At 44.1% G+C, this 144,179-nt stretch overlaps 1 protein-coding gene across 1 annotated transcript; it reads left to right on the plus strand.

Annotated features, from left to right (window-relative positions):
- Positions 1-103,067: 103,067 nt before the first annotated feature.
- On the plus strand, positions 103,068-104,103 carry LOC123439733. The gene has a single exon (XM_045116419.1). The coding sequence runs from the start codon at positions 103,201-103,203 to the stop codon at positions 103,912-103,914; it is 714 nt and encodes a 237-aa protein (XP_044972354.1). The 5' UTR covers positions 103,068-103,200; the 3' UTR covers positions 103,915-104,103.
- Positions 104,104-144,179: the final 40,076 nt, after the last annotated feature.

The following is a 144,179-nucleotide window of genomic DNA, read 5'->3' on the forward strand; positions in this document are numbered from 1 at the left end:
CGTCCGTCGGGTGGATGCTGACCTTCTTCGTCTGTCCCGCCGACTGGAATGCGGACTCCGAAGCTGGCTTCTTCAAACGCATCAAGTCAGCGGGGTCGACTGTTTTCTTGTACTCGTCAAGCTCGAGGACGGCCATCTGCTGGTCGGCGATTCTTGATCCCTGCTGCAGACACTCCTGAGCCCGCTCTCAATTGCCTGTGACGGTGATCACACCTTTCCGGCCTGGCATCTTCAGCTTTAGGTATACGTAACATGGACGGGTCATGAAACGCGCATACGCCGGGCGGCCCAGAATTGCATGGTAAGCGCTCTGGAAGTCCACCACCTCGAACGTCAGCTTTTCCTTGCGGAAGTTCTTGTCAGAGCCGAAAACGACGTCCAACGCGATCTGGCCGAGTGACTTGGCCTTTCGTCCAGGGACGACTCCATGGAACTGCATGCTGCTCTCGCTGAGTTTGGACATCGGAATGCCCATCCCCTTGAGAGTGTCGGCGTACATGATGTTCAAGCCACTGCTGCCGTCCATGAGGACTTTGCGCAGTCGGACTCCTTCTACCACCGGGTCGACGACCAAAGCCTGTCTCCCTGGGGTGGGTACGTGTGCTGGATGATCCGACTGGTCAAAGGTGATCGCAGTCTGAGACCATTTGAGGAACTTGGGGTTGGTAGGGGTGGCCATGTTCACCTCCCTGTTCACCAGCTTCAGTCGACTCTTGCTCTCAACGTCAGCAAAAATCATCAGTGTTGCACGGACTTGGGGGAACGGATCCTCCTTATCCTCCTCATCCTCCTCATCCTGTTCATTGTCCTTTTCACTTGGTTGCCCTTCGCCGAATCCCTGGATCAGGAGGCGACATTGCCGAGTGGTATGCCTCGGATATATGGCGTTGCCCTCTTCATCCATCTTCGTATGAATCGGACATGGCTGGTCCAGGATGGGATTGTTGAACTGCTTCTTCTTGGGGGTGAACTGAGCCTTCCCTTTGCCTTTGAACTTGGCGTTGGTAACAGCTGCAGCTTCTGCCTGCAGAGTGGACGAAGCTTTTTGCTTCTGCTTCCGAGTGTTACTCCCATCTCCGTCGGTGACTGTTTTGTGCTTGCCGCTTCGGATGCGGTCCTCTTCTCCACCATTTGCATAGCGTGTCACTATCTCCATCATCTTGCTCATGGAGATGTCGCCTGTTCGGCCGAACTTCTGGTACAGATCCCTGTACCGCACTCCTGCCTTGAAGGCACAGACTGCTTGGTGTTCTGTGACGTTTTCCACCGTGTGGTAGAGGGGCGTCCAACGCTGAATGAAATCGCGCAGGGGCTCATTCTGCTTCTGGACACAGTGCTGGAGCTCCACAAGGCCAGCCGGGCGCTTGCACGTCCCCTCGAAGGTCCTGATGAACACTCGGGCCAGATCTGCCCAGCTGTAGATGCTTGAGGGGGCCAACTGGTTCAGCCACGCTTGCGCCGAGCCATCGAGCATCAGAGGAAGGTGCTTCATGGCGACGTGATCGTTTCCCCTTCCGATCTAGACTGCCACTCGGTAATCATCCGGCCACGTTTCTGGCTTGGACTCTCCTGTAAACTTGCTGATCCCCGTCGCCAATCGGAAGTTGGGAGGGATGTCAGCCGAACGGATTGCTCGACTGAAACACTCAGGACCAGAAACGATGGTCCTGCTTCCACTCGGACGGTCAATATTGTAACCCCTGTCGACCCTCCGCTGGGCGATATGCCGTCTCGCGTCGGGCCTTGGGTCGTAAGTGTCACCGACTGAACGCCGATCATCATGATGTCGGGGCCCGTAGGGCCCACCCCACAGAGGGGTGCATGAACGGCGATGATCTTTGGGATTTATGGAACGGTTGCCTCCCCTGTGTCGCTGATGAGAACCAGGGCTGTGAACTGACCGATGCGTATTCGCATGAACAGAACTACTGTGGATCCTGTTGTGCGATTGGGAGACCGCCGAATTTTGCTGCTGTACCGTGTGAAACAGGGCGCGGATTTGCTCGATCCCCCTGCCATCCTCTGAATCAGTCGGCTGAAGGGAATCGGCTATCTTGGCAGCCGCAGCCAAGTTGAGGATGGGTGTGCGGAACAACTCCACGTTGCTCCGCCGAGTGTGCCGACTGGCAGAACGGCGAGGTGGACGGCGAGCACCGGATGTTTCGCCGTTCTCGTGCTCGTTCCGGCCAGCTTGACGGGGACCTTCATGGGAGTTGGCCATGTGTACTTCTGCTGCAGGCCCGCAACCCACGTACTCGGGAGGAAACTCAGTCGGAACCGAGTCCGAGCGCTGGGATGGCGGGGCAACCACAACCGACTCTAGGACCGCCACTTTTGAAGACGCGTTCTGGCGCGCGTGGGCGTGTTGCACCCAACGCTGGAGCTGCGGACGGCGGGACCGCTTGTTGCGGCGCGTGACGGCGGTGTAGGTCGACACCGGAGCCGACTGCTGGAGAAGAAGAATGCCGCGGGCGCCGGCACGGAAGTGCGTAGCCCCGCGGCGGGGAAGCGCCTCGACGTCGAGAGGGGCGTCCCGAAGCCAAGCCGAATCGTCGACGATGAAGGAGAGAGCACCGAAGAGGATCTCGTGGCCCATGCTCGAATCTCCACCGGACGACATGACGAAACGATGTAGTCGCAAACTCGCCGGAAGTCGCTTAGACGCCTGCCCCACGGTGGGCGTCAACTGTCGTGGGTATAAGTCTGACAGTAGATGTATAGGGTACGAAAGGATGGGCAGAGCCTTAGCTACGGCGAGGTTGTATGAGTTCAGGCCCCTCTGCGGTGGAGGTAATAGCCCTACATCTCAGTACTCTGGGAGCTTGTTGTCGAGTGGAATATATAATACAGTGATTTGCTAACCCCTGCACCAGTGGGGGAGGATGGCTTATATAGAGTGCGCTCCCTCCACAACGGTTCGGTGCACAGGGGTGGAGTAGTGGCGAATAAATGCCTACGTTACAGGTAACGTATGTCCTAAATGCTAATAAAGGCACATGGAAACGTATGACCGTTTCCCTCCAAGGGGGTTACGATGCACAGAGTGGAATCCAGTCGGTTAGTTTGATATTCTCCGAATGCTCGTCTCCGACTGGATGGTCGAGGATCTGTTACCGATTGGATGATGGGAACTCCTTAGTTCAGTCGGAACTGACTAAGGGCCTTGTCCCTTATGAGGGGTAGTCCTTGGGTAGGACCTACAGGGCAGGCCTATGACCCTACCCTAGGACTATAACCCCATCAACGAGAGAGAGAGAGAGATCAAACACATAGCTACTGGTACATACCCACAGCACCAAGGGTGAACTACTCTCTTCTCATCATGGAGACTGCCGGGATGATGAAGATGGCCTCCGGTGATAGATTCCCCCTCCCGCAGGGTGCCGAAACATGCTCCCGATTGGTTTTTCATGGCTTTGGAGGCTTGCGGTGGCGGAACTCCCGATCTAGGTTTCTTTCTAGGCGTTTTGGGATTTATAGGAATTTTTGGCGTTGGTCTCGCGTCAAGGGGACTCCCGAGGGACCCACAAGTCAGGGGGCGCGCCCCCTAGGCTTGTGGAGGCCTCGGGACTCCTCTCCGGTCTCTTTTTGCTCCAGTATTTTTTATATTTTCCAAAAATATTCTCCATCAATTTTCAGCTCTTTCTGAGAACTTTTATTTGTGCACAAAAACAACACCACGGTAGTTCTGCTGAAAACAGCGTCATTCCGGGTTAGTTCTAATAAAATCATACCAAAATCAAATAAAATTATTGTAAACATGGCATGAAACCTTAATAAAGCGGCAGTCCGGGTTAGTTCTAATAAAATCATACCAAAATCAAATAAAATTATTGTAAACATGGCATGAAACCTTAATAAATTATAGCTACGTTGGGGATGTATGAGCATCCCCAAGCTTAATTCCTTCTCGTCCTCGAGTAGGTAAATGATAAAAGAAATACTTTATGAAGTGTGAATGCTAGCAAGTGCACAAGTTTTATCAATGATACTTCCAATCACTTTTTCTAGCATGAATATAAACCATAAACAGTAGCTCATCTCATAAAACTTCTCATGATCAAGTAACAAGCTATTCACATGTTAAAGTATAGACCAAAAAGTTTCTTGGAAACTAACAAACTATGCTTTCAATCACCAAACAATTGCAATTCATCTTATTTTCAAGAAAGGTCTATGTAAGAGCTTTTGATTTAGCAAATTCCACATACTCAAATATCATATAGTCTTCCATGATTTCTAACACTCAAAGCATAATTTTAGAGCAAATGGCATCCATCGAACACAGAGAAAGGTATGGGCTTAATGTTTTGCCTCCCAACTTATTTATCATATAGATAATTGTCAACAATAATAATGCATGATCAAATATATTTGTGTGGATATATATGTTTAGATCATTCCCGAACACATGAAGCTTGGCAAGAGAAAAAGGCAAAATATAGGAAGTGGTGAAGATCACCATGACTCTTGCATAAAGGTAAGTACTAGAAAGTAAAAAGATAGGCCCTTCGCAGACGGAAGCATTGGTTTGCAAAAGTGCTAGAGCTCGAGCTTTTAAAACATATATGAATAATAATTTTGAGCGGTATGCTTTCACTGTGAACATAACAACCGAGAGATCTCGGTATCTTGCATGCTAGATACATTACAGGCGGTTCCCAAACAGAATGTTAAAGTTGTTACTCCCCGTCCACCAATCAATCACACTCCACGGCGAGCCGAATCCACGGGTACCGTCCATACAAACAACTATCCTCGGGGAGTTTTGTTTCATTATATTTTGATTTGTTTTTTTTAGCACGGGACTCGGCATCCCGAATACCAGCCACTTTCTCGTGAATGATAGTGAATCAACACATATCGTGAGAATAACTCACCTAGCATGGAAGATACTGACAACCCTTAGTCATTGTATTGAGCGATTCTGGTATAAAAACATAATATTATTTGAAGGTTTAGAGTTTGGCACATGCAAATTTACTTGGAACGGCAGGTAAATACCGCATATAGGTAGGTATGGTGGACTCATATGAAACAACTTTGGGTTTAAGGGTGTTTGGATGCACAAGTAGTATTTCTACTTGATGCGGAAGTTTTGGCTAGTATGAGGTGGAAGCAAGCACCACAAGTTGGAGGATCCATAAGAATATAACTTCTATACAAATATACGCAAGCATAACTCATTACGTTGTCTTCCTTGTCCAATTTCAACTAATATGCTCAAGTTTGAAATTAATTAACGGGTATTAACAATCATAGAAGATGTCCAAGATAGTATATCTATATGTGGAATCTCTCTTCCTTCAATATTCTTTCATGAATTGTTCAAGTGACCAATGCGGTGTTTGCTAACTTTAAATAAAATTTACCACGTATACTTATTATGTGTGAACTCATTACTCCGCATGGGATAAGTATATGAATAATATTTAATTTCAGATTTATGATATTCAATTCATTCAACCATTTACTCATAGGATATAAGTGAAGCACGAAAGTAAATGAGAAAACTACTCCAAAACATATAAGTGAAGATCAATGAGTAGTCAAACAATTAAGTAGCTATGTGAGGACTTCCTATCTCCCTCTTAATAAATATTTTCAGATATGAGTATTTTATTTAAACAGCAAGCAAAAGAAAAATAGCTCTCCAAGAATAGGACGCATCATATGAACGAATAAAATTTAGGCTGAACATAGGTAACCGGTAATTGATGAAGAGAGGCTTAGATGCTTGAGAGTTCTTGAAATATTTACTTGTGGTGCCTTGGGCATCCCCAAGCTTGAGCTTTTGTATCTTGTTCAATCCTCTCATATCCCGGTTTCACCTATTCTCAAAAACTTCATCCGCACAAAACATGAAAAGAACTCGTGAGATAGGTTAGTGCACATAATAATAAATCAACTCTTTATGTACTCCCAAGACAAGTTGCACAATAATTTTCAAACAGTAGGTACTATATACTATCATTTTCACAATTTATATCTACCAATATAGGCTATGGAAACTATAGGATAAGTAGATAACAAAACTATGACATCCATCTGTCCAAACAGAATAATATGTAGCAATTTATAAAAAACAATGTACTTTCATAAAAAAAACAATTATTAAAATTTAGGACATGCTATAAAATTTGTATGGAAACACTGTGTAGAAAATTCAGAAACTTTTCATGTTCGAGTAAAATATGAAAATTCAAAGACTACAGCACCAGTTTCTGTTTTTACAGACCACCAATCAAAGCATGCAATGCAAGCATCCTAATGCAATTCTTGGAAAATTTTATTGAAAAACAAGATTATAAATAACACCTAACATATAACAACAAAATAAAATGACACTCCAAGAAAAACACACATTATGTGACGAATAAAAATATAGCTCCAAGTAAGATATACCAATAATGTTAAAGACGAAAGAGGGGATGCCTTCCGGGTATCCCCAAGCTTAGGTGCTCGAGTCTTCCTTGGATATTACCTTGGGGGTGCCTTGGGCATCCCCAATCTTAGGTTCTTGTCACTCCTTATTCTCCTCATATCGGTACCTCACCCAAGACTTAAAAACTTTAATCACACAAAACTTAACGGAACTTCGTGAGATGGGTTAGTATAATAAATAATGATCATTCACTTAGGCACTATCAAGACAAGATTCATAATTGTTACCACATGATATCTACTGTATTCTAATATTTCCATAGTTTATATCACTGAATATGTACTATGGGAACACTAAAACAAGCAAACTATGCATGCAAAATAGAATGCGTCAAAAACATAACAGTTTGTGAAGATCTGTAGTGTAACCATACTTCCCCGTCTCTAAAAATTCTGAAAAATTAGGAAAATCCAGGAAATTTGTAAATGCATGTGTAAAAAATTGAGATCAAAAGCATGTTCTAGTGAATTTAGAAAATTCCTGGACTGGGAGCTAATGTTTCTGTTTTTGCACAGAATCAAGTCAACTATCATCCACAGTAACCCAAAGGCTTTACTTGGCAATTTATTGAAATAAAAGGCATTAAACATGATTGCTACAGTATCTTAATCATGTAAACACATCAAAACCGAAAGTAAAAGTGTTGGGTTGTCTCCCAACAAGCGCTTTTATTTAATGCCTTTTTGCTAGGCATGATGATTTCAATGATGCTCACATAGGAATAATAATTATAACATGCAAAAGAGCATAATGAATCTCATGACAAGCACATTTAAGTCTATCCCAGTTCCTATGCATAGGGATTTTGTGAACAAACAATTTATGGGAGCAAGAATCAACTAGCATAGGAAGGCAAAACAAGCATAACTTCAAAACTTTGAACCCATAGAGAGGAAACTTGATATTATTGCAATTCCTACAAGCATATGTTCCTCCCTCATAATAGTTTTCAGTAGCATCATGAAGGAATTTCACAATATAACCAGCACATAAAATCTTCCTTTTCATGATCTACAAGCATAGAGATTTTACTACTCTCCACACAAGAAAATTTCCTCTCATGACTAATAGTGGGAGTATCATAAAAGAATTGAACACTACAAATTGGTTCCACATTAAAAGAGTAATATTCAGTAAAAGGATAATAATTATTATGACAAGTATCATAATAGTAATCATCACTCTTTATCATCGCATAAGTATCATCACTATAGTCATCATAAGTAGGAGGCATGCAACCATCATAATAAATTTTCTCATCAAAACTTGGGGGACTAAAAATATCATCTTCATCAGCATAGCATCCCCAAGCTTGTGGCTTTGCATATCATTAGCATCATGAATATTCAGAGAATTCATACTAACAATATTGCTATCATGCTCATAACTCAAAGATTTAGTGCCAAACATTTTAATAACTTCTTCTTCAAACACTTGAGCACAATTTTCCTTTCCATCATTTTCACGAAAGACATTGAAAAGATGAAGCATATGAGGCAACCTCAATTCCAACTTTTTTGTAGTTTTATTTTATAAAACTGAACTAGTGAAAAACAAAAAAACAAAAAAATTTGATTGCAAGATCTAAAGATATACCTTCAAGCACTCACCTCCCCGGCAATGGCGCCAAAAAACAGCTTGATGTCTACTACACAACCTTCTTTTTGTAGACTCGTGTTGGGCCTCCAAGTGCAGAGTTATGTAGGGCAATAGCAAGTTTCCCTCAAGTGGATGACCTAAGGTTTATCAATCCGTGGGAGGCTTAGGATGAAGATGGTCTCTCTCAAGCAACCCTGCAATCAAATAACATAGAGTCTCTTGTGTCCCCAACACACCCAATACAATGGTAAATTGTATAGGTGCACTAGTTCGGCGAAGAGATGGTGATACAAGTGTAATATGCATGGTAGATATAGGTTTTTGTAATTTGAAAATATAGAAACGACAAGGTAACTAATGATAAAAGTGAGCACAAATGGTATTGCAATGCTTAGAAACAAGGCCTAGGGTTCATACTTTCACTAGTGCAAGTTCTCTTAACAATACTAACATAGTTGAATCATACGTAAATCCCTCACTAGTGACAAAGAGTTCACTCCAAAGTCATAAATAGCGGAGAACGAATGAATAAATTATTGTAGGGTACGAAACCACCTCAAAGTTATATTTTCCGATCAATCGTATGAGCTATCCCTATAAGTGTCATTAACAACCCTAAAGTTCATACGAAAATAACACCTTAAGATACACATCAACCAAAACCCTAATGTCACCTAGATACTCCAATGTCACCACAAGTACCCGTGGGCTTGATTATACGATATGCATCACACAAATTCAGATTCATCGTGTTCAATCCAACACAAAGAACTTCAAAGAGTGCCCCAAAGTTTCTACTGAAGAGTCAAGACGAAAACATGTGACAACCCCTATGCATAGATTCCCATGGTACCGGAACCCGCAAGTTGACCACCAAAACAAACATCAACTGGATCGATAGAACATCCCACTGTCACCACGGATATCCCATCGCAAGACATACATAAAGTGTTCTCAAATCCTTAAAGAATCAATCCTATAAGAAAACTTCAAAGGGAAAAATCAATTCATCACAAGAAGATAGAGAGGGGAAAACTCCATATGATTCATCTATATTAATAAAGCTCACCGTACATCAAGATCGTGCCATCTCAAGAACACGAGAGAGAGAGAGAGAGAGAGATCTAACACATAGCTACTGGTACATACCCTCAGCCCCGAGGGTGAACTACTCCCTCCTCGTCAAGGAGACCATCGGGATGATGAAGATGGCCTCCAATGAGGGTTCCCCCTCCGACAGGGTGCCGGAACAGGCTCCCGATTGGTTTTTTGTGGCTGTGGAGGCTTGCGGTGGCGGAACTCCCGATATAGGTTTCTTTCTCGGGGTTTTTGGATTTATAGGATTTTTTGGCGCCGGTCTCATGCCAAGGGTACTCCTGAGGGACCCACAAGCCAGGGGGCGCCCTAGGGGGGCCGTGCCCCTAGGCTTGTGACTGCATCGGGACTTCTCTCGAGTATCTTTTTGCTCCAGTATTTTTTATATTTTCCAAAAATATTCTCCCTAAATGTTTAGACAATTCGAAGAACATTTCTTTCTGCACAAAAACAACACGACGGTAGTTCTGCTGAAAATAGCGTCAGTCCGGGTTAGTTCTAATAAAATCATATAAAATTATTGTAAACATGGCATGCATACTTCATAAATAATTGATACGTTGGAGACATATCACCGACCACGCATCCAGTACGAGCCACACACAGCAATCAAGTCCCAGACGGTGGTCGACTTCCTTGTCGACTGGGCTGAGACCCAGTTCATGCAGCCGCCTCCGGACTCCATGCATTGGCGCATGCACTTAGACAGCTCCAAGATGTGAACCGGCTTGGGAGTTGGTAACGTCATGTCATCCACAAAAGGGGATCAGCTCAAGTACGCTCTCCAAATCCACTTCGCCGCCTCCACCAACGTGGCCGAGTACGAGGCGCTCATCCACGGCCTTCGGCTCTTCAAGGAAATCGACATCCGGCAAATCCTTTGCTTCGGCGACTCGGATCTCGTGGTGCATTAGGTCTGTGGCGAACGGGACGCCAGGGACGCCAACATGGCCAGCTACCGCTTCCTCATCCAACAGCTCACCGGCTCCTTTGAGGGATGTGAGTTCCATCATGTCCCCCGAGTGGACAACGAGGCGGTTGATGCTATGGCAAAAATCGGCTCCACCTGGGAGGCGCTCCCAGCCGACATCTCCCTCGAGCCACTACACAAGCCGTCCATCAAGCCGTCTCCGGAGTTGACATCGATCTTGGTCCCCGCGGATCCGTTTGGTTCCGCCTCAGGCTCGGGGGCTCCCCCGGCTTCGCCCATGGTGCCGGCTCTGGACGGGCATGTGGCGCCTGGATTTGGACCCCTGGCCGTCATGATGATGGAAGGCGCGTCTGCCGCCGCCGCGGTCCCCGGAATTGATGGTTCCACCTCGGGGACTCCCTTAAGAAACTCGGGGGCTCCGACTCCCCCGGTTCCTCTGCTCGACCCGGCTCCGGCTCCCGTCTCGGCCCCAGCTTGGGCTTAGCCCATCCTCACCTACCTCATGTGTGGTGAGCTTCCTACGGATGAAGCCATAGCCCGACAGATCCAACGCCAGCCCACCGCCTACGCCATTGTCAACCGCGAGCTGGTTCATCACAATGCAACCGGCGTCTTTCAGCGCCGCGTCGAAAAGGAGAAGGGATAAGTGATCCTCAAAGACATCCACTAGGGTGAGTGTGGAGACAACATCGCTTCGAGAACTCTGGTAGACAAGGCCTTTCGCCACGGGTTCTACTGGCCAACGGTCCTGGAAGAAGCAAAGCAACTCGTCGACGAGTGCGAGGGGTGCCAGTGCTTCAGCACGCAGAGCCACCTACCGGCTATGGCCCTCAAGATCATCCCTCTCTCATGGCCTTTTGTCCTCCGCGGGCTGGACATCGTGGGACCATTCAAGACCGCTCGAGGCAGCATGACGCACCTCTTGGTAGCCGTTGACAAGTTCACAAAGTGGATCGAGGCAAGACCCATCAAGAAGCTGTACGGCCCCACGGTTCTCCTATTTATCAAGAATATCACCGTCCGCTATGGCGTCCCCCACAACATCATCACCGATAATGACACCAACTTCTCCAAAGGCGCGATGGCACTTTTCTACTCCAAGGAAGGCATCCGGCTCGACCTTGCATTGGTGGCCAACCCGCATTTGAATGGTCGGTGAAAAGAGCAAATGGCTTGATCCTACCCGGCATCAAGCCACTGCTCGTGACGCCACTCGTCCAGTCGGCCGGCTGCTAGATCGAAGAGCTACCGGCCATCTTGTGGAGCCTCCGCACCACGCCCAACTTGTAAAACCGGTTTCACTCCGTTCTTCCGCGTGTACGGGTCTGATTCGGTTATCCCCACGGACATCGAGTTCGACTCGCCTCGCGTCACCTTGTACATGGAGAAGGACGCAAGAGAAGCAAGAGAAGACAACGTCGGACTGCTCGAGAAGACGACCATCTACAAACAGAAGTTCGCCACTACCACAACAATGTATCAGGACCCTTTCCTTCCGTTAAGAGGACCTAGTACTCAGGCGAATCCAACAAACCGCCGGCCAGCACATGCTATTCTCCCCATGGGAGGGGCCTTTCATCATCAGCAAGGCACTGCACAACAACATGTACTATCTAATAGACGCCCAGAAGCCGCAGAAGCGCATGAGAGACGCCTCCGGCGAGGAGTCGGAGCATCCATGGAACGCGTCACTCATTTTCCAGTTCTACTGCTAAGAAAGAAAGAACTAGTGTATGTATGTATCCCCTACCCTTTTGGGCTTAATGAATGCAACGGGTGCCCCAAGTCGACATTTGGGGCATACCTTTTCGATTCCCTCAAAACATGTTGTTTCTTGAGCAAGCTCCCCAGTCCGACTCGTTAGACCCTGATAACCAACAGGTATATGGGATCGCAATAGTTTTGGAGGGTAGAGTATTCAACCCAAATTTATTGATTCGATTCAAGGGGAGCCAAAGAATATTCTCGAGTACTAGCAGCTGAGTTGTCAAATCAACCACACCTGAAAGACTTAATATCTACAACAAAGTATTTAGTAGCAAAGTAGTATGGAAGTAAAAATAACGGTGGCAAACGTAACAGTAGCAGTTTTGTAGTGATTGTAACAAGAGCAACAAAAAAGTAACTTAGCAAAGATCAGTATGCGAAAAGCTCGTAGGCAGTGAGTTAGTGGTGGATAATTGTGTCGTATGGCATTCATTATGCAACAGTCATAACATAGGGTGATACAGAACTAGCTCCAATTCATCAATGTAATGTAGGCATGTATTCCATATATAGTCATACGTGCTTATGGAAAAGAACTTGCATGACATCTTTTGTCCTACCCTCCCATGGCAGTGGGGTCCTAACGGAAACTAAGAGATATTAAGGCCTCGTTTTAATGGAGAACCGGACCAAAGCATTAGCATTAGTGAAGACATGAACTCCTCAAACTACGGTAATCAACGAAAAGAATCCCAATTATTGTCACCCTGGGGGATGCGGATCATAACTCGTAATAGGTGTCTACAACTTGCAAGATAGAACCAAGAACACATATATATTCATGAAAACATAATAGGTTCAGATCTAAAATCATGGCACTCGGGCCCTAGGGCAAGCATTAAGCATAGCAAAGTCATAGCAACATCAATCTCAGAACATAATGGATACTAGGGATCAAACCCTAAGAAAACTAACTCGATTACATGATAGATCTCATCCAACCTATCATCGTCTAGCAAGCCTATGATGGAATTACTCATGAACAACGGAGAGCATCATGAAATTGGTGATGAAGGATGGTTGGTGATGGCGACGGTGTCGATTTCCCCTCTCCGAAGCCCAAATTAGACTCCAGATCTTCCCTCCGAGGAGGAACAGGATGGGGCGGCGGCTCCGTATCGTAAAACGCAATGAATTCTTCTCTCTGATGTTTTCTTCCTGAATAGGATATATAGGAGTGGAAACAAGGTCGATGGAGCCACAGGGGCCCACAAGGCAAGGGGCGCACCCTGGGGGGCGCCTTGCAGGCCTGTGGCCCCTCTCCGGTTGATTCTTTCGCCAATATTTTTTAGTAATTTCAGAAATATTCTCCATAAATTTTCAGGTCAATCCGTGAACTTCTATTTCTGGGCAAAAATAGCACCAAGGCAATTCTGCTGAAAACAATGTCAGTTCGGGTTAGTTCCATTCGAATCATGCAAATTAGAGTCCAAAACAAGGGCAAAAATGTTTGCAAAAGTAGATACGTTGAAGACGTATCAACTCCCCCAAGTTTAAACCTTTGCTTGTCCTCAAGCAAATCAGTTGATAAACTGAAAGTGATAAAGAAATCTTTTACAAACTCTTTTTAATCTTGTTGTTTTAAATACGTCTAACTTATGTTTAGATCTTCAGCTAAGATTATAGACTAAGCAGATTCACAATAACATTTAGATCTCATATTTACTTATATCAATGGCATAATCAACTAGAAAGCTATAATAATAAGTCTCGGATGACAACAATTTTATCAAAACAATCATAATACAACATGATAAACTAGTATCTCGCTAGCCCTTTCTGTGACCGCAAAACATAAATATAGAGCACCCCTGAAGAACAAGGACTGACTAGACATTGTAATTCATGGTAAAAGAGATCCAGTCATACTCATACTCAATATCAATTAATAACAAAGCATACAAATGGCAGAGGTGCTCTCTCACTGGTGCCTTTTTTTATAAGAAGAGGATGACTCAACAGGCGGTTTCCAAACAGAATAGTAAAGTTTTTACTCCCCCTCCACCAATCGATCACACTCCACGGCGGGCCGAATCCACGGGTACCGTCCATACAAACAACAATCCTGGGGTAGTTTTGTTTTATTATACGTTGATTTGCCTTTTGAGCATGGAACTGGGCATCCCGATTACCAACCACTTTCTCATGAATGATAGTGAATCAACACATATCTTGAGAAAAACCAACATAGCATGGAAGATACTGATAGCCCCTAGTCACCACATGAGCGATTCGGGCATACAAAACAAAATATTTATTTGAAGGTTTAGAGTATGGCACGTGCAAATTTACTTGGGACGATGGGTAAATACCGCATATAGGTAGGTATGGTGGACTCATATGAAACAACTTTGGGCTTATGGAAATAGATGCATAGGCAGTATTCTCGCTTAGTACAAGTGGAGGCTAGCCAGAGACTGGGAAGTGACCAACTAGAGAGAGACAACAGTCATAAACATTCTTTGAGATTAACTAACATTTAATGCAAGCATGAGTAGGATATAAATCACCATGAACATAATTGTCGGGACCCCGATCCTAAGCAATAGGAATCCAGCCTGTAACACATCGCATCCCTTTGCGGTCTCGCGCACGTTAACCTCACGGCTGCCACCTTACCTTAGACAGGACCGTTTGCGCCTTTTGACTCACGTATGCAATTGTGTTGCTAGCATTCCAATGTCAAAGAACCCGGGTCGACATAACTAGTCATAAACTCAAGTGGCTCAACTGTACAGACACATGCATACATAACCCAGCAAAGCAGGTGTCGATCATCGGCGAGTGTAGACGAGTCGTAGCAAGCTACAAGGAATCCATTACAACGCGTGACATTTCCCCATAGGGACAGACAGAACAACTAAGCAGGATACATGTCGGTCAACCAATGTGTCTGGAGCAGTAGCGAACTACCAAGGCTCGGTGGAAACACAAAGCGGTATTTCTCTGTATAGAGAGCTACTAAGGGCATACGACTAGGTGTCGAACCCCATACATATCACAGTACATCACATGTACACATGACATACTCGATATGCATAGATACAACAATGGCATCACAACATAACCATACAACATCACAACATTTATTTAGAAGACTCGTAAGAGTCTTGCATAATAAGTTCATACAGGTAGGGGTCACATGACCCGACACTCAAGTCATACAAGCAAAGTCATACAAACCAAGCGGAAGCATTAAAGCTGTCTGAGTACAGACAGTTGAAAGGAAAAGGCATAAAACCTGACTATCTACAGATCCCTTCTAAAAGGGGCCAGGTCGTAGCTGGGACACCAGCTATTCGTCATCATCAAGGTATAGATAGAACCCACCTGTTGGCTCGTGGGTATCTTGTGCAACATTTATTAAGCAAATCTGAGTACAAAGGTACTCAACAAGACTTTCGAACAGATCTATCTACTCATGCACATGTATCAATAAAGGGGGTTGTGGGGTTTCATGCAGCAAGCCAGCTTTGAGTCTTGGCTAGACTATACTACAATTTTAAATAGTTTTAACAACTTTGTTAAGTCGTACACGAGTCCACTACCACCACAACAATACACTATCATGGATTCCTTCCCGTCTTCCTACGGGATTGCCATACATGATACTCACACTTATCTTGATACTTTTATGAGTAGCTATTAAAGTTATCTATGAACAACATATGTCTCCAAGTAGTCCATATCCGGGGATGCGGCTATTCAAATAGATCATAACCATGCAGGTGTGTAATTCTTCACACACGCTCTCACCACTTATCGCCATGTGCACGTCATGCACCTCGGCAACCTTCAAGCGGAAGCCCAACGATGGAGTCGGCCATGACCGTGTACCATGCTAATACCTAGTCCAGGTTTATCGCCTATTGATAGTGAACCCGCACGGAAGTCCGGCCGAAGTTTCCGCTACGGCCCCTAACGATGTGCGCAGGGTTCCCAAGCCCACCATCCGGGTGCCACTTGGTACACGTGCCACTGCCTATTGCATCATATCCCACCTCTAAGGTCAACACTATGCACGGCCTCCAGCATGACTATAAACACCAGAAACTACTTGCAACTCCTGGACCGAGTACTAGGCGATTAATAAGTCAAGCGAGGTTATATTTCAGGGCCCAGCATGTGGTTGTTGGGGAACGTCGCATGGGAAACAAAAATTTTCCTACGCGCACGAAGACTTATCATGGTGATGTCCATCTACGAGAGGGGATTTCCGATCTACGTACCCTTGTAGATCGCACAGCAGAAGCATTAGTGAACGCGGTTGATGTAGCGGAATGTCCTCACATCCCTCGATCCGCCCCGCAATCCGTCCCACGATCCGCTCCGATCTAGTGCCAAACGGACGACACCTCCGCGTTCAGCACACGTACAGCTCGGCGATGATCTCGGCCTTATTGATCCAGCAAGAGAGACAGAGAGGTAGATGAGTTCTCCGGTGGCGTGACAGCGCTCCGGAGGTTGGTGGTGATCTAATCTCAGCAGGGCTCCGCCCGAGCTCCGCAGAAACGCGATCTAGAGGTAAAACCGTGGAGGTATGTGGTCGGGCTGCCTTGGCAAAAGTTGTCTCAAATCAGCCCTAATACCTCAGTATATATAGGAGGGAGGGAGGGAGGGGAGGAGGCAGCCTCAAACCCTCTTGGTTTGGCCGAAATTTGAGGTGGAGGAGTCCTACTCCAATCCTACTTGGAGTAGGATTCCACCTTCCCACTTGGAAACTCTTTCCACCTTGGTCTCTTCATTAATGCAGCAACTGCTTTGCCGTTTCACAAAGTATCCCTTCTAGCCCTTGCCTTTCTCGAAACTTAGTGGTTTTACTAACCATCAACTATTGATGCTCCTTCTTGATTTCTACTCTCGCAGTGTCAAACATCGCGAATCGCTCAAGGATTATTGTATCTATCCTTGATATGTTATAGTTCATCATGAAGCTCTCACAGCTTGGTGGCAGTGACTTTGGAAAACCATCACTATCTTATCTGGAAGATCAACTCCCACTTGATTCAAGCGATTGTCGTACTCAGATAATCTGAGCACACGCTCAACAATTGAGCTTTTCTCCTTTACTTCATGGACAAAGAATCTTGTCGGAGGTCTCATACCTCTTAACAAGGGCACAAGCATGAAATCACAATTTCATCTCTTTAGAACATCTGTCATGTTCCGTGACGTATCAAAACGTCTTTGGCGCCTTGCTTCTAAGCCATTAAGTACATCTCTCTAGTCATTTGAGTGGTACATGATCCAAATCCACTATCTCAAGTCCGATCATCACGTGAGTCGAGAGTAGTTTCAGTGGTAAGCATCTCTATGCTAATCATATAAACTATACGATTCATGCTCGACCTTTCGGTCTCATGTGTTCCGAGGCCATGTCTGCACATGCTATGCTCGTCAAGCTCAACCCGAGTGGTCCGCGTGTGCAACTGTTTTGCACCCGTTGTATGTGAACGTTGAGTCTATCACACCCGATCATCATGTGGTGTCTCGAAACGAAGAACTGTCGCAACGGTGCATAGTCGGGGAGAACACAATTTCATCTTGAAATTTTAGTGAGAGATTACCTCATAATGCTACCGTCGTTCTAAGCAAGATAAGGTGCATAAAGGATTAACTTCACATGCAATTCATAAGTGACATGATATGGCCATCATCATGTGCTTCTTGATCTCCATCACCAAAGCACCGACACGATCTTCTTGTCACCGGCGTCACACCATGATCTCCATCATCATGATCTCCATCAACGTGTCGCCATCGGGGTTGTCGTGCTACTCATGCTATTACTACTAAAGCTACGTCCTAGCAATATAGTAAACGCATCTGCAAGCACAAACGTTAGTTTAAAGACAACCCTATGGCTCCTGCCGGTTGCCGTACCATCGACGTGCAAGTCGATATTAACTATTACAACATGATCATCTCATACATGCAATATATCACATCACATCATTGGCCATATCACATCACAAGCATACCCTGCAGAAACAAGTTAGACATCCTCTAATTGTTGTTGCATGTTTTACGTGGTGACCATGGGTATCTAGTAGGATCGCATCTTACTTACGCAAACACCAAAACGGAGATATATGAATTGCTATTTAACCTCATCCAAGGACCTCCTCGGTCAAATCCGATTCAACTAAAGTTGGAGAAACCGACACTCGCCGGTCATCTTTGAGCAACGGAGTTACTCGTAGCGATGAAACCAGTCTCTCGTAAGCGTACGAGTAATGTCGGTCCGAGCCGCTTCGATCCAACAATACCGTGGAATCAAGAAAAGACTAAGGAGGGCAGCAAAACGCACATCACCACCCACAAAAACTTTTGTGTTCTACTCGAGATTACATCTACGCATGAACCTAGCTCATGATGCCACTGTTGGGGAACGTCGCATGGGAAACAAAAATTTTCCTACGCGCACGAAGACCTATCATGGTGATGTCCATCTACGAGAGGGGATTTCCGATCTACGTACCCTTGTAGATCGCACAACAGAAGCGTTAGTGAACGCGGTTGATGTAGTGGAACGTCCTCACGTCCCTTGATCCGCCCCGTGAACCGTCCCGCGATCCGTCCCACGATCCGCTCCGACCTAGTGCCGAACGGACGGCACCGCCGCGTTCAGCACACGTACAGCTTGACGATGATCTCGGCCTTCTTGATCCAGCAAGAGAGACGGAGAGGTAGATGAGTTCTCTGGCAGCGTGACGGCGCTCCGGAGGTTGGTGGTGATCTAATCTCAGCAGGGCTCCGCCCGAGCACCACAGAAACACGATCTAGAGGTAAAACCGTGGAGGTATGTGGTCGCTCTGCCGTGGCAAAAGTTGTCTCAAATCAGCCCTAATACCTCAGTATATATAGGAGGGAGGGAGGGGAGGAGGCAGCCTCAAACCCTCAAGGTTTGGCCTAAATTTGAGGTGGAGGAGTCCTACTCCAATCCTACTTGGAGTAGGATTCCACCTTCCCACTTGAAAACTCTTTCCACCTTGTGTTTTTCCCTTCTCAAACCTAATGGGCCTTAGTGGGAACTTATTCCAGCCCACTAGGGGCTGGTTTATGTCTTCCCATAGCCCATGAGACCCCTTGGGGCGTGACACCCCTCCTGATGGTCCCCGGCACCCCTCCCGGCACTCCCAGTACACTACCGATGAGCCCGAAACTTTTCCGGTAATGCACGAAAACCTTCCGGTAACCAAATGAGGTCATCCTATATATCAATCTTCGTTTCCGGACCATTCCGGAAACGCTCGTGACGTCCGTGATCTCATCCGGGACTCCGAACAACATTCGGTAACCAACCATATAACTCAAATACGCATAAAACATCGTCGAACCTTAAGTGTGCAGACCCCGCGGGTTCGAGAACTATGTTGACATGACCCGAGGGACTCCTCGGTCAATATCCAATAGCGGGACCTGGATGCCCATATTGGATCCTACATATTCCGAAGATCTTTATCGGTTGAACCTCTGTGCCAAGGATTCATATAATCCCGTATGTCATTCCCTTTGTCCTTCGGTATGTTACTTGCCCGAGATTCGATCGCCAGTATCCGCATACCTATTTCAATCTCGTTTACCGACAAGTATCTTTACTCGTTCCGTAATACAAGATCCCGCAACTTACACTAAGTCACATTGCTTGCAAGGCTTGTGTGTGATGTTGTATTACCGAGTGGGCCCCGAGATACCTCTCCGTCATACGGAGTGACAAATCCCAGTCTTGATCCATACTAACTCAACGAACACCTTCAGAGATACCTGTAGAGCATCTTTATAGTCACCCAGTTATGTTGTGACGTTTGATACACACAAAGCATTCCTCCGGTGTCAGTGAGTTATATGATCTCATGGTCATAGGAACAAATACTTGACACGCAGAAAACAGTAGCAACAAAATGACACGATCAACATGCTACGTCTATTAGTTTGGGTCTAGTCCATCACATGATTCTCCTAATGATGTGATCCCGTTATCAAGTGACAACACTTGCCTATGGTCAGGAAACCTTGACCATCTTTGATCAACGAGCTAGTCAACTAGAGGCTTACTAGGGACAGTGTTTTGTCTATGTATCCACACATGCACTGTGTTTCCAATCAATACAATTATAGCATGGATAATAAACGATTATCATGCACAAAGAAATATAATAATAACTAATTTATTATTGCCTCTAGGGCATATTTCCAACAGTGGTAGAAACTAGTGTTGGATTACATATAGGACGGTTCCAATGAAACAACCCACCATGTACTCCTAGATAGCCTTTCGTCGGTACCTTTAGAAAATCAGGTTCCACACTTGTTCTTTTGTCACTAGAACACATTCTTCCATTCCTATTCATCACCCAGATGAAACAGACCTGACACAACTCTAGGCATAGAAAGAATAGCAGGATAAGACACATCATGGCTCAAGCAACTACCAGGTATGCTAGGTTGCAATATTTGGCTATTTACTGTGACAATGACAGGTAATGCAAAGGAATAGGTTCAGCTATCGAGGTAAAGCATTTGAAATATTTTGTCCTACTGCAATAAGTGAGAGCAGGAGCGGGAACATGGAATTATATCGGTATGATCAAAAAGGTGCTTGCCTAGTTGCTCAGTGGAAGGATTAAATCCGTCAGTCGGATATTCGGATGTATCCGGAAGGGTAGAGCCTACCAAAATAATAGCGATAATCAATATCATTCAAATGCAACAATATGATGCATGATCAGGCATGAAATGAAATGTAGTATAGTTTCATGTGAATAACACCACCATAGAATGATCCTGATTTGAATTCAAAATTCAAATAATATTTGAAATAGGATATTTATCAAATTTATTTAATTGATTTGACCTGATGTTGTTTCATAACTTTGTTTTTCATGCATGAAAGTAGCACCATTGTGTCCATTGAATTTTTCTGTCATTTTACATATATTATTTGTCATATTTGGAGTTATATTTAATTTTCTATGATTTTTCAAAGTTTTCAGCATTCTGGAATTATTTTAATCCCAGAATTTGATTTATTGCGCCAGGCTGACGTCATCACGGTCAACTACGCCCGATGTGGTCAAACTGACCGGTGGGAGCCACTAGTCAGCGTCACAGGGAATAATTCCCCGCTTACCAGCCCCTAAGTGGGTTTGACCCACTCGTGGGGCCCACTGTCAGTGGCTCTAATGGCTAATTAACGGCGGATTAGTGCGGCCACGTCGTCTCCACCGGAGCTTCGTCGGCGGCGACCACGGGCACGGCGGAGGCTCACCGGAGTTGCTCCAAAATGAGCTACAGGGCTCGGTTGGATGCGCTGGAGGCACTGGGATGAAGCCCACGCTCGACCGCATCGTGCACTGGGTTCGAGGGGCGCTAGGTCGTCGGAGTAGTACAGACGACGGGCCATGGAGGCTGCCGAAGCTCGGCCATGGAGCACGGTTGCTGCAGGGCGCGAGAAGGCAAGAGGAGCGGGGGAAAACCATCAAGGGCTCACAATGCTTCTCGTGGAGTCGACGGCGAGCTCGGGGAGGCACTGTGGTGGCCGGAGTCGCGGGGAATGGCGGCGGTGGTTCTCAGATCCAAAATGGGGGGAGCGAGCTCGAGGAGGCGGTGAGAGAGGCCAGGGAGGAGGGAAATGGAAGGAGGATGCATGGGGCTTCTCATCGCAAAGGGATAGAGTCGGGGACGGCAAGCAAGAGGTGGAAGCTGGAGGTGGTCGTGCCTCCTGTGCGGGCGCCATGCCCTCGTGCCTACTGGCACGAGGTTGAAGAAGGTGGCAGGGAGAGATGGAGTGGGCTTCCTGAGCGACTCGTAAGGTTTTTCTATTTTTTTCATTTCTGTTTTCTGTTTAACCTTTCTAACATTCGTTTATTTTAATTTTGGCTCCAAACTATTCCTATAAACAGTGAATATATATATATATGGGGTGTTATTTGGAATATTTCCAAGCCCACAAAAATGTTTCAACATTTTTTGATATTCTGAAATATTTAAAACCACATATTTGGGTAATATCAGTGGCTTTTGTGGTTTAATTAAATGCCAAAAGTATTTTTAAAAAGAAATCCACCCGTGAAATATTGTTTCCAATATTTATCAAAAAGGGTGGGCTTTTATGAAGGCCATTTTGGGTTCATTGAAATCACACTCTATTTATTTTGGTTTAAACAAGGTGGGGTCCTAGGGTTTCTTTAATCCCTATTTCATTTTGAATGCAAGAATAAAAACATGAGCACAGTGTTGCAAAAAAAGGAATTCTAGGGATGTGACAACTCACCCCCACTCAAAAGAATCTCGTCCCGAGATTTGGAAGTTGTCGGGAAGAGCACAGGATACTCAAGTCGAATACGGTCCTCTCTTTCCCATGTTGCTTCTTTTTCAGAATGATTTGACCATTGAACTTTAAGAAACTTGAGGTTTCGACGTCGAGTGGTACACTCAGCTTGATCAAGAATACGAACACGGTATTCTCGGTATGAAAGGTTATCCTCGAGATCAAGCGTTTCGTGGTCCACTTCACGGATAGGATTCGAGAAGCAACGCTTGAGTTATGAGACGTGGAAAACATCATGAACCTTGGAAATATGCGGAGGAAGTTCCAATTGGTAGGCAACTTCTCCTTGTTTAGCAAGAATGTGAAAAGGACCAATATAACGAGGATCCAATTTGCCTTTGATACCAAAACGATGGGTATCCTTCAAAGGTGTAACCCGAAGGTAAGCCTTCTCGTCAACTTCAAAGGTCACAGCCTTATGATGACGATCATATTGGCTCTTTTGACGAGATTGGGCTGCTTTCAACTTTTCACGATAATGTGAACCTGCTCTTCTGCTTCCTGGATCATATCCGGACCAAAGAGTTGCCTCTCTTCGGTTTCTGACCAATTAAGAAGTGTTCGACATCTTCGTCCATAGAGAACTTCAAAAGGGGCTTTGCCCAAGCTTGATTGATAACTATTGTTATAAGCAAATTCGGCGAATGGAAGACAATTCTCCCAATTCATACCGAACGATATAACACAAGCTCGAAGCATATCCTCTAGAATTTGATTTACGCTTTCTACTTGACCACTTGATTGAGGATGGAAAGCAGTGCCAAAGAAGAGATGGGTCCCCATGGCATTTTGAAAACTTTCCGAGAAACGAGAAGTAAAAAAATACTTCCACGGTCTGAATTAATCTCTAGAGGACACCATGAATATACACTATTCGAGAGATATATAACTCTGCTAGATGGCTAGCTGTTATACTCTCACGAACTAGAAGAAAATGAGTAGTTTGGAAAGGCGGTCAATGACCACAAAGATAGCATTATTCCATTCTTGGTCCTGGGAAATCTAGTGATGAAATCCATACTAACTTTATCCCATTTCCATTCAGGAATAGCTAAAGGTTGAAGGGTGCCAGCAGGCCTTGATGTTCTGCTTTAACTCGACGACAAACATCGCAGTTAGCAACGAACTGGGCAATTTCTCTCTTCATACTAGTCCACCAGAACCTCTGGCGTAGGTCCTGATACATTTTGGTACTACCAGGATGAATCATGAGATGAGACTCATGAGCCTCCTTAAGGATCAACTGCCTCAGATGTGGATTCTTAGGAACCACTAGACGGTTCTCGAAGAACAAAACATCTTGATCATTCATAGAGAATTCCTTAGCATTTCCGCTAGTAATATTCTCCTTGATCCATGATATACCCTTATCACGCTTTTGGCCAGGTATGATTTGATCCCTAAGAGTAGCTTTCGCCACCAGGGTGAAAGGAATCCTTGAGGAACAATGTGGAGGTTTAACTTCCGAAATTCCTCATAGAGACGTGGTTGATCTCGTTGTAACATTAGCTTGTTACAATAAGACTTACGACTTAGTGCATCAGCCATGACATTGGCCTTCCCTGGGGTGTAAATTATCCCTAAGTCGAATCTGTGATCAACTCGACCCATCGTCTTTGCCTGAGATTCAAATCCGGCTGGGTGAGGATATATTTCAGACTTTGGTGATCAGTGAAAATTTTGCAACGATTACCAAGAAGGTAATGTCGTCAGGTCTTTAGTGCACGGACTACAACTGCAAGCTCAAGATCATGTGTGGGATAATTATCCTCATGTGGACGCAATTGTCGAGATGCGTATGCAAACACGTGATAATCCTGCATGAGAATGCAACCTAATCCTTGTCGCGAGGCGTCGCAATAGATAACAAAGTCCTTAGAGAAATCTCGTGGTAGCAACACAGGTGCGGAAGTCAGGCGTCTTTTCAGTTCCTGAAAACTATGCTCACACTGTGGAGTCAACTCGAACTTTTATCTTTCTTGAGGAGTTCAGTTAGAGGCTTTGCAACCTTGGAAAAGTTCTCGACAAAGAGGCGATAATAGCTCGCTAGACCAAGAAAACTCCTAACTTTCTTAACCGATTCAGGTTGAGTCCAATCAAGGACGGCTTGAACTCTCGCGGGATTTACAGAAATACCCTTACGGGAGATTACGTGGCCTAGATAGGTCACTTCTGGTAACCAAAATTCACATTTTGAAAATTTTGTATAAAGGAGATGCTCTCGAAGTTTCATCAATACCAGCCTTAGATGCTCGGCATGTTCTTATTCGTTCTTCGAGTAGATGAGAATATCATCGAGGTATACCACGACGAAATTATCCAAATACTCCATGAAGGTCGAATTCATCAAGCGAGAGAAGGTGGCTGGGGCATTGGTTAAACCGAAGGACATGACGGTGTACTCGTATTGGCCATAACGAGTGACAAAGGCCATTTTTGGAATTTCCCCATTCTTGATCTTGATTTGATGGTATCCTAACCTCAAATCCATCTTGTAGAAGACTAAGGATCCAGCGAGCTGATCATATAGATCGTTGATCCTGGGGAGCGGATACTTGTTCTTTATGGTGACCAGATTAACTGGTCGATAATCTACAACCATCTGATCCGTTCCGTCTTTCTTCTTGACGAAGAGGACGTGACAAACCCAAGGAGAAGAGCTAGGACAAATGAAACCTTTATTCAAGGCCTCATCTAGTTGTTTCTTAAGCTCGGCTAGCTCTAAGGGTGTCATCTTATAGGGTCTTGTGGCTATTGGGGCGGTTACCGGAACAAGATCTATCACAAACTCTACATCCCTGTCAGGTGTAATTCCTGGCAGTTCTTTTGGAAAAACGTCCGGAAAGTCACGGACTACCGGAATGTCTTCAAGTTCTGGACGAGGACTAGAATTGAGGGAATAGAGTTCGCATTTGGCAGCTCGAGTTGAGACATTAACTATCTCACCTGAGGGATGGGTAAGGTGAACATTCCTAGAATGGGTATCAATCTTGGCGTAATGAGGTGACATCCAGTCCATACCAAAGATGATATTGATATCTGAGGATTTAAGGGCTATCAATGATGCTAGAAAAACTAGCCTGTCTACTAGAATTTCATTGTCATAACTTATCCTAGAAGTCTGCCATTTACTACCAGGAGTTTGGACCACTAATGGGATTGGCATATCACAAAAGGACATGTTATGCAACTGCGCATAACTTTCGGAAATGAAGGAATGAGATGACCCAATATAAAAAAAACAGACGTTGGGTGACGATTGACAAGGAGTGTACCCAAAATGACGTCGGGATCCTCTGCAGCATCTTCCGCTGAAACATAGTTCACGCAGCCACGCGCAGGAGTTGGTTTCACATAATATGACTTGCTCGACTTGCCTTGCCCAACAGACTTCCCAAGTTGCTTGGCAGCGATATTCTGAAGACACTCCCGTGAATAGTGTCCTAGTTCTCCACACTTGTAACACATCACCTGATTGGCATGCGGTGCAGCATTGGTAGCTGGACTACCATAGGTCTTGGCTGGGGGTTGGTCTGGTTTGCGTAAGGCGCCACATGGGATGACCTCAGGGTATATCTTGGCGGCACATAACTATTCGGGACCCACACCCGGCGCTTCGGAAACGCTGAACTGGATGAGGAGCCAGAATCGCGAGAGTGCTTCTTCATTGCTTCATAGTCAGTATGAACAGTCTCAGCACTGATCGCCTTGTTGACAAGAGCTTGGAAACTTGTACATTCATGAAGGCGCAGGTCACGACGAAGTTTGGGGCTCAGTCCCTTGCGTAATCTTTCTTGCTTCTTGGCGTCAGTTGATACCTCTTCAGTTGCGTAGCGAGCGAGATTACCAAACTGGTAGCTATAAGCATCCATGGTCAACTTTCCCTGAGTGAAGGCACATAATTCCTCTCTCTTACGGTCCATCAGACCCTCTTGAACGTGATGCAGGTGGAAAGTGCGCTGAAATCAGCCCAAGTGGCTAGTGGTCCGGCAGGACGTATAGCTTCATAATTCTCCCACCACGGATTGGCGGGGCCTTCCAGAAAGTAAGCAGCGGCGGTCACCTTGTCAGCCTCAGCAACGTTGGCAGAGCATATCTTGCGTGATATACTGCACAACCAGTCATCAGTGTCGAGAGGATCGACGAAATGATGGAACTTCAGGGGATTAAGCTTCAGGAAGTCATTGAGGGACACTGCGTCATTTCCCGGCTGACGAGCCGTATTTTGCTCAATACGCTCTAACATACGGTTGGTCTCTCTCTTGTTCCTTTCTCCCTCCAGCATAACCTCCGCTAGAGAAGGCGGGTGAGGTAGGTCCTCCTATGCTGCCTGACTACCCTCTCCCTGCTCATGGCTAGGGGCACGGTTGTGCCTGGTAAACACCATCCTGGCAAACAAACTCACAGCTTATACTAGATCAACATCAATACTAGCTATGGTTTAAGAATGCACTGAACAACATGGAATGCGGATATGAACATCGAAACAACATGGTAAGAATCAAACTGCTATATATACACCATGGTTCATACACACCATAACATAGTTCAGTACAATCTCAACTGAAGAGCAAACTACTGAAAAGATGATACTACTCATCAGAGGCTTTCCAAGCTTCCTATACATTATTTATCTATGCCTCCAGAACTCATCTCACAACATAGTCATATTCCACAAGACGCACAAGATTATGGAAATATAACTACTACAATACTACTATTCCATTCACGGGCTCAAGCATCCGCATAAAATATCTCATACAGATTGCCTCCATGACCTGGGAGCTAAACCTGCGGATCAGGAAATACTCTAGCCTGAGACCCCTAGGAACCGTAAAGACACGGATGTGGCCTCGGTTCCCTGACTAGTGTTAATAGAGGTCCCCGAAGTGGGGTGACACCTCCGATAGCAGGCCAATCAACATGAGCTTGAAGATGAGTCCTAACTGGGTTCAACATCTCCATATCTCCATAGCCTGTCTGAACTACAGGTGCCACCTGTGTCAAAGCTGTCCACAGACGGGCATGAGTGGCATAAAGCTCCATAAAAAGGGCACGAGCATCTCGGTATCTATTCTCTAACATTTGAGTGGTAATCTGCAGCAGCGGATCCTCCAAAGAAGAATCAAAGTAGACTCCACTGAGATATCCTTCTTCTCCCGGCTGAGAAGCTAGAACCTAACAGAACTCTGAATTTGCAGCAGTGCATGTCTGGCTCTCATAATGGTCAACATTGAATAGGCGGCATCTTGTACCGCCATGTCAATGGTAACCCCCAATCCATAAGACCAATGGATCGACTCCTCAGCTCCAGGGTAATCTGGGAATACCCTAACAGTGCACAGGTACTGACTCTGGTTGAAATCCCGGTACTGCTCCTCCACTATATACTCTGGGTACCAGCGGTAACCGGCTACTGACATCATCCTGACTAGCATGGCCGTGTGACCCGATACATCAATGCACCTAGTCAGACATACCACCTGACGAGAAGGATGGACAGGCATCTGAAATGGAGAATAATGCAAAGGGATGAGAGCTCTGGAAATGAAATTTGGCAGCATAACGGCTGTAAATGCTCAAAAACAATTTTGAGACAACCCACAAAAGATTGGATAGCATAACCACTCAACTATCAAGTTCAAATTCTATGGTCATCAAATACTTATTTTCTTTTCCTTGGAACAAAAGAAAACTCGGATTAACTCTCAAACCGCTTTCCTACAATCTACCGTTTAGTAACACATGATCCTGAGAGATAGATAAGAAACCTAGTTCTTAATCCCCATAGAAAATATGAGGATGACCAGAACAGAATGACTTGAGAAGAGAAGCAAGAGCCTTACGTTCCCTTCCACAAACAATTCCCTTACATATAACTAAAGCATTTCTAGACTCGACTTCGACCAGTTTGGCTTGGTAATCCTATAGTCAGTCAGGCTCTGATACCAATGTTGTCGGGACCCTGATCTAAGCCATAGGAATCCAGCCTGTAACACATCGCATCCCTTTGCGGTCTCACGCATGGTTAACCCCACGGCTGCCACCTTACCTTAGTCGGGACCGTTTGCGCATGTTGACTCACGTATGCAATTGTGTCGCTAGCATTCCAATGTCGAAGAACCCGGGTCGACATAACTACTCATAAACTCAAGTGGCTCAACTGTACAGACACAGGCATACATAACCCAGCAAAGCAGGTGTCGATCATCGGCGAGTGTAGACGAGTCGTATTAATATACAAGGACTCCATTACACCGCGTGACATTTCCCCGTATGGACAGACACAACAACTAAGAAGGATACATGTCGGTCAACCAATGTGTCCGGAGCAGTAGCAAACTACCAAGGCTTGGTGGAAACACAAAGGGGCATTTCTCTGTATAAAGAGCTACTAAGGGCATATGACTAGGTGTCGAACCCCATACATATCACAGTACATCACACGTACGCATGACATACTCGATATGCATAGATACAACAATGGCATCACAACATAACCATAAAACATCACAACATTTATTTAGAAGACTCGGAAGAGTCTTGCTAATAAGTTCATACAGGTAGGGGTCACATGACCCGACACTCAAGTCATACAAGCAAAGTCATACAAACCCAGCGGAAGCATTAAGATGTCTGAGTACAGACAGTTGAAAGGGAAAGGCATAAAGCCTGACTATCTACATATCCCTTCTAAAAGGGGCCAGGTCGTATCAGGGACACCAGCTATTCGTCATCATCGAGGTCTAGATAGAACCCACATGTTGGCTCATGGGTATCTTCTGCAACATTTATTAGGCAAACATCAGTACAAAGGTACTCAGCAAGACTTTAGAACATATCTATCTACTCATGCACATGTATCAATAAAGGGGTTTGTGGGGTTTCATGCAGCAAGCCAGCTTTGACTCTTGGCTAGACTATACTACAATTTTAAATAGTTTTAACAACTTTGTTAAGTCGTACAAGAGTCCACTACTGATACGTCTCCAACGTATCTATAATTTTTGATGGTTTCATGCTATTATCTTGTCAAACTTTGGATGTTTTGTATGCCTTTTATATCTTTTTTGGGACTAACTTATTAACTCAGTGGCAAGTGCTAGTTCCAGTTTTTTCCGTGTTTTTGACCCTTTTCAGAGGAGGACTTGAAACGGAGTCCAAACGGAATAAAACTTCCGAAAAGATTTTTTCCGAAACAGAAGATGATTGGGAGACTTGAGAACCAAGGCAGAGGGTCACCAGGGTCCCCACAAGCCCTCATGGTGTGGCCAGGGGGGCCGCACCTCCCAGGCTAGTGGGCTCCCTGGGCCTCCTATGCCCTAGGTCTTTCGCCTATATATTCCCTAAAATCCCAGAAAAAATCAGGAGATCAACGAAAATACTTTTCTGCCGCCGCAAGCTTCTGTCTCCGCAAGATCCTATCTGGGGCATGTTCTGGTGCCCTGCCGGAGGGGGGATTCAGATACAGAGGGCTTCTTCATCAACACCATGACCTCTTCGATGATGCGTGAGTAGTTCACCATAGACCTACGAGTCCATAGCTAGTAGCTAGATGGCTTCTTCTCTCTCTTGGATCTTCGATAGAAAGTTATCCATGATCTTCTTGGAGATCTATCAGATGTAATCTTCTTTGCGGTGTGTTTGTCGAGATCCGATGAATTTTGGATTTATGATCAGATTATCTATGAATCTTATTTGAGTTTGTTCTGATCTCTTATATGCATGATTTCATATCCTTGTAATTCTCTTCGAGTTGTGAGTTTTATTAGGCCAGCTTGATCTATGATTCTTGCAATGGGAGAAGTGCTTGGTTTTGGGTTCACACCGTGCGGTGACCTCACCCAGTGATAGAAGGGGTAGCGAGGCACGCATCAGGTTGTTGCCATCAAGGGTAAAAAGATGGGGTTTTCATCATTGGTTTGAGTTTATCCCTCTACATCATGTCATCTTGCTTAAGGCGTTATTCTGTTCGTCTTGAACTCAATACACTAGATGCATGCTGGCTAGCAGTCGATGTGCGGAGTAATAGTGGAAGATGCAGAAAGTATCGGTCTACTTGTCTCGGACGTGATGCCTATATGTATGATTATTGCCTTAGATATCGTCATGACTTTGCACGGTTCTATCAATTGCTCGACGGTAATTTGTTCACCCACTGTAATATTTGCTATTTTAGGAGAAGCCTCTAGTGAACACTATGGCCCCCGGCCGGGTCTACTTCACACCATATTTTCAGCCTTACACTTTTACTTCATTGCACTTTGTGCCTTCAGTTCTCACTTTGCAATCAATCTTGAAGGGATTGTCGACCCCTTTATAGCGTTGGGTGCAAGCTCTTTTGTGTTTGTGCAGGTACTCTGGACTTGACGCGATTCTCATACTGGATTGATACCTTGGTTATCAAACTGAGGGAAATACTTATTGCTCCTGTGCTGCATCGTCCTTTCCTCTTCAAGGGAAAAACCAACGCAAGCTCAAGAGACAACAGAAGATTTCTGTCGCCGTAGGAGAAGAATTTCTGGCGTCGTTGCCGGGGAGGATCAAGTCAAGAACTCATCCAAGTAAGTGTCGCAAACTCATCTCTTGCATTTACTTTTTTGCCTCTCGTTTTCTTCTCCCCCACTTTTGAAAAACAAAAATTTACAAAAATATTTGCCTTTTTCGTTTGCCTTTTCGTTCGCCCTTTTCTCTCGCTTGCTTTTTGTTCGCTTGTGTGATTGTTGCTTGCTGAAGTCACCATGACTGAAAACACCAAACTTTGTGACTTCTCGAATACTAATAATAATGATTTTATTAGTACTCCGATTGCTCCCGCCACTAGTGCGGAGTCATACGAAATCAATGCTGCTTTGCTGAATCTTGTTATGAAAGAGCAATTCTCCATCCTTCCTAGCGAAGATGTCGCATCCCATCTTAATACCTTCATTGAGCTTTGCGATATGAAAAATAAGAAAGATTTGGATAATGATGTGATTAAATTGAAGCTTTTTTCCTTTCTCATTGCGAGATCGAGAAAAAACTTGGTTTTCGTCTTTGCCAAAAAATAGTATTGATTCTTGGAATAAGTGCAAAGATGCTTACATATCCAAGTATTTTCCGCCGGCTAAGATTATCTCTCTCCATAATGATATCATGAATTTTAAGCAACTTCATCATGAACATGTTGCACAATCTTGGGAGAGAATGAAATTGATGATTAGAAATTGTCCCGCTCATGGCTTGAGTCTTTGGATGATTATACAAATCTTTTACGCTCGCTTGAATTTCGTTTCTACAAATATCCTGGACTCCGCCTCAAGTGGAACGTTCATGGAAATTGCGTTAGGAGAAGCTACAAAACTCCTAGACAATATCATGACGAACTACTCTCAGTGGCACACTTAAAGGTCACCTACTAGTAAGAAGGTACACGCTATAGAAGAAATTAACTCGTTAAGTGCTAAGATGGATGAGTTAATGAATTTGATTGCTAGTAGAAGTGCTCCTTTAGATCCTAATGATATGCCCGTGTCTTCCTTGATTGAGAGTAGCAACGCTAGCTTGGACGTTAATTTTGTTGGTAGGAATAATTTTGGCAACAACAATGCTTTTAGAAGAAACTATGTTACTAGGCCTTTCCCGATTAACCCCTCTAATAACTTTGGCAACTCCTACAACAATACTCATGGAAATTACAATAGATTACCCTCTGATCTAGAGAGTAATATCAAAGAGTTTATCAACTCGCAAAAGATTATCAATGCGTCCATAGAGGAAAAACTACTCAAAATTGACGATTTGGCTAGGAGCATTGATAGAATGTCTAGTGATATTGATGCTTTGAAAGTTAGATGTGCTCCTCCCAAGATCAATAGGGATGAAAGTTTGAAAGCTATGCGTGTTTCCATGAGTGAGAGCAAAGAAAGAACCGCCCAAATTCGTGCTAGACATGAATGGCTTAAAAAGGCGTGTTCTCGTGATAAGAATCACGAAGATCTTAAAGTGCTTGGCGTGACTCCCATTGAATCTTTGTTTTCTTGTGTCAAACCTAATGATGATGGGGCTGGATATGAATCCACTTTGGTTGAAAAACACCCCAATGATTCGGAGTCCATCTATCTTGATGCTAAAAGCATTGAAAGTGGAGTAGAAGATATTAAAACTTTGAGTAGTAATGAAATTACTACTTTGGATTTCAAGGAATTCAATTATGATAGTTGCTCCTTGATTGAATGCATTTCCTTGATGCAATCCATGCTAAACTCTCCACACGCTTATAGCCAAAACAAGGCCTTTACCGATCATATCGTCGAAGCTATGATAAAATCTCTTGAAGAGAAACTTGAATTGGAAGTTTCTATCCCCAGAAAGCTTCATGATGAGTGGGAACCTACTATCAAAATCAAAACAAAAAACTATGAATGCAATGCTTTGTGTGATTTGGGTGCTAGTGTTTCCGAGATTCCAAAGTCTTTATGTGATGTTCTGGGTTTTAATGAGATTGAGGAGTGTTCTCTTAATTTGCATCTTGCGGATTCTACTGTCAAGAAACCCATGGGAAGGATCAATGATGTTCTTATTATTGCAAATAGGAACTATGTACCCATGGATTTGATTGTGCTTGACATTGATTGCAATCCTATGCCCTATCATTCTTGGTAGACCTTTCCTAAGGACTATCGGTGCTATCATCGATATGAAGGAAGGGAATATTAGATTTCAATTTCCTTTATAGAAGGGCATGGAGCACTTTCCTAAAAAGAAAATAAGATTGCCTTATGAGCCCATGATGAGGGCTACTTATGGTTTGAGCACCAAAGACGACAATACGTGATTCTGTCGCTTTATGCCTAGCTAAGGGCGTTAAACAATAGCGCTTGTTGGGAGGCAACCCAATGAATTTATCTTTTTCTTTCTGTTTTGTTGCGTCCGCACCATCATAATTCTGTTATGATAGTGTCTTTTGTGTTTCTTTTTGTGTTTGCGCCAAGCAAAACCTTTATGACTAGTCTTGGTGATGGTTGTTTGATCCTGCTGGAAAAACACAGAAATTTTTTGCTCATGAGATATATTTTTCATTTTAACTCAGAAAAGATTTTGAGCTTATTCTTTTTTCTGCTGGTTGACATGCCTTTTTACCAGGCATTTGTAATTGTTAAGAATTTTTGAGGTACCACAAGTATATGAAGTATACAGATTTCTACAGTCTGGTCTGTTTTTGACAGATTCTGTTTTTGTTGAGTTGGTTGCTTGTTTTGATGAAACTATGGATAGTATCGGGGGGGTACTACCCTTGGAAAAGTGAGAATACAGTAATCTAACACCAATATAAATAGAATTCAAGTTTTCTATAGTACCCAAAAGAGGTGCTAGTTTGTTTTCTTGTGCTAATGATATCACGAGTTTCTGTTTAAGTTTTGTGTTGTGAAGTTTTCAAGTTTTGGGTGATGTTCTCATGGATAAAGGAATAAAGAGTGGAAAGAGCTCAAGCTTGGGGATACCCAAGGCAACCCAAGCCAAATTCAGGGAAACCAAAAAGCCTAAGCTTGGGGATGCCCCGGGAAGGCATCCCCTCTTTCGTCTTCAATCCATCGGTAACATTACTTGGAGCTATATTTTTATTCACCACATGATATGTGTTTTGCTTGGAGCGTCTTGTATCGTAGGCGTACATTATTTTTGTTGTGTCACAGTTATCCTTGTTGCACACCTTTTGACATGCACTCATCGTGAATTTGCTAGAATTCTCATTATGCTTCACTTATATCTTTTGAGCTAGATAATTTTGCTCTGTTTGCTTCACTTAGATCTTTTAGAGCACGGCGGTGCGTAACTTGGTAGTTGGCTTGTGCTATGAAATTAGTCCCAAAGGTGATAGGTACCCAAAGAGGATACAAAAACATCCATCTTCATGTGCATTGAGTAGAAAGATAAGTTTTGATTCCTCTCAATTAGTTTTGAGACATGGATTTGGTAATATTAAGAGTTATGTTAGCAGGGTGTTGTGAATCTAGAAATACTTGTGTTGAAGTTAGTGATTCCTGTAGCATGCACGTATGGTGCACCGCTATGTCAGGAAGTCGGAGCATAATTGATCTATTGGTTGTCATCCTTTGTGTTGAGGTCGGGATCGCGCGATGGTTAACACCTACCAACCCTTCCCCTAGGAGTATGCGTTTAGCACTTTGTTTCGATTACTAATAAAAAATTTCGCGACAAGTATGTGAGTTCTTCATGACTAATGTGAGTCCATGGTATAGATGCACTTTCACCTTCCACCATTGCTAGCCTCTCTAGTACCGCGCAATTTTCGCCGGTGCACAAACCCACCATATGCCTTCCTCAAAACAGCCACCATACCTACCTACTATGGCATTTTCATAGCCATTTCGAGATATATTGCCATACAACTCCCACCGTTCTGTCTCATGACTTGTGCTGTCACTCTCATATTGCCATTGCATGATCGTAAGATAGCTAGTGAGATGTTTCAACGTCATACGCCAAGCTAAATCATTGCACATCCTAATACACTGCCGGAGGCATTTCCTATAGAGTCATCATCGTTCTAAGCTTTGAGCTATGAGTAAACAAAAGTGTGATGATCATCATTATTAGAGCATTGTCCCATGTGAGGAAATAAATAAAAAATGAGGACAAAGAGCCCAAATAAAAAAATGAAAAGAGGCCAAAGAGCCCAAACAAAAAAAAGAGGAGAGAAAAAGAGAGAAGGGACAATGCTACTATCTTTTTCCACACTTGTGCTTCATAATAGCACCATGTTATTCATGATTGAGAGCCTCTCGTTTCGTCAACACCATATGCTAGTGGGAATCTTTATTTCATAACTTGGCTTGTATATTCCAATGATGGGCTTCCTCAAAATTGCCCTAGGTCTTCGTGAGCAAGCAAGTTGGATGCACACCCACTAGTTCTCCTTTTGAGTTTCACATACTTATAGCTCTAGTGAATCCTTTGTATGGCAATCCCTGCTCATTCACATTGATATCTATTAATGGAGATCTCCATAACCCTTTGATACGCCGAGTCAATGTGACCATGTCCTCCTTTTTGTCTCACAACCACCACCACACTCTATTCCACCTATATTGATATATCCATGGCTCACGCTCATGTATTGCGTGATAGTTGAAAAAGGTTTAAGAAAGTAAGAGTGCGAAAACAATTACTTGTCCAATACCGTGGTTGTGCATGATTTAAATTAGTTGTGTGGGGACGATGGAGCATAGCCAGACTATATGATTTTGTAGGGATAACTTTCTTTGGCCTTGTTATTTCGAAAGTTCATGATTACCTTGCTAGTTTGCTTGAAGTATTATTGTTTTCATGTCAATAGCAAACTATTGTTTTGAATCTTACGGATCTGAACATTCATGTCACATGAAAGAAGTTACAAATGACAATTATGCTAGGTAGCATTCCACATCAAAAATTCAGTCTTTATCACTTCCCTACTCGAGGATGAGCAGGAGTTAAGCTTGGGGATGCTTGATACGTCTCCAGCATATCTATAATCTTTGATGGTTCCATGCTATTATCTTGTCAAACTTTGGATGTTTTGTATGCCTTTTATATCTTTTTTGGGACTAACTTATTAACTCAGTGCCAAGTGCCAGTTCCTGTTTTTTCCCTGTTTTTGACCCTTTTCAGAGGAAGATTTGAAACGGAGTGCAAACGGAATAAAACTTCCGAAAAGATTTTTTTTCCGAAACAGAAGACGATCGGGAGACTTGAGAACCAAGGCACAGGGTCACCAGGGACCCCACAAGCCCTCATGGCGCGGCCAGGGGTGCCCGCGCCTCCCAGGCTTGTGGGCTCCCTGGGCCTCCTCTGCCCTAGGTCTTTCGCCTAAAATCCCAGAAAAAATCAGGAGATCAACGAAAACACTTTTCCGCCGCCGCAAGCTTCTGTCTCTGCAAGATCCCATCTAGGGCACGTTCTAGTGCCCTGCCGGAGGGGGATTCGGATACGGAGGGCTTCTTCATCAACACCATGACCTCTCCAATGATGCGTGAGTAGTTCACCATAGACCTATGGGTCCATAGCTAGTAGCTAGATGGCTTCTTCTCTCTCTTGGATCTTCAATACAAAGTTCTCCATGATCTTCATGGAGATCTATCAGATGTAATCTTATTTGCGATGTGTTTGTCGAGATCCGATGAATTGTGGATTTATGATCAGATTGTCTATGAATCTTATTTGAGTTTCTTGTGATCTCTTATATGCATGATTTCGTATCCTTGTAATTCTCTTTGAGTTGTGGGATTTGTTTGGCCAGCTTGATCTATGATTCTTGCAATGGGACAAGTGCTTGGTTTTGGGTTCATACCGTGCGGTGACCTCACCCGGTGACAGAAGGGGTAGCGAGGCACGCATTGTGTTGTTGACATCAAGGGTAAAAAGATGGGGTTTTCATCATTGGTTAGAGTTTATCCCTCTACATCATGTCATCTTGCTTAAGGTGTTACTCTGTTTGTCATGAACTCAATACACTAGATGCATGCCTGATAGTGGTCGATGTGTGGAGTAATAGTAGTAGATGCAGAAAGTATTGGTCTACTTGTCTCGGACGTGATGCCTATATGTATGATCATTGCCTTAGATATCGTCATGACTTTGCGTCGTTCTATCAATTGCTCAACAGTAATTTGTGCACCCACCGTAATATTTGCTATTTTGAGAGAAGCCTCTAGTGAACACTATGGCCCCTGGGTCTACTTCACACCATATTTTCAGCCTTACACTTTTACTTCATTGCACTTTCTGCCTTTAGTTCTCACTTTGCAATCAATCTTGGAGGGATTGACAACCCCTTTATAGCGTTGGGTGCATGCTCTTTTGTGTTTGTGCAGGTACTCTGGACTTGACGCGATTCTCCTACTGGATTGATACCTTGGTTCTCAAACTGAGGGAAATACTTACTGCTCCTGTGTTGCATCGCCCTTTCCTCTTCAAGGGAAAAACCAACGCAAGCTCAAGAGACGATAGAAGATTTTTGTCGCCGTAGCAACTACCACCACAACAATACACTATCATGGATTCCTTCTTATACTAATGTTATCACGAGTTTCTGTTTAAGTTTCGTGTTGTGAAGTTTTCAAGTTTTAGGTGAAGTTCTTATGGACAAAGAGATAAAGAGTGGCAAGAGCTCAAGCTTGGGGATGCCCAAGACACCCCAAGAGATTCAAGGATGCCGTAAAAGCCTAAGCTTGGGGATGCCCCGGGAAGGCATTCCCTCTTTCGTCTTCAAATCCATCAGTAACGTTACTTGGGGCTATATTTTTATTCACCACATGTTATGTGTTTTGCTTGGAGCGTCTTGTATCGTAGGAGTCTTTTATTTTTGTTGTGTCACAATCATCCTTGCTGCACACTTAGAGAGAGAGACATGCACTCACCATGATTTTGTCGAGCTTCACTTATATCCTTTGGTAGACAATTCAACTCACATGTGCTTCACTTATATCTTTTGAGCTAGTTGATTTTGCTCTATGTGCTTCACTTATATCTTCTAGAGCACGGCGGTGCGTGGCTTGGTAGTTTATCTATGCTTTGAAAGTAGTCTCAAAAGTGGTAGTTATCCAAAGGGATACGAAAACTTCCACCTTCATGTGCATTGAATAGTTAGAGAAGTTTGATTCATCTCAATTAGTTTTGAGTTGTGGTTATGGTAATATTGAAGTTATGCTAGTAAGGTGTTGTGGACCTAGAAATACTTGTGCTGAAGTTATTGATTCTCGTAGCATGCACATATGGTGAACCGCTATGTGATGAAGTCTGAGCATGATTAGTCTTTTGATTGTCATCCTTTGTGTGGCGGTCGGGATCGCGCGATGGTTTATACCTACCAACCCTTCCCCTAGCAGTATGTGTTGAATACTTTGTTTCGATTACTAATAAAACTTTTGCAACAACTATATGAGTTCTTCATGACTAATGTTGAGTCCATGTTTTAGATGCACTTTCACCTTCCACCATCACTATCTTCTTAGTGTCGTGCAACTTTCGTCGGTGCACAAAACCCACCATTAGCCTCCCTCAAAACAGCCACCATACCTACCTACTATGGCTTTTTCAAAGTCATTCCGAGATATATTGCCATGCAACTACCACCATGACATGTGCCAGCACTTCTACATTGCCATTGCATGATCGTAAGATAGCTAGCATGATGTTTGCATTAATGTCTATGACATGCTAGATCACTGTCAGGGTACACTACCGAAGGCATCCCATATAGAGTCATTGTTGCTCTAAGTTTTGAGTTGAAAGTGTGATGATCATCATTGATGGAGCATTGTTCCATGTGAGGAAATAAAATAGGCCAAACATGCCCACCAAAATAAAAAATAAGAATAAAAAAAGAGGCCAAAGAGCCCACCAAAAAAATGATGAGAGAAAAAGAGAGAAGGGACAATGCTACTATCCTTCCACACTTGTGCTTATTAAGCACCATGATCTTCATGATTGAGAGTTTCTCGTTTTTTCACCACCATATAGCTAGTGGGAAATTTTCATTTTATAAGTTGGCTTGTATATTCCAATGATAGGCTTCCTCAAAATTGCCTTAGGTCTTCGTGAGCAAGCAAGTTGGATGCACACCCACTAGTTTTCTTTAAGAGCTTTTACATACTCTTAGCTCTAGTGCATCATTTGTATGGCAATCCCTACTCATTCACATTGATATCTATTGATGAGCATCTCCACAGCTCATTGATATGCCTAGTTAATGTGACCATCTTCTCCTTGTTTTCTTGCAACCTCCACCGCACTCCACACCACTTATAGTGCTAAAACCATGGCTCATGCTCATGTATTGCGTGAGAGTTGAAAAGGTTTGAGAAAGTAAAGGTGTGAAAACAATTACTTGGCCAATACCGGGGTTGTGCATGATTTAAATTTGTTGTGCAATGATGATAGGGCATAGCCAGACTATATGCTTTTGTAGGGATAACTTTCTTTTAGCCTTGTTATTTTGAAAGTTCATGATTACCTTGCTAGTTTGCTTGAAGTATTATTGTTTCCACGTCAATAGAAAACTATTGTTTTGAACCTAATGGATTTGAACATTCACGTCACATAAGAGGAGTTACAAAGGACATCTATGCTAGGTAGCTTGAAAGCATCAATTCTTTATCACTTCCCTACTCGAGGACGAGCAGGAGTTAAGCTTGGGGATGCTTGATACGTCTCAAATGTATCTATGATTTTTGATGGTCTCATGTTGTTATCTTGTCATCTTTGGATGTTCTATGCACCTTTTATATCTTTTTTGGGACTAACTTATTAATTCGGTGCCAAGTGACAGTTCCTGTTTTTCTGTGTTTTTGGCTCTTTTCAGATCTGATTTTGGAACGGCGTCCAAACGGAATAAAATTCCCGAAATAAATTTTTCCCGAACGGAAGAAGATCAGGGGGCTTGAGAGCCAAGCCAGGAGAGCTACAGGGGGCCCACAAGCCCTGTAGCCGCCACCAGGGGGCGGCGGCTAGCAGGCTTGTGGCCTCCTTGGCGCCCCCCTGACCTAGCTCCTTCGCCTGTATATTCCCTAAAATACAGAAAAAAATCAAGGGATCCACGAAAATACTTTTCTGCCGCCGCAAGCTTCCGTTTCCGCAAGATCTGATCTGGAAACCCTTGCCGGTACCCTGCCGAAGGGTACTTTGGAGTTGGAGGGCTTCTACATCAACATCATCGCCCCTCCAATGACTCGTGAGTAGTTCTCTTCAGACCTACGGGTCCGTAGTTAGTAGCTAGATGGCTTCTTCTCTCTCTTGGATCTTCAATACAAAGTTCTCCATGATCTTCATGGAGATTTATCCGATGTAATCCTCTTTGGCGGTGTGTTTGTCGAGATCCGATTTATTATGGATTTGTGATCAGATTATCTATGATATATAGTTGAGTCTTTGCTGATTTCTTATATGCATGATTTGATATCCTTGTAAGTCTCTCCGAGTTTTGGGTTTTGTTTGGCCAACTAGATCTATGATTCTTGCAATGGGAGAAGTGCTTGGTTTTGGGTTCTTACCGTGTGGTGACCTTTCCCAGTGACAGTAGGGGCAGCAAGGCACACATCGTGTAGTTGCCATCAAGGGTAACAAGTTGGGCTTTGTTGTAGATATGAGATTGTCCAACTACATCATGCCATCTTGCTTAAGGCGTTACTCTGTTCTTTTGGACTTAATACACTAGATGCATGCTGGATAGCGGTCGACGTGTGGAGTAATAGTAGTAGATGCAGAAAGTATCGGTCTACTTGTTTTGGATGTGATGCCTATAGATATAATCATTGCCATAGATGACGTCATGACTTTGCGCGGTTCTATCAATTGCTCGATAGTAATTTGTTCACCCACTGTCTACTTGCTTTCATGAGAGAAGCCACTAGTGAACACTACGGCCCCCGGGTCTATTCACACCTATTGTTTCACTTTCGCTTTTACTTTGCTTTGTTACTTTGTTGCTTTCAGTTCTCACTTGGCAAACAATCTATAAGGGATTGACAACCCCTTCATAGCGTTGGGAGCATGTTTTTTGTGTTTGTGCAGGTACTTGTGATACTCCTTCACTGGATCGATACCTAGGTTCTCAAAACTGAGGGAAATACTTACCACCGCTGCGCTACATCACCCTTTCCGCTTCGAGGGAACACCAACGCAAGGCTCCAAGGCCATGGGGGAAATCCTTTGCATATTTTCCTAGGAAGTCTCTTAAGGCGTAGCTGTAGCAGAAGGATTCCTGGTGCCGTTGCTGAGGAGTATCAAGACAAGAACAGTCTCCCGTCAGCACGTGTTTCTGGCGCCGTTGGAAGGTCTTTTGTTGCAGTAGCAACGCTCTCGCCACTTATCGCCATGTGCACGTCATGCACCCTCGGCGACCTTCAAGCGGAAGCCGAGCGAGGGAGTCAGCCACGACCGTTAACCATGTTAATACCTAGTCCAGATTTATCGCCTATTCGAGAGTGAACCCGCACGGAAGTCCGGCCGAAGTTTCCGCTACGGCCCCAAACGATGTGCGCAGGGTTCCCAAGCCCACCATCCGGGTGCCACATGGTACATCGTGCCACTGCCTATCCATCATAGCCCACCTCTAAGGTCAGCACTATGCATGGCCTCCAGCATGACTATAAACACTAGAAACTACTTGCAACAACTAGACCAAGTACTAGGCGATTAATAAGTCAAGCGGGGTCATATTTCAGGGCCCAACATGTGGTAGTAACAAGTCTTGGATTAGATACACGGAACTTAGTTCCTAAAGACGGTTCCAATGAAACAACCCGCCATGTACTCCTACATAGCCTTTCATCGGTACCTTTACCAAATCAGGTTCCACACTTATTCTTTTGTCACTAGAACACATTCTTCCATTCATGTTCATCACCAAGATGAAACAGACCTGAGACAACTCTAGGCATAGCAAGCATAGCAGGATAAGACACATCATGGCTCAAGCAACTACGAGGTATGCTAGGTTGCAAGGTTTGGCTATTTGCTGTGACAATGACAGGTCATGCAAAGGAATGGGTCCATCTACCGAGGTAAAGCATTTGAAATATTTTGTCCTAATGCAATAAGTGAGAGCAGGAGCGGGAACATGGGATTACATCGGGATGATCAAAAAGGTGCTTGCCTTGTTGCTCAGTGGAAGGATTAAATCCGTTAGTCGGATATTCGGACGTATTCGGAAGGGCAGAGCCTACCGAAATAATAGCGACAATGAATATCATTCAAATGCAACAATATGATGCATGATCAGGCATGAAATGAAATGTAGTATGGTTTAATGTGAATAACAACACCATAGAATGATTCTCATTTGAATTCAAAATTCAAATATTATTTGAAGTAGGATATTTATCAAATTCATTTAATTGATTTGACTTGATGTTGTTTCATAACTTTGTTTTTTCATGCATGAAAGTAGCACCATTGTGTTCATTGAATTTTTCTAATCATTTTACATATATTATTTGTCAAATTTGGAGTTATATTTAATTTTCTATGATTTTTCAAAATTTTCGACATTTTTGGAATTATTTTAATCCCAGAATTTGATTTATTGCACTAGGCTGACGTCATCACGGTAAACTGCGCTTGGTTTGGTCAAACTGGCCGGTGGGGGACACTGGTCAGCATCAGAGGGAATAATCCTGCGCTGACCAGCCCCTAAGTGGTTTTAAACCACTCCTGGGCCCAGTGTGAGTGGCTCTAATGGCTAATTAACGGCGGATTAGTGCGGCCACGTCGCACCACCGGAGGTTCTCCGGCGGTGACCAGGGGCGCAGCGGAGGCTCGCCGGAGTTGCTCCAAAATGAGCTACATGGCTCGGTTGGATGCGCTGGAGGCTCTGGGACGAAGCCCAGGCTCGACCGCATCGCGCAGGGGGGTCGAGGGGGCGCTAGGTCACTAGAGTAGCACCGGCGACAGGCCACGGCGGCTGCCGAAGCTCGGCCACGGCGGGCGGTGGCTGCTGGGCGCGAGAAGGCAAGGGGAGCGGGGGAAAACATCATGGGCTCACGGTGCTTCTCGTGGAATCGACGGCGAGCTCGGGAAGGCGTTGTGGTGGCCGGAGTCGCGGGCAACGGTGGCGGTGGTTCTCATGTCCAAAACGGGGGGAGCGAGCTCGAGGAGGCGTTGAGAGAGGCTTGGGAGGAGGGAAATGGAAGGAGGATGCCTCGGGGCTTCTCATCGCGAAGGGATAGAGTCGGGGACGGCCAGCAGGAGGTGGAAGAAGGAGGTGGTCGTGCCTCGTGTGTTGGCGCCACGCCCTCGTGCCTAATGGAACGAGGTTGAAGAAGGCGGCACGACGAGATGGGCTGGTCCAGCTGAGTGACTTGTAAGGTTTTCTATTTTTTCATTTCTGTTTTCTGTTTAACCTTTCTGACATTTGTTTATTTCAATTTTGGCTCCAAACTATTCCTATAAATAGTGAATATAATTATGGGGTGTTATTTGGAATATTTCCAAGCACACAAAATGTTTCAACATTTTATGATATTCCGAAATATTTAAAACCACATATTTCGGTAATATCAGTGGCTTTTGTGGTTTAATTAAATGCCAAAAGTATTTTTTAAAAGAAATCCGCCCCTGAAATATTGTTTCCAATATTTATCAAAAAGAGTGGGCTTTTATGAAGGCCATTCTGGGTTCATTGAAATCACACTCTATTTATTTTGGTTTAAACAAGGTGGGGTGCTAGGGTTTCTTTAGTCCCTATTTCTTTTTCAATGCAAGAATAAAAACATGAGCACAATCTTACAAAACAACAAAAGGAATTCTAGGGATGTGACAATAAACATCGTGGAGGAGCCACTCGAATCATTCGGAGGAGGATACCATTCTGTCATACTACATCACAACCATTTCCATGTGCATGTTGGCACTCAATACAAACAATTATTTACTCCTAGCTAATTAAGCATGTCATAAGTAACTATAATCTCTAATTGTCATCGCAAACATGTTCAATTCATAATGAGCTGAATCCAGAACGATGAACTAATCATATTTACAAAAACAGAAATAGGTCAAGTTCATACCAGCTTTTCTCCACCTCCGTCACTTCATCATATATCGTTATTTTTGCCTTTCACTTGCACGACCGAACGGTGTGAATAATAATAATAAGAGTGTGCGTCCATTGGACTAAGCTGGAATCTGCAAGCAATAACTCAAAGAAGAAGACAAGGTAATATGGGCTCTCTGATAGATAAACGATAATGCATATGAGAGCCACTCAGCATGTCATCATGGTCTTCTCCTTACGACCCAAAGAAGAAAGAAAAACTACTTACACAGGAAAGCCCCCAACAAGCAAAAGAAGAACGAACGATATTTTTGGGTTTTCTTTTAACACTACAACTAAACAAACTAGAAGGTAAAGCTAGAAATATATTTTTTTCATTTGGATTTTCTCAAGGTTAAAGAAACACACAAGAACAAAACAAAAACAATAAATAAACTACTATGGATGGTACAATGAAAAAGTATGATCACCGACAACTGGAATGAGTGTGTGAACATGAATGTAATGTCGGTGAGAAATACGTACTCCCCCAAGCTTAGGCTTTTGGCCTAAGTTGGTCTAAGGCCATGGCTGGCCCAGATAATATCCAAATTCATGGTTGGGGTTGTACACGGATTCACCAATGGGCCACAAGACTGAACAACTTCATCGTGGAGGCAAGCGACCTTCGCCTCTCTCTCGTACCCGTCTGCCTCCTCTGTGGTCATAAAGTACCTCAATTTTTCCTGAAAGTTAAAGAAGGCACGAGTAGGAAGGGTAATATGGACAACATGTTGTCTATCAAAAATTAGTCGGTATAGGAGGTGTTTTTCATTTCTCTTAAGGAACTGGCAGCGCACCATAGCCTCATAATCAAGAAAAGCAAGTGGTAACTCAGTATCATTCTCCCTTATGGGTATCCCAAGATAATTAGCTACACGGGTGGCATAAATTCTACCAAAGAAATAACCGTCCTTCGCATTTTTATGTAGCCTCCTAGCAATAATAGCTCCTAAGTTATATCTTCCATCACCCATGACCTCACTATTAAGATTACTAAGGTCAGGTATGCAAAGGCGGCAATGTTCATGTTTACCGTTAATACATCTACCTATGAAGAGAGCAAGATAATGTATGGCAGGAAAGTGAATGCTCCCCAAGGTAGCATGTGTAATATTTCTAATTTCTCCCACGGTGATGCTAGCAAGAAAATCATTATATTCGGCTTTGTGAGGATCACTATGGCTACCCCATTGTCGAATTTCACATGCATGGTTAAAATCTTCTAGGTCCATAGTATAAGATTCATCATAAAGATTAAATAGAACGGAATGCGTATTACGCCTGGGTGAAAATTCAAATCTCCGCATGAAGGAATCAGTGAGTTGATGATATTGATTGCATTGGTCTAAAACAAAATCTTCAAGCCCAGCATTTTGTACGTATGAGTAAAATTCTTCCTTGAATCCGGCCTAGACCATGAATGATTCCGACGGCCATTCACAAGGCCGTACTTGAGCTTCCCTTGGGTGCTCAAAGTTGGGCTCGCGTATCGCGAGTCTCGGGGTCTTCTTGCTCGAGGAACCACCTTGGTATATTTTCCTTAACAATTTTCTTTCTCTGAAAAATAAATCTTAAATTTTTAGTGACTCCACATAAGGGTGAACAAAGCCCAACCAAAACTTGTAGCAACTACTCCGACAAATGCCTAGAAGCTATATCATGCATCAAAACTACTTGGGACCCTAAAAATTTGACATGCAAGCTTACGAACAGGATCACCAAAGCAAGAAAAAATTGCAACATATAAAGCACTAGAACAAAAACTAATTGGACCATTGGAGGAGTTACATACCGATGATCAATCGCCTAAAATAGTTTTGCAAATGGGAATTTGATCAAGGAGATCGAAAATGGCAGCAAGATGAGCTAAACACGGGTTTGAGCAATGGTGGGATTTTTTCTCGGGGAAGAAGGACTGGATGGGTACTAGAGTAAGTGAAGGGGCCCCACGTGGGACCCACAAGCCATGAGTGCGCGCCGAGGGGGTGGCCGCGCCCTGCAGGCTTGTGGCCCACTGGTGCAGCCACGTGATGTGTTCTTAGCACCAAAAAATCCTAAATAATCCAGAAAAAAATCATACTAAATTTTCAGGGAGTTTTGAGTACTTTTTTTCAGGTCATTTTTCTAATGCACGGATAAAACAGAAAATAGAGTAATAATAGCATTTTTACTAAATTGAAACTAAGGAACAGAAAATAAAAGTTTGGTACATAAGGTTGTACTTTCTAAATTCATCCATCTCATGTCCGTAAAAAATAATCCATCAATAAGGTTGATCAAGTCTTATTGACAAACTTTTCCCAAATGACATGGAACCACAGAACTTTCGAATAACACTAGGTTACCTCAATGGGGATATGCATGTCCCCAACAATAAGTATATCATACTTCTTTTGGAATGTAGGAAGAGGAAATTCAAAGTCTCCAATAGTAAATGTTGGAATTTTTCAATGGAGTTGATGCTATGAACTTGAGATTGTTTCTTCGGAAAGTGTACCGTATGCTCATTACTATTAACATGAAAAGTGGCATTGCCTTTGTTGCAGTCAATAACAGCCCGTGCAGTATTCAGAAAGGGTCTACCAAGGATGATCGAAAAATCGTCGTCCTCGGGAATATCAAGAATAACAAAGTTCGTTAGGATAGTAACGTTTGCAACCACAACGGGCACATCCTCACAAATACCGATAGCTAAAGCAGTTGATTTATCAGCCATTTGAAGATAGATTTTAGTAGGTGTCAACTTATTCAAGTCAAGTCTACGATATAAAGAGAATAGCATAACAATAACACCAGCTCCAAGGTCATATAAAGCAGTTTTAACATAATTTCCTTTATTAGAGCATGGTATAGTAGGTACTCCAGGATATCCTAGTTTGTTTTGTATTCCACCCTTAAAAGTATAGTTAGCAAGCATGGTGCAAATCTCAGCTTCCGGTATCTTTCTTTTATTTGTAATAACATCTTTCATGTACTTAGCATAAGGAGACATTTTCAGATTATCAGTTAAGAGCATATGTAAAAAGACAGGTCTTAGCATTTCAGCAAAGCGCTCAAAATCCCCATCACCCTTCTTATTGGATGATTTAGGAGGAAAGGGCATGAGTTTCTGAACCCATGCTTCTCTTTCCCTACCATGCTCCCTAGAAATAAAATCTCTTTTATCATATCTCCTATTCTTAGGTTGTGGGTTATCAAGATCAACAACAGGTTCAATCTCACATCATTGTCATTACTAGGTTGAGCATCGACATGAACATCATCATCATTTTCAGATTGTGTCTCAGAATCATAAATAGAGATATCGTTCGGGTTTTCATGTGACTCTATAACAGGTTCACTAGCAGCATGCATAATCCTATGGTCATTCTTTTTTCCTTTATTATAAGGACCAGGTGCATCGATATTAACTCTTTGAGAATCTTGCTCAATTCTCTTAGGATGGCCCTCGGGATACAAAGGTTCCTGAGTCATTCTACCACCTCTAATCACAATCTAATAGAATGATCATTGTTCTTACTAATCATATCATTGAGCAAATCATTATATGCCTGAAGTACCTGTTCTACTTGAGTAGTTACCATGGAAGCATGTTTACTAATAAGCCTAAGGTCATTAATAGATCTACTCATATTATCACCCAAGCGATCAAGCATGTAAGTATTATGTTTCAATTGTCTACTAACATAAGCATTGAAATTTTCTTGTTTAACAACAAAGTTATCAAATTCATCCAAGCCTTGGCTATCAGACTTATTATAAGGTATATCACCTTCATCAAATCTACGAAGAGAATTTACCTCTACTGCTTGTGTCGAGTTATCAAGACCATGTATTTCTTCAATAGGTGGTAGATTCTTAACATCTTCAGCTTTATTACCTTTTTCTTTCATAGATTTCTTTGCCTCTTGCATATCTTCAAGACCGAGGAATAGAATACCACTCTTCTTAGGAGTTGGTTTTGGAGGTGGTTCAGGAATAGTCCAATCATTATCATTGCTCAATATATTATTCAATAGTAGTTCAGCTTGTCCAACAGTTCGTTCCATGAAAACACAACCAGCACATCTATCTACGCGGTCCCTAGAAGCATCGGTTAGTACATTATAAAAGATATCAAGTATTTCATTTTTCTTGAGAGGGTGATCAGGCAAAGCATTAAGTAACTGGAGAAGCCTCCCCCAAGCTTGTCATTCAATTTAAGAATATAGTAATAACGATTTTTTCCCTCATGAGTAAATACGGTGGCTATGTCATTCAATTTAGAAGGCGTGCCACAAAAGTTTTAGATTCATAACCATAGAAAGGATCAGATTCTATCAAAGTAAATAACTCAAGATCGATAGAGAATTCGCAATCCTTATCAGTAGCACACATAGGTGAAGTAAGAAACTTGGGATCATATTGCATTCTAGCATTTAAAGATTTTTCCTTCCACTTGCATAGCAATTTCATAAGATCATCACTATCCTTACAAACAATAAAGTCCCTAGCTACTTCTCCTTCCATAACATAACCCTTAGGTATATTAGGCAATTCATATCTAGGAGAGCTAGGCCTAGTAGGTGCATCATAATGTTCAGTTTCAATAATTTCATCAGATTCAGAAATATCATCAGTTTTAGCATTCACTGTAGCAAATTGTTCATCAAGAAATTCACCAACTAGCACAATAGTATCGAGCAAAGTATCATCATAAGCATCATGCATAGCAGAAGTAGCATCATCAATTACTTGTGACATATTAGATTCAGTAGCAGGTGGTCGTGTCACGGATTTACTCATAACAGACGGTGAATCAAGTGCAGAGCTAGATGGCAGTTCTTTACATGTCCTCGTAGTTGAGGGGTATATTTTGGTTTTAGCGTCTTTCAGATTCTTCATAGTGATCAACAGATATAAATTCCAAGTGACTCAGAGAATAAAGCTATGCTCCCTGGCAAGGACGCCAGAAAAAGGTCTTAATAACCCACAAGTATAGGGGACCGCAACAGTTTTCGAGGGTAGAGTATTCAACCCAAATTTATTGATTTGACTCAAGGGGAGCCAAAGAATATTCTAAAGTATTAGCAACCGAGATGTCAATTCAACCACACCTGAAAGACTTAATATCTTCAGCAAAATATTTAGTAGCAAAGTAGTATGGAAGTAATAATAACGGTGGCAAACGTGACGGTAGCAGTTTTGTAGTGATTGTAACAATAGAAACATAAAAGTAACTTAGCAAATATCAATATGTGAAAAGCTCGTAGGCAATGGATCAGTGATGGATAATTGTGTCAGATGGCATTCATCATGCAACAATCATAACATAGGGTGATACAGAACTAGCTCCAATTCATCAATGTAATGTAGGCATGTGATCCATATATAGTCATACGTGCTTATGGAAAATGACTTGCATTGCATCTTTTGTCTTACCCTCCCGTGGCAGCGGGGTCCTAATGGAAACTAAGGTATATTAAGGCCTCCTTTTAATAGAGAACCATACCAAAGCATTAGCACCTAGTGAATACATGAACTCCTCAAACTACGGTAATCACCGGAAAGAATCCCAGTCATTGTCACCATGGGGGATGCAGATCATAACTCGTAATAGGTGTCTACAACTTGCAAGATAGGATCAAGAACACATATATGTTCATGAAAACATAATAGGTTCACATCTAAAATCATGGCACTCGGGCCCTAGTGACAAGCATTAAGCATAGCCAAGTCATAGCAACATCAATCTCCGAACATAATGGATACTAGGGATCAAACCCTAACAAAATTAACTCGATTACATGAGAGATCTCATCCAATCCATCACCGTCCAGCAAGCCTATGATGGAATTACACACGAACGGAGGAGAGCATCATGATATTGGTGATGAAGGATGGTTGGTGATGACAATGGTGTCGATTTCCCCTCTCCGGAGCCCAAATCACACTCCAGATCTTCCCTCCCGACGAAGAACAGGAGGTGGTGGCGGCTCTGTATCGTAAAGCGCGATGAATTGTTCTCTCTGATTTTTTCTCTCCGAATAGGAATATATAGGAGTGGAAACAAGGTCAGTGGAGCCACAAGGGCCCCACATGCCAGGGGCGCGCCCTGCAGGCTTGTGGCCAGGTGGTGGCCCCTCTCCAGTTGATTCTTTTACCAATATTTTTATTAATTCCAGAAATATTCTCCGTAAATTTTCAGGTCAATCCAAGAACTTTTATTTTTTTCACAACAATAATACCAAGGCAATTCTGCTGAAAACAGCGTTAGTCCGGGTTAGTTCCATTCAAATCAAGAAAATTAGAGTCCAAAACAAGGGCAAAAGAGTTTGGAAAAGTAGATACGTTGGAGACGTATCAGACCTGAGGGCTCGCTGGCTGGCCCGAGCCCTCTCTCTATTTCGTAGTCGGTCAACTAGTGTGGGCCGAGAAAAAACCCTTACCACCCCACCTAGCTACAGACTGGTGCCTAGCTGCCGGGCTAGCGGGACCCTAGGACGGAAAGCTTGCCGCAACAAACACTTACTAGGAAGGAGCAACCCGCTCGGGCTAGTCGAAACCTCCGCGGTTATTTTTAGCCGGCCTGTACCGCACTCGTCCTAAGTCCAAGTGTTCCCGCGGCTCCAGAAAATCCACAGACACCCCCAAGGCAGATACCCCGTCCTAGTCACAGACCGGCTCCCGGCTGTCCAGCTGGTGAGGCGAAAGCCAAAGAGGCCAAGGCTTTGGGTAGCCGGGAACCAACGGAAGAGAAGACTAAAAATGAGTCGGCAAGCACAACTTTTTTCGAACGAACTTCGAAGCATGCATATATTACACAAAATCACAAAAGACCCACGGCCATAAGTTCAGCACATCACACCCCGAGTGGGTGGAACTGCGAACTAACCAAAATGCAGGAAAAGGAAAAACTCTAGCTTGTGGTGGCTCCGCCATTGGCTCTGGCGTTACCAGCGGCAGTCGAGGCAGACGGCCTATCATCGTCCCCAGCATGCCGTGCAGCAGCTGAGGCGGACGCCCTGTCTCCGGCTCTGGCGCCTCCCGCGTCGGCCTTTGCACCCGTGTCCTCCTTCAGCAGGGGGTCGGCATAGGCGTCTTCGCTGGAGTCGATGCCCTCGAGGTTCGTCTCGCCCGCATTGCCTTCGGGGTCATCAAGGGCCAGCCGGTATCGGGCCTCCGGAATCGCACTGCCGTGGGCTCTCGGCTCTGGGACGTACTCGTCCTACGAGGCAAACGATGCAAGATCGCTGCCCCGCATGAGCAGCTCGCTCTCGACCGCCGCCAGCTCGGTTTCTGTGCCGGCGCGCTGGGACGCGAGAAGACACAAGTCGAGGTTTGAGTACCAAGACTTGGAAACCCGGAGGGCCATATACGCGTTGGCTGGCACCGCCGAGGCGTCCCAGGCGGCCACCTGTGCGCTCCCAGCCTCCAGCCACTGCGACAGCCGGCTCATGGACTCCGGCTCCACCGCACCCAGCCAGAGGGTGCGGACCACGGCCAGCTCGCCCTCCTGGAGCCACTCGAGGGTTCGCTCTAGCTCCTTCAGGCGGGCCTTGGTGGCAATCCCAAGCTCGTCCATGGTCAAGCCCGCAAACACCGCAATATGGACGCCCGCATCCTACTGCTCCTCACGATGGGCCACTATAGCCGCATCCACCGCATCCTGCATCCTCGGGAAGAGATCTGGGGGAGGAAAGTGGACGCGTGACATAAGAAAAGAAAAGAAGGGGGTCAAGGCCCCAATCGACACAAGAATATCAAATCAAGACGAACAAGACATGCTGGAGAGGAGCGTGTCCACCTCATGCGCCTCCTCCTCCAGCTCACGCTCCCTAGTCGTAAATGCCTTGACCTGGTTGGCGAGCTCGGCCCGCGCAACTCGCACCGTCTTGAGCGCCTCTGCCAGCCGGTCATCCTTGGCTTTCAGGGCCTCACGATGAGCCATCTCCCGTTGATCCATCTCCCAACGGTGAATCGTGTTTAGTCGCCACAGCTTCGCGTGGTGGGCTACATCATGCTGCTCCACGGCCTCACGGTGGGATGCGTCTTGTTGCTCCACCTCCGCGCAGTGGACTGCTTCACGGTCATTCTTCTCTGTCTGGAGAAAATCCGCCTCCTCACGCAGCCGAACGCACTCCTCCTACAGGGCGTCCCTCTAGTGGCCGGCTTGGTCCAGCCGGCTCTGGAGATTGGCCAACCGGCTCTCCACCTCCTTGTACCAGCCGAGCAGGATGTTGTGGGAGGTCGCCCGACGGTCATGATAGTCCTACCAAAAAAAGAATTTGCCGCGGGTAAGACTCGACCCAGCTGATTTCCAGTCGGCCCGACTCTCGGGGGCTACACCTAGTGGGTGCGCTTGCGCGCCCCCACTGAAATAAAAAGAAAGAACTCGCCATGAATAAGACTCAACCCGGTTGATTCCCACTCGGCCCAACTCTCTTGGGCTATGATACGTCCATTTTGCATCATGCTTTCATGTTGATACTTATTGCTTTTTGGGCTGTTATTTCACTTCACGGTACAATACTTATGCCTTTTCTCTCTTATTTTGCAAGGTTTACATGAAGAGGGAGAATGCCGACAGCTGAAATTCTGGCCTGAAAAAGGAGCAAGTTTGAGATGCCTATTCTATGCAATTTCAAAAGCTGTGAAAATCAACGTGGATTTTTTTGGGAATATATAAAAAATACTAGGCCGAAGAAGTGACAGAGGGGCGCCGACAGGTGGCCACAAGCTCCCTGCTGGCCCACTTGCTCCCCTCTTCTGCTATATGAAGGGTTTCGTTCCGAAAAAAATTCAGGAGGAGGCTTTTCGGAGGATTCGCCGCCACCACGAGGCCAAACTTGAGCAGAACCAATCTAGAGCTCCGACAGGACGATCCTGCCGGGGAAACTTCCCTCCCGGAAGGGGAACTCGTCGCCATCGTCATCACCAACACTCCTCTCATCGGAGGGGAATCATCACCATCAACATCTTCATCAGCACCATCTCATCTCCAAACCCTAGTTCATCTCTTGTAACCAATCTCCGTCTCGCGACTCCGATTGGTACTTGTAAGGTTGCTAGTAGTGTTAACTACTCTTTGTAGTTGATGCTAGTTGGATTATTTGGTAGAAGAGTTTATGTTCAGATCCTTGATGCTACTCATTACCTCTCTAGTCATGAATATGATTATGCTTTATGAGTAGTTACTTTTGTTCCTGAGGACATGGGATAAGTCATGCTAATAGTAGTCATGTGAATTTGGTATTCGTTCGATATTTTGATGTGTTGAATGTTGTTTTTCCTCTAGTGGTGTTATGTGAACGTCGACTACATAACACTTCACCATTATTTGGGCCTAGAGGAAGGCATTGGGAAGTAGTAAGTAGATGATGGGTCACTTTGCTGCACCATTGCTACTTTTGTTACTTGTTGCTTGCTACGAATCATCTCACCACACAACTATCTGTTACCGATAATTTCAGTGCTTGGAGAGAATACCTTGCTGAAAAACACTTGTCAGATCCTTCTGCTCCTCGTTGGGTTTGACTCTTACTTATTGAAAGGACTACGATATATCCCCTACGCTTGTGGGTCATCAAGACTCTTTTCAAGCACCGTTGCCGGGGGGTGATGCGCCTTTGGTAAGTGGAAATTGGTAAGGAAACATTCATATAGTGTGCTGAAATTTATTGTCACTTGTCACTATGAAAACTAATCCTTGGAGGGTCTTGTTCGGGGTATCTTCACCTCAAACGGAAGCACAAAGAGTTGCTCCTCAACCTGCTGCACCTACTGAAAATATTTGCTTTCAATTTCCTTCGGGTATGCTTGAGAAACTGCTGGCTAATCCTTTTATAGGAGATGGAACATCACATCCAGACTTGCATTAATCTATGTAGATGAAGTTTGTGGTTTATTTAAGCTTGCAGGTTTGCCCGATGATGAGGTCAAGAAGAATGTCTTTCCCTTATCATTGAGGGATAAGGCGTTGACATGGTATAGGCTATGTGATGATACTAGATCATGGAACTAAAATCGGTTGAAATTGGAATTTCATCAAAAGTTTTATCCTATGCATCTAGTACATCTTGATCGGAATTATATTTATAATTTTTGGCCTCGTGACAGAGAAAGCATCGCTCAAGCTTGGGGGAGGCTTAAATCATTGTTATATTCATGCCCCAACCATGAGCTCTCGAGAGAAATTATCATTCAGAACTTCTATGCTCGGCTTTCTCATGATGTTTGCACCATGCTTGACACTTCTTGTACCGGTTATTTTATGGAGAGATATTGACTTCAAATGGAATTTATTAGAGAGAATTAAATGCAACTTTGAAGATTGGGAGCTTGATGAAGGTAAGGAGTCAGGTATGAATTTCAAGTTTGATTGCGTTAAATCCTTTGTTGAAACAAATACTTTTTGTGATTTTAGCGCTAAGTATGGACTTGACTCTGAGATGGTAGCTTCATTGTGTGAATCATTTGCTGCTCATATTGATCTCCCCAAAGAGAAGTGGTTTAAATATCATCTTCCTTTAGAAGTCAATGTAGTTAAATCAAATCCAGTTGAAGAGAAAGTCATTGCCTATAATGATCCTATTGTTCCCAGTGCTTATATTGAGAAACCACCTTTCCGTGTTAGGATAAAGGATCATTCTAAAGCTTCAACTGTGATACGTAGAGGCTACATTAGAACACCTACACCCCCTGAGCAAATTAGAGTTGAACCTAGCATTGCTATTATCAAAGATCTCTTGTCCGATGATGTTGAGGGACAAAATATTCACTTCTGTGAAGATGCTGCTAGAATTGCTAAACCTCATGCTAGAGATAAACATAGGCTTGTTGTTGGCACGCCTGTTGTTTCTATTAAGATAGGAGATCATTGCTATCATGGTTAATGTGATGTGGGTGCTAGTGTTAGTGCAATACCTCAATCCTTATATGATGAAATTAAAGACAAGATTGCGTGTTGAGATAGAACCTATTGATGTCACTATTTAGCTTGCCAATAGAGATATTATCTGCCCTGTGGGAATTGTTAGGGATGTTGAAGTCTTGTGTGGTAAAACGAAGTATCCTGCAGATTTCCTCGTTCTTGCTACCACTCAAGATATCTTTTGTCCCATCATATATGGCAGACCTTTTCTCAATACTGTCAATGCTCATATTGACTGTGAGAAGCAAACTATCACTGTTGGCTTTGAAGGTGTGTCACATGAGTTCAATTTCTCCAAGTTTGGTAGACAACCTCATGAAAAAGAGTTGCCCAGTAAGGATGAAACTATTGCCTTGGCTTCTATTGTCGTGCCTCCTGCTGATCCTTTAGAGCAATACTTGCTTGAGCATGAAAATGATATGCATATGGATGAAAGGGGTGAGATAGATAGGGCTGTCTTAGAACAATATCCTATCCTTAAGAATAATTTGCGTGTTGAACTGCTTGGGGATCCACCCCCAGCAAAGGGTGATCCTGTGTTCAAGCTTAAACAGTTGCCTGATACTCTTAAGTATGCTTATCTTGATGAAAAAGAGATATATCTTGTTATTATTAGTGCTAGCCTCTCAGAGGATGAAGAAACGAAGTTACTAAAAGCTCTAAGAAAGAACCGTGCTGCTATTGGATATACTCTTGATGATCTTAAGGGCATTAGTCCCACTCTATGCCAGCACAAGATTAAAACTGATCCTGATTCCAAACCAGTTGCTGATCATCAAAGGAGATTAAATCCTAAGATGAAAGAAGTAGTGAGAAAAGAAATACTAAAGCTCCTGGAAGCGGGCATCATCTATCCTATTGCTCATAGTGATGGGTGAGTCCGGTGCATTGCGTCCCTAAGAAGGGAGGCATTACCGTTGTCCCTAATGATAAGGACGAATTGATCCCACAGAGGATTATTACTGGCTATAGGATGGTGATCGATTTTAGGAAATTGAATAAAGCCACTAGGAAACATCATTACCCTTTGCCTTTTATCGACCAAATGCTAGAAAGACTGTCTAAACACACACACTTCTGCTTTCTAGACGGTTATTCTGGTTTCTCCCAAATACCAGTTACACAATCTAATCAGGAGAAAACCACTTTCACGTGCCCTTTCGGTACCTTTGCTTATAGACGTATGCATTTTGGCCTATGTAATTCACCTGCCACCTTTCAAAGATGTATGACGTGTATATTCTCTGAACTTTGTGAAAAGATTGTTGAGGTTTCATGGATAACTTCTCCGTTTATGGGTCTTCCTTTGATGATTGCCTCAGCAACCTTGATCGAGTCTTGCAGAGATGTAAAGACACCAATCTTGTCTTGAATTGGGAGAAGTGCCACTTTATGGTTAATGAAGGCATTGTCTTAGGACATAAATTTTTTGAAAGAGGTATTGAAGTCGATAAGGCTAAGGTTGATGCGATCGAGAAAATGCCATACCCCACAGATATCAAAGGTATAAGAAGTTTCCTTGGTCATACTGGTTTCTAAAGGAGGTGCATTAAAGACTTCTCTAAGATTTCTAGGCCTCTTACCAATCTCTTGCAAAAGGATATTCCTTTTGTTTTTGACGATGATTGTGAGGAAGCCTTCGAAATACTTAAGAAGGCCTTGATAACTGCACCTATTGTTGAACCACGTGATTGGAACTTACCTTTTGAAATCATGTGTGATGCTAGTGATTATGTTGTTGGTGCTGTCCTAGGGCAAAGAGTTGATAAGAAGTTGAATGTTATTCACTATGCTAGTAAAACTCTAGACAGTGCCCAAAGAAACTGTGCTACTACGGAAAATGAGTTTTTAGCAGTCGTGTTTGCATGTGAAAAGTTCAGGTCTTACATAGTTGATTCCAAAGTCACTATTCACACTGATCACGCTGCTATTAAGTACCTCATGGAGAAGAAGGACGCTAAACCTAGACTTATCAGATGGGTTCTCTTGCTACAAGAATTTGATTTGCACGTTGTCGACAGGAAGGGTGCTGATAACCCTGTAGCAGATAACTTGTCTAGGTTAGAGAACGTTCTTGATGACCCACAACCTATTGATGATAGCTTTCCCGATGAGCAACTGAATGTCATCAATACTTCACGTAGTGCACCGTGGTATGCTGATTATGCAAACTATATCGCTGCCAAATATATACCACCTAGTTTCACATACCAGCAAAAGAAGAAATTCTTCTTTGACTTGAGACATTACTTTTGGGATGATCCTCACCTTTATAAGGAAGGAGTAGATGGTGTTATTATACGTTGTGTACCTGAACATGAACAGGGACATATCCTACAGAAGTGTCACTCCGAGGCCTACGGAGGACACCATGCGGGAGATAGAACTTCACATAAGGTATTTCAATCAGGTTTCTATTGGCCCACTCTCTTCAAGGATGCCCGTAAGTTTGTCTTGTCTTGTGATAAATGTCAAAGAGTAGGTAATATCAGTAAACGTCAGGAAATGCCTATGAACTATTCACTTGTCATTGAACCATTTGATGTTTGGGGCTTTGATTATATGGAACCTTTTCCAAAATCCAACGGGTATACTCATATCCTAGTTGTTGTTGATTACGTCATTAAGTGGGTAGAAGCTATCCCCACTAGTAGTGTTGATCACAACACTTCTATTAGGATCCTTAAATAAGTTATTTTCCCTAGATTTGGAGTCCCTAGATATCTGATGACCGACGGTGGTTCACATTTCATTCATGGTGCTTTCTATAAAACGCTTGCTAAGTACAATGTCAACCATAGAATTGCGTCCCCCTATCACCCTCAGTCCAGTGGTCAAGTAGAGTTAAGCAATAGAGAAATTAAACTAATTCTGCAAAAGACTGTCAATGGTTCTAGAAAGAATTGGTCTAAGAAACTCGATGATACACTGTGGGCTTATAGAACTTCCTATAAGAATCCCGTGGGCATGTCTCCGTACAAAATGGTGTACGGTAAAGCATGTCATTTACCTCTTGAGCTAGATCATAAAGCTTATTGGGCAATCAAAGAGCTCAACTTTGATTTAAAACTTGCTAGTGAGAAGAGGTTATTTGACATTAGCTCGCTTGATGAATGGAGAGCTCAGGCATATGAAAATGCCATGTTGTTCAAAGAAAAGGTTAAGAGGTGGCATGATAAGAGGATACAAAAGCGTGAGTTCAATGTAGGTGATTATGTCTTGCTATATAATTCTCGTTGAAGATTTTTTGCAGGCTAGCGTCTCTCTAAATGGGAAGGTCCCTATATTGTTGAGGAAGTATATCGTGGGGTTGGCACGGTAATTACCACTGAAGTATATTGTTGAGGGGGAGAGCTATGTGGTCTATGGGGCCTTGGATCATTATGGTTGGGCCACTGATGAGTAAGAAGATTATGATCCCAAGGGGAAGGAAGGAACAAGTTCCGATGAAGAGGAGGCTCCTCTACCTCCACCTGGAGACACCCATATGGAGTTCAAGAAGTCGAGCCTCCCTGACTCAAGGAAGAAGCCTAAGACTTTGTTTATCCCTTCTCGTTTCTTGCAGGAGAGTAACCAGGAATTATGCCAAAGGGTGTTAAGGCTTGAAGAGGAAAATGATGATCTGAGGGAGCAGAATTTTATGCTCAAATGGAAATTAAACAAGGTCAAGGTCTCTACAACAACTCCACCACCATCACCGCCAAAGGAAGACAACTAAGCATGGGTATGGGAAATCCCCTTGGCTTGTGCCAAGCTTGGGGGAGTTGCCCCAGAATCGTATCACCATCATATCTTTTGCCTTTACCTTTGTTTTAGTTTGTTCCTTTTCAGTTTTCTTTTTCTCTGGTAGATTAAAAGTCTTAGTGTTTTAGTCTTGAGTTTTGCTTTGTGTCACCCCCGATGTATTCGAGCTCGTGATCCATATAATAAAGGGTGTCTTAGTTGAGGGCTTTGCCTCTTTCCATGATCAAAAGAGTGAGAAAGGAACAAAAACATGAAAGATCATGTAATGATCTTATGGGAAGTGATGGCTTCACATATAAAAATAATGTTGATTGAAAATTGTTGAGGGTAGACAAACATAGACCTTGGTCATTGTTGCAATTAATAGGAAGTGATAAAGAAGGAGAGGTTCACATATAAATACATCATCTTTGACACCATCTATGATTGTGAACACTCACTAAACTATTGCATGCTTACAAGTAGACGTTGGACAAGGAAGACAACATAATGAATTGTGTTTGCTTGGTTCCGAACAATGTTATATCATTAGAGATCCCTTAGCATGTGACGATTGCTTCCACCTCATATTAGCCAAAACTCCCGCACCAAGTAGAGATACTACTTGTGCATCCATAAACCTTCAACCCAGTTTTGCCATGAGAGTCCACCATACCTACCTATGGATTGAATAAGATCCCTCAAGTAAGTAGCCATCGGTGCAAGCAATAAAAATTGCTCCCTGATATGTATGGTCTATTAGTGTGTGGAAAATAAGCTTTGTATGAACCTGTGATGAGGAGGACATAAAAGCGACAGACTGCATAATAAGGTTCTTTATCACAGGAGGCAATATAAAGTGACGTTCGTCCGCACTAAGAGGACACGCATCCAAACCTCAAAAGCGCATGACAACCTCTGCTTCCCTCTACGAAGGGCCTATCTTGTACCTTTACTTTTTGCCCTTGAAAGAGTCATGGTGATCTTCACCAATTCCTTGTTTCGCCTTTATCTTGGCTAACGTCATATGCTAGGGAAAGATCTATATTCATATGTCAACTTGGAGGTAAGCATTCATGAATTATTATTGTTGACATTACCCTTGAGGTAAGCAGTTGGGAGGCAAAACTATAAGCTCCTATCTTTCTCTGTATTCAGCTGAAACTTTGATCTCATGAGTACCACGTGAGTTGTAGCAATTGTAGAGAACGAAAACATGATTGAGTATGAGGATTTTCTTTACAAGCTCTTATTTGACTCTTTCCGATGTTGTGATAAATTGCAATTGCTTCAATGACTAAAAGGCGATCGGTTGCTAATTCTCGGTAAGGTTCTTGATCCATACTTTACTTTGTGATGGAATTGTCACTTTAGAATGAGAGATTATATGTTGGTATTGTTGTTCTGATCATGATCATGATGCATGCATGCTCATATCTTGTTTTGTTCACACCTCTCTCCCTAAACATGTGGGCATGTTTATTGAGCTCGGCTTTCGCTTGAGGACAAGCGAGGTCTAAGCTTGGGGGAGTTGATACGTCCATTTTGCATCATGCTTTCATGTTGATATTTATTGCTTTCTGGGCTGTTATTTCACTTCACGGTACAATACTTATGCCTTTTCTCTCTTATTTTGCAAGGTTTACATGAAGAGGGAGAATGCCGACAGCTGGAATTCTGGCCTGAAAAAGGAGAAAGTTTGAGATGCCTATTCTGCGCAACTCCAAAAGCGTGAAAATCAACGTGGATTTTTTTGGGAATATATAAAAAATACTGGGTCGAAGAAGTGCCAGAGGGGCGCCAGCAGGTGGCCACAAGCCTTCTAGGCGCGGCCACCCCCCTGGCCGCGTCTAGGGGGCTTGTGGGCTCCCTGCTGGCCCACTGGCTCCCCTCTTCTGCTATATGAAGGGTTTCATTCTGGAAAAAAAATCAGGAGGAGGCTTTTCGGAGGATTCGCCGCCGCCACGAGGCGGAACTTGAGCAGAACCAATCTAGAGCTCCGACGGGACGATCCTGCCAGGGAAACTTCCCTCCCGGAGGGAGAAATCGTCGCCATCGTCATCACGAACACTCCTCTCATTGGAGGGGACTCATCACCATCAACATCTTCATTAGCACCATCTCATCTCCAAACCCTAGTTCATCTCTTGTAACCAATCTCCGTCTCGCGACTCCGATTGGTACTTGTAAGGTTGCTAGTAGTGTTAATTACTCTTTGTAGTTGATGCTAGTTGGATTATTTGGTGGAAGAGTTTATGTTCAGATCCTTGATGCTACTCATTACCTCTCTGGTCATGAATATTATTATGCTTTGTGAGTAGTTACTTTTGTTCATCAGGACATGGGATAAGTCATGCTAATAGTAGTCATGTGAATTTGGTATTCGTTCGATATTTTGATGTGCTGTATGTTGTTTTTCCTCTAGCGGTGTTATGTGAACGTCGACTACATAACACTTCACCATTATTTGGGCCTAGAGGAAGGCAGTGGGAAGTAGTAAGTAGATGATGGGTTGCTAGAGTGACAGAAGCTTAAACCTTAGTTTATGTGTTGCTTCGTAAGGGGCTGATTTGGATCCACTAGTTTAATGCTATGGTTAGACTTTGTCTTAATTCTTCTTTCGTAGTTGCAGATGCTTGCGAGAGGGATTAATCATAAGTGGGATGCTTGTCCAAGTAAGGTCAGTACCCAAGCGACGGTCCACCCACATATCAAACTATCAAAGTAACGAACGCGAAGCATATGAACATGATGAAAACTAGCTTGACAGAAATTCCCGTGTGTCCTCGGGAGCGTTTTCCTCCTATAAGACTTTGTCCAGGCTTGTCCCTTGCTACAAAAGGGATTGCGCCACTTTGCTGCACTGTTGCTACTTTTGTTACTTGTTGCTTGCTACGAATCATCTCACCACACAACTATTTGTTACCGATAATTTCAGTGCTTGCACAGAATACCTTGCTGAAAACCACTTGTCAGATCCTTCTCCTCCTCGTTGGGTTCGACACTCTTACTTATCAAAAGGACTACGATAGATCCCCTACACTTGTGCGTCATCAGGCGACACCTAGTAGGTGTGCTGGCGCGCCCCCACTGAAGGAGAAATAAAAATTTCGAAGAAGAATGAACGAAAGGGCAGAAACCTTACCCCAACCGACTGCGCAAGGTGGAGCATCCGCTCCCATGTCGCCTATGCCACGTGCACCGCATGGTTGCGGCATTCGGCGAACTCCGCGATCAGCGCAGGAACCCAGCCACCTCCTCCAACGTTCCCGCTGGTTGCGACCCAGGTCTCCATCGGTTGGTTCCCGGCACTCGAGCTGGCTCCGGTTGCAGCCGGGTGCGCGTCGACGCAACCATGGTCTCGGCTCCCGAAGATACGCCCCCCGCCGGCTCCGTCGATGAGTCAGGCTGGCGGGGCTCCTTTGGGCCGGGGACCTCAACTTCCGAGGCTCCGCCTCCTGCCTTTGTGTACGGATCGTTGGCGGTGTCCACCTTCCCGCTCGGAGCATGCGTTCGTGGCGGCGGAACTCAACCTTTGACGTGGCTTCATGCGCCTCCGGTGCGACATCCGGCGTGACTTCGGGCGCCTCCGGCGCAACCACGGGCCGCTACGGGGCCACCTCGGGCCCCTGTGGCGCGTTGTTGGGCCCCTGCTCACGCCCCTTTGCAGCATCCATCGTGCTCGCATCCACGCGTGCTACCTCGGTAGCCCATGCGTCCGCCTCCTGCTGTTGCGTGGGGTCGTGCCTCCTCTTGGACCACTTCTCCCTGCCCGTCAGCTCCGTTGCGGAGTCGTGCGCCTACGGCTCCGCACGGGTCCCTCAGGCTGCCATGTTGTGGGACACCTCCTCCGATGGATGGCGCTCCTACTCAATCAGTGATGTCGGTGCCGATTCCATCTAGGCCTAGCATGCGCGCTCCTTCGCGGTGCCCCCTCCATCCTTCATCGTCGTTGTTCGGGTTGACTTCGCCAAGGTGCTCGGGGCCCTGCTCATCATCCTTTGATAAGCATGAACTCTCACGGAGAAAAACAAGATAAACGGAACAGGCTGGTCGTAGGGCTTACTCGGTGCTGACGGAACCTGACTTGCTGGAAGGCCCCACCGGCAGGACGTGCTACTTCTTCACGCTGCCTCCGTGGCCGCCTGCCGAAGGTCTACCGGCTGCTTGCTTAGGAGCCGAGCGAGCACCCACCATCTGCTTGCTCCGCTTCTTCACCTCTGCCCCTCTCCTGCGGATCCGCAGCCGACTCGGCGCAACCGCCTCCTCGGCACGCCAGCGTCGTCCTTTGGTGCCACCAGATCCTTCGTGGTGGCTACATCGCGTGATTCTGGTGACTCCGTATCGTCATCAGACCAACCCTGCAGCACAGACTTGAGAAACTCACCGGTCGGCTTGGATCCCTCTGACTTTGTCGCGTCGTCTCCCAATGCCTTGCCTCCGGCGCGGGTCATCTCCCTCAGCTCCACCTCGTCGGCGTCCTTGATCTCCTCGGGGTCCGACTCCGGCACGTCATCTGCCGACCAGTTTTAAATTTGCCACCGGGAGAACAACTATCGCCGCAATCGGCATCTAGCGTTAGGGACAAGAATGCAACATGAACAATAGAAAAATAAACCTGATGCGTTGCTTACCATCGAGGCCGGATGCTCCTGGTCGTAGGGGGCCTTGCCACAGCGCCATTCGTCTTCATCCATCGGGGCGTCGGAGATCAAGTTCACCCGCCTCGCCACATGGTCCGACCGCAGCTCCTTCGTCGAGAGCCGACACGGGTCATGTCGGCCGCCCATCTGGCTCATGAGGTGCGGGAGGCGCTGCAGCGGCTAGACCCGACGCGCCACCATGGTGGTTGATACGTCTCCAATGTATCTATAATTTTTGATGGTTTCATGCTATTATCTTGTCAAACTTTGGATGTTTTGCACGCCTTTTATTTATTTTTTGGGACTAACTTATTAACTCAGTGCCAAGTGCCAGTTCTTATTTTTTCCATGTTTTTTACCCCTTTTAGAGGATATTTTGAAATGAGTCCAAACGGAAGAAAATCCCTGAAAAGATTTTTTCTGTAACGGAAGAAGATCGGGGAGCTTGGGAGCCAGGGCAGAGGGTCACCAGGGACCCCACAAGCCCCCACCCCGCGGCTAGGGGGGAGGCCACGCCATCCAAGCTTGTGAGCCCCCTGAGCGTCCCCTGACCTAGGGGTTGCGCCTATATATTCCCTGAAAATCCCAAAAAAATCAAGAGATCACCGAAACTACTTTTTCGCCGCCACAAGGTTCTGTCTCCGCGAGATCCCATCTGGGGCACGTTCTGGTGCCCTGCCGGAGGGGGGATTTGGACACGGAGGGCTGCTTCATCAACAGCATGACCTCTCCGATGATGTGTGAGTAGTTCACCATAGACCTACGGGTCCATAGCTAGTAACTAGATGGCTTCTAATCTCTCTTGGATCTTCAATACAAAGTTCTCCATGATCTTCATGGAGATCTATCCGATGTAATCTTCTTTTGCGGTGTGTTTGTTGAGATCCGATGAAAGGTGGATTTATGATCAGATTATCTATGAATCCTATTTGAGTTTCTTCTTATCTCTCTTATGCATGATTTCATATCCTTGTAATTCTCTTCGAGTTGTGGGTTTTGTCTGGCCAACTGGATCTACGATTCTTGCAATGGGAGAAGTGCTTGGTTTTGGGTTCATACCGTGCGGTGACCTCACCCAGTGAAAGAAGGGGTAGCGAGGCATGCATCGTGTTGTTGCCATCAAGGGTAAAAAGATGAGGTTTTCATCATTGGTTTGAGATTATCCATCTACATCATGTCATATTGCTTAAAGCGTTACTCTGTTCGCCATGAACTCAATACACTAGATGCATGCTGGATAGCGGTCGATGTGTGGAGTAATAGTAGTAGATGCAGAAAGTATCGGTCTACTTGTCTCGGACGTGATGCCTATATGTATAATCATTGCCTTAGATATCGTCATGACTTTGCGCGGTTCTATCAATTGCTCGATAGTAATTTGTTCACCCACCGCAACACTTGCTATTTTGAGAGAAGCCTCTAGTGAACACTATGGCCCCCAGGGTCTACTCCACACCATATTTTCAGCCTTACACTTTTTACTTCGTTGCACTTTCCGCCTTCAGATCTCACTTTGCAAACAATCTTGAAGGGATTGACAACCCCTTTGAAGCGTTGGGTGCAAGCTTGTTTGTGTTTGCGCACGTACTCTAGACTTGACGAGACCCTCCTTCTGGATTGATACCTTGGTTCTCAAACTGAGGGAAATACTTACTTCTCGTGTGCTGCATCACCCTTTCCTCTTCAAGGGAAAAACCAACGCAAGCCTAGCCTCTGTCAACGTGTCAATTTCTGGCGCTGTTGTTTGTGGGATAGCAGAAGACTTTTTGGCGCCGTTGCCGGGGAGGAAGATCAAGTCAAAAACTCATCCAAGTAGTTGTCGCAAACTCATCTCTTGCATTTACTTTGTTTAACAGTTGCCTCTCCTTTTCCTCTCCCCCACTTCACCAATTTGCCTTTTTTGTTCGCATTTTCATTCGCCCTTTTTCTCGCCTGCTCTTTGTTTGCTTGTGTGCTTGCTTGCTTGCCGAAGTCACCATGAACAAAAGCACCAAACTTTGTGACTTCTCGAATACTAATAATAATGATTTTATTAGTACTCTGATTGCTCCCACCACTAGTGCGGAGTCATACGAAATCAATGCCGCTTTGCTGAATCTTGTTATGAAAGAGAAATTCTCTGGCCTTCCTAGTGAAGATGTCGCATCCCATCTCAATACCTTCATTGAGCTTTGCAATATGCAAAATAAAAAATATGTGGATAATGACGTGATAAAATTGAAGCTTTTTCCTTTCTCGTTGCGAGATCGCGCAAAAACTTGGTTTTCTTCTTTGCCCAAAAATAGTATCGATTCTAGGGATAAGTGCAAAGATGCTTATATATCCAAGTATTTTCCGCCAGCTAGGATCATCTCTCCCCGTAAAGATATCATGAATTTCAAGCAACTTGATCATGAACATGTTGCACAAGCTTGGGAGAGAATGAAATTAATGATTAGAAATTGTCCCGCTAATAGCTTGAGCCTTTGGATGATTATTCAAATCTTTTACGCTGGCTTGAATTTCGCTTCTAGAAATATCTTGGACTCCGCCTCAGGTGGAACGTTCATGGAAATCACGTTAGGGGAAGCCACAAATCTCTTAGACAACATCATGACAAACTACTCTCAATGGCACACTGAAAGGTCACCTACTAGTAAGAAGGTACACGTTGTAGAAGAAGTTAACTCGTTGAGTGCTAAGATGGATGAGTTAATGAATTTGGTTGCTAGTAGAAGTGCTCCTTTGGATCCTAATGATATGCCTTTGTCTTCTTTGATTGAGAGTAGCAACGCTAGCTTGGACGTTAATTTTGTTGGTAGGAATAACTTTGGCAACAACAATGCCTTTAGAGGAAACTATGTTCCTAGGCCTTTTCCTAGTAACTCCTCTAATAACTTTGGCAACTCCTACAACAATACTCATGGGAATTACAATAGATTACCCTCTGATCTAGAGAGTAATATCAAAGAGTTCATCAACTCTCAAAAGATTTTCAATGCGTCCATAGAGGAAAAACTAATCAAAATTGACGATTTGGCTAAGAGCGTGGATAGAATTTCTTGTGATGTTGATGCTTTGAAAGTTAGATGTGCTCCTCCCAAAATCAACATGGATGAAACGTTGAAAGCTATGCGTGTTTCCATGATTAAGAGCCAAGAAAGAACCGCCCAAATTCATGCTAGACATGAATGGCTTAAAAAGGCGTGTTCTCGTGATGAGAATCACGAAGATCTTAAAGTGCTTGGTGTGACTCCCATTGATTCTTTGTTTTCTTGTGTCAAACCTAATGATTATGGGGCTGGATATGAATCCCCTTTGGTTGAAAAGTGCCCTAATGATTCGGGGTCCATCTATCTTGATGCTAAAAGCATTAAAAGTGGAGTAGAAGACGTTAAAACTTTGAGTAGTAATGAAATTACTACCGTGGATTTCAAGGCATTCAATTATGATAGTTGCTCCTTGATTGAATGCATTTCTTTGATGCAATCCATGTTGAACTCTCCACACGCTTATAGCCAAAACAAAGCCTTTACCGATCATATCGTCGAAGCTATGATAAAATCTCTTGAAGAGAAACTTGAATTAGAAGTCGCTATCCCTAGAAAGCTTCATGATGAGTGGGAACCAACCATCAAAATCAAAATCAAAAACTATGAGTGCAATGCTTTGTGTGATTTGGGTGCTAGTGTTTCTGCGATTCCAAAGTCTTTATGTAATGTTCTGGGTTTTAATGAGATTGAAGAGTGTTCTTTTAATTTGCATCTTGCTGATTCCACTGTCAAGAAACCCATGGGAAGGATCAATGATGTTCTTATTATTGCAAATAGGAACTATGTACCCCATGGATTTCATTGTGCTTGACATTGATTGCCATCCTACATGCCCTATTATTCTTGGTAGACCTTTCCTAAGGACTGTTGGTGCTATCATCGATATGAAGGAAGGGAATATTAGATTTCAATTTCCCTTAAGGAAGGGCATGGAACACTTTCCTAGAAAGAAAATAAGATTGCCTTATGAATCCATGATGAGGGCCACTTATGGTTTGAACACCAAAGACGACGATACGTGATTCTATCGCTTTTATGCCTAGCTAAGGGCATTAAACAATAGCGCTTGTTGGGAGGCAACCCAATGAATTTATCTGTTTCTTTCTGTTTTATTGCGTACACGCTTTCATAATTCTGTTGTGATTGTGTTTTTTGTGTTTCTTTTTGTGTTTGAGCCAAGCAAAGCTTTTATGACTAGTCTTGGTAATGGTTGTTTGATCCTACTGGAAAAAGACAGAAACTTTTCGCTCACGAGATGATTTTTTGTTTTTATTCAGAAAGAGATTTTGAGTTGATTCTTTTTGCTGCTGATTGATATGCTTTTTTCCCATGTCGTCGTAATTTTTCAGATTTTTTTTAGGTACGAGAAGTATACGAAGTATATAGATTGCTACAAACTGGTCGGTTTTTGACAGATTATGTTTTTGTTGAGTTGGTTGCTTGTTTTTATGAAACTATGGTTAGTATCGGGGGGGGATACTAGCCATGGAAAAGTGAGAATACAGTAGTCCATCATCAATATACATGGAATTCAAGGTTGCTACAGTACCAAAAGAAGTGGTAGTTTGTTTTCTTGTACTAATGTTATCACAAGTTTCTGTTTAAGTTTTGTGTTGTGATGTTTTCATGTTTTGGGTGATGTTCTCATGGCAAAGAGACAAGGAGTGTAAAGAGCTCAAGCTTGGGGATGTCCAAGGCACCCGAAGACAAATTCAAGGACACCAAAAGCCTAAACTTGGGGATTCACCAGGAAGGCATCCCCTCTTTCGTCTTGAATCCATCGGTGACATTACTTGGAGCTATATTTTTATTCACCACATGATATGTGTTTTGCTTGGAGCGTCTTGTATCATAGGAGTCTTTTATTTTTGTTGTGTCACAATCATCCTTGCTTCACACCTTTTTGAGAGAGAGAGACATGCACTCATCGTGATTTTTCTAGAATGCTCATACTGCTTCACTTATATCTTTTGAGCTAGATACTTTTGCTCTTGTGCTTCACTTATATCTTTAGAGCACGGCGGTGCGTGACTTGGTAGTTGGCTTATGCTATGAAAGTAGTCCCAAATGTGCTAGGTACCCAAAGAGGATGCAAAAACTTCCATCTTCATGTGCATTGAGTAGAAAGAGAAGTTTCGATTCCTCTCAATTAGTTTTGAGACTTGGATTCGGTAATATTAAGATTATGTTAGTAGGGTGTTGTGAATCTAGAAATACCTGTGTTGGAGTTAGTGATTCCCGTAGCATGCATGTATGGTTAACCGCTATGTTTGGAAGTAGGAGCATAATTGATCTATTGATTGTCATCCTTTCTGTTGAGGTCGGGATCGCGTGATGGTTTACACCTACCAACCCTTCCCCTCGGAGTATGCGTTTAGCACTTTGTTTTGATTACTAATAAAAACTTTCGCAATAAGTATGTGAGTTCTTCATGACTAATGTGAGTCCATGGTATATATGCACTTTCACCTTCCACCATTGCTAGACTCTCTAGTGCCGCGCAATTCTCGCCGGTGCACAAACCCACCAATTTCCTTCCTCCAAACAGCCACCATATCTACCTACTGTGGCATTTTCATAGCCATTCCGAGATATATTGCCATGCAACTACCACCGTTCCGTCTCATGACTTGTGTCGTCACTCTCATATTGCAATGGCAAGATCGTAAGATAGTTAGCGAGATGTCTCAATGTCATACGGCATGCTAGATCGTTGCACATCCCGGTACACTGCCGGTGGCATTTCCTATGGAGTCATCATCATTGTGATCTTTGAGCTATGAGTAAATAAAAGTGTGATGATCATCATTATTAGAGTATTGTTCCATGTGTGGAAATAAAAAAAAAGGCCAAAGATCCCAAAAACAAAACAAAAAAGAGAAAAGAAAAGATAAGAAAAGAAAAAAGAGGCCTAAGAGCCCAAATGAAAAAAAAAGAGAAAAAGAGAGAAGGGACAATGCTACTATCTTTTTCCACACTTGTGCTTCATGTTAGCATCATGTTCTTCATGATTGAGAGCTTCTTGCTTTGTCACTACTATATGCTAGTGGGAATCTTCGTTTTATAGCTTGGCTTGTATATTCCAATGATGGGCTTCCTCAAAATTGCCCTAGGTCTTCGTGAGCAAGCAAGTTGGATGCACACCCACTAGCTTTCCTTTTGAGCTTTCACATACTTATAGCTCTAGTGCATCTCTTGTATGGCAATCCCTACCGATTCACATTGATATCTATTAATGGGCATCTCCATAGCCTATTGATACGCCAAGTCAGCGTGACCATCTCCTCCTTTTTTGTCTCACAACCACCGCCACACTCTATTCCACCTATAGTGCTATATCCATGGCTCGCGCTCATGTATTGCGTGATAGTTATAAAAAGTTTGAGAAAGTAAGAGTGCGAAAACAATTACTTGCCCAATTCCGGGGTTGTGCATGATTTACATTAGTTGTGTGAGGGTGATGGAGCATATCTAGACTATATGATTTTGTAGGGATAACTTTCTTTAGCCTTGTTATTTTGAAAGTTCATGATTACTTTGCTAGTTTGCTTGAAGTATTACTGTTTTCATGTCAATAGCAAACTATTGCTTTGAATCGTACGGATCTGAACATTCATGTCACGTGAAAGAAGTTGCAAAGTACAACTATGCTAGGTAGCATCTCACATCAAAAATTCATTCTTTATCACTTCCCTACTCGAGGACGAGCAGGAGTTAAGCTTGGGGTGCTTGATACGTCTCCAACGTATCTATAATTTTTGATGGTTTCATGCTATTATCTTGTCAAACATTGGATGTTTTGCATGCCTTTTGTTTATTTTCTGGGACTACCTTATTAACTCAGTGCCAAGTGCCAGTTCCTGTTTTTTCCATGTTTTTGACCCCATTTAGAGGAGATTTTGAAACGGAGTCCAAACGGATGAAAATCCCCGAAAAGATTTTTTTCTGCAACGGAAGAAGATTGGGGAGCTTGGGACCCAAGGCAGGGGAGCCCCAGGGGCCCCACAAGCCCCCACCCCACGGCCAGGGGGGAGGCCGCGCCATCCAGGCTTGTGGGCCCCCTGAGCGTCCCCTGACCTAGGGGTTGCACCTATATATTCCCTAAAAATCCCAAAAAAATCAAGAGATCATCGAAAGTACTTTTCCGCCGCCGCAAGCTTCTGTCTGCGCAAGATCCCATCTGGGGCACGTTATGGTGCCCTGTCAGAGGGGGGGTTCGGACACGGAGGGCTTCTTCATCAACACCATGACCTCTCTGATGATGCGTGAGTAGTTCATCATAGACCTACGGGTCCATAGCTAGTAACTAGATGGCTTCTTCTCTCTCTTGGATCTTCAATACAAAGTTCTCTATGATCTTCATGGAGATCTATCCGATGTAATCTCCTTTTGCGGTGTGTTTGTCGAGATCCGATTAATTGTGGATTTATGATCAGATTATCTATCAATCTTATTTGAGTTTCTTCTGATCTCTTTTATGCATGATTTCATATCTTGTAATTCTCTTCGAGTTGTGGGTTTTGTCTGGCCAATTAGATCTATGATTCTTGCAATGGGAGAAGTGCTTGGTTTTGGGTTCATACCGTGGGGTGACCTCACCCAGTGAAAGAAGGGGTAGCGAGGCACGCATCATGTTGTTGCCATCAAGGGTAAAAAGATGGGGTTTTCATCATTGGTTTGAGATTATCCCTCTACATCATGTCATCATTCTTAAAGCGTTACTCTATTCGTCATGAACTCAATACACTAGATGCATGGTGGATAGCGGTCGATGTGTGGAGTAATAGTAGTAGATGCAGAAAGTATTAGTCTACTTGTCTCGGACATGATGCCTATATGTATGATCATTGCCTTAGACATCGTCATGACTTTGCGCGGTTCTATCAATTGTTCGACAGTAATTTGTTCACCCACCGTAACACTTGCTATTTTGAGAGAAGCCTCTAGTGAACACTATGGCCCCTAGGGTCTACTCCACACCATATTTTCAGCCTTACACTTTTTACTTCGTTGCACTTTCCGCCTTCAGATCTCACTTTGCAAACAATCTTGAAGGGATTGACAACCCCTTTGAAGTGTTGGGTGCAAGCTTGTTTGTGTTTGCGCAGGTACTCTGGACTTGACGAGACCCTCCTTCTAGATCGATACCTTGGTTCTCAAACTGAGGGAAATACTTACTGCTCCTGTGTTGCATCACCCTTTCCTCTTGAAGGGAAAAACCAACGCAAGTCCAGCCTTTGTCAAGGTGTGAATTTCTGGCGCTGTTGTCTGTGGGGTAGCAGTGGCAAGAAGATCCATGGCCGTGAGGCCTTCCACCTCGACTAGTTGTGTCAGTCCGATGTAGATCTGTTCCACATCCACACCCGGATGCGGTAGCTCGGACTTCCAGTTCATTATTTCAACTAGCGGCGCATCGAAGAAGTCGGGCAAGTTGATGTGGTCATCTGCCGGATTGACGTTCTTCATGTATAAGAACCCCCTCTGCCAGTTCTGCACTTAGTATTGCACGGGAAGCTTCGGGACGCCGGATCCCATGCGGTGGTAAACAAGCGCCGCTCCACAGGGGGGTCATCTTCTTTTAGCCGATGGCCTTGTTCATCACTGACAGCTGCTTGAAGAATAAGAGTCGGGTCCAGAGATCCAGGTGCGGCTTGATCCCCAAAAATTCCTCGCATAGGGTGACGAAGGTGGCCAGCTGCAGGACGGCGTTGGCAGCGAGATGGTGGGGCTGGAGAACATAGTGCGTCAAGAACCGGAAGAAGAAGTTGCTCGCCGGAAGCCCGAGCCATCAGGCGAAGTGCTCGGTGAACACCACCACCTTGCTGGCTTGTGGGGCCGGAGAGTTCTCCGTCCCCGTGACACACGCGACGACGAGTTCCGTCGGCGGCAGCTTGCGTTGATGACGGAGGCACTCAATAAAATCATCATCGATATCGCTGCTGTCCCATGCGCCCTGGGTTAATGACATGCTCAGCGGCGGCTTGGGACGTCGGGCGAAAGACGAGGAAGGGCGGTGAGTCGCGTCGGGGACGGCGACGAACGGCGGCAATAGGCACGCGGACAGCGTCTCTCTCTCTCTCTCTCGATCAGGAAAGGGAGACGTTGGAGAAGGCAAGGGATCGGGATGGGAGAGCAAATGCTCCCTCGGCCCCTCCTCCTGCCCATTTAAACCCCGTGCGGGGTAGTGGGGGAGGGGATCTGACGCACACGATCCCCACTACCCCCGCGCCGCGCGGGCGGCGTTACTACGCATTGGGAGCACCAACCATCGCCTCCAATCCAGAGAAGATCCACGCGCATGGGCCGAGGGAGCAGTCAAGCGGGCCCCACACCGTGGCCCGGCCTTGTCACACGCGTGGCCTGCGGCATGCCACACATGGCGCACTCCCTCTGCGTGTGAAGAGCCCGAGGGGGATCGTGCCACGGCCGGCTATGGTCTGGGCCGTCTCTCGTGGGCACGTGATCCGACCGCAGCCATGCAACACGCAGGATAGAATCCAAGACGGCGAGGTCCGCCGCCCTGAGCCGGCGGGCCTCCCCTGCTTCGGCGACTACTGACGGGGGATGGACCCCTGGGTAGGCCAAAAGCAATCACTTCCCCATTCCACTTTGAAAAACATACATAGGACGACCGCTTCTCCGCAAAGGGTCGGTTCCTCCTGGCCGGCTGCACGGTCGAGATGGCTCACGCAAGGACGCTCTCCATCTGGCTCGACTGCATCTCGTTAGTCGGCGGATCAGCTCCAGTCACATCATCCTGACAACCCGAATCATGGCCATCATAATCAAAGGCATGGCTACAGCGGTTCAGGTACCGCTGACCTGACCGCGTGTGGCTACATTGGAGGGGGTCGTACCACTCACCGTTGCCGACTGCGACTGGCTGAGGAGGCACAGTGGCGAGTACGCCCTCGTCCACTCCATTACCTGCCCCGACGTGGCAATACTGTAGTCGGTCGTACCGTTGACCGCAACCGGCTACACTAGACGACATCACACAGTGCGGTGCTCGCCGCTGCGTAACAAGCATGCTCCAATGGCGACGCCTGGCCGGCGGGCCCCAGCTCCTGACGGGACCCAGCAGTCAGCGGGCCCCTTCATGCAATAAGACTTCTCGAGCCGGTTGACCCCCTAGCCGGCTTGAGAGGCTGTCAGACGAGTCCCACCCGAGACCCTTTATACCTATTGTAAGATAGGGGTTGACATAGAAAACCCCCTCGTACCACCCCATGCAAGTGGTCGGCCGAACACACACTCACACCACACAAGAGAGGCAAAGAGAGATCCTAGCTCCTTCTTCCTTGTCCATCATACAACTCAAGGAGCACATGGTAGCTCCATCCGGTTTATCAACCAACACAAGCAGGACTAGGGGTGTTACCTCGCAAGGAGGGCCCCGAACCTAGATACATAGTGTGTCTCGCACCGCTTGTCCCCAATCCCGTTTCTGGAGCCCGCCTGCGTTCTTACAGCCCCAACCACGTTCAATTAGCCACCCCATGGCATCTGTCATGAGAAAATGACGACACCAACAAGAAAGAGAAGAAGTAATACAAAGTTTACCAGGCTCGAGACGAGCGTGTAGCAATACATCGAGAGTTTCTGCGTCCCCTGAGAGAAGCCGAGCCATTCCGCCGAGTTCAAGTTAGCCTCTAGTTCACGTCTACATACGCGGAAGTACGTGCATGTGTTTGGCTACCGTTGATCAATCAACCAGCCTATGAGCTTGCTTGCTAGCTTTGAAACTAGCTTGCACATACGTGGGTAGTTGCTGGGTGAATTGATCTATGATTCAAAAACCAACAATTGGTATCAGAGCCTCGACGATCTACAATCTACGATGACGAATAGCAACGCTGAGTCAGTCAAGTCCGGCAACGACGGTTCCAAGGCGAACAAGAACGGTGGCAAGGTGAAGAAGGGCGGCAACTCATCAACCAGTGGTGGATGAACGAACGACGCCAACATTCAGGCGCATCGCAACATCCCCATCCAGTACCCTGTGCTCACTGACGCCAACTACGACGTGTAGGCGGTGAATATGAAGATTATTCTGCGATCCCATCCAATGTGGCAGGCAATCACGAACGACGACGTCGACGAGGAGTGTGACGAAGGTGCCATGGACGCCATAGCCCAGTCCGTGTCGGATTTCGTGCAGATGAAATTGGCGGAGTTCGAGACGACGAGAGAGGCATGGAATGCACTCAAGGAGATGAGGATTGGAGAAGATCGCGTCACCAAGGCTCGGGCACAAGTGTTGAAGTGCCAATTTCACAAGTCGCATATGGAGGAAACTGAATCGGTGAACGACTATGCCATGCATCTTACTAGTTTGGTGGAAGAGATCCGCGCGTTTGGTGCAAAGCTCGAGGAGACCGCGATAGTGGAGATTTTTTTTAGTTCGGCGACTGACAAATTCACGTACATCATCGGCACACTCGAGCAGCTTTACTACATCGACGACATGACCATAACGGAGGTGATCGGACGCGTGCGAACATGGGAAGAGAATGATCGTTGTTCTCGGAAAGGCAAAGGAGGCGGTACTGACCAACTCATGTGCTCGCACGCAGATTGGGAGGGCCCAAGTAGCAAAGGAAGGAAAGATGGTGACGAAGGCTCAAGCAACGCGAAGTGCGATGGACAAACTGGAAAAGGCAAAGGAAAAGGCAAACCACAAGGTCGTGGTAAGGCAGACCAATGTAAAGAGCGGAAGCCACGAAACATGGACTTGTCTGAGGTCAAGTTCTATAACTGCAACGAGATGGGTCACTTTGCAAAGGATTGTCCGGAGCCTGAGAAGCGTGAGATCAAGGAAAAATTGGCAAAGCAGGAAGACGAACATCCAGGTCCTCTAATGGCCGAAGTTTGGGATCTCACTTAAATGATGATTGTTAAACCAAACTGGAAGGTGCTAGTTTATGAGAAGAAAGTGATACCGAAGCTATCCGGGGATCACAACGTGTCGTGCTATCTCGACACGGGCGCGCGTAACCACATGACGGGGTGCAAGGAGAAATTCCTCAAGCTGAAATATGATGTTGAAGGCTCGTTAAAGTGTGGTGATGGTTCAAATGTGGATATTTGCGGGCAAGGATCTGTTCTCTTCGAGGATCTCCCAGCCAAACATCGCATACTCACCAGAGTGTACTACATCCCATGGCTTCGCAACAACATCATCTCTATTTGGAAGCTTGACGAGAATGGATGCAAGGTGGATATCGAGAACAAAGTGATGATGATCTTCGACAACCTACGAAACGTGCGAGCTCATGTTAATCGCACACGGAACGGGCTTTATATCCTCAACCTTTATCAATCTCAACCGGAGTGTTGGCTCACCAAGAGTGATGATGATTTGTGGTTATGGCATGCTATATTTGGACACGTTAACTTGTACGCCTTGAAAAAGATGTCAAAGAGGGAGATGGTATCGGGGACGCCATTTATTGACAATGTTGATCGAGTATGTGATGGGTGCTTGGTTGGAAAACAACACCGCAAACATGTCCTTGATCAGTCTACCTACCATGCAAAAGATGCACTCGAGCTACTCCTGTTAGGGAACGTCGCATGGGAAACAAAAATTTCCTACGCGCACGAAGACCTATCATGGTGATGTCCATCTACGAGAGGGGATGAGTGATGTCACGCCCAAGATGCGACCCTATCCTCAATTTGGCATGAGGGCCTCGTCAGGGATAGAAGCGCATCTCGTCGTGTCGCAAGAATGGATATCGTTACAAGTACATGTACTGAAAAGAAGAGATATATAAAGAGTTGGCTTACACTCGCCACAAGCTACATCAGAGTCACATCAGTACATTACATAATCATCAAGAGTAAGAGCAGGGTCCGACTGCGGACGAAAACAAACGACAAAAGAAGAACGACGTCCATCCTTGCTATCCCAGGCTGCCGGCCTGGAACCCATCCTAGATCGAAGAAGAAGAAGAAGAAGAAGCAACTCCAAATGAACAATCAACGCGCTCGCGTCACGTAGCCTTTACCTGTACCTGCAACTGGTGTTGTAGTAATCTGTGAGCCACAGGGGACTCAGCAATCTCATTTCCAAAGGTATCAAGACTAGCAAAGCTTAATGGGTAAGGTATGGTTAAATGGTGAGGTTGCAGCAGCGACTAAGCATATATTTGGTGGCTAACTTACGAGTACAAGAAATAAGAGGGGGAAAATCTACGCATAACGGACGTTACTACTGGTGATCAAATGAATGATCCTGAACACCTACCTACGTCAGACATAACCCCACTGTGTCCTCGATCGGAGAAGGAACTCACGAAAGAGATAGTCACGGTTACGCACACAGTTGGCATATTTTAATTAATTAACTTCAAGTTATCTACAACCAGTGTTAAACAAAGTTTCCACGTTGCCACATAACCGCGGGCACGGCTTTCCGAAAGATTTAACCCTGCAGGGGTGCTCCAACTAGTCCATCACAAATTACCACAAGCCGCATAGAAATCCTCAATCACGAAGCTCGCGATCTCGTCGGATTCCCTAGTGGAAAACCTCAACTCTGAGATTACCCAAAGCATCACCGGAATCCCGATGCACAAGATATCTCGTCAAAGGTAAAACTAATCCAGCAAGGCCGCCCGACGTGTCGACGATCCCGATAGGAGTCGCGTACCTCGTTCTCAGGACACGACGGATAAGCACAGCATACGGTGGCCTGATAGAAATCTCCCGAGTTGCCCCGGGTTGGCCCCGCAAACGGCTCTAGTTTGGACCAACACTCATGAGGAGCACTGGCCCGGGGGTTGATTAAAATATCCTCGGGGTCCGGAAAGTCCCTATGCAGTTTTATTACGTGATTAGGCAAATGTAGTACCAAAGTTGGGCCTTGCCAGACCAGCCTTAATCTAAAACGAATTATCAAGGGGGTCCCCATAACAACCCCGATCGTGTTAGGAGCGCTCAATTATGGAACATAACACCGGTAGCCGAAACTAAGGGGGCAAAGGTGGAACAAAACACCAGGCTAGAAAGGCCGAGCCTTCCACCTTTTACCAAGTATATAGGTCCATTAAATTATATAGCATTTAATATGGTGATATAACAAGGAACCCATGCTTTCACATGGAAGCAATGCACCTGCAACTAGCAACGCTATCAACAGGATTAAGCAAGCGGTAACATAGTCAATCAGTGGTTTGCTAGGTCGAACAGGTTGAAGGTAATCATGGCATTGTTGAGAGGCTGATATTTAACAGGTGGTAGGCAACGAGACATAAACGATAGAAGCGATAAAACTAGCATGGCAATGATAGTAGTGGTATCTGGGGAAATGATCATCTTGCCTGAGATCCCGCTTGGAAGAAGAATGCCTTCGTGAAGCAGACGAACCGACGTAGTCGAACGGGTCCTCACAATCCGGCACGCTGCGGAACTCTATCGAGACGAAGCAAACCGGAAACACAATCAACACACGATATTCACCACACGATGCACAACACATATGATGCATGAGCTACTGAATACACGCAATTCACGGCATGACAAATCACACAATCAAACACTACACATTAAGTGAAGTTCAATAAGCACGAGTTGCATATTGACGAAACTCCACGTTAATTATTTAGTTCACTCCCGGTTATCTACTCGGCAATATTAGTGTTGTCAAACATGCAAGAGGTGAAGCGGAAATTAATCTACCTATCTAGACATTTTAAATGAGGTCGGAAATGACATATAGCATCTCCGAGACGACCTCACATGTTAATTAACGATTCTGTCCAGAACTGAATTAATGCATTTAATTGGTTGTTAAACAGCAAAACAAATAGGTTAACGTGATTCTACGCGTCAAGGCAAGCAATCTATACGTAAAGAACATCTCCAACGGAGCTACGGATCAAAAGATACAAGCACCGCAAGATATGATGGCAAAATGTGTGCAACGGCGGCTACGAGCACTCCAAAACATACAAACAGCAAGAGAAAATGAAGCTACACGAGATTCTAAGCAAGTTTCATGTAGGACACGATCAAATCGGAGCTACGGTTCAAAAACTACGAGCAAAACAAGAAATAACTACAAACTGCCCAAAACAGCTACATAGCAACTTCTACGCCTCACAACTCCGGCTACACAACTCCGATAAACTCAAGCAAGGCATGGCATGAAAGAGGGCAAGACGCACTACTACAAACAACTAACAACAACTAGCATGGCAGCAAGGAGCACTAGGAAAAGAAGACACAAAATGGCACCTCACGCACTATTTCAGACTTAGTGAAAATAACACCTCCTGAAAGTGCACTTTTCAGCCTGAAGCAATATTGACAGCAGCAAAACCTATAGCTACAGGAGTCCAAAAGGCCTGAAAATTAACAGCATGCTAGAGAAACATAAGGGGTACAACTAACTCCATTGGACCAACCCCAAAAGATATACAGATCACAAGATGCAAGCAAGACAAGACAGCAACAAAATAATAACAGAATCCAGACTTAGAAATATTTCAGCTCCTCTAAAACAGCACTATTCAAGCAACTTGAGGGCAGTCAAACAACACCTAAACATGCATTTCTATTGCAACTAAAAATACCAGGGGCTGAACAAAACACCCAAGATCAACTCTCCCGTTGACAACTAATTAAAACGAGGCACGGAATAAAATCTACGAATTAAACAAAAGGGCTTCATGACTAAATATCTCGCGAACTAACTTCCTCGAAAGCTAAAACTAATTGCACAGAAAAATCCATGAGATTTTTCTACCCCGGAAACATATATAATATGTGGGGTTTGCAACACGAAATAAAGCCACACATTAATGCGAGATAATACCTCTAAACGGGAAAATAAACTACCGGCACAACCCTACACGGAAAAATACGAGTGACCGCTCTAAAATACGCAGAAATATGGACCCTAAAACATGGACATTAAATCTATGGCATACGGGCAATCCGGATGCGCACGAAAATTAACTACGGAATGGATCCTAGCTAATCAGCACGTAAAACGAGGCATTAGGCACTCTAAACAGCGTTAAACAAATATGCAAGTTTCAAAATCAGATTCTACGTGAAATTCTACACCAAAACGATATACGATACATCGCGAGCGGACTTACGGATATTAAACTACGGACGTTTAAATATACGTCTATATTCTGGAATTAATTAATTCCTAAAAACCTACATGGGCCAAAAGGGCAGCGATAAATAGCAAAAATAAAAAAAAGGCGGGGAATAGCTCACCTTGGGGTGGCTCTCGGGCCGCTGGTGGAGCTGGGCCAGGCGGCAGCTGACCTGGGCCTCGGGGCGACGCAGAGGGAGGCCCAGGCGCTGCGTGCTGCCGGGCCGGGGCGAGCTGGCCCACGTGGCCAGGACGAGGCCGAGCCGGCCTTGGGCGCTGCGGCCCAGGCGCGCTGGCGAGGGCTCCCGTTCCTAGCGCTGGGCGCCGTCGCTCTTCTGGCCGAGGCACAAGCCATGGCGGCGGCTGAAGAAGTCCGGCACGAATCCGGCACGGCCGAGGTCTCCGGCGAAGGCTGACTGGATCCCGGCGGCGGCGGTTGCGGCGCAAGGCGGCGGCCGACGATGGCCGTGAGGACGACGGGGAAGGCGCGGGGCGGCGACTCCTTGACGGCGGCGGCGCTGCTTCGCCGGATCTGGCAGCAGCGGGGAGGTTGCGCGGGCTGGCCGAGCTGAGGCAGGGTCGGGCCGGCTCCTCCGGCAGGGCGGTGCAGACCTCCGGAAGGGGCGGCGCTCGGGGCAGGGAGAGAGGAGCTCGGGCGCAGGGAGATCCATGGGGCTCGGCTAGGGTTTGCCTCGGGCCCAATGGGCTTCGGCGGGCTTGACCCGGGCTCGGGCGGGCCCGGCGGCTGGAGGTGGGAGACAGGGGAGAGAGAGTGGCTAGGGTTTGGTGGGGTGGCGTGGAAAACAAGGAGGGATTAGGGGGAGGCTGTCCCAAAATAATAGGAGGGTCTATTTATAGACAAATGGGGGGCTCGGTTAACTGGAATCGCGCTCCGGATCCAACCGCGGGGTCGGATTCGGACGATTCCGAACGCGAATAAGGGTACGCGGCCGTGTAGAGGGGTATCCGGAGACGAGAGGGAGAACGGGCGATGCGGCACGAATTTTTAAAACATCGACAGACGTCCGACGAATAACCGAAGACAGTGCCGCTACGGGCGACCGTTCGGGTACCAGACGGTCTCCGATCGCGACGAAATTCGACGGGCGGCCTCGCTATAACTAATCACGACCGCACGTCAAATCTCAACCCGATCAGAGAAAGTTTTAAACGCACTTTAAAAACAGGGTTTCGACGGTGCCGCGGACGCGTGCGTGTGCGGTCGGGCTCAGAACGAACAACGACGTGAACCGGCAACTACTAACGAATGCAAGTTTTGAAAACGGGCGGCAACGGAGATGCCGATGCAATGCCGATGATGCGCATGATGCGATTATGGTGCGACAAATAAAATAAATCACATGACGAAAACGGAAAGAGAGGGGAATCTTCTGGAACGTCGGTCTCGGGCTGTCACAAGTGATCTACGTACCCTTGTAGACCGTACAGCAGAAGCGTTAGTGAACGCGGTTGATGTAGTGGAACGTCCTCACGTCCCTCGATCCGCCCCGCGAACCGTCCCGCGATCAGTCCCACGATCTAGTGCCGAACAGACGGCACCTCCGCGTTCAGCACACGTACAGCTCGACGATGATCTCGGCCTTCCTGATCCAGCAAGAGAGACGGAGAGGTAGAAGAGTTCTCCGGCAGCGTGACGGCGCTCTAGAGGTTGGTGATGATCTTGTCTCAGCAGGGCTCCGCTCGAGCTCCGCAGAAACGCGATCTAGAGGAAAAACCGTCGAGGTATGTGGTCGGGCTGCCGTGGAAAAGTCGTCTCAAATCAGCCCTAAAACCTCCGTATATATGGTGGGAGAGGGGGGGCCTTGCCTTGGGACTCAAGGAGCCCCAAGGGGGTCGGCCGAGCCAAGGGGGAAGGTCTCCCCCCCCCAAACCGAGTCCTACTTGGTTTGGAAGGTGGAGTCCTTCTTCCCTTTCCCACCTCCTCCTTTTTTTTCTCTTTGATTTTTCTTCCAATGCGCATAGGGTCCTTTTGGGCTGTCCCACCAACCCACTAAGGGCTGGTGCGCCACCCTCAAGGCCTATGGGCTTCCCTGGGGTGGGTTGCCCCCCCCCCCCCCCCCGGGTGAACTCCCGGAACCCATTCGTCATTCCCGGTACATTCCCGGTAACTCCGAAAACCTTCCGGTGATCAAATGAGGTCATCCTATATATCAATCTTCGTTTCCGGACCATTCCGGAAACCCTCGTGACGTCCGTCATCTCATCCCGGACTCCGAACAACATTCGGTAACCAACCATATAACTCAAATACGCATAAATCAACGTCGAACCTTAAGTGTGCAAACCCTGCGGGTTCGAGAACTATGTAGACATGACCCGAGAGACTCCTCGGTCAATATCCAATAGCGGGACCTGGATGCCCATATTGGACTCTACATATTCTACGAAGATCTTATCGTTTGAACCTCAGGGCCAAGGATTCGTATAATCCCGTATGTAATTCCATTTGTCCTTCGGTATGTTACTTGCCCGAGATTCGATCGTCAGTATCCGCATACCTATTTCAATCTCGTTTACCGACAAGTCTCTTTACTCGTTCCGTAATACAAGATCCCACAACTTACACTAAGTCACATTGCTTGCAAGGCTTGTGTGTGATGTTGTATTACCGAGTGGGCCCCGAGATACCTCTCCGTCACACGGAGTGACAAATCCCAGTCTTGATCCATACTAACTCAACAACACCTTCGGAGATACCTGTAGAGCATCTTTCTAGTCACCCAGTTCCGTTGCGACGTTTGATACACACAAAGTATTCCTCCGGTGTTAGTGAGTTATATGATCTCATGGTCATAGGAACAAATACTTGACACGCAGAAAACAGTAGCAACAAAATGACACGATCAACATGCTACGTCTATTAGTTTGGGTCTAGTCCATCACGTGATTCTCCTAATGACGTGATCCAGTTATCAAGAAACAACACCTTGTTCATAACCAGAAGACACTGACTATCTTTGATCAACTGGCTAGCCAACTAGAGGCTTGCTAGGGACAGTGTTTTGTCTATGTATCCACACATGTAAATGAGTCTTCATTCAATACAATTATAGCATGGATAATAAACGATTATCTTGATACAGGAATTATAATAATAACTATATTTATTATTGCCTCTAGGGCATAATTCCAACAGTCTCTCACTTGCACTAGAGTCAATAATCTAGCCCTCACATCATCATGCAAATTACATTGTAATAAATCTAACACCCATACAGTTCTGGTGTTGATCATGCTTTGGCCGTGGAAGAGGTTTAGTCAGCGGGTCTGCTACATTCAGATCCGTGTGCACTTTGCATATATTTACGCCCTCCCCTTCGACGTAGTCGCGGATGAGGTTGAAGCGTATTTGATGTGTCTGGACGTCTTGTGAAACCGTGGTTCCTTTGCTAAGGCAATGGCACCCGTGTTATCACAGAACAAGTTTATTGGATTCAGTGCGCTTGGCACCACTCCAAGATCCGTCATGAACTGCTTCATCCAGACACCCTCCTTAGCCGCCTCCGAGGCAGCCATGTACTCCGCTTCACATGTAGAATCTGCTACGACGCTTTTCTTGGAACTGCACCAGCTTACCGCACCCCCATTAAGAATAAATACGTATCTGGTTTGCGACTTAGAGTCGTCCGGATCTGTGTCAAAGCTTGCATCGACGTAACCTTTTACGGTGAGCTCTCCGTCACCTCCATACACGAGAAACATCTCCTTAGTCCTTTTCAGGTACTTCAGGATATTCTTGACCGCTGTCCAGTGATCCACTCCTGGATTACTCTGGAACCTACCTGCCATACTTATGGCCAGGCTAACGTCCGGTCTAGTGCACAACATTGCATACATGATAGAGCCTATGGCTGAAGCATAGGGGACGGAGCGCATATGCTCTCTATCCTCATCAGTTGCTGGGCACTGAGTCTTACTCAATCTCGTACCTTGTAAAACTGGCAAGAACCCCTTCTTGGACTGTTCCATTTTGAACCTCTTCAAAACTTTATCAAGGTATGTGCTTTGTGAAAGTCCTATCAGGCGTTTTGATCTATCCCTATAGATCTTAATGCCTAGAATGTAAGCAGCTTCTCCTAGGTCCTTCATAGATAAACTTTTATTCAAGTAATCCTTTATGCTCTCCAAAAACTCTACGTTTTTTCCAATCAACAATATGTCATCCACATATAATATTAGAAACGCCACAGAGCTCCCACTCACTTTCTTGTAAATACAAGATTCTCCAACCACTTGTATAAACCCAAATGCTTTGATCACCTCATCAAAGCATTTATTCCGACTCCGAGATGCTTGCACCAGTCCATAAATGGATCGCTGGAGCTTGTACACCTTGTTAGCATTCTTAGGATCGACAAAACCTTCGGGTTGCATCATATACAATTCTTCCTTAAGGAAACCGTTAAGGAACGCCGTTTTGACATCCATCTGCCAGATTTCATAATCGAAAAATGCAGCTATTGCTAACATGATTCTGACGGACTTAAGCATCGCTATGGGTGAGAATGTCTCATCGTAGTCAACTCCTCACTACTGGAATCTGCTGGTTTGCCCACAGCCAAAGCTGACGGCAAAGGACAGTTTAACTGATGGCAAAGGCTTTGCCGTCAGTGAGGTGTCGGCAAAGGTACCGGCCAAGATTTTATCGGCAATCACCTTCTTTGCCGACAGCTGGAGCTCCACCGACGGCAAAGACTTTGCCATCAGCTTTGTAGCACGGGCTGACGGCAAAGAGCAGTGGCGGCAACGGCGCAGGCCGAGCTCCGTTAGAAGGTTAACGGCAGGCTTTGCCCACAGCCGTAGAAAAGCTGACGGCAAAGCCTCTCCTCTTTGCCCGCAGTCGTAGAAAAGCTGACGGCAAAGCCTCTCCTCTTTGCCCACAGCCGTAGCAAAGCTGACGGCAAAGCCGAAACCCCTAGGCCCCCTAGGTCCCCTCTTTGCCCACAGCCATAATAGAGCTGACGGCAAAGCCCCCTTGGCCGCCTCTTTGCCGACAGCTGGAGCCCAGCTGATGGCAAAGCCGAGAATTTGGTATTGCCAGGATGCACAGGCTGCCGCCACGTGTCTTCTTTGCCTACAGCTCACTGACGGCAAAGGCTTTGCCGTCAGTGAGCTGTAGGCAAAGACCCTCTCTGCTTTTTTTCCATATTTGTTTTCTGTTAATTCCCTGCATTTGCAAAACATAGATACAAACAGCAACATATATATATTGAATCTGCCCCTAAACAGCACCACAAGTGCATCACGAAGTGCAAACAGCACAACACAAGTGCAAACAGCACGAATATATGTCATTAAAGTGCAAACAAGATCACAAAGTATTACAAAGCATCACAAGTGCATCCACAAATACAATTGCATTACAAAGTTCATCTAGGACTACACAAGTGCATTACAAAGTCTCGAGCATCCATCCATATGCCATGCTGCTTCATCAAAATCTGCATAATGAGAAAGAATTTAGAAGAAGAATACAATAAGAAAGAAGTTATCTAAATTAAGCTAAGCAATTAGAAGAAGAAGTGGAAGAAGAAGAAGAACAAGAAGAAGAAGTGGAAGGAGTGGAAGCTGAAGAAGAAGAAGAAGATAGAATTTACTAAGCTAACTAAACCATGACGGCATTTATAATGAGGCATTTTTGATTTTTGAGCTCTAATATCAACTAGAATTTCTACACGAAGGCTATTGGTTGCATCCTCCCTCTTATGGATGCTGAGTATACCAGTTTCTACACGAAGGGTGTGATGGCAGTCTTAATCAGAGAATTCAAGTCCCCAGATGAGGAGATGAAGAAGATTGTCCTGAAGGTTGTGAAGAAGTGTGCCAGCACAGAGGGTGTACAGGCTGATTATATCCGGAGTCAGTGTGTCATCAGCACACAGTGTTTAGATCCTGATTGTATCCGTAGTCACACCGTTCTTTCCTGACTGGTGATACAGAATCAGTAGGTGGTGGTGACCAAACAATGGTAAAACCCAGGGATGACAACTCCTTGGCCTTTGTACCAAGTCCTTTGTACCAAGTTCAACATACCACTTTCCTGACTTATGTGACTCCCAGTTAAATCCTTGGCACAATATTTCAAAACCAGATCCAGTGCCAGAACAAGCTGGCTTCACAGTTTCTGGGCCATCAATGTAAACAGAGTCTTCTACGGCATCAATAGTGGGGCTCCTAAAAATGCTATATGCTTCAGCTGCTAACCTCTCAATTTCTTGCAGAATATCTTCTTGCAGAACTTTATTCTTTGCTCGTTGACCTCTTCTAGATGACAGGCCAACCACCAGATTTCTTATATCACTGATTAGGCCATCGGTTTGCACAGACTTATCATCAGCCTTATGAGGCTCTCGAGTGCTGCCAACTTGCTCCACCCTCGTAAGAGGAACATAGAAATCAAATCCATTCTCCAGATTTCTCAACCAAGTATGCTCATTAAGTTTAAGCACGAAAACAAGACCGGTGTAGTCTGCATCCAGTAGAAATGATACAGCGTTGCCTGTACCATCAGTTTTTTGCTGCAGCACCAGGCAAGATGTGTAAATAGGAATAGCTAACTCATTTTCAGGCAGTTTAAGGTACTAGTAGATCTCAATAATAATACATAATACTCCATGAATGGAAGGAAACAAGAAAAAAAAATGGCAGCACCCCCCCCCCCAATACTCCATGACTCTGTTGAATAACCTGAAGGTGCAGGAGCGACAGAACCGTGTTTGCACGACTGTAGCAATTGCTATTGTTGTTGAAACATGCTCGCCGTTCACAGTTTTGCCTGCCCTCATGAATGAGTACCGGGTTCCGGAGCTCAATATCCAGAATGGTGTTTTGAAATCTCTCTCTTTCCTCTTTGAGTATATTGGTGAGATGGGCAAAGATTACATATATGCAGTCGCTCCCTTGCTTGAAGATGCTCTGATGGACTGGGATCTAGTTCACAGGCAGACTGCTGCGTCCGCTGTCAAACATATGGCTCTAGGAGTTGTAGGCTTGGGTTGTGAGGATGCTCTTGTCCATTTGCTCAACTTTCCCCATCTCATAAATGCCGTCATGGAAGCTATCGAGGGGATGCGAGTTGTTGTAGGCATTTTTTATTTTTGAGCTCTAATATCAACTAGAATTTACTAAGCTAACTAAACCATGGCTAATATCAACTAGATTTTACTAAGCTAACTAAAGCCTGGCATAATCTAAGTTGATCTAAACAATAAGAACAATAAGAAGGAGAGGAATAACTTACCAAATGCCAGGAAACGAAGGAGAAGCTGCATCTCCGTTGGTCGCTGGGTTGCTAGGGCTCTCACCAGGAGAAGTAAAGGGATCGTGGGATTCAACTCTTGAATGATGCTGCAACAAGGCAAGAGTTAAAATATGTGGTTAGCACGGCAACAGACAATGGTATAAGACCGTGCAAGGTTGGTCATTGAAAGGGAACTCACCGTTCCCACCGGAGAAGGCATCGGCGGAGGGGGCGGCAAACCTTGCTTCTCACACATAGCCTGCAAATTAGTTTTCGAGAAGTCAAAGAAATAGCCTTGTTGCGTCTCACACATAGCCTTGCTTCTCACACAACTGACTTACCGCAACGAAGTCGTACATGGCCTTCGCATGGGCATTATTGCGTGCCCTCTCCTCGTCAAGCAACCTCTGCGTATTCCGGTCCCTCTCCTCCAACAAGAGCCTGGTGGCCTCCCTCTCCTTCATAAGTGCGGCCTGCAACCCCTCCTCAAAAGGAATTTTCATCATCCATCCAGGGACAAAAGAACGAAAGAAATAATGAAGAAAACTAACCTCGATGGCAAGATCAACTGGCCTCGCGCGTTGCCGTATTGCAGGAGCGGAGCTCGTTTGCCTCGACTTGATCTGAGATAGAGTCTCAGTGATAGGGACGAAGCCATCACACATGGCCAGCGTGCCATGACTCTTACCGCCACCAGAGATCATTAACGCCTCTGGATCGATAGGAAAATCTTTCGACATTCAGTCTTTGTCTTCGGCTCCCCTTGCTTGGCGTACCAATCTCGAACAGCCTGAACACGCAGCTCGTGCCTCGTGTTATTCAATAAACTCTTGCACTTTTTCACGAGGTTCTTCTTGGCCGCCTCCTCCATCCCCTCCTCGACCCTAAAGTAACTCTGCAATTATGCCAAATAGATGCACAGATGAATAGTGAAATGATTTGGAAGGAAATAACAATATATAACATTGTATACTTTTTATTGGGTAAAATAATAGTTACCCAAAAATCAGCCAACACCTTGTCGGCCACGCTCACGCAAACAACACCATTGACATGTGTGTTTTCCGGGAGCAGAGCGGCTTGGTAGTGCTCCCACTTGAGTCCTGGCTCGGGAACCATACCCTCACCGGGCAACTGCACTATCCCGGGGAAGTGCTCCCTAAGTAAAGCACCAAGGAGGCAGTTTGGATTCCGGGTATTCTGCGGGTAATCCCATCCCCTACATAATGATAAGGCAAAGACATTAGCTACTTGGTGAAATATAATGATATAAGGTACACAATATATATCAACTTACTTCTCGCCTTCTGGCTTAATTAACGGCCTGTGCTGCAAGTCCAATCGGTCTGGAACTCGTGTCATACCACGTTGGTAGACCGACTTGCTGGCAGCCCCCTCAGCCTCCGCCTCAGCACCCTCCGCCTCAGCCTCCGCCTCAGCACCCTCCGCCTCAGCCTCCGCCTCAGCCCCCTGCATCGGTGTCTCCTCCTGGACGGTAGGATCCCGCACCGGTGACACCCTCGTCTGCAAGGGTGAAGTGGCTGAGACAGAAGTAGCCGAGGGTGGTGGCGACTGGCTCCTATCATGCAGCCTCCCTCTCCCATGACCACGTCCTCTGCCTCTCTTCTTTCCTACGCCTCTCCCACGGGGCTCCTCGGCAAAGCTCTGCAACAAAGTTCTCCGTAGCTGCCCAGGTGCTATCCTCAACTTATCCCCGCCTGCCATGTCTCACCACCTGTAACGATAAATAGTTAAATAATAAGTACAAATTCAAGGACAATAATTAAATGAACAATAATAAATACATGAATAATTCAACTAATAATTGAATAATTAAACAACAATGTTTGGATGCATACAAAGTACTAATAGTCTGGATCATCTGTCTCTTCTCCATGGTCAATTGAAGCAAAATCATCATCAGTATCACACGTGTCGTCATGACTGATATCGTCATCGGGTTCAAGGACATCATGTGGAAGGCCTTTTTGTAACCGATCAAGCATTGATAGCTCATCGGCATTGGTAACTTCTTCTACTTCCACTTCTTCCTCATCATCACGTGAGTCTTGTTCCTCCGTGTTCAGGGTGGACGTAGAGCAGTTTCGGGTACGACGTCTGACACCACGTGATTCTTGGAAAAATTCTCCATCATATGTTATTGGGTCAATTTGAGGTTCATAATCGTCTTCATTTGGGGGAGGTGGTCTAAGATGTGGCGGCACATCGAACACGACATACCAACCTTCTAGGTTCTTAACACTTTGACAACAGTATGGCAGATAGAAAACTTGGGTGGCCTATTGAGCCACAATATAGACATCGGCACCGCTTAACTGCCTGTCTTGTCGAATTTCGACAATCCCAAGATGTTCATGAGTCCGTCTTGTCTTAGTAGGATCGAACCAATGACATTTGAACACAACAACGTTCGGAGGATTTTCACCATAATAATGAAGTTCGTAGACTTCTTCAAGTCTTCCATAATACTCGACACCTCCCTCGCCTACAGCAGAGACACCGGAATTGTTTGTTTTTCGACCGGGCATTGAAAGCTCTTTGCTAGTAGTACGAAAGCGATACCCGTTGATGTCGTACTTCTGAAATGTACGGACCTTAAAGTCAAAACCATTAGCTATTTGTCTCAATTCATCGTCGACTTGCTCATCTGAATTAGCCTAGAAGTTAAGAAAAGATAGAGTTTGGTGTGTTACTCATGAGTAATAGCAACAAAGGAAATCACTTATTATATATAAGGGAGGTACCTTTTTTTGAACCAAGAGATGAAACCGGGATAGCCGCCTCCTGTCTTTTCAAGAAGTTCATACTCGAGAATGGATTCTTTCTCGATTGCAACACCATTCGAGAATTGTTCGACGTATCGACTGTATCAATTAATAATAGTTGTTAGACACAAAACTTGTTAAAAGTTGCGAAACAATGTACAGAGCACTTACTCGATGTATGGCCGAACTTCTGTTAAATTGTTCAATATATACATCGTTAGTGTGCGCCACTCCTCGACGCACAGCAACTTTGGTTTTCCCACACCAGAAGGTGCGAGCTTCCCTTTGAAAAGGCTGAGATTGGATTCACGTCGTTTGGGGTCGCCCAGATTGTACCGAGGCTTTGGATTATGCAAGTTGTGCATAGTGGCATCATAGTGTGTTGTTACGAAATTTGCCGCCTCCTCGGTAATGAACGCCTCGGCCATCGATGCTTCAATTCTACGTTTATTTTTACATTTTCCTCGAAGTGTCTTCTGCATTCTTTCAGTTGCGTAGCACCAACGATTTTGCACAGGGCCACCCAATCTTGCCTCGGTTGGGAGATGCAAAATCATGTGTTGCATCGGATTAAAGAAGCCCGGTGGAAAAATCTTCTCTAACTTGCAGAGCAACTCAGGCGCCAACTCTTCCATGTCATCTATCAAGGCACGCGACAACTCTTTAGCACAAAGAACACGGAAGAAATAGCTCAACTCGGCCAATACTAGCCATTCAGCCTCGGGGATATAGCCACGCAACATCACCGGCATTATCCGCTCAAGCCATATGTGCCAATCATGACTCTTGAGCCCAAAAATTTTCATTTTTTCAATGCTCGCTCCCCTCGCTAGATTCGCAGCATACCCATCGGGGAACAACAACTTTTTTTGCACCCACAAGAGGATTTCCCTTATTGCTCCCTTCTCAAGATTGTACCAGGCAGGTGGTTTGGACCAATTTTTTCTTCCTTTCGGTTCTCGCATGTTTAGTGATGGCCTATCACACAGAGTCTCCTGGTCAACTCTCGCCTTTGTATTATCTTTGCCCTTATCAGTGCCAAAAAATGTGCCAAGAAGGGCCTCGGCGATATTATTTTCAGTGTGCATCATGTCAATGTTGTGTGGAAGTAAGAGGTCTTCGAAGTAGGGGAGATCCCAGATGCATGGCTTGTGGGTCCAGGCGTGTTCCTCATTATAACCCAAGAAATACCCTGGACGGTTTGGATCAGGCTCCATAGATTTTAACTGTTCGTTAATTTGTGCCCCCGTCAACGCAGGTGGTGCAGAGTGTTTGACAACTTTACCTTTCATGAAATTCTTGTTGTCTTTTCTGAATGGATGGTCCATAGGCAAGAACTGTCTATGCAAGTCAAAGCAGGAATACTTCCCACCCGCCGGCAACCAATGAAACTTAAGAGCTGCCTTGCATTGTGGGCATGGGAACCTTCCATGCACACACCAGGCAACGAAAAGCGCAAATGCTGGCAGATCATGCAACGAGTATTGGTACCAAACATACATTTGAAAGTTCTCTTTCTTAGCTGCGTCGTATGTGTTGACCCCATTCACCCAAGCTTCTTTCAAGTCATCCATCAGCGGTTGCATGTACACACTCATATTCTTCCCCGGGTATTTTGGCCCTGGAACTATCAACGTCAGAAATATGTGCTTTCTTTGCATAATGGATGATGGTGGAAGATTGAGGGGAATGACAAATACAGGCCAGCAACTATATTGGGTAGCCGTCATACCAAAAGGATTGAACCCATCGAGGCTGATGGCGATTCGACAATTCCTTGGTTCTTTAGCTTTTTCCTTATGTATACTATCGAATGCCTTCCATGCGTCACCATCTGAAGGGTGTACCAACATCGGAACTCCGTGATCATCTAATTCTTTCCTAATTCCATGTTTGTGCCATGTCATCTGTTTTGCTGTTTCTTCGAGCATGTAAAGTCGTTGAAGTCTTGGTAGGATCGGCAGATACCGTAGGACACTCACGGGGATTTTGCTCTGCTTCTTCTCACCTTCACCGTTTTCTACCTCAACATATCTGGAGGACTTGCAAAATGGACAATATGTTTCCTCCGCATACTCTTTCCTAAATAAGGCACATCCCTTCTCACAAGCATGTATCTGCTCATACGGCATCTTGAGTGCACTAAGGATTTTGTCTGACTCATATAGGTTTGAAGGCATAATATGACCTTCTGGTAAAAAGCGCCCAAATAGGGTCATCACTGAGTCAAACATATCTCTTCCAATGTTGAACTGGGCTTTCAGAGCCATTACTTGTGCGATGGCATCTAGCTGAGAAATCTTAGTGTGCTCGTGAAGAGGACATTTTGAAGACTCCAACATGGCATAGAAGGCTTTCGCGGATTCCTCCATCTCTTCGTCCTTGTTCCGAGCATCATCAAAGTCATTCACCATGTCTTCAATCCCTGTACCATGATCATCGGTGCGCCGACGCAACACCTCGTCTCTGTTACGTTGGGCCGACTCACCATGAAATGTCCACAAGGTATAGCCGGGAGTAAAACCACGCATCTGCAGGTGTTTACCCATTACATCCTTTGTCTGTCGCGAATAATTCTTGCACTTAGTGCAGGGGCACCATGTTTTTGGCTGGCCTTTAGAAAACGCCGTTTCCACGAATTCATAGGTTTTGCTCAACCATTCATCGGTCATATCTCTCTGACTATGGTGACCGGTGTACATCCATTCACGATCAGTCATTCTGGCAAGCTAGCTACATAGTATCCACATATAAAACAATATAAAATATCAATTCATCAAGTATGTTAAATTAATTATGGCCATTTTTTAATCATGGTTAATACATTGGGATGCACGGCATGCACACCTACCAGCTACTAGGTAAAGATAGGTCCTAATCCCACCCGAGTATGTGTAGATTGGGTCATTTCCCACTGCTCTGCTCCCGACCCAACGCAAAATTTCGGCAGCACCTCCCCGCTGTTCTCCTGATACACGTCTCGACAACTAACCGAGAGGATGTGTACCCGGAGAACAACAAGGAGGAGCTGTCGAAACTCTGCATGGGATCCGGAGCAAAGCGTGGGAAACGACCCAATCTACACATACTCGGGCTGTCCATGGATAACGTTGGACAATTCGAAAGAATCACCGTTATAAATATGCAAATGCATGCATATTTATGACAGGAACCCTTTCGAATGGGAGACGCATATTGGTTACGCAACACCTTTGCATTTTAATACTAAAAATACCTAGCTAGATAGTGTCATCAGCACGAAGGCCGGAACAGAGCAAAATAAAGGGGGTGGAGGAGGAGTTAACAAATGTGCTCACTTTCGAATGCAGGGGAGGTCGTCGAAAACCAATCCCTCGCGGAGAAGCTACTGCACATTTAAATGCACTCAATCAACACAAGAAATTCCTACATTAATTAGAAATTAGGAGCCGTTAATCTGGTGGGACCAAGTTATTACGGTGTAGATTACTCTATATAATATGAAGTTTGCAATATATATTATGTTATTTTTATACTATGGAAATACCAGATATTTCCAATTCAATCTCTCACATATCCGTTTTTGTCAGTTACGCATCCCTCACGTATCTCTATCTCAAAAAATAATATCTCTAACGTATCTCTCTCTCTCTAGGCATCAGACTACCAATGCATTTATATTGGCATAATTTACATCGCGTGTCTATCCTCTCATTATATAAGGGGAACCGCTAGGCATCAGACTACCAATGCATAGCTTCCCATCAAACCAGGCCATTGGATCAAAACATCTGGAGCGTTGGATGCATTCCTGTAACAGCGCCGGCACCTGCCTTGGTAATTGTTGAAACGAATCCTTTATTTTCAATTCCTTCCATATATCTTATGTCCCTAAAATCACGTATGCACACAGCGTGGTCGAGTCCTAGGATTGTTAGCTACGTGCAAGGGGCTCCACAAATTGAGATTTTGTTTGTTGTAAAAACTTCCATGAAGCGCGTACAATATTTTTTTAAACATATACAATCTGCTATAGACTTTGTGCTTCGAAACTGGATAGGATTTGTTTTTTGAAATATAACAGTTTGTTTCCGAGACAACGAACTGTTTTCCCAAGGATATGAAATTTGCTTCCATTGCGATTTAAATTTGCTTCAATCTGAAAATTATTTTAGTGCAATGGTTTATTTTCAACGCAGCAAAACAATGTTTCGTGGAAACGAAAAATTATCTCAATTGCTACTGAGATTTGCTTCATAGGTTCATGCTTCCCAGATTATTGATTTACTGAAATTGCATGCTTCATGATTTCTAGGTTCCTCTCGACTAAACACTTAAAAGTTGGATTCAGTAGGGTTCTTCCAATGTTATAGTTGTAAGCTTCGTAGCCATTTTTTCCTCAAAATATGTATAATTTTCTAATAAGAATGCTATGAGATGCCATTTTATTTTTAGTTGCTCCTACAATATAGCCCTGATGCTTGAAATGTTGGAGCACAAAAGTGAAATTTGCTTCTAATACAATTAGTTTTTTTAACTACATTACAAGTTTTCATCGACTCAATTTCCTTCGACAATAACATAAATTATTTTCATCATTTGTGTTGAATGATTTGCGTCTGATTGTGTTGTAAGTAGATACCCCTTCGAAATAAATTTTCATTATTATGCAGTTCTCATTGTTTCCTTTATGGGATATGCTTCGACAGCAATGAAATATTGCTTCCACAGCAATGAACCACAGCAATGAACCACAGCAATGAAATCTTGTTGGTAGTATACTCTGGCAGCTTTACAACACATAGAAAAATCTGCAACGGAGGGTCATGTGGAGAGCTGGAGGAAGAAGTTGGGAGGCCGAACCTCTGGCGCGGACGACCGGCGGGAGGGAGAGGCGGGGGCCGCGGAGGAGGGGAGGAGGGGGGCCGGGGCCGGCGGCGTCGGGCGGGGGGGGCGGCGCCTGGCGAGGGGGCGGCGGGGGCCGGGGCCGGCGTCGGGCGGAGGGGCGGCGCAGCGCGGGGCGGCGCGAGGGGCGGGGCGGCGCAGCGCTGGGCGGCGCGAGGGGCGGCGCGAGGGGCGGGGCGGCGCGAGGGGCGGGGCGGCGCAGCGCTGGGCGGCGCGAGGGGCGGCGCGAGGGCGGGGCGGCGCGAGGGGCGGCGTGCGAGAGCTGCGCGCAGCGCGTGCACGGGAGATGAAGCAGAAAGCTGCAGCGCGTGCACGGCAAAGACAGGTCACGGGGGGATAAGGCAAAAAAAAACGGGGGCCTCTTTGCCCTCAGCCAGCTGTCGGCAAAGACAGCCGTTAGTCTTTGCCCTCAGCTGGCTGTAGGCAAAGAAGGCCCCCGTTTTTTTTTCCTGGCCGAGGCGGCGACTGGGTTAGCCCCTATGCCGTCATTCTTGCTATGCCGACAGCTTTTTTGTCCTTTGCCGTCAGCTGGCTACCGGCTTAGATAAAGCGGACGGCATATATTTTATTTGCCGTCAGCCCTTCCTATGCCGTCAGCATTTATTTTGGCTGAGGGCAAAGTCTCTTTGCCCTCAGCCCCGTAAAATTGCTGACGGCAAAGCTTAAAGCTGTCGGCAAACTAACAGATTCCAGTAGTGCCTTGAACTTGTGAAAAACCCTTTGCCACAAGTCGAGCTTTATAAACGGTCACATTGCCGTCAGCGTCCGTCTTCCTCTTAAGGATCCATTTGTTCTGAATAGCCTTGCGGCCCTCAGGCAGTACCTCCAAAGTCCACACTTTGTTCTCAAACATGGATCCTATCTCGGACTTCATGGCTTCTAGCCATTTGTTGGAATCTGGGTCCACCATTGCTTCTTCATAATTTGCAGGTTCATTGTTGTCCAACAACATGATTGATAAGACGGGATTACCGTACCACTCTGGAGCAGCACGTGGTCTCGTCGACCTGCGTGGTTCGACAGAAACTTGAACCGGAGTTTCATGATCATCATCATTAACTTCCTCCTCAATCGGTGTCGCGGCGACAGAGGTTTCCCCTTGCCATGCGCCACCATCCAGAGGGATGAGAGGTTCGACAACCTCGTCAAGTTCTATCTTCCTCCCACTCAATTCTCTCGAGAGAAACTCCTTCTCGAGAAAAGCTCCGTTTTTAGCAACAAACACTTTGCCCTCGGATTTGAGATAGAAGGTGTACCCAACTGTCTCTTTTGGGTAACCTATGAAGATGCACTTTTCCGCTATGGGTTCCAGCTTTTCAGGCTGAATCTTTTTGACATAAGCATCACATCCCCAAACTTTAAGAAACGACAATTTTGGCCTTTTGCCATACCACAGTTCATATGGTGTCGTCTCAACGGATTTTGATGGTGCCCTATTTAAAGTGAATGCAGCTGTTTCTAATGCATAACCCCAAAACGATAACGGCAAATCAGTAAGAGACATCATAGATGGCACCATCTCTAATAAAGTACGATTACGACGTTCGGACACACCATTACGTTGTGGTGTTCCAGGCGGTGTCAACTGTGAAACAATTCCACATTGTCTTAAGTGAGCACCAAACTCGAAACTCAGATATTCACCCCCACGATCAGATCGTAGGAACTTGATCTTCTTGTTACGATGATTTTCAACTTCACTCTGAAATTGCTTGAACTTTTCAAATGTTTCAGACTTGTGCTTCATTAAGTAGACATAACCATATCTACTCAAATCGTCAGTGAAGGTGAGAAAATAACAATATCCGTCGCGTGCCTCTATGCTCATCGAACCACACACATCGGTATGTATGATTTCCAACAAGTCACTTGCACGCTCCATTGTTCCGGAGAACGGAGTTTTAGTCATCTTGCCCATGAGTCATGGTTCGCACGTGTCAAGTGAATCAAAGTCAAGTGACTCCAAAAGTCCATCGGCATGGAGTTTCTTCATGCGCTTTACACCAATATGACCTAAGCGGCAGTGCCACAAAAATATGGCGCTATCATTGTTAACTCTAACTCTTTTGGTCTCAGTGTTATGTATGTGTGTATTGCTATCAAGATTCAATATGAACAATCCTCTCACATTGGGTGCATGACCATAAAAGATGTTACTCATAGAAATAGAACAACCATTATTCTCTGACTTAAAAGAGTAACCGTCTCGCAATAAACAAGATCCAGATATAATGTTCATGCTCAACGCAGGCACTAAATAACAATGAAACTGTGCCGACGGCGATTGCATCAACCTTGGAACAATTTCCTACGCGCATCGTCACTTCATCTTTCGCCAGCCTTCGTCTATTCCGCAGTTCCTGTTTCGAGTTGCAAATATGAGCAACAGAACCGGTATGGAATAACCAGGCACTACTACGAGAGCCGGTTAAGTACACATCAATAACATGTATATCAAATATACCTGATTTTTCTTTGGCCGCCTTCTTATCTGCCAGATACTTGGGGCAATTGCGCTTCCAGTGACCCATACCCTTGCAATAGTAACACTCTGTTTCAGGCTTAGGTCTAGCTTTGGGTTTCTTCGTCGGATTGGCAACAGGCTTGCCGCTCTTCTTTGAATTACCCTTCTTGCCTTTGTCGTTTCTCTTGAAACTAGTGGTCTTATTCACCATCAACACTTGATGCTCTTTACGGAGTTCAGACTCTGCGACTTTCAGCATCACAAACAACTCGCCAGTAGACTTGTTCATCCCATGCATGTTGTAGTTCAACACAAAGCCTTTATAGCTTGGCGGCAGTGATTGAAGGATTCTGTCAGTGATAGCCTCTTGCAGGAGTTCAATCCCCAGCTCATCTAGACGGTTTGAGTACCCAGACAGTTTGAGCACATGTTCACTAACAGACGAGTTCTCCTCCATCTTGCAAGCATAGAATTTATCGGAGGTCTCATACCGGAACATCTCAAATGCTCCATGACGCTCAAAGCGACGATGAAGTCCCGGTTCTAAGCCATACAAGACTGCACATTGAACTACTGAGTAGTCCTCCTTACGTGTTAACCAAGCGTTCTTAACATCCTGATCAGCCGTAGCGGGTGGTTCATCTCCTAGCCCGGCATTAAGGACATAATCCTTCTTCCCAGCTTGTAAGATTAGCTTAAGATTACGAGCCCAGTCTACAAAGTTGCTTCCATCATCTTTCAACTTAGCTTTCTCTAGGAACGTATTAAAATTCAGGGTGACTATCGCGTGAGCCATGATCTACAACACAAATATATTCAAAGTGGACTTAGACTATGTTCAAGATAATTAGAGTTTAACTTCATCAAATTATTCGCTAAACTCCCACTCAAAAGTACATCTCTCTAGTCATTTGAGTGGTTCATGATCCACTTACACTAGCTCAAGTCCGATCATCACGTGAGTTGAGGATAGTTTCAGTGGTAAGCATCCCTATGCTAATCATATCATCTATATGATTCATGATCGACCTTTCGGTCTCATGTGTTCCGAGGCCATGTCTCCACATGCTAGGCTCGTCAAGCTTAACCCAAGTGTTCCGCGTGTGCAACTGTTTTGCACCCGTTGTATGTGAACGTTGAGTCTATCACACCCGATCATCACGTGGTGTCTCGAAACGACGAACTGTAGCAATGGTGCATAGTCGGGGAGAACACAATTTCGTCTTGAAATTTTAGTGAGAGATCACCTCATAATGCTACCGTCGTTCTAAGCAAAATAAGGTGCATAAAAGGATTAACATCACATGCAATTCATAAGTGACATGATATGGCCATCATCACGTGCTCCTTGATCTCCATCACCAAAGCACCGGCACGATCTTCTTGTCATCGGCGCCGCACCATGATCTCCATCAACGTGTCGCCATCGGGGTTGTCGTGCTACTCATGCTATTACTACTAAAGCTACATCCTAGCAAAATAGTAAACGCATCTGCAAGCACAAACGTTAGTATAAAGACAACCCTATGGCTCCTGCCGGTTGCCGTACCATCGACGTGCAAGTCGATATAATCTATTACAACATGATCATCTCATACATCCAATATATCACATCACATCGTTGGCCATATCACATCACAAGCATACCCTGCAAAAACAAGTTAGACGTCCTCTAATTTTGTTGTTGCATGTTTTACGTGGTGACCATGGGTATCTAGTAGGATCGCATCTTACTTACGCAAACACCACAACGGAGATATATGAGTTGTTATTTAACCTCATCCAAGCACCTCCTCGGTCAAATCCGATTCAACTAAAGTTGGAGAAACTGACACTTGCCAGTCATCTTTGAGCAACGGGGTTACTCGTAGCGATGAAACCAGTCTCTCGTAAGCGTACGAGTAATGTCGGTCCAAGCCGCTTCAATCCAACAATACCGCGGAATCAAGAAAAGACTAAGGAGGGCAGCAAAACGCACATCACCGCCCACAAAAACTTTTGTTTTCTACTCGAGAAGACATCTACGCATGAACCTAGCTCATGATGCCACTGTTAGGGAACGTCGCACGGGAAACAAAAAATTTCCTACGCGCACGAAGACCTATCATGGTGATGTCCATCTACGAGAGGGGATGAGTGATCTACGTACCCTTGTAGACCGTACAGCAAAAGCGTTAGTGAACGCGGTTGATGTAGTGGAACGTCCTCACGTCCCTCGATCCGCCCCGCGAACCGTCCCGCGATCAATCCCGCGATCAGTCCCACGATCTAGTGCCGAACGGACGGCACCTCCGCGTTCAGCACACGTACAGCTCGACGATGATCTCGGCCTTCTTGATCCAGCAAGAGAGACGGAGAGGTAGAAGAGTTCTCCGGCAGCGTGACGGCGCTCCGGAGGTTGGTGATGATCTTGTCTCAGCAGGGCTCCGCCCGAGCTCCGCAGAAACGCGATCTAGAGGAAAAACCGTGGAGGTATGTGGTCGGGCTGCCGTGGAAAAGTCATCTCAAATCAGTCCTAAAACCTCCGTATATATAGGTGGGAGAGGGGGGCCTTGCCTAGGGGCTCAAGGAGCCCCAAGGGGGTCGGTCGAGCCAAGAGGGAAGGTCTCCCCCCCCCAAAACCGAGTCCTACTTGGTTTGGAAGGTGGAGTCCTTCTTCCCTTTCCCACCTCCTCCTTTTTTTTCTTTTTCTCTTTGATTTTTCTTCCAATGCGCATAGGGTCCTTTTGGGCTGTCCCACTAGCCCACTAAGGGCTGGTGCGCCACCCTCAAGGCCTATGGGCTTCCCCGGGGTGGGTTGCCCCCCCCCCTGGTGAACTCCCGGAACCCATTCGTCATTCCCGGTACATTCCCGGTAACTCCGAAAACCTTCCGATAATCAAATGAGGTCATCCTATATATCAATCTTCATTTCTGCACCATTTCGGAAGCCCTGGTGAAGTCTGTGATCTCATCCGGGACTCCGAACAACATTCAGTAACCAACCATATAACTCAAATACGCATAAAACAACGTCGAACCTTAAGTGTGCAGACCCTGCGGGTTCGAGAACTATGTAGACATGACCCGAGAGACTCCTCAGTCAATATCCAATAGCGGGACCTGGATGCCCATATTGGATCCTACATATTCTACAAAGATCTTATCGTTTGAACCTCAGTGCTAAGGATTCATATAATCCCGTATGTCATTCCCTTTGTCCTTCGGTATGTTACTTGCCCGAGATTCGATCGTCAGTATCCGCATACCTATTTCAATCTCGTTTACCGGCAAGTCTCTTTACTCGTTCCGTAATACAAGATCCCGCAACTTACACTAAGTCACATTGCTTGCAAGGCTTGTGTGTGATGTTGTATTACCGAGTGGGCCCCGAGATACCTCTCCGTCACACGGAGTGACAAATCCCAGTCTTGATCCATACTAACTCAACGAACACCTTCGGAGATACCTGTAGAGCATCTTTATAGTCACCCAGTTCCGTTGCAACGTTTGATACACACAAAGTATTCCTCCGGTGTTAGTGAGTTATATGATCTCATGGTCATAGGAACAAATACTTGACACGCAGAAAATAGTAGCAACAAAATGACACGATCAACATGCTACGTCTATTAGTTTGGGTCTAGTCCATCACGTGATTCTCCTAATGACGTGATCCAGTTATCAAGCAACAACACCTTGTTCATAATCAGAAGACACTGACTATCTTTGATCAACTGGCTAGCCAACTAGAGGCTTGCTAGGGACAGTGTTTTGTCTATGTATCCAAACATGTAAATGAGTCTTCATTCAATACAATTATAGCATGGATAATAAACGATTATCTTGATACAGGAATTATAATAAAAACTATATTTATTATTGCCTCTAGGGCATAATTCCAACAACTCCATGGTGATTTGTGTGGCCCTATCACCCCGGAAACTCATGAAGGAATAAAGTACTTCTTCCTTGTGGTAGATGTCTATTCGAGATATATGTGGGTCGTTCTCCTATGATCTAAAGACGGGTCGTTTGAAGCGTTCTAGAAGTTAAAAGGTGCAGCAGAGATGGAACACAAGCTGAAGGTTCGCGCTCTATGGACAGATCCCGGCGGAGAGTTTACGTCGAACGAGTTCAACGACTACTATGAGAATATTGGCATAAAAAGGTTCCTCGCGGCACCTTACACGCTGCAACAGAACAGGGTCATTGAGAGGCGCAATCGAACCGTTGTTGACATGGCAAGGAGTTTACTCAAGAGCAAGAACCTGTCGGGAACTTTTTGGGGGAGAAGATGTCTCGACGGCGGTCTATCTTCTCAACCGGGATCCAACGAAGGCGGTGATCGGAAAGACTCCGTATGAATTAATTTATGGACGTAAGCCGAATGTGTCTCATCTACGGACATTCGTGTTTGTGGCACATGTGAAGACGGCGGAGCCGCATCCCTCAAAGCTTGTCGATCGTACCACCAAGATGGTGTTCATTGGATACGAGAGGAATTCTGGCACCAAGGCATACCGCTTCTACGATCCACAAACCAAGCATCTACGAATTTCATGCGACGTTGTGTTTGAAGAAAACCAAGCGTGGAATTGGAGCGCCACAGTCGACGATGCTTCAAACAATAACATGTTCAGAGTTGAATTTCCAACTAACGATGATGTAGGAGAGGATGTCCAGATGGTTGGCAAGATGCCCAATCAAGGTGACCACAAATGTAGTGATCATCATGGTGTCGACACTGACGACGATGCGCATGGGTCGCAAGGTGATATCGACAACGACACGCACGATACGGGCGGAGATCTCGACGACAACATCGACAACGAGGTGCTAAATAACGACGACAATCAATATCATGGTCATGGTCACGACGACTACACCGACGACGTGGATGTTTATGGAATGCCCGGGACTCAGCCGTCTTCCTCAAGTGTATCAACACCGACACAATTTGTGTCACCTCCTTCGAAAGCTACAACGGACTCCTCCCTGCCTGGTCGCTAGAAGACCCTCAAGAAATTCCACAAGTACACAAAGCTAGTTATGCTCAAGTACTCCGGACTATGAAGGACACAGAGGGTGGCATTGTGAAGTACAAGAGAAGACTCGTTGCAAAGGGCTAGAAGACCCTCAAGAAATTCCACAAGTACACAAAGCTAGTTATGCTCGAGTACTCCGGACTATGAAGGACACAGAGGGTGCCATTGTGAAGTACTAGACAAGACTCGTTGCAAAGGGCTACGTACAACGTCAAGGAGTTAACTATGATGAGATGTTTGCACCGGTTGCTCGACTCGAGACAATGAGAATGCTCCTAGCTTTGACAGCACAAGAGGATTGGAAGGTTTATCATATGAATGATAAATCCTCTCCCCTCAACGGTGATCTCACAAAATAAGTGTATGTGGAACAACCCCTCGGCTACAATAAGAAAAGTGGACAAGGAAAAGTTAAAAGCCCAAGAAGGCACTTTATGAAATGAAGCAAGTGCCAAGAGCTTGGAAACCGAAATTAGACAAAAGTTTGGTCTTGCTAGAGTTCAAAAGATGTCCTCTCAAGAATACGATAGACACAACCAAGCAGAAGTGTTGCCGCCAAACTATGGATGAACCGACGGTAGCAAAGCCACTCACGGGGATGCTACGGGGAATGACAAAGGCAATGCCGACGATAGTGTCTACGAGTAATAGTACTCGTATTTGGGATCCAGGTCGGTAGTAACGACCACGCCATGTTTAAGGGGATAAATCTTAGAACTAATCATGTCGTGTATGTCCGAGTAGTACTCGTACAAGGTGTCCGGGTAGTATTCCAAGTAGTAGCTGATAGGTTAGCATGTATCACCCCTGACTATTATATATAACCATGTAAAGCTTCCTGTAGTCACCAACAAGAAAGAGAAAAGGTAATATAATGTTTATCAGGCTCGATACGAGCCTGTAGCAATACATCGAGAGTTTGTGCATCCGTTGAGAGAAGCCGAGCCGTTCCGTCGAGTTTAAGTTACCCTCTAGTTCCACGTCTATGTACGCCGAAGTACGTGCATGTGTGTGGCTACCGTTGATCAATCAATGAGCATGTGAGCTTGCTTGCTAACTTTGAAGCTAGCTTGCACATACGTGGGTAGCTGCTGGGTGAATTGATCTATGGTTAAAAACCAATAATGACCACTTTTTATGCTGTAAAAATCATTCTACAGATCAAATGGCAGATAATACCGTACGTGCACATTTATCATTTGGATTCTTTTTGGCTCCTTAGTGAACGCTGCAGTCTAACTAAATATGAATTTCTGGATGATGAAAAATTGTTGATAGCTTCAGGCCCTAAAATTCTCTATTTCGGGTCCTCTACGCTTGCATCCGCGCTTACGTACAGAGCTCAACAACATCTCTGATTAATGTGTACAGTTGGGCGGTGCTCGTTGGGGCGTTGCAACAGCCCATCTCAATCACGAGTCCTTCTCATTTGACAGCGAGCCATTGATTGATTTCTTGCTACCTTAGCCCTTAAGCAACATGGCTCTTTATAATACCTTGGCCTTCCAAGTTCCAAGTACTCCTACTTGGCAGAAGTAAAATAAATTACATTTTTCTCAAACAGAGAAAGTAAAGAAAGCTAGATTTCACATTTCAAAGGGAAAATGGTGGCCGTCGACCCGAAAGCCCTTCCCTCCGCCAAAGCCGTGAACCACGAGTTCAGCGTGGTCATCGACGGCGCCGAGACGACCATCAACGAGGGCGTGTTCCGGTGCAACGGTGGCACGCTCACCGTGGTCAGCCCAGGCGTCCTCGAGGTCAACAGGTTCCAACACGTGGTCGTGCGCGGCGGTGGCGGCGGCGACGTCCGGTTCGCCCGGTGCGTCTTCGCGGCGGCCGAGGCCTGCGGCGCCGTGTCGTTCCATAGGTGCGACGCGGTGCGCGTCGACGGGGCCGGGGAAGTGGCCGTGCGGCGGTGCAGGTCCGCGGACGTGGAGCGCGCGGGCACGGTGAGCATCCGGAGGTGCAAGGGGGCCGCGCGCGTGCACGGCGCCGGGGAGCTTCGTCTAGGACGGTGCCGGGAGGCGGACGTGGGCAACTGCTCGGCTGTGGCGCTGGGGCGGTGTCGCGAAGCGCGCGCTGACTGGTGCGGCTCGCTCGGCGTCCAGCGGTGCCGGTCGGCGGACGTTAGCCGCTGCGGCGCCGTGCGCGTCGACCGGTGCGGCGACGCGAGCGTGTCGAGCTGCGGGAGCGTGATGGTGCGACGTGGCAAGGTGAACATGGTGGAGGCGCATCAGCTACAGGGTTGGCAGGAAGGGCCCTTGTGTCAGAAAGCAGAGCCAGCCGACGCAGTGCCCATGGAAATCATGAGCAGGTGAAGAACTGTCTGATGAAATATGAAATATGCCAGTGATATTATTTGTGTGGTATATGAGCAGGTGAAGAACTATCTGTGTACTGCATAGGGGTAGAATATATTTCTGCGATGTGTATGTTTCCGATGTATACGGTTGTTGAGTATGTGATTGTTTAGAAAACATAAATAACTATTTCACCAATCCCTCTAATCTCTTTCAACACCGATGTACCCAATTATGTCCTGGGTAATGTTTGTGGTAAGGTAACTACACCCAGGTGCTTAAACTTATTATCGATGTTTAATTTAATGTTTAAATTTGAAAAATATGTTGAACTAGGTCTAAAAATTGATACAAGCTTGTAAATACAATGTTCATCTCATTAGTAGGTGCAAAAACGTTGGCGTGCCAACGTATTTTGGTTAGCATGACTGCTTGCACATATATATACTAGAAAAACTGTCCGTTGCAATGAAAATACATTATAAACATGATTTCCTCTTTTATAATGTTAAAATGTAATCAACAAACCATGCATTCATAGAGGCCAGTTACTTGGATTTTATAGTTTATTTCGACGTGTTAGTTATGTACAATATATTGATGTACTAATATTATATATATTGTATCATTATTTTTATGGTCTAAAAATATTAGAAAATTAAAAACCTTATATAAAAATACATTAGTATTGAAACATGCAGCATTTGCTTTTATTTTCGATAAGAAATATACATTGAATGCATAGTGATCATAGCAAAAATAAAATGCACGGATGCTTCATATGATTTAAATCTGGGAAAAAAAACAACGGTGCCCTAAATTCGGAGAGAAATATGTCAAAATAGCATAATTCTATGGGAAAGTTAAGAGATCAATATAAGAATACGAACCGAAGTGTGTTTCTAAAACTACCCATGAGGTTGATATCCCATCATTGACTGCGCAAGAGGTCTTGAAGCTCTCCTTCAACATCTACATAAAGTGATCAAGTTTGATGACACTTCCGTCGGTAAGAGGACTTGGCAAATGGCTATGGACATTTATTACTTTAACATTGAAGTTTTGCAATCAAGTTAAAATTCACTATTAGGGCTTATTACCACGAGCTTTACCTGGTGTTTTTTTTGTTCAATTTCTCGTGGAGTAAAAAAAGGAAACACTTTCTATCTATAGACTGATAGGAGACCAACGTCACACCAATGGACTGACCTTGATTCAGTTGGGATCGGACGACCATAAATTATGCATGCACGTTAAAAAAAAGAGAAAAGACCCCCCCCCCCCCTCGTCTAGAAACAAATCTCTGCCCATAACATCTCCCTAATCACTCTCCCGATATTCCTGTTGATTTCAATCTCTTCCATCTCGCATGCAGCGCCCAGATCCCCTTTTTCTTCCATCTCGAATGCAGCGCCCAGATCCCCTTTTTCCATGGCCTCGCATGCGCCTGCCTCCTCCTCTCCTCGAGCAGCACAACCAGTTCCTTTCCTTCCTTCGCGCAAGAGCGCCCCTCCTCCGTACGTGGCGCCATGCCTATCTCCAACCGGGTGTCCGCAGTCCGCTGGTGTTGTTGCCTAACCATGCTGTCGGAGGATCACTAGATGGCCGAAGGAAGTGAAACCGATTCGACGAGGTTGCAACTGTACAATGCAAAAATAGTTGATACTCTTGGAAGCATATTTATCACTCTCTTACCCCCTCCATGACTCATGACGCTTGAGGTTGTAGAGTATATACATCCCAAGGACGACACAGTGAAGAAGATCGAGGGGCTTGGGCAGGGGCACTGCAGCTTGTATCCGTCAGTGCCATGGATCACGCCTTCCATGGATGCAATTTATATGAACTAGTGTAACTATGACGAAATATTTTTCTTTTTAATGGAAGTGAAATAATATTCTTTTTGGAAGCAATTCTAGCTAGTTGATGGAAACAAGATTATGATGCTTCCTAAACATGGGAAATTAATATTTTTCATTTTTGAAAAAAGAAGGTTCCAAGCAGTCGTCTAGTTGATGGTAGCAATATCGTGATGCTTCTAAAACATGTGGAATATTTTTTCTTTTTTGACGACACAAGGTTCGAAGCAATTGTGTAGTCGATGGAAGCAGGATGATGATGCTTCCGAAGCATGTGGAATATTTTTATTTTTTGAGAGAAGAAGGCTCGAATCAGTCGTCCAGTCAATGAAAGCAAGATTGTGATGCTTTCAAAACACGTGGAATATTTTCCTTTTTGACATAAGAAGGTTCGAAGCAGTCGTCTAGTCGAAGGAAGCAAGATCGTGATGCTTACAAAATATGTGGAATATTTTTCCTTTTTATCGAAAGAAGTTTCAAAGCAATTCTCTAGTCGATGCAAGCAAAGATCGCGATGCTTCTAAAACATGTGGAACATATTTCTTTTTTTTACAAAAGAAGGTTTGAAGTAGTTGTCGATGGAAGCAAGATCATGATGGTTTTGAAACATGTGGAATATTTTTTTCCGTTTTGACAAAAGATAGTTTGAAGCAATTCTCAAGCATATAGAAGCAAGATCATGATTCTTGTGAAATATGCGAAATATTTTCATTTTGGATGGAAGGATATATGAAGCAATTCTCTATTTGTTTAGTCGATGGGACAAGTTCTTGATGCTTCTGAGACATAATATGCCGACATGACAAAAAAATCAAAAATATTGGAGCAGACATTCAGATAAGCAAATTTTTTAACTAATGGAAACATAACTAATTACAAACAAAAGTACAAGCACATGCATCTGATGCAAATTTGGCGTTGCCATGTTGGTTAAAAGTTTTGCTTCCTGCTAAAATCTGCAAGTTGCATCCTAAATCCATGGACCAAAAATGCATATCCTCAAATAATTCCGTGTAATTAGCGGCCCACTTAACGACATGATTTGTGGAGGAAATTAATGCTGGATTTTGTACGTAGGAAATAATTGTCCAAGCTTGTTTTCAGGGATCAGCACACACATCAGATTGGCCCTGTTTGGATACTAGTGTTAGAGTTAGAGTTGGTTAGATGCATCTAACCCACCCAAAAAATCTAACCCACCCAAGAGGTGCTTTTTTGGGTTAGAGTTGGGTGGGGCCCAGAAAAAGTTACTTTTCTCTCTTCCTCCATCACACAAAATTCTAAATAAAGGAGTCAAATGATTGGAAAAAGTGCATTTATTGACAATCTAACCCTTTCATCCAAACACCTCTTTGGTTAGAGTTAGTTCAGGGTTAGTCTAGAGTTAGAATCTAACTCTAACCTCTAACCGAGTTAGAGTATCCAAACAAGGCCATTGAATCAATCGGAGGGCTCATGACAGGTCTGATGGAAGGCAGGGCATCAGTAGTTTGATGTCTAACGGTGCCCAAAAACCAAGACCAAGGATGTGTAAGTAAGGGGTCACCCCCTCAGCTGCCGGTGCCACCGATGGAACGTGTCGCTCCGCCGTACAGCTGCACACCTGAGCTGTTCCTCGAGTAAGTCCACGTAGGTGCGCACCCACGCGGAGGAGCCCTAGACCAGGTGGCTGGAGTTGTCCATGAATTTGGACAGCTGCAAAGCGTGGACACTATGCTGGCCGTGGGTAAGCTCCTGAAGCCCTCCTTCTCTTTCGTGATGCGACCATTATTAGGGAGTAGGGTGCGGAGGAAAGTGTACTTTATGGCCTTTTGGTAGTGATTGTGTGATTGCGACGATAAACTTGACTCGTAGTGTTATACATCTTCTTTATTTCTCCTTCGCCGACATTGGATCAGAAGACTAACTGCATAGCTGAGAGGGTGCTTGGATCCAAAAGACTAAAACTAGTCTTTTTAAGAGGCTAAAGTTCCAAGCATCTCTGATTAAAGAGAGGCTAAAACTAGTTTTGAGGCTAAAATCTTTTAGTCAAGGGTACCCTTACTAAAATGTGTATTAGTCATCTCTCTCCTCATTTAACTCCTCATGCAAGTTCTGGATTGGAGGGTTTGGAGGATAATAAATGCTCATTAACTTGATTTTAGTCTCTTTAGTACTTGGATCCAAGCATGGGTGAGGCTAACAAGTTTTAGTCTCATTACTTTTAGTCATGGGACTAAAACGTATCAAGCATCTCTGAGTTGCATCAGCATTCAAGAGAGACGGTCCTGGGGTCCACTCCACCATAGTTGGTGGCTCAAAGCCGCCAAATCACCTGCATGCCGGGACGAGCGCCACAGTGACATCAATGAACCCGTACGTGCAACAATGCACTTATGTGTTCACATGATTGACGGTCGTGTCCTCGTTGTGTCCTTATAGCTATAATTGTTGGTCACCACATACAACGTGGACCATGCAATGCGTATATCATGGACGGCGCACCACTCGATATGGTGAAGGCCATGAAGATCTCATCGTCGTTGTCCAGGGTTGCCGACCAAGCTGGCAAGACACAGCCGAAGGGATTAGAAATCTCCCGACCTGATTGGGAGGTGCGGTGCTGCTTATTTTTTTATTAGGGGCGCTTGATAGAGTTTGCCTTGAAAATAGTTAAATGCTTCGATATAGCACTTCAATTTAAAGATGCGGTGTGGAGATGTACCTTATCACGTACCGGACTATTGGATCTTTTTTTAGAAACCAAACTATTGGTTCAAGGATCCGATGGCCTAGAAAACAGACGGACAAAAAACTCTGAAATAATTTGTATTATCAAAATTATTTTAGGGCATTTAATTATGAGATGAATCGGAGATTTTTCTCTCCCTAATAATAAAGCACGGAGCGCTCCTGTCATCCGTCGCAGTCATTTTGCAAAAAAGTCCCTGATGTATTGGGTATTCAACCCGCACTCCTGATTTGAATGAACAAAAAACGTTTCAGTTTTATTAAAAAAAATACCCCAACTCACATTATCCACCCCGGGATCGTCCTCCACCGCGGGATCCTCTCTCCGGCCCCGTCCTCCACCGCGGCCACGAGCACGCTCCTCTCCGGCACCGTCCTCCGGCGAGGTGCCTCAAGATCCTCCCGTTCGCCGTCGCCAAGATCCTCCGCGCCACGCTCCGCACCGTGGATCGTCCTCCACCGCGGGATCCTCTCTCCGGCCCCGTCCTCCACCGAGGCCACGAGCACGCTCCTCTCCGGCCCGTCCTACACCGCGGCCATGAGCACGCTCCTCTCCGGCACCGTCCTCCGGCGAGGTGCGTCAAGATCCTCCCGCTCGCCGTCGCCAAGATCCTCCGCGCCATGCACCGCGCTCGCCATGGGCGCCAACCACGCCGTCCACGTCCTCCACGACCCGACCCGTCCTGCCCGCTCCTCCAGCTCGCCGTCGCCAAGATCCTCCCCGCCCTCGCGCTCCAGGAGAGCCCCGGCCTCCTCATCCTCGGCAAGCAGGTCCGTACTCCCCGTCCGTCTCAGATTCGCCTCAATTCAGTCAGTTTTTCGCCTGATCCTCCATGCCTCTCAGGTGTTGTCTGATTCTCAAAAGTTAGCTGAACGATTTGCCCAAAACTTTGAGCAGGGCGGCGGCTCGTGCAAACGTATACACTCTAAGTATTGTCTACATGGTTGATCCATGTCAGTAAGACTAATATTCTGCAGTTAGTTTGTGTGTTTACTTGAATTTTCTTTTTCTTCACATGCAATATCTATGTGTTCTACTGTCCGCATTGTTCTTCTTCACATGATGCACAAAATGTTTTATGTTGATGGAACATACAATAAAATACTGTAAACAAAACTCGTTGCGAATGAAATGAGGATATACATGACAACTTCTTCCAGTCTTCTGCGTTCCAAGCCGCATCAACTCTCAACAGCCTTCCAGCTAATCTTGACAGAAATTTTTGTGGAATCATGAAGATACACCACTTCATGCACTGTTCCATGATACCGTGAACCAAATCGACCTTCCCACATACAACACGGCAGCTCTTGAGAAAAACCGCCATCTTTCGGGGATCCTTCGATACAGAAATTAAGATAACTGTGCCTCATCACACCAATGACCGAATTCATTCCGCAACCCGATTCTGTAACTCCAGAAAAGAGGAGGATCACTTCTCTGAATCCACTGGTCTTCGCATAAAGATTCAAATTAATGCCATTGCCAGGAGCACGGAGTATCTCGACATCAACCTTTGCTAAACTGCATTCTGCAACACAAGAAACTTCATATCCAATCCACACTTCTCCCCATACATACGCCGAAATTTAATGAATGGTCCTGTTTTGAACATGTTCACAAACTCGGTACACCCTTCGATCAGAAGGTCATCCTTCGGCCCATCTTCTTGTTGGTCATCAGTCCGTACACAAAGTTTGAACTCAAAAAAGACACGGCATATCATGCAAATACATCGAGCAGGGCTAATCAGTGATAAATGTGCAATGCCCTACATTAAGGATCAACAAGCATTACATCATATATATAGTTCATACTTATTAGTTACTAGGAATTGATGGCATATAATCACCACATGTGCATGAATAGAACGAAGACAAGTGTTCTGTTTTGATTATCTGACATTGAATGTTGCCCTCTCAATGAAAGATAAGTTCGAGTTTGCGCATTAAAGAAAACTTTGAATATACCCTTAGAATACACATTATTAATGTGTGCAACATGGATTAACATGTCTTGTGTGCCATGGTTTGGGGAGAGTCTCTCCCCCCTGGGGGCATAGAAGAACTAATCATCTAGCTCTTTCTTGCTTTATTCCTCGTAGAGGGTCATCTTATTTATTGCAAGAGTGATGATTGTACTTGATCTAGCTTATAATTTGCACTCCCTTTGGCAACTGGTTCCCTGGGTCAAAGCCCCTCCTCCAGCAAGCAATGAACAAGATCATGAAGGTAATAACCATGTTAACTGTAACAAATCTAGCTCTATGGCATTATCTGTGTTGTTAAACTGATTGAAAGCCCCCTCAATCAGCATGATAATCTCTTATTATTAACCCTGAATCTACCCTACACATACAGTGCATGCAATATCTTGTGATTTTTGTAGGTCCTATTTTTATTCGTACCTGAAGGAGTGCATCTCCTGGTTCAGCTGAAAATTGATATGGTCTAAAGCTGCAGGAGAAGTAAGTAGTTGGACATCATCTACTGATACAAGGCCTAAAGCTACAGGACAAGTAGGTAGTTGGACATCATCTACTGATACAAGGCCTGAAGCTACAGTAGTTACTTGGATTTCAAATTCCAAGAAACTTGGTTTGGCAAAAGATGAAGGCAATGACAGAACTACAATTCCGAGATACCAGGCTGTAAAGGGAGTTTCCCATAGACCAGAGGAACCTTCCCATAGGTTAACTAACCAGCTTTCCTCGGCAGTTGTTAAACCTCATGTTAGGACAGAGGAGAAGAATGCATGCTCAGATACCAGGGGTAATCCAGTCCAAGTAAAGCATCGAGTTCACCGTTGAGCCATCCAATATCGCCAATGAGGGCTACACCAGAGGTATGTAATGCACCGACCACCCTCAAAAATAGCCATGTTGCTTCCCTTTGAGCAAAAATCTATCTGTCCAAGTCAACATGATCATCACCCTTTCCTTTCTTCTTGAGATTATTATCTGCATTGTTTGATTTTATTGATGTTTTGCAAGAATTAATCTACTTATTACATTTAGAACCAATTTATCATCACTACATGAATTTCCTGCTAATATCCATAGTGTGCTAATTTGCTTGATTTGGTCAAGTAGAGCAAGCTTTACAGATTTTAGAATTCGATTAATTGAAGAAGTTAGAATTGTCATTCCTTTTCAGTGGGCAGTGGGAATCATATATTTTGTATTATGTTGTTCAAAATAGTAAAGTTTAATGATAAGGTTTTACCACTAGCTCTACAAGGATATCGTCCATCGTTCGTGCTTGTACTACATTGCATAGATAACATAATTTGTTTGCTAGCTTGACTGAACTTTCGCCGTTGTTCCTGCGATGGCCAAAGCATAGGTTATAACTCGATCTGGGACTTGTAATAGGAAAGAAATCCATGATTTCTTCTTATTAGGATTAGTAGCATGCTAAGGATAACACTTTACATGTTGTGATCCCTAATTTTATTTAGTTCTTGCCATGCTTTAGTTCTTCAAAGTGAGGGCTCCATGTTCTGTTTTAGAAAGAGTGCAAAAAACTTGGCCACCGTGATGCTTCATCATTTTGTCATGTTGTTTGGCTGCAAGGAAATACATGCATCAATTTGGTGTGCATTTTAATGTGCTTGCTCCTAATTCTTATGCATTCTCATTCTGTTAATTTATACCTTCTGCAATCATGAAAAAAGGGACCAGTAGTCAGGTTCCATTAATCCTTCTATAGGTGTTCTCTTTGATGCCTTTCCCCTTCACTACCAGTAGAATGATGCTTTCTTTGTTAAAATCTTGACATTATATTATCAATCCCCAGTAGCTTAATCGATTCTAAGCTCACCAGAAGTAATTGTTCAGAATTTAGTTGTTGCCGACAGTAGATTATATTTTACTGACAAGCAACACATCATGAACCCCTACATAAATGGATTCTATTTGTAGTTAACAACAAGAGAGTTTGAGTGTGATGTCAATATCACTGGTCTGGATGTTCAGATTTTCTCAAAATAAAAAAACTGGTACTTACAACCAGGCAAGTAATTGATCTATTTACATAGTCAAGTTCATTTTCTGCTATGTTCTTTCGTCAAACTTCAGATTATAGCCTTAATTAAATGGCAATGATATTATTTTTAGTCCACAACCATATCTGGTGTATTCATCTATCCTGACACTGATAGATATATGTGCAAACTATATTGTTGTTTAGATTTGGCCTAATTCTGATGTATACTGTGTGTGCATATGCAAGTGTCTAAGGCGGCCGGTCGAACGCAGGTGGAGGCCAAGGAGGTTCTTCTCTCAGACATGCAAACAATAATTACTGATGACACCAACGTGCAGACTATAAGTCCCCCTCAATCCCGATATAGTTGTGTCACACACTCTGCATTTACAGTATTAGTATGTAATAGATTCTGAAAGTTGATTCAAGTTTGTAGTGCTTCAATTCTGAAAGTTGATAGAGTAATTTCTAAATTGATTTGTACTGTAGTGCTTCAAGACTGATTGCTCCGTGTTTGATTCATGTCTCAAAGTTGATACAATCATTTTGTCAACTAATTCCTGTTGTAGTGCTTTAAGTCTGATTGGTCCCTGTTTGATTGAAGTTTGGAAGTTGATTGTTTGATAGTATTTTTATTTTCTTCCGCTTTGGGAGTTTCTATAGGTATTATTAAGTTGCTATAGATGTATCATGAGTTTGGATATCCACTTGCACTTCAATGACGGTGCAGAGCTCAAGTAGATGTTGATGGAGGACATGAGGGGAGGAGGAGGAGGGACTTCTCAAATACAAAATTTATTATCCAAAAATAGACAATCTAACCCGGTGCAACGCACGGGCACTTTTACTAGTCTTTAGAAAAACACACTAGTGGCTCATAAGAGAATAACTAGTGGAACACAGCGAACGATTGATGCAGAGTATGGATGAGGGTAGGCAATCCTAGCATTGAATCGAAATATTTAGACCGTTCATTTGGCACACATAGTAAGCCAGTCTAATTGGTTTTTGGCACCAGGTACGAATTGTTGAGGTCTAGAGTTCGATCCCATACAAGCATAATGCATTTTTGCTCCTCCTCGACTACGAAAAAAATAAAAACAAAGCGGGCCTAGATCTGACAATTACGTGTGGCCCAGGTCAGGATGGACAAAACTATTTGATGAACCGTTTCCCTGCAATGCGCTAGATTACTAAAAAACATGGAGAATTTTTTACAAACGTGTTTGACAAATCAAGAATATCTATTTTTTATTACTATCTATATATATAGACTAGTAAATATGCTCGTGCATTGCTACGGACGTTTTCTCAAACTTTTTCTGATCCTAACCATGTAGTAGATCCAACTTTATTCGGCTAAAAGGAGATTTGACTGAATATTTTTGACTATGGAGAATTGAGTGAGAGTCTAGTTTTTATTTTAACCAAATAGTTCATTTATGATTGTTGTTGTCTCGACCATGGACGTATAGCGGGAGGAGCACAAGGTGGGTGCCTTTTTTATTGACTTTGAAGCATTTTTTGGGTGTTCAATTACTAATTCAAAGGATTTTCATACATTATTTGAAGTAAGAGCATTTGTATACATGTGAGGTTTTTGTCCGAATTCAATTCAACGTTGAAGATCTGGCCATCGAGACATAGTGACAAACCAAATCACTAACTTGTTTATTTATTTTGTATCGAGTTATTAAACATAGAATAGGAATGATACCCCTGCTACTTTCTTTTGCATGGTTCCCTCCATCTTTCAAGGATAATTCGTCTATATAGTATCCAAAAGATTATGCACAAATAGATAGATAATGATATAGTACATCTGATTATTAGTACAACACCAATATATAGATTTCTAATAACATGCTAACCTGCAAACAATTAGGAAGTTTCTTCACTTATTTAAAGAAACACATTTAGATGGATGGTTGTGTAAGTTCAAAGAAGATTCGAAATTGAACTGCTTGCCAAATACTTCTCTCCAAGTATATCGATCCTATAAGTCCTTGATGGGAAAATGTAGCAAGGAATTTGTGCACACATCTATTTTGTTACATGTATTCTTGCTACTTATAAACTGTGTTGGGATTTTCTTCGAAGATGAGGGGAGATGCAAGTATTTCCGTGAGTAAGAACCAAGGTTATTGAACCAAAAGGAGGACCACGCAAACACCCATCTTCAACGCCTACACACAAAAGAGCACACACTTGCATCCAACGCAGCCAAGATGGTTGTCAATCCCCCTTGAACTCGTAACTTGCAAGATATAAGTAGTGGTAGATAGATAATATAAATATAAAATAAATACAAAACAAAATTACATATTTTAAATAACAGAAATATTTTTTGTGTTCTTCAAATTTAATTTATGGAGACCCGAGGGCCATAGTTTTCGCTAGAGGCTTCTCCCTAGTAGAAAGCATATGGTGGTAAACAAAATATTGTTGGACAATTGATTGAAAAGTGGATAGTCATGTAATACTTATTCATGGCAATGATCACACATATACGCATCACATCCGTAATCAAGTACACCGACTCCTGCGTGCATTTACTACTATTGCCCCACTCATCAACCGCTATCTAGCATGCATGTAGAGTATTAAGTTAAATATAGCAACGTCTTAGGCAAGATGACATGATGTAGACAAAGTAAATCCTACTAATATGAATAAATCCCATCATTTTATCCTTAATGACAACAATGCAAATAGATGACATGTCCCATTCTGTCAGGAGGATTGAGCACCACAAGATTGAACCCATTACAACACACCACTCCCGCTGAAGATAAATCAATCTAGTTGGCCAAGCCAAACCGATAGATCACAGAGAAATACGTAGCTATCATAATCATGCATATATAATAGGCCAAAAAGTATCATTATACTTTAATGAATAATCTAAAAATAATCCCACAATTCGTCGGATCCCAACAAACACACCGCAAAATAGTGATTACATAAGATAGGTCACTTTGCAAATCGCGGTGATCTTTGCAATGAAGAACACAGAGAGAGATAGACATCTAGGCATTAACTACGAACTTGTAGGTCTCTGGTAAACTACTCACACTGTTGGAAATATGCCCTAGAGGCAATTATAAAGTGTTTATTATCATATTTCCAGTTCATGACAATTGTCTATTATTTATGCTATAAGTGTATTAACCGGAAATCGTAATACATGTGTGAATACATAGATCACAATGTGTTCCTAGTGAGCCTCTAGTTGGCTAGCTCGTTGATCCATGGATGATTGTGGTTTCCCGATCATGGACATTGGATGTCATTGATAACGGGATCACATCATTAGTTGAATGATGTTATGGACAAGAACCAATCCTAAGCATAGCAGTAGATCGTGTTGTTCGTTGCTATAGATTTTCTAATGTCAAGTATATTTTCCTTAGACCGTGATATTGTGCAATTCCTGGATACGTAGGAGTGCTTTGGATCCATCAAACGTAACAACATAACTGGGTGATTATAAAGGTGCACTACGGGTATCTCCGACAGTGCCTGTTGGGTTGGTACGAATCGAGACCGGGATTTATCACTCCGTGTGACGGAGATGTATCTCTGGGCCCACTCGGTAATCCATCATCATATTGAGCTCGGTGTAACTAAGGAGTTAGTCACGGGATGATGTGTTACGAAACGAGTAAAGAGACTTTCCGGTAACAAGATTGAACAGGGTATGGGGATACGGACGATCGGATCTCGGGCAAGTATCATACCGATAGACAAAGGGCATTGCATACGGGATTAAGTGAATCCTTGACATCATGGTTCATCCGATGAGTTCATTGTGGAACATGTGGGAACCAACATGCATATCAGACCCTGTTGTTGGTTAGTGGCCGGAGAGATGTCTCTGTAATGTCTGCATGTCTCTTGAACCCGTAGGGTCTACACACTTAAGGTTCGATGACGCTAGAGTTGTAAAGAGAATAGTATGTGGTTACCGAAGGTTTTTCGGAGTCCCAGACGATATCCCGGACTTTACGAGGAGCTCCGGAATGGTCCGGAGGTAAAGATTGATATATAGGAAGTCTTGTTTTGGTCACCAAAAAAGTTTCGGGCTCATCGGTAGTGTACCGGGAGTGCCGGGAGGGTGCCAGAGGACCCCCGAGAGGGGTGTGACGACCAAAGGAGACCATGGTTTGTTAGAAGAGAGGTGGACCAGCCCTTATTGGTCTGGCCAAGGCCTTCCCTAAAGGCCCATGCGGCTAGGGATAAAGAGATAAGGCAAAAGAGGATTTAAAAGGAAGGAATCCACCTCCCTTGTGGGAGGTGGAGTTCTCCCTAGCTTGGCCGAAGCTCTCCTCCTTGGAGGAGGGGCCAAGGAAGCCCTCCCTCTCCCTCCTCCTATATATACTTGAGGTTTTGGCCTTTTGGGAACACACACAAATGATCTCTCCCAAGGTGCAGCCCTACCTCTCTCTTCTTCCTCCTCCGCAGCGCTTGGCGAAGCCCTGCCGGAGAACCACATAGCTCCGCCGCCGCCATGCCGTCGGGCTGCCGGAGCTCTCCCTCAACTTCTCCTCTCTCCTTCTGGATCAAGAAGGAGGAGACGTCACCAGGCTGTATGTGTGTTGAACGCAGAGGTGCCGTGCTTCGACACATAGATCAGAATCCACCGTGATCTGAATCGTTGCGAGTATGACTCCATTAACCGCGTTCATAGTAACGCTTCCGCTTAGCGATCTTCAAAGGCATAAAGATGCTCTACCCCTTTGCTTGTTGCTAGTTTCTCCATAGGTAGATCCTTGTATGGCGTAATTGTTTTTTTGAAATTACTATGATCCCGAACAGTTTCATCCGAGCCAAGGTTTTATGCGTAGATTCTATGCACGAGTAGAACACAAAAGTTGTGGGCACTGATTTTGTCAATTGCTTGCCGTTATAGTCTTATCTTGATTCGGCGTCATCGCGGGATGAAGCGGCCTGGACCAACCTTACACGTACGCTTACGTGAGATAGGTTCCACCGAGTGACATGCACTTGTTGCATAAGGTGGCTAGCGGGTGTTTGTCTCTCCCACTTTAGTCGGATCAGATTCGATGAAGAGGGTCCTTATGAAGGGTAAATAGCTTTGGTATATCAACGTTGTGGCTATCACGTAGGTAATAAGCGTTCTTGCTAGAAACCCAAATCAGCCACGTAAAACTTGCAACAACAATTAGAGGACGTCTAACTTCTTTTTGCAGGGTATGTCATGTGATGTGATATGGCCAAAAGAACGTGACGTTACATATGTGATGTATGAGATTGATCATGTTCTTGTAATAGGATTCACAACTTGCATGTCGATGAGTATGACAACCGGAAGAAGCCATAGGAGTTGTCTTAATTTATTGTATGAGATGCAACGCCATATGATTACTTTACTTTATTGCTAAACGTTAGCTATAGTAGTAGAAGTAATAGATTGGCGTGACGACTTCACGGAGACACATGATGGAGATCATGGTGTCGTGCCAGTGACATTGATGATCATGGTGCCCCGAAGATGGAGATCCAAGGAGCAAGATGATAATGTCCATATCATGTCACTATATGATTGCATGTGATGTTTATCCTGTTTTACATCTTATTGCTTAGAACGACGGTAGCAAAGATAAGATGATCCCTCATAAAATTTGGAGAAAGTATTCCCCTAAGTGTGCACCGTTGCGAAGGATCGTTGTCTCGAGGCACCATGTGACGATCGGGTCTGATAGATTCTAACGTTTGCATACAATGGGTGTATGCCAGTTTACACACGCAGAACACTTAGGTTGACTCGACGAGCCTAGCATGTACAGACATGGCCTCAAATACGGGAGACCGAAAGGTCGAACATGAGTCGTATGGTTGATACGATCAGCATGGATATGCTCACCATTGATGACTAGTCCGTCTCACGTGATGATCGGGCATGGGCTAGTCGATGTGGATCATGTAACACTTAGATGACTAGAGGGATGTCTATCTCAGTGGGAGTTCATTAGTAATTTGGTTAGATGAACTCGATTATCATGAACTTAGTCTAAAATTGTCTTTAGAAATATTATAGATCTAATGGCCAACGCAAATGTCCAACTGAATTTCAACGCGTTCCTAGAGAAAACAAAGCTGAATGATGATGGCAGCAACTATGCAGACCGGGTCCGTAACTTAAAGGTCATCCTCATTGCATCCAAGAAGGCTTATGTCCTTGATGCGCCACTAGGTGACCCTCCCGTACCAACAGCAACCCAGGACGTTAGGAACGCCTGGCAGTAGCGGTGTGATGACTACTCTCTCGTTAGTGCGGCATGTTTTACAGTTCAGAACAAGGGCTCAATAGGCGTTTCGAGCAACACGGAGCATATGAGATGTTCCAGGAGCTGATGCCCGGGTCGAGAGATATGAGGTCTCCGACAAGTTCTTTAGCTTTAAAATGAAGGAGAATAGTTCTATCAGTGAGCACATACTCAGAATGTCTGGGTTGCACGGTCGTCTGACTCAACCGGGAGTCGAACTTCCGGATGATGCGGTCATTGACAGAATCCTCCAGTCGCTTCCACCTAGCTATAAAGGCTTTGTGATGAATTCCAACATGCAAGGGGTGGAAAATACTATTCCCGAGTTGTATTCAATGCTGAAATCTGCGGAGGTAGAAATCGAGAAAGAGCATCAAGTGTTGATGGTCAATAAGACCACTAGTTTCAAGAAGGGCAAGGGTAAGAAAAACTTCAAGAAAGACGGAAAAATAGTGGCCGCGCCCGGTAAGCCAGTTGCCGAGAAGAAGTCAAAGAAAGGACCCAAGCCTGAGACTGAGTGCTATTAAAGCAAGGGAACCGGTCATTGGAAGCGGAACTGCCCCAAGTACTTACCGGACAAGAAGGGTGGCAACGTCCAAGGTATATATGATATACATGTTATTGATGTGTACCTTACCAGCGCTCGTAGTAGCTCCTGGGTATTTGATACCGATGCTGTTGCTCACATTTGCAACTCAAAGGAGGAACTACGGAACAAGCTTAGGCTGGCTAAGGATGAGGTGACGATGTTGGTCGGGAATGGTTCCAAGGTCGATGTGATCGCCGTCGGCACGCTACCTCTCCATCTACCTTCGAGATTACTTTTAAATCTTAATAATTGTTAGTTTGTACCAGCTTTAAGCATGAACATTGTATCTGGATCTCTGATGTCTACTAAGCAACCTTCTCCTTGTATACGTTGTTGGGCCTCCAAGTGCAGAGGTTTGTAGGACAGTAGCAATTTTCCCTCAAGTGGGTGACCTAAGGTTTATCAATCCGTGGGAGGCGTAGGATGAAGATGGTCTGTCTCAAGCAACCCTGCAACCAAATGACAAAGAGTCTCTTGTGTCCCCAACGCACCCAATACAATGGTAAATTGTATAGGTGCACTAGTTCGGCAAAGAGATGGTGATACAAGGGCAATATGGATAGTAGATATAGGTTTTTGTAATCTGAAATTATAAAAACAACAAGGTAATTAATAATAAAAGTGAGCACGACGGTATCGCTATGCGTGGAAACAAGGCCTAGGGTTCATACTTTCACTAGTGAAGTTCTCTCAACAATGATAACATAATTGGATCATATAACTAGCCCTCAACATGCAACAAAGAGTCACTCCTAAGTGACTAATAGCGGAGAACAAACGAAGAGATTATTGTCGGGTACGAAACCACCACAAAGTTATTCTTTCTGATCGATCTATTCAAGAGTCCATAGTAAAATAACACGAAGCTATTCTTTCCGTTCAAGCTATCCTAGAGTTCGTACTAGAATAACACCTTAAGACACACATCAACCAAGACCCTAATGTCACCTAGATACTCCATTGTCACTTCAAGTATGCATGGGCATGATTATACGATATGCATCACACAATCTCAGAATCATCTATTCAACCAACACATAGAACTTCAAAGAGTGCCCCAAAGTTTCTATTGGAGAGTCGAAACGTGTGCCAATCCATTTGTATAGGTTCCCGATGTCACGAAACCCGCAAGTTGATCACTAAAACATACATCAAGTACTCACATGAATATCCCATTTTCACCACAAATAGACACGTGCAAGACATACATCAAGTGTTCTTAAAGACTCAGTCCGATAAGATAACTTCAAAGGGGAAACTCAATTCATTACAAGAAGGGAGAGGGGGAAGAACATCATAGGATCCAACTATAGTAGCAAAGCCTGTAGTACATCGAGATCATGACATCTCAAGAACACGAGAGAGAGAGATCAAACACATAGCTACTGGTACATACCCTCAGCCCCGAGGGAGAACTACTCCCTCCTCGTCATGGGGATCGCCGGGATGGTGAAGATGGCCACCGAAGATGGGTTCCCCCTCCGCCAGGGTGCATGAACGGGCTCCTGATTGGTTTTTGGTGGCTATAGAGGCTTGCGGCGGCGGAACTCCCGATCTAGGTTTATTTCTGGAGGTTTCTGTATTTATAGGAGTGGATGGCGTCGAGAACAAGTCAGGGGGACCCACGAGGGAGTCATGAGCCCGCCAGACGCGTCCAGGGGGGGTGGGCGCGCCTCCCTGGCTCATGGCTCCCTCGGGACTCCCCTCTGGTATCTTTTTCTTCTGGTATTTTTGATATTTTCCATAAAAAAATCATGGCGAAAGTTTATTCCGCTTGGACTCTGTTTGATATTCCTATCTGAAAAACGTCAAAAACAAGGAAAAAACAAGAACTCGCACTGGGCTCTAGGTCAATAGGTTAATCCCAAAAATAATATAAAATAACATATTCATGCATATAAAACATCCAAAGTTGATAATATAATAGCATGGAACGATAAAAAATTATAGATACGTTGGAGACGTATCAAGCATGCCCAAGCTTAATTCCTGCTCGTCCTCGAGCAGGTAAATGATAAAAAAAGAATTTTTGATGTGGAATGCTACCTAACATATACTGTAACATTAATATTCAGATCCACATGATTCAAAGCGAAAAGTTTAATCTTGACATAAGAACAATAATACTTCAAGCATACTAACAAAGCAATCATGTCTTCTCGAAATAACACGGCCAAAGAAAGTTATCCTTATAATATCATATAGTCTGGCTATGCTCCATCTTCCCCACACAACATATTTAAATCATGAACAACCCCGGTCTTAGTCAAGCAATTGTTTTCACACTTTTACTTTCTCAAACCTTTTCAACTCTCACGCAATACATGAGCGTGAGCCATGGACATGGCACTATAGGTGGAAAAGAATATGGTGGAGGTTGTGAGGCAAAAAGGAGGAGATGGTCACATCAACTAGGCGTATCAACGGGCTATGGAGATGCCCATCAATAGATATCAATGTGAGTGAGTAGGGAGTGCCATGCAACTGATGCACTAGAGCTATAAGTGTATGAAAGCTCAAAAAGAAACTAAGTGGGTGTGCATCCAACTTGCTTGCTCACGAAGACCTAGGGCAGTTTGAGGAAGCCCATTATTGGAATATAGAAGCCAAGTTTTATAATGAAATTCCCACTGGTATATGAAAGTGACAATATATGAGACTCCATGTCATGAAGATCATGGTGCTACTTTGAAGCACAAGCGTGGTAAAGGATAGTAGCATTGTCCCTTCTCTCTTTTTCTCACTTTTTTTTGTTTGGGCTCTTTGGCCTCTTTTTTTATCTTTTTTTCTTTTTCATTTTCACTTTTTTGTGGGCTCTTTGTCCTCTTTTATTTTATTTTTATAGTCCAGATTCTTATCCCAACTTGTGAGGGAATCATAGCTTCCTTCCTTTCCTCACATGGGACAATGCTCTAATAATGATGATCATCACACTTTTATTTACTTACAACTCGATTCTTAGAACAAAATATATGACTCTATATGAATGCCTCCGGTGGTGTACCGGGATGTGTAATGAATCATGAGTGACATGTATGAAAGTTATGAATGGTGGCTTTGCCACAAATACGATTTCAACTACATGATCATGCAAAGCAATATGACAATGATGATGCGTGTCATAATAAACAGAATGGTGGAAGTTGCATGGCAATATATCTCGGAATGGCTACGGAAATGCCATGATGGGTAGGTATGGTGGCCGTTTTGAGGAAGGTATATGGTGGGTTTATGCACCGGCAAAAATTGCGCGACACTAGAGAGGCTAGCAATGGTGGAAGGGTGAGAGTGCGTATATACCATGGACTCATATTAGTTAGAGAGGACTCACATACTTTTTGCGAAAGTTTTATTAGTAATAAAAACAAAGTGCTAGACGCATGCTCCTAGGGGAAGGGTTGGTAGGAGTTAACCATCGTGCGATCCTGACCGCCACACAAAGGATGACAATCAATAAAAACATCATGCTCCGACTTCCTAGCATAGCGGTTCACCATACGTGCATGCTACGGGAATCACAAACTCTAACACAAGCATTTCTACCAATCCATAATTAGTCACTAGCATGACTCTAATATCACCATGTTTATATCTCAAAACTATATGCAAAGAATCAAACTTCTCATAGTATTCGATGCACTCTATATGAAAGTTTTTATTATATCCCTCTTGGATGCCCATCATATTAGGACTAGATTCATAACCTAAGCAAATTACCATGCTGTTTAAGACTCTCAAAATAATATAAGTAAAGCATGAGAGTTCAACTATTTCTATAAAACAAAATCATCGCAATGCTCTACAAAGATATAATTGAAGTACTAGAGCAAAAGGCAAACTACTCCAAAAGATATAAGTGAAGCTCAATGAGTAGTTTAATAATTATTTGGATATGTGAAGACTCTCCCATCTAATAATTTCATATATTAAGTACCTTATTCAAACAAAATAAAATGACACTTCAAGGATAGCACGAATCATGTAAAGAAGCAAAAACTTAGGTTCAACCGATACTAACCAAAAGAACAAAGGTGGGATGCCATCTGGGGCATCCCCAAGCTTAGGTGCTTGAGACTTCTTGAAATATGTATTGGGGATGACATGGGCATCCCCAAGCTTGAGATTTTGTGTCTCCTTATTTCCTCTCATATGATGGTCTCCAAAATCTTAAAAACTTCATCCACACAAAACTCAACAAAAACTCGTGAGATAGGTTAGTATAAATCAATGCAAAACTTTATCATCCTCTACTATAGTAAATCACTAAGATTATTATTTGACATTGCATACTAAATGCCTCTGCATATTGAAAACTCCCATCATCTAATGGAATCATTAAGCAAACAAACATATGCGAACAATGCAAACATAACAACAATCTGCCTAAACAGAACATTCTATGAAGAATGCAGAAACATACATACTTAGTTAACTCCAAAAAGTCTGAAACAATTCCATGATGTATAGAATTCATAAGAGCCTATCATGTACAAATTTCAAGTTATTCTGACATACAAAAATTTCTAGGGTATGTTTGCACTACAAACAAACTTTCTGTTTTGGAACAACAACTCCTAAACTTGCAAATTAAGCATGGTAAAGGCTATCCTTGACATTTTTATTGAACTAAATGATGAAAAACATTAATATAAATAACAGAAATCAAGTGCTAATAAAATAAAATGACGCACCAAGAAAAACACATATCATGTGGTGAATAAAAATATAGCCCCAAGTAAAGTTACCGATGGATTGAAGACGAAAGAGGGGGTGCCTTCCCGGGGCATCCCCAAGCTTAGGCTCTTTAGTTTCCTTGAATATGGATTTGGGGTGCCTTGGTCATCCCAATGCTTAGGCTCTTTCCACTCCTTGTTCCATAGTCCATCGAAACTCTACCGAAAACTTGAAAACTTCACAACACAAAACTTAACGAAACTTCGTGAGATGGGTTAGTATGATAACGATCAAATCAATCACTTGGGTACTGTCAAAACTATACTCATAATAATTTTCACACAATTCCTACCGTATCTTACTATTTCCACAATTTATATTACTCAATATAATCCATGGAAACACCAAAACAAGCAAACTATGCATTGAAAACAGAATCTATCAAAAACAGAACAGTCTGTACTAATCTAAATGATAACCATACTTCTGCACTTCCAAAAATTCTGAAACAATTACGGAAATGAAGTAAATTTGTATACCAATCAGAAGCAAAAAGAATCAACCTAAAATCACTCTCTGGATAGAAATTAGAAATGATTTCGCGAGCGCAAAGTTTATGTCCTTTTCAGCATTATCAAACAACTAACACACAAACTAATCATAAAGGCTTTACTTGGCATTTTATTGAAACTAAGGCAATAAAACATGATTAATACAACATCTTAATCATGTGAACACACAAAAAAGTAAGGATACATATTGGGTTGTCTCCCAACAAGCACTTTTCTTTAATGCCTTTCAAGCTAGGCATGATGATTTCAATGATGCTCACATAAAATATAAGGATTGAAACATAATGGAAGCATCATGGAGCATATGAATAGCACATTTAAGTCTAACCCACTTCCTATGCATAGGTATTTTGTGATGAAACAATTTATTAGAGCAAGAATCAACTAGCATAGGAAGATAAAACAAGCATGACTTCAAAAGTTTCAACACATGGAGATGAAGCTTGATATTATTGCAATATGTAGAAGCATATGACCCTCTCTCATAATAATTTTCAGTAGCAACATGAATGAATTCAACAATATAACCAGAACCTAAAGCATTCTTTTCATGATCTACAAGCATAGAAATTTTACTACTCTCCACATAAGGAAATTTATTCTCATCAATAGTAGTGGGAGTATCATAAAAGACTTGAACACTACGAATTGTTTCCACATTGAAACAATAATGTTCAGTAAAAGGGTACTCATAATTGTGACAAGATTTATCATCTTTCTTCTTTATAGCGTAAGTATCATCACAATAATCATCATAAATAGGGGGCATGCTTTCATCATATGAAATTTGATCATTCAAAGTGGGGGACTAAAAAGATCATCTTCATCAAACATAGCATCCCCAAGCTTGTGGCTTTGCATATCATTAGCATCATGGGTATTCAAAGAATTCATACTAATAACATTGCAATCATGCTCATCATTCACATATGTTATGCCAAGCATTCTATGTAATTCTTCTTCTAGCACTTGAACACAATTTTCCTTCCCATCATTTTCACGAAAGATATTAAAAAGATGAAGCATATGAGGCAACCTTAATTCCATTTTTTGGTAGATTTCTATTAATAACTGAACTAGTGATAAAACAGGAAACTAAAAGATTCAATTGCAAGATCTAAAGATATACCTTGAAGCGCTAGCCTCCCCGGCAATGGCGTCAGAAAAGAGCTTGATGTCTACTACACAACCTTCTCCTTATAGACGTTGTTGGGCCTCCAAGTGCACAGGTTTGTAGGACATTAGCAATTTTCCCTCAAGTGGGTGACCTATGGTTTATCAATCCGTGGGAGGCGTAGGATGAAGATGGTCTCTCTCAAGCAACCCTGCAACCAAATAACAAAGAGTCTCTTGTGTCCCCAACACACCCGATACAATGGTAAATTGTATAGGTGCACTAGTTCGGTGAAGAGATGGTGATACAAGGGAAATATGGGTAGTAGATATAGGTTTTTGTAATCTGAAATTATAAAAAAAAATAAGGTAATTAATAATAAAAGTGAGCACGAACGGTATTGCAATGCGTGGAAACAAGGCCTAGGGTTCATACTTTCACTAGTGAAGTTCTCTCAACAATGATAACATAATTGGATCATATAACTAGCCCTCAACATGCAACAAAGAATCACTCCAAAGTCACTAATAGTGGAGAACAAACGAAGAGATTATTGTCGGGCACGAAACCATCACAAAGTTATTCTTTCTGATCGATCTATTCAAGAGTCCATAGTAAAATAACACGAAGCTATTCTTTCCGTTCAAGCTATCCTAGAGTTCGTACTAGAATAACACCTTAAGACACACATCAACCAAGACCCTAATGTCACCTAGATACTCCATTGTCACTTCAAGTATGCATGGGCATGATTATACGATATGCATCACACAATCTCAGAATCATCTATTCAACCAACACATAGAACTTCAAAGAGTGCCCCAAAGTTTCTATTGGAGAGTCGAAACGTGTGCCAATCCATTTGTATAGGTTCCCGATGTCACGAAACCCGCAAGTTGATCACCAAAACATACATCAAGTACTCACATGAATATCCCATTGTCACCACAGATAGACACGTGCAAGAGATACATCAAGTGTTCTTAAAGACTCAATCCGATAAGATAACTTCAAAAGGGAAACTCAATTCATTACAAGAAGGGAGAGGGGGAAGAACATCATAGGATCCAACTATAGTAGCAAAGCCTGCGGTACATCGAGATCATGACATCTCAAGAACACGAGAGGGAGAGATCAAAGACATAGCTACTGGTACATACCTTCAGCCTCAAGGGAGAACTACTCCCTCCTTGTCATGGAGATCGTCAGGATGATGAAGATGGCCACCGGAGATGGGTTCCCCCTCCGGCAGGGTGCCGGAACGGGTTCCCGATTGGTTTTTGGTGGCTACACAGGCTTGCCGCGGCGGAACTCCCGATCTAGGTTTATTTCTGGAGGTTTCTGTATTTATAGGAGTGGATGGCGTCGAGAACAAGTCAGGGTGACCCACGAGGGAGTCACGAGCCCCCTAGGCGCGCCCAGGGGGTGGGCGCGCCTCCCTGGCTCGTGGCTTCCTCGGGACTTCCCTCTGGTATCATTTTCTTCTGGTATTTTTGATATTTTCCATAAAAAATCACGACGAAAGTTTTATTCCGTTTGGACTCCGTTTGATATTCCTATCTGAAAAAGGTCAAAAACAAGGAAAAACCAGGAACTGGCACTGGCCTCTAGGTCAATAGGTTAGTCCCAAAAATAATATAAAATAGCATATTCATGCATATAAAACATCCAAAGTTGATAATATAATAGCATGGAACGATAAAAAATTATACATACGTTGGAGACGTATCAATCTCGCGTGATGCAAGATGGCTACTCATTTAAATCTTAGAATAATGGTTGTTCTATTTATATGAGTGGTATGTTTTATGGTCATGCTCCGGTGGTCAATGGTTTATTCCTAATGAATCTCGATCGTGATGTTACACATATTCATAGTGTTAGTACCAAAATGTGTAAGGTTGATAATGATAGTCGCATATATTTGTGGCACTATCGCCTTGGTCATATCGGTGTCAAGCGCATGAAGAAACTCCATACAGATGGGCTTTTGGGGTCTCTTGATTTTGAATCATTTGACACATACGAACCGTGCCTCATGGGAAAGATGACAAAGACTCCGCTCTCCGGAACAATGGAGCGAGCAACCAGCTTATTGGAAATAATACATACCGATGTATGTCGTCCAATGAGCGTTGAGGCTCGCGGTGGCTATCGTTATGTTCTCACCCTCACTGATGACTTACGCAGATATGGGTATGACTACTTAATGAAACACAAGTCTGAAACCTTTGGAAACTACAAGGAATTTTTGAGTGAGGTGGAGAATCAACGTGACAAGAAAATAAAGTGCATACGATCTGATCGTGGAGGAGAATATTTGATTCACGAGTTTCGCACTCACTTAAGGAAATGTGGAATAGTTTCACAACTCACGCCGCCTGGCACACCGCAGCGTAACAGTGTGTGTGAACGTTGTAATCACACTCTATTGGATACAGTGGGATCTATGATGTCTCTTACAGACTTACCGCTATCATTTTGGGGATATGCATTGGAAACTACCACATTCACTTTAAATAGGGCACCGTCTAAATCCGTTGAGACGACACTGTATGAATTATGGTTTGGCAAGAAACCTACGCTATCATTTTTGAAAGTTTGGGGTTGCGATGCTTATGTGAAGAAGCTTCAACCAAAGAAGCTCGAACCCAAAGCGTAAAAATGCATCTTCATGGACACCCTAAGGAAACTATTGGGTACACCTTCTATTTTAGATTCGAAGGCAAAATCTTTGTTGCCAAGAACGAATCCTTTCTAGAGAAATAGTTTCTCTCGAGAGAAGTAAGTGGGGGGAAATAGAACTTGATGAGGTAATTGTACCGCTTCTGAAACTAGAGAGTGGCACAGCTCAAGAAAATGTTTCCGAGGTGCCGGAACCGGCTAGAGAAGAAGTTGATGATCGTTATCATGCAATCTTGTCATGGAAATCATGTTGTTAGACAACGGTGAACCTTCAAACTATGAAGAAGCGATGGTGGTCCCGGATTCCAACAAATGGCTTGAGGCCATGAAATCCGAGATATGATCCTTGTATGAGAATAAAGTATGGACTTTGGTGGACTTGCCCGATGATCGGCGAGCCATAGAAAATAAATGAATCTTCAAGAAGAAGACTAACGCGGATGGTAATGTGACCATCTATAAGGCTCGACTTGTCGCTAAGGGTTATCGACAAGTTCAAGGAGTTGACTACGATGAGACTTTCTCACCTGTAGCGATGCCGAAGTCCGTCTGAATCATGTTAGCAATTGCCGCATTTTATGACTATGAAATCTGGCAAATGGATGTCAAAACGGCATTCCTTAACGGTTTCCTTAAGGAAGAATTGTATATGATGCAGACGGAAGGTTTTGTCGATCCTAAAAGTGTTGACAAAGTATGCAAGCTCCAGCGCTCCATCTATGGGGTGGTGCAAGCATCTCGGAGTTGGAACATTCACTTTAATGAGGTGATTAAAGCGTTTGGGTTTGTATAGACTTGTGGAGAAGCCTATATTTACAAGAAAGTGAGTGGGAGCTGTGTAGCATTTCTCATATTATATGTGGATCACATATTGTTGATGGGAAATTATATAGAACTCTTGGAAAGCATAAATGCCTATTTGAATAAGAGTTTTTCAACGAAGGACCTTGGGGAAGCTGCATACATATTAGGCATCAAGATCTATAGAGATAGATCGAAACGCCTCATAGGTCTTTCACAAAGTACATACCTTGACAAGATATTGAAGAAGTTCAAGATGGATAAGGCAAAGAAGGGGTTGTTGCCTGTATTGCAAGGTGTGAGATTGAGTAAGACTCAATGCCCGACCACGGTAGAAGATACAAAAAAGATGAGTACCATCCCCTATGCTTCAGTCATAGGCTCTATTATGTATGCCATGCTGTGTACCATACCTGATGTGAACCTTGCCATAAGTTTGGTAGGGAGGTACCAAAGTGATCCCGCTATGGAACACTGGACAACGATCAAGAATATCCCTAAATACCTGGAAAGGACTAATGATATGTTTCTCATGTATGGAGGTGCCGAAGAGCTCGTCGTAAATGGTTATGCCGATGCTAGCTTTGACACAGATCCGGATGACTCCAAGTCACAAACCGGATACGTGTATGTTCTGAATGGTGTGGCAGTAAGCTGGTGCAGTTGCAAGCAAAGTGTCGTGGCGGTATCTACATGTGAAGTGGAGTACATAGCTGCTTCAGAAGAAGCTCAGGAAGGGATTTGGATGAAGGAGTTCATCACCGACCTAGGAGTGATTCCCAATGCCGGGCCCGATGACCCTCTTATGTGACAACACTGGAGCTATTACCATAGCCAAGGAGCCCAAGTTTCACAGGAAGACCAAGCACATCAAGCGCCGCTTCAACTCCATCCTTGATTACATTCAAGATGGAGATATAGATATTTGTAAAGTACATATGGATTCGAATGTCGCAGACCCGTTGACTAAACCTCTTCCACGAGAAAAACATGATCAACACCATAACTCTATGGGTGTTCGATTCATCACAATGTAACTAGATTATTGACTCTAGTGCAAATGGGAGACTGTTGGAAATATGCCCTAGAAGCAATAATAAAGCAGTTATTATTATATTTCCAGTTCATGATAATTGTCTATTATTCATGCTATAAGTGTATTAACCGGAAATCGTAATACATGTGTATATACATAGATCACAATGTGTCCCTAGTGAGCCTCTAGTTGGCTAGCTCGTTGATCAATGGATGATCGTGGTTTCCTGATCATGGACATTGGCTTTCATTGATAACGGTATCACATCATTAGGAGAATGGTGTGATGGACAAGAACCATTCCTAAGCATAGCACTAGATCGTGTTGTTCGTCTGCTACAACTTTTCTAATGTCAATTATCTTTTCCTTAGACCGTGAGCTTGTGCAACTCCCGGATATCGTAGGAGTGCTTTGGATGCATAAACGTCACAACGTAACTAGGTGATTATAAAGGTGCACTACGGGTATCTCCGAAAGTGCATGTTGGGTTTGTGCGAATCGAGACAGGGATTTGTCACTCCGTGTGATGGAGAGGTATCTTTGGGCCCACTCGGAAATCCATCATCATATTGAGCTCAGTGTAACTAAGGTGTTAGTTACCGGATGTTGTGTTACGTAACGAGTAAATAGACTTGCCGGTAACGAGATTGAACAAGGTATGGGGATACCGACGATCGACTCTCGGGCAAGTATCATACCGATAGACAAAGGGAATTGCATACGGGATTAAGTGAATCCTTTATATCGTGGTTCATCCGATGAGATCATCATGGAACATGTGGGAAGATATTCAAACCCTACTGTTGGTTATTGGCTGGAGAGATGTCTCGGTCATGTCTGCATGTCTCCCGAACCCGTACTGTCTACACACATCAGGTTCGATGATGCTGGAGTTGTAAAGAGAATAGTATGTGGTTACCAAAGCTTGTTCAGAGTCCTAGATGAGATCCCGGACGTCACGAGGAGCTCCGGAATGGTCCGGAGGTAAAGATTGATATATATGAAGTCCTATTTTGGTCACCGGAAAAGTTTCGGGCTCATCGGTAGTGTACCGGGAGTGCTAGGAGGATGCCAGAGGACTCCCGGGAGGGGTGTGACGACGAAAGGAGTCCATGGGCTGTTAGAGGAGGTGGACCAGCCCTTATTGGACTCGCCAAGGCCTTCCCTAAAGGCCCATGCGGCTAGGGATAAAGAGACAAGGCAAAAGATGATTTAAAAGGAAGGAATCCACGTCCCTTGTGGGAGGTGGACTCCTCCCTAGTTCGGCCGAAGCTCTCCTCCTTGGAGGAGGGGCCAAGGCAGCCCTCCCTCTCCCTCCTCCTAGATATACTTGAGGTGTTGGCCTTTTGGGAACACACAATTGATCTCTCCCAAGGCGCAGCCCTACCTCTCTCTTCTTCCTCCTCCGTAGCGCTTGGCGAAGCCTTGCCGGAGAACCACATAGCTCCACCACCACCACGCCGTCGTGCTGCCGGAGCTCTCTCTCAACTTCTCCTCTCTCCTTGCTGGATCAAGACGGAGGAGACTTCAGCAGGCTATACGTGTGTTGAACGCGGAGGTGCCGTGATTTGGCACATAGATCGGAATCCATCAACCACGTTCATAGTAACGCTTCCGCTTGGTGATATTCAATGGTATGAATATTCTCTACCCCTTTGCTCGTTGCTGGTTTGTCCATATATAGATCCTTGTATGGCGTAGGAATTTTTTTGAAATTACTACGATCCCCAACAGTGGCATCCGAGCCAAGGTTCTATTCGTAGATTCTATGCGCGAGTAGAACACAAAAGTTGTGGGCGTTGATTTTGTAAATTGCTTGCTGTTACTAGTCTTATCTTGATTCGGCGGCATCGTGGGATGAAGCGGCCCGGACCAACCTTACACGTACTCTGACGTGAGACAGGTTCCACTGACTGACATGCACTTGTTGCATAAGGTGGCTAGCGGGTGTCTGTCTCTCCCACTTTAGTCAGATTGGATTTGATGAAGAGGGTCCTTATGAAGGGTAAATAGCATTGGCATATCAACGTTGTGTGTGTCATGTAGGTAAGAAGTGTTCCTGCTAGAAACCCAAGTCAGCCATGTAAAACTTGCAACAACAATTAGAGGACGTCTAACTTGTTTTTGCAGGGTATGCCATGTGATGTGATATGGCCAAAAGAATGTGATGTTACATATGTGATGTATGAGATTGATCATGTTCTTGTAATAGGATTCACGACGTGCATGTTAATGAGTATGACAACCGGCAGGTGCCATAGGAGTTGTCTTAATTTATAGTATGAGATGCAATGCCATGTTATTACTTTACTTTATTGCTAAACGTTAGCTATAGTAGTAGAAGTAATAGATTGGCATGACGACTTCACGGAGACACAATGATGGAGATCATGGTGTCATGCCGGTGACATTGATGATCATGGTGCCCCGAAGATGGAGATCCAAGGAGCAAGATTATAATGGCCATATCATGTCACTATATGATTGCATGTGATGTTTATCATGTTTTACATCTTATTGCTTAGAACGACGGTAGCAAAGATAAGATGATCCCTCATAAAATTTCGAGAAAGTATCCCCCTAAGTGTGCACCGTTTCGAAGGATCATTGTCTCGAAGCACCACGTGACGATCGGGTGTGATTGATTCTAACGTTCGCATACAACAGGTGTAAGCCAGTTTACACACGCATAACACTTAGGTTGACTCGACGAGCCTAGGATGTACAGACATGGCCTCGAATACGGGATACCGAAAGGTCGAACATGAGTCGCATGGTTGATACAATCAGCATGGAGATGCTCACCATTGATGACTAGTCCATCTGACGTGATGACCGGACAGGGGCTAGTCGATGTGGATCATGTAACACTTATATGACTTGAGGGATGTCTATCTAAGTGGGAGTTCGTTAGTAATTTGATTAGATGAACTCGATTATCATGAACTTAGTCTAAAATTGTCTTTGCAAATATTGTAGATCCAATGGCCAACGCAAATGTCCCACTAAACTTCAACGCATTACTAGAGAAAACAAAGCTGAAAGATGATGGCAACAACTATGTGGACTGGGTCCGTAACTTAAAGCTCATCCTCATTGCTTCCAAGAAGGCTTATGTCCTTGATGCGGCACTAGGTGACCCTCCCGTACCCACGGCAACCCAGGACGTTAGGAACGCCTGGCAGTCATGGAGTGATGACTACTCTCTCGTTTAGTGCCGCATGTTTTATAGTTTAGAACCGGGGCTCCAACGGCATTTTGAGCAACACGGAGCATATGAGATGTTCCAGGAGCTGAAACTAGTTCTTGAGCAAGTAGAGAGATATGAGGTCTCCGACAAGTTCTTGAGCTGTAAAATGGAGGAGAATAGTTCTATCATTGAGCACACACTCAGAATGTCTGGGTTGCACGGTCGTCTGACTCAACTAGGAGTGGAACTTCCGGATAATGCGGTTATTGACAGAATCCTCGAGTCGCTTCCACCTAGCTATAAAGGCTTTGTGATGAATTACAACATGCAAGGGATGGAAAAGACTATTCATGGGTTGTATTCAATGCTGAAATCTGTGGAGGTAGAAATCAAGAAAGAGCATCAAGTGTTGATGGTCAATAAGACTACTAGTTTCAAGAAGGGCAAGGGTAACAAAAACTTCAAGGAAGACGGCAAAATAGTTGCCCCGCCCGGTAAGCCAGTTGCCAGGAAGAAGTCAAAGAAAGTAACCAAGCCTGAGACCGAGTGCTATTACTGTAATGGAACCGGTCACTCGAAATGGAACTGCCCCAAGTACTTAGCGGACAAGTAGGCCGACAACATCCAAGGTATATATGATATACATGTTATTGATGTATACCTTACCATCGCTCGTAGTAGCTCCTGGGTATTTGATACCGGTGTTGTTGCTCACATTTGTAACTCAAAATAGGAATTGTGGAACAAGCATAGGCTGGCTAAGGACGAGGTGACGATGCTACCTCTGCATCTTCCTTCAGGATTAGTTTTAAACCTTAATAATTGTTATTTAGTACCAGCATTAAGCATGAACATTGTATCGGGCTCTCGCTTCAGGCAAGATGGCTACTCATTTAAATCTGAGAATAATAGTTGTTCTATTTATATGAGTGGTATGTTTTATGGTCATGATCCGCTAGTCAATGGTTTATTCCTAATGAATCTCGATCGTGATGTTACACATATTCATAGTGTTAGTACCAAAAGGTGTAAGGTTGATAATGATAGTCTCACATATTTGTCGCACTGCCACCTTGGTCATATCGGTGTCAAGCGCATGAAGAAACTCCATACAGATGGGATTTTGGAGTCTCTTGATTTTGAATCATTTGACACATGCGAACCATGCCTCATGGGCAAGATGACAAAGACTCCGCTCTCCGGAACAATGGAGCGAGCAACCAGCTTATTGGGACTAATACATACCGATGTATGCGGTCCAATGGGAGTTGAGGCTCGCGGTGGCTATCGTTATGTTCTCACCCTCACTGATGACGTAAGCAGATATGGGCATGTCTACTTAATGAAACACAAGTCTTAAACCTTTGAAAAGTTCAAGGAATTTCAGAGTGAGGTGGAGAATCAACATGACAAGAAAATAAAGTGCCTACGATCTCATTGTGAAGGAGAATATTTGAGTCACGAGTTTGGCACTCACTTAAGGAAATGTGGAATGGTTTCACAACTCACGCCGCGTGGCATACCGTAGCGTAAGGATTTTCATACATTATTTGAAGTAAGAGCATCTGTATACATATGAGGTTTGTCCGAATTCAATACAATGTCGAATATCTCGCCATCGAGGCATAGTGACAAAACAAATCACTAACATGTTTATTTATTTTGTACCGAGTTATTGAACATGATGCAGAATAGGAATGATATCCCCGCTACTTTCTTTTGCATGGTTCGCTCGATATTTCAAGGATAATTGGTCTATATAGTATCCAAAAGATTATGCACAAAATATATATAATGATACAATACATCTCATTATTAGTATAACACCAATATATAGATTTCTAATAACATGCTAACCTGCAAACAATTAGGAAGTTTCTTCACTTATTTAAAGAAACACATTTAGATGGATGGATGTGTAAGTTGAAAGAATATTCAAAATTGAGTTTTCTAAATACTGCTCTCCAAGTATATCGATCCTATAAGTCCTTGACGGGAAAAAGCAGCAAGGAATTTATGCACACATCTATTTTGTTACATGTATTCTTGCTACTTATAAACTGCTTTGGGATTTTCTTCGAAGAAGAGGGGAGATGCCGCATAGTAGAGGTAAGTATTTCCGTGAGTAAGAACCAATGTTATGGAACCAAAACGAGGACCACTCAAACAGCCATCTTCAGCTCCTACACACAAAAGAGCACACACTTGCATCCAACGCGGCCAAGATGGTTGCCAATCCCCCATGAACTCGTTACTTGCAAGATATATGTAGTGGTAGATAGATAATATCAATATAAAATAAATACAAAACAAAATTACATAATTTAAATAAAACAATCATTTTTTGTGTTCTTGGAATTTAATTTATGGAGGCCCGAGGGCCATAGTTTTCGCTAGAGGCTTCTCTCTAGTAGAAAGCATATGGTGGGTAAACAAAATATTATTGGACAATTGATAGAAAAGTGGATAGTCATGCAATATTTTTTCATGGCAAGGATCACACATATAGGCATCACATCCATAATCATGTACACCGACTCCTGCGCGCATTTACTACTATTACTCCACTCATCAACCGCTATCTAGCATGCATGTAGAGTATTAAGTTAAATATAGTAATGTCTTAGGCAAGATGACATGATGTAGACAAACTAAATCGTACTAATATGAATAAATCCCATCATTTTATCCTTAATGAAAACAATGCAAATACATGACATATACCATTTTTTCAACAGGATTGAGCACCTCAAGATTGAACCCATTACAACACACCACTCCCGCTGGAGATAAATCAATCTAGTTGGCCAAGCCAAACCGATAGATCGGAGAGAAATACGTAGCTATCATAATCATGCATATATAAAAGACCAAAAAGTATCATTATACTTTAATGAATAATCTGAACATAAACCCACAATTCATCGGATCCCAACAAACGCACCGCAAAATAGTGATTACATAAGATATGTCACTTTGGAAATCGCGGTGATCTTCGCAATAAGAACACAGAGAGAGATAGACATCTAGGCACTAACTACGAACTTGTAGGTCTTTGGTAAACTACTCACGCATCACCATGGGAGTAGCAAGGTTGATGTAGAGGCCATCTGTGATCGATCCCCACTCCGGTAGGGCATCGAAACATGCTCCAGATGGGCACACGGTAGAACAGAAGCCTGCAGCAGCAGAAAAAGTGTTTCAGGAGGCTCTATAGGGTTTTCCCAGTAATGTGAATTTATAGCAAAGAGATTGGGGCCAGAGGCCGTGGGAGGTGGCCCTAAGGCATCAGGACGTGGCCACCCCACTCGGTGTGCCTTGTTAGCCTGGAGCCATCCCGTGTGGCCTCTCACCTCCCTCCGAAATTTCCACGTCTTATTTTTGTCCAGAAAAAATCATCAAAAAGTTTTCGGGTATTTGGACTTCGTTTGGTACAATATTCCTGAAAAGCCAAAAACATGCAAAAAATAGCAACTCACACTAGGCACTGAGTTAATAGGTTAGTGCTCAAAAATGATATAAAACATCATATAAATGCTCATAAAACATTCAAGATTGATAATATAATATCACAGAACAATAAATTATAGATATGTTGGAGACATATCGGCATCCCCAAGCTTAATTCATGCTCGTCCTCGAGTAGGTAAATGACAAAAAAAGAATTTTTGATGTGACATTCTACCTAACATCTAATCTCTTTGAGATATGATCATTGAGAAATCATGAATCAATAAACATCAACATAGTAATATCCATAAACATAAGTAACATAATCATCAACTTTCAAAATATACGATCCCTAAAGAATGTTTACTTCTCAATCATTTTATCATATTAGCATGGCATGACTCCGTCTTCACCACATAAATACAAATGTCAATCAATATGGTATTAAGCCAAACAACTGGATCACACTTTTTAACACGCTTTAGCATTTATACCTCACTCAATACATGAGCGTGAACCATGGACATAGCATATAGGTGGAATAGAATGTGATGGTGGCTTTTAAAGGAGTAAAAGTGGAGAAGAAAGTCCCACATCAACTAGGCGGACTAATGAGCTATGGAGATGCCCATCAATCGATATCAATGTGATGAGTAGGGATTGTTATGCAACGGATGCACTACAGCTATAAGTGTATGAAAGCTCAATGAAAGCTAAGTGGGTGTGCATCCAAGTTGCTTGCTACTGAGACCTCGCACATTTGTGGAAGCCCGTCATCGAAATATACAAGCTAAGTTCTATAATGAAAACTTTCCACTAGCATATGAAGATGACAAAACATGAGACTATTTATATGAAAAACATGGTGCTTTCACTAAGCACAAGTGTGGGAAAAGAGGTACTAGCACTGTCCCTTCTCTCTTTTCTCTTTTTTCTCTTTTTTCTCTTTTTTTCAAGATGCTTTCATTGCCAAGTATTTTTTCCTCCCGCTAAGATTACCTCTCTTCATATGCAAATTATGAACTTTAAACAACATGACAATAACATGTTTCATAGGCATGGGAGAGAATGAAATTCATTATGAGAAATTGCCCCACACATTGTTTAAGCTTATGGATGATTATACAAAATTTCTGTGCGGAGCTAAACTTTGTGTTTTAAAAATCTTCTAGATTTTGCCGCACGTGGTACCTTCATGGAGGTGATGGGAGAGGCCACCAAACTTCTGGACAATATCATGACAAATTATTCTCAATGGCATACCTAAAGAGATCCAATTGGTAAGAAGGTAAATGGTGTTGAGGAAATTGCTACTTTTACTGATAAAATGGATGCTCCTATGAATGTGGTTTCTAGTGAATATGCTCATGTTGAACCAAATGATAGGCATGTATCTACTTTGATTGAGAAAAATAATGATGCTATTGATGTGAACTTTGTCTCTAGAAATAATTTCAACAATAATGCTTATAGAGGTAATTTCAGTGCTAGGTCGTATTCCGATAATTCCTCTAATAATTATGGCAACTCTTATGGTAATTCCTATGGAATTCATCATCTAATAATAATAGGATACCTACTTATCTTGATAGCACCATTAAATAATTTATTAGTTCTCCGAAGATTTTAAATACTATCGTAGAAGAAAAGTTGCATAAAGTTGACGATATGGCTAGGAACATGGATATAATTGCTCTTGATGTGGAAACTCTTAAAAATAAAAATTTGCCACCATAGCATGATACCAACGAGTCCATTAAATCTATCCAAATATCTATTATTAAGATTAAGGAGAGGACCGCAAGCTTCAGAGCTAAACGAGAATTCTTAGAAAAAACTCTTCCACCTGGTTTTTACCATAATCATGATGAATATCTTAAAATGGTTTGTACTTCTACTATTGAATCTTTGTTTATGAATGTTAAAATAGATGGAATAGGTACTTTATATGAGTCAACTTTATCTATAAGGCGTTCCGTTTGTTCGAAGGGTGACAATATTAATGATAAAAATGAAAACGTGGGTTTGGAGAGGTCAAAACTTTAACTAGTTATGTTCCCTCTATATTAGATTACAAGGACTTTAATAATTAGAGTTGTTCTTGTTGGGAAACATCGCATGGGAAACAAATAAAAATCCTATGCTCGCCAAGATCAATCTATGAAGACTAACATCTACGAGAGGGGGGAGTGCATCTACATACCCATGTAGATCGCTAAGCAGAAGCGTATATAATGTGGTTGATGTAGTCGAACGTCTTCGCAATCAAATCGAGACCCGTCCTGCAATCTCACCACGATTCGTCCCGCGATCCCATCATGATCTGTCCCGATCTATTGCCAAACGGACAACACCTCCGCGTTCAGCACGCGTACAGCTCGATGACGATCTCCACCTCCTTGATCCAGCAAACGTGGGTGGAGAGGTAGATGATTTCTTCGTCAGCACGACGGCATGGCGGCGGTGGTGTGGAATAGTTCCAGCAGGGCTTCCCCAAGCAATGCCGAAACTGATCTAGTGGAGAAACCTGATCTATGGGAAAGACGGGGCTGCGTCGTGGCATATGTTTCTCGCATCCCTCTCTCCCTAGCTATATATATATAGGGGGAAGGGAATAAGGGCTGCGCCCTAGGGTTGCCCCCCTAGGAGGGACAACGGTCAAGAGAGGGAGGGGCGACGGCCCATGGGGTGGCTTGCCACCAAAGTTCGGGTGGTGCTACCTCATAGGGTCGGCCCTCCACCAGCCCAGCTGCATGGGCCTTAGGTGGGGAGGTGTGCCCAGCCCATCAGGGGCTGGTGCACATCCCTCATAGCCCATGTGGCCCCTCCGAGGATGGTGGCCCCTTCCGGCACCCTGGTACGCTACAGGTGACGCCCGAACTTTTTCCGGTGACCAACACGGAACTTCCCATATATCAATCTTTACCTTCGGACCATTCTGGACCTCCTTGTGACGTTTGGGATCTCAATTGGGACTCCAAACAACCTTCGGTAACCAACATACATAACTCAACAATACCGAAACGTCACTGAACCTTAAGTGTGCAGACCCTATGGGTTCGAGAACTATGTAGACATGACTTGAGACACTCTATGGTCAATAACCAATAGCGAGACCTGGATGCCCATATTGGCTCCTACATATTCTATGAAGATATTTATCGCTCGAACCACGATGTCAGGGATTCAATCAATCATGTATACTGTTCCATTTGTCCATTGGTATGTGCTACTGCAACAAAAGACCTTCCAACGGCGCCTGAAATAGGTGTGTTGATGGTTGACTCTGTAACAGCAGACCTTCCCTTGCAACGGCACCAGAAGAATTCTGCTAGCACTCTCGGGCAATCGAAACCAAAAGAATGTTGTTGACGGCCCACCAACGCGTGGGATCGTAGCAGTTTTCGAGGGTAGAGTACTCAAACCAAATTTGTTGATTCGCCAAACAGGAGGTGAGAGGATACTCTCAAGTATTAGCAGCTGAATGCGTCAGATCCAACCACACCTGAAAGATTAGTATCTGCAAGAAAAGTAGTAACAACAAAGTAGCGAGTAACGACAGTGGCAAGGAACAGCAGTAGTGACAGCAGTAGCAAGTAGCAATAGTAGCAAGCGACAGTAGTAGCAACACTAGCAGCAGAGCAAGACAAGTAACAGCAGCAGAGCAAGACAAGTAACAACAGCAGTAGGACAAACTCGTAGGCAATGGGTCGGTGATTTGTTTGGATGATATTCATCATGCAACAACTATAACACGGAGAGATATGTGGCTAGCTCCAGTTCGTCAATGTGATGTAGGCATGCATTCCGTGTGTCGTCATACGTGCCCAGGGAAAAGAACTTGCATGACATCTATTGTCCATCCCTCCCGTGGCAGCAGGGTCCAAAAGGAAACTACGGGATATTAAGGTTATCCTTTTAATAAAGAACCGGACCAACGCATTAGCACTTGGTGAACACATGAACTCCTCAAACTATGGTCATCACCGGGAGTGGTTCCGGTTATTGCCACTCCGGGGTTGCCGGATCATAACACATAGTAGGTAACTACAACTTGCAAGATCGGATCTAAAACACACATATATTGGTGACAACATAATATTTTCAGATCTGAAATCATGGCACTCGGGCCCTAGTGACAAGCATTAAGCATGGAAAAGTAGTAGCAACATCAATCTCAGAACATAGTGGATACTAGGGATCAATCCCCATCAAAACTAACTCGATTACATGATAGATCTCATCCTACTCATCACCGTCCAGCGAGCCTACGAATAGATTACTCACGAACGACGAAGAGCTTCATGGAATTGGAGAGGGAAGAAGGTTGATGATGACGATGGCGACGATTTCCCCTCTCCGGATCCCAAAACGGACTCTAGATCTGCCCTCCAGATGAAGAACAGGTTGTGGCGGCGCCTCCGTATCGCAAATGCGACAAAATCTTCTCTTTTTATTTTTTCTGGGACGAAAGTGAACTTATAGAGCTGAGGTTGGGGGTGGCAGAGCCGTGTGGGCCCCACAAGCTTTCCCACCGCCACCAGGGGGGTGGCGGAGGCAGGGCTTGTGGCCCACTGGCCTACCCCCTCAGGTGGATATTGGCGCAGATATTTTTCATATTTTCCAAAAATGCTCCCCGTAAATTTTCAGGACGTTTGGAGAACTTTGATTTCTGCACAAAAACAACACCAAGGCAATTCTGCTGAGAACACCGTCAGTCGAGGTTAGTTCCATTCAAATCATGCAAATTAGAGTCCAAAACAAGGGCAAAAGAGTTTGGAGAAGTAGATACGATGGAGACGTATCAACTCCCCCAAGCTTAAAACCTTGCTTGTCCTCAAGCAACTTAGTTGACAAACTGAGAGAAAAAGAAAAACTTTGACAAACTCTGTTTGATCTTGTTGTTGCAACTATGTCTAACTGATAACCAGAATTTAGCAAGATCACAAGTTAACCACATAAGCAAATGACACAAAGTCTCACGGTAAACTAATATCAATGGCATAATCAGCTAACGAGCAAATAATAATGAGTTTCAAATACCAACACTTCAATCAAAACAAGCATGAAGCAATATGAATTGGTGGTATCTCACTAGCTCTTTTTGAGACCGCAAAACATAAATGTAGAGCACTTTCAAAGATCAAGGGCTAACTAAACATTGTAATTCATAGCAATGAAGATCCAGTCATAGTCATACTCAATATCAATCAAAAGCAAAGCATAAAAATGATAGAGGTGCTCTCTAATTGGTGCTTATAAAAGAGGAGGATGACTCAACAGGAAAATAAATAGACAAGCACTTCGCAGAGGGAAGCATTGATTTGCAGAGGTGCCAGAGCTCAAGCTTTGAAAACAGACATAATAGTTTTGGGTGGCATGCTTTCATTGTCAACGCAATGACCAAGAGTTCTCAATATCTTCCATGCTACTCATGCTACAGGCGGTTCCCAAATAGAAAAGTAAAGTTTTAACTCCCCCACCACCAATCAATCACACTCCACGGCTAGCCGAATCCTCGGGTACCGTCCATACTAACATCAATCCAGGGGGAGTCTTGTTTTACAGTTATGTTCTCGATTTAAGCGTGGAACTGGGCATTCCAATTACTGGCCCCTTTCTCGTGAATGACAGTGAATAAACACATGTCGAGGATAACACTCCTAGCATGGAAGATACCAATAGCCCCCGTCACCACATGAGCGGTTCGGGCATGCAAAACAGATTATTTCTTGAAGGTTTAGAGAGTGGCACATGCAAATTTACTTGGAACGGCAGGTAGATACCGCGAATAGGTAGGTATAGTGGACTCTCATGGAAAAACTTTTGGGTTTATGGAAGTGGATGCACAAGCAGTATTCCGCTTAGTACAAGTGAAGTCTAGCAAAAGACTGGGAAGCGAACAACTAGAGAGCGACAACAGTCATCAAGATGCAATGAGTTTGACTAACATTGAATGCAAGCATGAACAGGATATAAATCACCATGAACACGAACATCATAGAGGCTATGTTGATTTTGTTTCAACTACATGCATGAACATGCGCCATGTCAAGCCACTTGAAACATTCAAAGGAGAATACCATCCTATCATACTACATCATAGTCATTTCAAAATCTATGTTGGCATTCAAGACAAACCATTATAAACTCTCAGCTAAATAAGCATGGCATTAGAAACTATGATCTCTAAGTTGTGATTGCAAACATGGTTCTCTCACAACAAAGCTAAATCTGGGTCGACAAGCTAGTCATTTCTACAAAAACAAAATAGATAGAGTTCATGCCAGCTTTTCAGTCTCAGTCACTTCATCATATATCATCCTTATTGCCTTTCACTTGCATGATCGAACGATGTGAACAATAATAAGAGTGCTCGTGCATTGGACTAAGCTGAATCTGCAGGCAAACACAAAGGAGAAGAAAAAGTGATATGGCTCTTGGAAAGCTAAACAGGTAAGCATGCAGGAACCACTAAACATTGGAACCAATATCTTCTACCTTGACCCAAAGAAAAAGAAAACTATTTACACGGGAAAGCTCCCAACAAGCAAAAGAAGAAAGAAAAATCTTTTTGGGTTTTCTCTGAAGGACACAAAACAAGAAAACAAGAAAACGAAAATAAACTAGCGTGGATAATAGAGTGGCAAAGTGTAAACACCGGCTAACAAAGTGAAAGCATAAGCATGAATGTAAAGTCGGTGAGAACACATACTCCCCCAAGCTTAGGCTTTTGGCCTAGCTTGGTCTACTCCCATGGATGGTCCTAGCGAAACCCAAAATCATAATGGGTGTTACACGGGAGTGCTGCAGCCACTGCCTGAATAGCTGCCTCACGAAGTCGAGCAGCCGTCGCCTCCCTCTCATACTCCTCTGCCTCTCCTATGGTTATGTAGTATCTTCGTTTTACCTGAAAGTAGGAGCAGGAAGGGTAATATGGAAAACACGCTGTCGGTCAAATATCAAGTGGTATAGGAGGGATCTATGATCTCTCTCAAGGAACTGGTAGCGTGTTAGAGCGACACGATCAAGGTAGGCTGTACGGAGAGGAGGGTCCTCTGGACGGATGGATACTCCAAAAAAATTTGCTAACCGTGTAGCATAAACTCCACCAAAGAAATCCCCCTCACTGGCATTTTTATTCAGCCTCCTTGCTATTATAGCTCCCGTATTGAAGCTCGTGTCACCTGTTACTGCGCTCTTAAGGATACTAAGGTCGGAAGCGCATAGGTGACAATGTGCACCCTTGCCGTTAATGCACCTACCTATGAAGAGGGCAAAGTAGTGCAAGGCAGGGAAATGGATG

The sequence above is a fragment of the Hordeum vulgare genome, chromosome 3H, assembly GCF_904849725.1.
Source record: "Hordeum vulgare subsp. vulgare chromosome 3H, MorexV3_pseudomolecules_assembly, whole genome shotgun sequence".
NCBI classification, from domain to species: domain Eukaryota; kingdom Viridiplantae; phylum Streptophyta; class Magnoliopsida; order Poales; family Poaceae; genus Hordeum; species Hordeum vulgare.

What these genes read in the sequence shown, in the direction of transcription:
- LOC123439733 (XM_045116419.1), top strand. Translation starts at nt 103,201, where the DNA reads ATGGTGGCCGTCGACCCGAAAGCCCTTCCCTCCGCCAAAGCCGTGAAC.